Source organism: Saimiri boliviensis, chromosome 2 (assembly GCF_048565385.1).
Source record: "Saimiri boliviensis isolate mSaiBol1 chromosome 2, mSaiBol1.pri, whole genome shotgun sequence".
In the NCBI taxonomy this organism is placed as follows: Eukaryota; Metazoa; Chordata; class Mammalia; order Primates; family Cebidae; genus Saimiri; species Saimiri boliviensis.
Window position 1 is genome coordinate 99289879 of NC_133450.1, and position 121896 is coordinate 99411774.

At 41.6% G+C, this 121896-nt stretch overlaps 2 protein-coding genes, 1 long non-coding RNA gene and 2 other non-coding genes across 15 annotated transcripts; 2 read left to right on the forward strand and 3 right to left on the reverse strand.

Moving 5' to 3' along the window:
* Window positions 1–2780: 2780 nt before the first annotated feature.
* LOC120364205 (small nucleolar RNA U109) lies at window positions 2781–2915 on the forward strand. The gene has a single exon (XR_005579541.1). It is a non-coding gene; the product is annotated as a small nucleolar RNA U109 (small nucleolar RNA).
* Window positions 2916–18929: 16014 nt separating this feature from the next.
* Window positions 18930–22018, reverse strand: LOC141583625 (uncharacterized). The gene is made up of 2 exons (XR_012516324.1): window positions 21498–22018; window positions 18930–19482 (listed from the first exon to the last, which is right to left on the reverse strand). It is a non-coding gene; the product is annotated as an uncharacterized LOC141583625 (long non-coding RNA).
* A 138-nt stretch (window positions 22019–22156) lies between these two features.
* NEMF (nuclear export mediator factor) lies at window positions 22157–101683 on the forward strand. 11 transcript variants are annotated; one of them, XM_074393976.1, is made up of 37 exons: window positions 22157–22478; window positions 22883–23106; window positions 26812–26931; window positions 28189–28248; window positions 28382–28493; window positions 30416–31133; window positions 31947–32015; window positions 32157–32259; window positions 38106–38231; window positions 46076–46224; window positions 49361–49428; window positions 53855–53941; window positions 55106–55179; window positions 56271–56341; window positions 56422–56497; window positions 57196–57258; window positions 59469–59546; window positions 59679–59887; window positions 60125–60316; window positions 60576–60639; window positions 64054–64142; window positions 74173–74276; window positions 74975–75037; window positions 79290–79402; window positions 81363–81420; window positions 81934–81992; window positions 82088–82208; window positions 83657–83936; window positions 84657–84699; window positions 84828–84877; window positions 88519–88672; window positions 94591–94668; window positions 94825–95022; window positions 98968–99000; window positions 100346–100446; window positions 100531–100574; window positions 100661–101683. In XM_074393976.1, the coding sequence occupies exons 6-37, from the start codon at window positions 31075–31077 to the stop codon at window positions 101017–101019; spliced, it is 3435 nt and encodes a 1144-aa protein (XP_074250077.1). In that variant the 5' UTR covers window positions 22157–22478; window positions 22883–23106; window positions 26812–26931; window positions 28189–28248; window positions 28382–28493; window positions 30416–31074; the 3' UTR covers window positions 101020–101683. The 11 variants fall into 11 exon arrangements, with proteins under 11 accessions (XP_074250077.1, XP_074250074.1, XP_074250075.1 ...); XM_074393980.1 differs by lacking the exon at window positions 22157–22478 and having other exon boundaries at window positions 22822–23106; window positions 100661–100740; window positions 101262–101683; XM_074393973.1 differs by lacking the exon at window positions 22157–22478 and having other exon boundaries at window positions 22821–23274.
* LOC120364116 (U6 spliceosomal RNA) lies at window positions 47738–47839 on the reverse strand. The gene has a single exon (XR_005579468.1). It is a non-coding gene; the product is annotated as a U6 spliceosomal RNA (small nuclear RNA).
* On the reverse strand, window positions 100557–120757 carry KLHDC2 (kelch domain containing 2). Its single transcript, XM_039468773.2, has 13 exons — window positions 119832–120757; window positions 115488–115567; window positions 112759–112876; window positions 108961–109076; window positions 108659–108740; window positions 108418–108501; window positions 106940–107020; window positions 106810–106868; window positions 106307–106416; window positions 105849–105921; window positions 103254–103341; window positions 103118–103170; window positions 100557–102873 (listed from the first exon to the last, which is right to left on the reverse strand). Exons 1-13 carry the CDS (start codon window positions 119982–119984, stop codon window positions 102750–102752), a joined length of 1221 nt encoding a protein of 406 aa, XP_039324707.1. The 5' UTR covers window positions 119985–120757; the 3' UTR covers window positions 100557–102749.
* Window positions 120758–121896: the final 1139 nt, after the last annotated feature.

Below are 121896 nucleotides of genomic sequence, written 5' to 3' on the forward strand. Positions count from 1 at the left end.
TACAGGTGTGAAGCACTATGCCCCACTAATTTTTCTTCCTTTCTTTCTTTTCTTTTTTTTTTTTTTGGTGGGGAGGTGGTGGGGGGCAACAGTCTCTCTGTGTTTCCCAGGCTGGTCTGCTATCCTCAATCAATCCTTCCATCTTTACCTCCCGGAATGCTGGGATTATAAGTGAGTTACTGCGCTCAGCCAGTTGTGATGTTATTATACAATAACATACTGTATAGTAGTGTTTTGTTGTAGATGTTGTGATATTCAGGAACACAAAGATCTGAGGACTAAAATCCTTGTCCTGTCTTCATGATGATTCCAACTTAAAATGTTCTAATCTATAGGTTTTGTCATTTACTTGTTTAATTTTCCTGTATAGATATATGAAGGAAATGTCATATAAGCAAAACACTGACTTCTAATTGGTGAATGGGTCACACTGGTGCTAAACAGATTTACTAATCTAAGCCGTCATGCAATAGTAGCTCTCTACATTACTTTTTGCTTCTAGCACAGTATTTTGCACTGTATCTGCCATACTTCCTAACTTGCTGCTTAGATGTTCGTCCTTTCAAGGGAATCCTTCAAATAGTGTGGTGGCAAAAACAAGGTGGAAGAACTTTCCATGTTATAGAACCCAGAGAAAATAATTAATCTTCCAAATCTGAAGAAAAAGTTGGTAAACGAGCAAATTTACAACTGTTTCTAGTTTAGAAACTAAATAAAGTAACTTTAGGCCAGGCTCGGTGCCTCACGCCTATAATCCTAGCACTTTGGGAGATCAAGGTGCGCTGATCACTTGAGGCCAGAAGTTCGAGACCAGCCAGGCCAACATGTCACTACTAAAAATATAAAAATTAGCTGGGCGCTGTAGCTCATGCCTGTAATCCCGGTACTTTGGGAGGCCAAGGCAGGCGGATCACCAGAGGTCAGAAGTTCAAGACCAGTCTGACCAACATGGAGAAACTCCATCTCTACTAAAAATACAAAATTATCTGGGCCTGGTGGCACGTGCCTGTAATCCCAGCTACTCGGGATGCTGAGGCAGGAGAATCGCCTGAACCTGGGAGGCAGAGGTTGCCGTGAGCCAAGATCACGCCATTGCCTTTCAGCCTGGGCAACAAGAACAAAACTCTGTCTCAAAAAAAAAAAAAAGAAGAAAAGAAAAGAAAAATGAATGGGGAAGAGAAAGAAAAGAAACAAGAAGAAAGGAAGAAAAGGAAGACGGGAAAAGAAGAAAGTTGTATTGAAAAGTAGAGCTTGGCAGTGTTGTAAACTGATACCTTAACCTAATCTAAAACCCAGATTTAGGTTGGAAAGGTAAAATTCCCTTAGAAAATTATAACCAGTTAGATTCATGTGAAATGTCCTGCTCCATATCGTCTTTTTAAATTTTACTTTATAAACACACATAGTATATGTACCAAGAACAAACAATGGAGCAGCTTCCATGCTGTTCAGAACCTTTGAACCATCAGCATATAATCGTCTGTAGTAGCTCCTACTTAAGATACAGTTTTGAGCACAATGACCAAGATTTATGAGTGTGGAAATGGTTATAAAATCCTAGGTAAGTTAAACTATAACAATTTAACAAGACTAAGCCAGACACAATTTATGAGTTTGTTTTCATTTCAAGTAAGAAAGATTTATCTTCCAGTAGAGTTAGAAATATACTCTGTCTCAAAAATAAAAAATAAAATAGATTATATGTCCACAAATAATAGTCAAATAGCATAACCTGCTGAGTTAAAGACTGGCTTCAGCCTGGGTGTAGTGGCTCACGCCTGTAATCCCAGCACTTTGGGAGGCCAGGGTGGGTGGATCACCTGAGGTTAGGAGTTCCGGAATAGCCTGGTCAACATAGTGAAACCCTGTCTCTAGTAAAAATACAAAAATTAGCTGGGTGTGGTGGCGCATGCCCATAATCCCAGCTACAGGGGAGGCTGAGGCAGAATTGCTTGCGGAGGTTGCAGTGAGCTGAAATCATGCCACTGCATTCCAGCCTGGACGACAAAGTGAGGCTCCATTTAAAAAAAAAAAACAAAACTGGCTTCAGACGTAACATTACTGTTTCTTTTTTTTTTTTTTTTTTTTTTTGAGACAGAGTTTCGCTCTTGTTACCCAGGCTGGAGTGCAATGGCGCGATCTCGGCTCACCGCAACCTCCGCCTCCTGGGCTCAGGCAATTCTCCTGCCTCAGCCTCCTGAGTAGCTGGGATTACAGGCACGTGCCACCATGCCCAGCTAATTTTTTGTATCTTTAGTAGAGACGGGGTTTCACCATGTTGACCAGGATGGTCTCGATCTCTCGACCTCGTGATCCACCCACCTCAGCCTCCCAAAGTGCTGGGATTACAGGCTTGAGCCACCGCGCCCGGCTAACATTACTGTTTCTTAAACCTGGGTCAATGGGGCTATGCGTCTCTGTGGTGAATTAGGGCAAGAGCTCCTCCGCTGTCTCACTATGGGATGAAGGTCAGCTACCCTGTGTGCCAACTTTCCAAATTAATTAATGCCAGAAAAGAAAAGTTCTAGTTCCTTTGAAGCAGTTTTATTTCTAAATGTAAAAATGGGTCTTTCTGCTGCTTATTATATCTTTTCAACATTAAAGGAAAAACACATCATGAATTCTACATGCTTACATATTTATGTTCGAAGTTTGACCTGGAACATCATAACAATTTTGATGTGGATAAATCTTTAACAGCATATCAAAGATTCTAGGAGTAGAGCAAGTTAATCAATGTGTTTGACCCTCTAAGGATGCCTTTATAAACCGCCACTCCCTTGCATGTGGAAATGTCTGCTATTCATTCCTTCGGGAGCAGAAGTGCATCCATAACATGCTAAATTTTAAAAGTAGTTATCAGGGCTGCCAACCTTACAGTAGACTTTGAGTGGTAGTATATTACTCCTACATAAGGAGAAGGAAAGAAGAAAAAAAAGAAAGAAACTGCTGCTCCCATCCACAGGAATACAGGAGTAGACTCCTGGCAGTCCTGGATTTTCTGTGGGATTCCTCAGCATGTACACATTGCCATACCAACTGGACCACAGGTAAACTCATTATCCTAACTGGCTAATTGGATTTTTATTTTATTTTATTTTTGAGACAGGGTCTCACTCTGTTGCCCAGGCTGGAGTACAGTGACACAATCTCCACTCACTGCAGCCTCCACCTCCTAGATTCAAGAGATTCTCATGCCTCGGCCTCCTGAGTAGCTAGTATTACAGGCACGTGCCACCATGCCTGACTAATTTTTGTAATTTTAGTAGAGACGGAGTTTCATCATGTGGGCCAGGCTGGTCTCAAACTCCTGGTGCCCAGTGATCCACCTGCGTTGGCCTCCCAAAGTGCTGAGATTACAGGTGTGAACAACAACACCCAACCTGGATTTTTTTCCCTAATAATTTAAATCAGATCTGAAGAAATATTGTACCAGTCCATCTCTTCCCAGTGGATGCATCTTACTAACTAGAGACTGTGTCACAGACATATTCCTGTTTTGAGTACTGGGAGGCAGGCAGAGGTTAGTTTTCCGGGAGAAAGAAGCAGATGTGTGGAGAAAGCAGAGGTGAAGCAGAGACTATTCCTGACGTTCCAGGCCCTTCCTAGGTCTGTCTGCATACCAATCACTTGAGTTTCATGAAACACCCTAGTTTGGGGGAGTTTTTTGTTTTGTTTTGTTTTTTGAGACTGAGTCTCGCTTTATGGCCCAATTGGAGTGTAGTGGCGTGATCTCGGCTCCACTGCAACCTCCACTTCCCATGACCCCAAATATACCTTAAAAACTGAGTTCCCACATATAATGAGACAGGAGGTCAGACATGCCTCTTTGTACCCCCTCCCTTTTGCAGTTTAGACACAACTGAGCAGCATTAATGTGAAAATAGAGATTGTGAGACTGATGGAACAGGCTGGGCACAGAGGCTCACGTCTGTAATCCCAACACTTTGAGAGCCCAAGGCGAAAGACTGCATGAGCCCAGGATTTAGAGACCTGTTTGTGTAACTGCCCAATGGGTTCACCTTGTCGACTGTTTAGACACAGCCGATTTATCAATATGGGAATAACAATAGATAAAGAATTATTCATGCAGTGCCAGCTGTGCCGGAGACTGGATTTTATTATTATTCAAATAAGTCTCCTGGAACATTCAGGGATGGAGTGGGCTTTGTTGTTGTTGTTTTGTTTTTTTTTTTTTTTTTTGAGAGGGAGTCTTATTGTCCCCCAGGCTGGAGTGCAGTGGTGTGATCACTGCAACCTCCGCCTCCCATTAACGGAGGCAGGCGATTCTCCTGCCTCAATCTCTCAAGTCACTGGGATTACAGGCACACCATCATGCTGGGCTAAATTTTGTATTTTTAGTAGAGTAATTTTGTAATTTTAGCATTTTGCCATGTTGGCCAGGCTGGTCTCAAACTCCTGACCTCAAGTGATCCACCCGCCTCTGCCTCCCAAAGTGCTGGGATTGCAGCTGTGAACCACCGCACTGAGCCCAGCATCCAAGTTTTTAAGAAGTTTGGTGGGTGAGGCAGCCAGTGAGTCTAGAATGCTGATTGGTCAGGTAGGAGATGAAATCAAAGGGAGTTGAAGCTTTCTTCTTGGGCTGTCAGTTCCTGGGTGGGGACAACAAGGTCAGATGAGCCAGTTTCATCAATCTGGGTCATGCCAGTTCATCAAGTTCAGAGTCTGCAAAATATCTCAAGCACTGACCTTAGTCTTTACAATAGTGATGTTACCCCCTGGAGATACTTGGGAAGGATCAGAATTGTGTTGCCTCCAGCTGTATGACTCCTAAACCATAATTTCTAATCTTTTGGCTAGTTTGTTAGTCCCACAAAGGCAGCCTAGTCTCCAGGAAAGAAGCGGGTTTTGGGAAAGGGCTGTTATCTTTGTTTTAAACCATAAACCATAAACTCCCAAAGTTAGTTTGGCCTATGTCCAGGAATGAACCAGGACAGATTGGAGGTTAGAAGCAAGATGGAGTTGGTTAGTTCAGATCTCTTTAACTGTATCAGTTCCAATTTTGCAATGGCAGTTTCATCTGGAAAACAGGGAGACCACCCTTCCACCCTCCACATCTACAAAAGTAAAATAAGATAAGTTAGTTGGGCATAGTGGTGCATGCCTGTGGTACCAGGACGGGTGAGGTGGAGGATTGCTTGATCCCAGCACTTTGGGAGGCCGAGGTGGGGGGATCACCTGACATCAAGCGTTCAAGACCAGCCTGACTAACATGGAGAAACCCCATCTTTACTAAAAATAGAAAATTAGCCGGGCATGGTAGTGCATGCCTGTGATTCCAGTTCCTTGGGAGGCTGAGGCAGGAGACTCACTTGAACCCAGGAGGCAGAGGTTGTGGTGAGCCAAGATCGCGCCGCTGCACTCCAGCCTGGGCAACAAGTACAAAACTCCGTCTCAAAAAAAAAAAAAAAAAAAAAAAGAAAGAATAAAAAGACTGATAGAATAGATTCTTTCTGGTCATAAGATACAAATTAAAAACAGGACCTAAGGCCATGCCAGGCAAAGGTTAAGCCATGCACTTCTACACTTAAAGAATAACCTATGTCCTAACCGCCACAAGGTTTTTCTTTTTTTCTGGCAGCTAAATAAGCACTGGCCTTGAGATAAACAATGTTGAAGTAATTGCAGCTTACAACCACCAGATGCTGACCAAATGACCCTCTGTTCCACAAGCCATAACTACTGCTCTGAGTGGACAAGAGACTGATTTCAGTAACTTTCTCCTGATAAGAACACCACTGACCAAGGACGGGGTCTGGCCATTTTATGAAGGCTGCGCACTTGAAATTCCCTTTGTGTCCTGAAAAGACCTTTGATGAATAGGGCCTAACCATAATGCATTTAAATGTTAAGTCTCCACCCCAAGGTGAACATAGTTTGTATGTAACATGCATGTTTATTGAACATGCATGCACCAGGACCACCTTCATTAATATTCATAGCTCCTCCTGTAGCCTGTTAAATATGTATGTTTAGCCAACTCCTTCAGCATAAAGCTCCTACCCCAGACCCTCCTCCTTTGAAATGCCTGTTACCAGGTCCCTACTGGAGGCTGCGCTTGCAAGCTGTAACCCTTTACAAGAAATAGTCTCCATTTCTAAATTTATACATCTTGTTTTTTTTTTAAGTTAACAGTAATAAGCCTGTTTAACCATTCCTGAGTTTATGCTAATAAGGTTTCTGTTAGAGTATGGGGGTTAGTTGCCAGAGGAACCATACCCATGTTTACAGGATTAGAATGTTCAGTTCCACACCTTGAACTCTAGGGAAGGGAGAGGATCTGGGGATTCAGTTAGTCACCAATGGCCACTGATTTAATTAATCATGCCTACATGATAGAACCTCCATGAAATCCCTAAGCAACAAAGTTTGGAGAGCTTCTGGGTTGGGGAACATACTGTACTAGAAGGGTGGCACCTGAAGCAAGGGCACGGAAGCCTCATACAACCCACCCATCTCTTTACCTTGCCCAATACATCTTTTTTTTTTTTTTTTTTTTTTTTTTTTTTTTTTTTTTTTGAGGCAGTGTCACTGTCTTGCCCAGGCTGGGTTTTCTGGATTCAAGCAATCCACCCACGTCCACCTCTCAAAGTACTGGGATTACAAATGTGAGCTACCACACCCAGCCCCAATCCTTATCTTTCATTTGGCTATTTCGGATTTGTATTTTTTTTTTTTTTTTTTTTTTTTTGAGATGGAGTTTTGCTCTTGTTACCCACGCTGGAGTGCAATGGCGCGATCTTCACTCACTGCAACCTCCGCCTCCTGGGTTCGGGCAATTCTCCTGCCTCAGCCTCCTGAGTAGCTGGGATTACAGGCATGCGCCACCATGCCCAGCTAATTTTTTGTATTTTTAGTAGAGACAGGGTTTCACCATGTTGACCAGAATGGTCTCGATCTCTTGACCTCGTGATCCACCTGCCTCGGCCTCCCAAAGTGCTGGGATTACAGGCTTGAGCCACTGCGCCTGGTCGAATTTGTATTCTTTATAATAAACCAGTAATTGTAAATAAAGTGCTTTTCTGAGTTCCTCAAGCCATCTAGCAAATTATCGAACCCCAGTAGGGAGTCATGGGAGCCCCCAGATTTATAGCCAGTTGGTCCGAAGTACAAGTCACAACTTGGAGTTTGAGGCTGACTTGTGAACTGGGATAGTCATGTGAGAATGAACCCTTAATCTGTGTGGTCTGTGCCGATTCTGGGTAGTTACTGTTGTAATTGTAGTACACCTGACTAGGATCTTGAGAGCTGGAGAATTGCTTACTGTGAGGGAAAGCCCCACACATTTGGTGTTAGAAGTGTCATGAGTATATAGGAAAACAAGTTTTTTTCTTTTCTTCTTTTTTTTGAGACACAGTCTTGCCGTGTTGCCCAGGCTGGAGTGCAATGGCACAATCTTGGCTCACTGCAACCTCCACCTTCCGGGTTCAAGCAATTCTTCTGCCTCAGCCTCCAGAGTAGCTGGGATTAGAGGTGTGTGCCACCATGCCTGGCTAATTTTTTGTATCTTTAGTGAGATGAGGTTTCACCATGTTGGCCAGGCTAACATGTTAGTTGTCACACTCCTAACATGCTGGGATTATAGGTGTGAGCCACCATGACCAGCTTTTTTCTGTTCTTTTTTTTTTTTTTTTTTTTTTTTTTGAGATGAAGTTTCGCTCTTTTGTCCAGGCTGGAGTGAAATGGTTCTACCTAGGCTCACTGCAACTTCCCCACCATTGGGTTCAAGTGATTCTGGGATTATAGGCGACTGCCACCGTGCCCAGGTAATTTTTATATTTTTAGTGAAGACCGGGGTGGGGGGGTTTGCCGTGTTTGCCAGGCTGGTTTCAAACTCCTGACCTCAGTTGATCCACCTGCCTCAGCCTCCCAAAGTGCTAGTATTACAGGCATGTGCCCACGTGCCCCACTGGAAAACAGGTGTTTTTATTTTACTCCCTTACTCTCAGTACCAGCCTCCCTTGTGATATAGAGTCAGTAAAAATCCAATGGGGAGCAATAATGAGGTACTCCTACTTTCCAGCCATGGAGCTATTGCTGGTGGCCTAGTGGGGAGCCAGTACTCCCACCATCACCTTGCAGTAACCAGGAGCCATCCGTAGGATGTCAACAGAGGCCAAATGGGGAACCTAGACTTCTGCCCCCATCTGGCAGTAACAAAGTAGTGCTCCTCTTTCCTTGGAGAGGTGTTAGAGAAAGCCAGCTAAAACAGAAGTTTAATTAAGATACAGCTGGATGTGGAGGCTGAGTGGGGTGGCTCACTCCTGTAATAGCAGCACTTTGGGAGGCTGAGGCAGGTGAAGATCACCTGATTTCAGGAGTTCAAGACCAGCCTGGCCAACATGGTGAAACCCTATCTCTACAAAAAATTTGCTGGACTTGCTGGCACATGCCTGTAGTCCCAGCTACTCCAGAGGCTGAGGCAGGAGAATTGCACAAACCTGGGAGGCAGAGGTTGCAATGAGCCGGGAGATCGCACCACTTTACTTTAGCCTGAGTGGCAGAGCAAGACTCTGTCTAAAAAAAAAAAAATTTAGCCAGGTATGATGGTGCAGATTTGTGATCCCAGCCATTTAGGAGGCTGAAGCAGGAGGATGGCTTGAAACAGGGAGGTGGAGGTCACAGTGAGCCAAGAGGGTGACACAGTGAGACTCCATTTCAAAACAAACAAACAAACAAATAAATAAGATTCGTTGCTTAACCATGGGAAATCTTAATTAAGAATTAAAATTGGCCAGGCTCAGTGGCTCACACCTGTAATCCCAGCTTTGGGAGGCCAAGGCAAGCAGATCATAAGGTCAGAAGTTTGAGACCAGCCTGGCCAACATAGTGAAACTCCATCTCTACCAAAAAAAAATTTAAATCCAGGAGGCTGAGTTTGCAGTGAGCCAAGAACATGCCATTGCACTCCAGCCCGGGCAACAGAGCAAGACTCCATTTCAAAAACAAGAGCAAAAAAATTAAAATTAAAATTGGGCCAGGCATGATCACACGCCAATAATCCCAGTACTTTGGGAGTTAGAGGCAGGTGGATCACTTGAGGTCAGGTGTTCAAGACCAGCCTGGCCAGTATGATGAAAACCCATCTCTACTAAAAATATAAAAATTAGCTGGGCGTGGTGGCGCATACCTGTAATCCCAGCTACTTGGGAGGCTGAGGCAGGATAATCACTGAAACCTGGGAGGCAGAGAAATCCTGCCACTGCACTCCAACCTGGGCAACAGAGGGAGACTAAAAAAAAATAAATTAATAAAAATAAGTAAGATCCAGAGCCTTATAATACTCGAAATATTCAGGTGACAACCAAAAATCTCTCATTATTAACAATATATCAAATTGAATGAAAAAGACAATAAATGTCAACATTAAGATAAAACAGATGTTAGAATAATATGGCAAAGTTTTGACTGCTGCCAGCATAAAAATGCTTTAGTTAGCAATTAAGAACACACTTGAAACAATTTTAAAAGATAGTCTCAGCAAAGAAATAGAAAGTTTCAGCAGACATATAGAAGATATAAAGAAGGGCTGGGCACAGTGACTTACACCTGTAATCCCAGCACTTTGGGAGGCTGAGACAGGAGGATCATTTGAGCAGCCTGGACAATATAGTGAGATCCCATATCCACAATTTAAAAAAAATTTTTTTTTTTTTTGAGATAGAGTCTCGCTCTGTCATCCAGGCTGAAGTGCAATGGTGTAATCTCGGCTCACTGCAAACTCCACCTCCCAGGTTCAAGTGATTCTCCTGCCTCAGCCTCCTGAGTAGCTGGATTACAGGCGTGCACCACTATGCCTGGCTAATTTTTGTGTTTTTAGTAGAGAGTAGGTTTCACCATGTTGGTCAGGCTGGTCTCGAACTCCCGACCTCAGGTGATCTGCCTGCCTCAGCCTTCCAAACTGCTGGGCTTACAGGTGTGAGCCACCGCGCCCGGCCTTAAGTTTTCAATTTTTTTTTTTTTTTTTTTTTTTTTTGAGACGGAGTTTCACTCTTGTTACCCAGGTTGGAATGCAATGGTGCGATCTTGGCTCACTGCAACCTCCGCCTCCTGGGTTCAGCCAATTCTCCTGCCTCAGCCTCCTGAGTAGCTGGGATTACAGGCACGCACCACCATGCCCAGCTAATTTTTTTTTTTTTATATTTAGTAGAGACGGGGTTTCACTGTGTTGACCAGGATGGTCTCGATCTCTTGACCTCGTGATCCACCCGCCTCGGCCTCCCAAAGTGCTGGGATTACAGACGTGAGCCACGACGCCTGGCTCAATTCTTTTTGAGAAAGAGTCTTGCTCTGTTGCCTAGGCTGAAGTGCAGTGGCCCAATCTCGACTTACTGCAACCTCCACCTCCTGTGTTCAAGCAATTCTCCTGCCTTAGCCTTCCAAGTAGCTGGGATTACAGGCATGCACCACCAGGCCTAACTAATTTTTTTTTTTTTAGACAGAGTCTTGCTGTGTTGCCCAGGTTGGAGTGCAGTGGCGTGATCTTGGCTCACTGCAACCCCCACCTCCCTTGTTCAAGTGATTCTCCTGCCTCAGCCTCCTGAGTAGCTGGGACTACAGGTGTGTGCCACCACACCCAGCTAATTTTTTGTATTTTTAGTAGAGACAGGGTTTCACCATGTTGGCCAGGCTGGTCTCTTTTTTTTTTTTTTTTTTTTGAGATGGAGTCTTGCTCTGTTGCCCAGTCTGGAGTGCAGTGGCACGATCTCGGCTCACCACAATCTCTACCGCCCAGGTTCAAGCAGTTCTCCTGCCTCAGCCTCCTGAGTAGCTGGGACTACAGGCATGCGCAACCATGCACGGCTATTTTTTGTATTTTTAGTAGTCAGGGTTTCACTATGTTGGCCAGGCTGGTCTCGAACTCCTGACCTCAGGTGATCCACCTGCCTCAGCCTCTGAAAGTGCTGGAATTACAGGTGTGAGCTACGGTGCCTGGCCAAAATTTGCCATTTTAACCAATTTTGTCTTTTCTTTTTTTCTTTTTCTTTTCTTAAGACAGAGTCTTGCTCTATCACGGAGTGGTAGAGCTGGAGTGCAGTGGTGCAATCTCAGCTCACTGCAACCTTCGCCTCCTGGGTTCAAACGATTCTCCTGTTTCAGTTCTCCGAGTAGCTGGAATTACAGGTGCCTGCCACAACACCCGGCTAGATTTTGTATTTTTAGTAGAGACAGAGTTTCACCACATTGGCCAGGCTGGTCTCCAACTCCAGATCTCAAGTGATCTGCCCACTTCGGCCTCCCAAAGTCCTGGGATTACAGGAGTGAACCACCACACCTGACCCATTTTAACCATTTTCAAATGTATAATTTAGGAACATCAGTTATGTTCACAATATTGTACATCCATCACTACTATTTCCAAAACTTTTTCAACACCCTTTAATAATCGCTCCAGCCTGGGAAACATGGTGAAACCATGTCTTTATAAAAAATGCCAGAAGCCGGGCGCGGTGGCTCAAGCCTGTAATCCCAGCACTTTGGGAGGCCGAGGCGGGTGGATCACGAGGTCAAGAGAGCGAGACCATCCTGGTCAACACAGTGAAACCCCCTCTCTACTAAATATAAAAAAAAAAAAAAATTAGCTGGGCATGGTGGCGCGTGCCTGTAATCCCAGCTACTCAGGAGGCTGAGGCAGGAGAATTGCCTGAACCCAGGAGGCGGAGGTTGTGGTGAGCCGAGATCGTGCCATTGCACTCCAGCCTGGGTAACAAGAGCAAAACTCCGTCTCAAAAATAAATAAATAAATAAATAAATGCCAGAAGTTGTCCAGTGTGGTGGTGCACACCTGTAATCCCAGTTACTTGGGAGGGTGGAGGTAGGAGGATCACCTGAGCCCGAGGAGTTCAGTGCTTCAGTGAGCCAAGATATTCAGTCCCACTGCACTCCGGCCTGGGTGACAGAGTGAGACCTTGTCTCAAAAAATGAAAAATAAAGAAGGTAAAAATTCCTAATTCCCTACCTTTGTCTACTTGCTTTTCTTTCTTCCTTCCTTCCTTCCTTCCTTCGCTGCCTCCCTCCCTCCTTCTCTCCCTCCCTCCCTTCCTCCCTCCTTCCCTCCTTCCTTCCTTCCTTCCTTTTCTTTTCTTTTCTTTTCTTTCTTTTTTTGCTTTCAGACACAGTCTTGCTCTGTCGCCAGGCTGGAGTGCAGTGGTGCAATCTCAGCTCATTTCAACCTCGACTTTTCGGGTTCAAGCAATTCTCCTGCCTCAGCCTCCTGAGTAGCTGGGACTACAGTTGTGCACCACCACGCCCAGCTAATTTTTGTATTTTTAGTAGAGACAGGGTTTCACCATGTTGGCCAGGATGGTCTCAATCTCTTCACCTCGTGATCCACCGCCCTTGGCCTCTCAAAGTGCTGAGATTACAGGTGTGAGCCACCGCCCCCAACCTGTCTACTTTCTACCTCTACATATTTGCCTATTCTACATATTTCACATAAATGGATTTATTTGTCTTTTAGTGTCTGGCTTATTTCACTTTACATGTTTTCAATGCTCAGTCATGTTATAGCATGTGTCCTTCTAATGGCAGAATATATTCCACAATATCACGTTTTGTTTACTTACTCATCTTTGGATGGACAGTTGAGCTGTTTCCGTCTTTTGACTATTGTGAATAGTGCTGTGACAAACATTCATGTGCAAGTATCTGTTTAAGTACCTAGTTTTGGTTCTTTGGGGGTCTATACCTAGGATTAGAATCACCCAGTCATATGGTAATTGTATGTTTAACTTTTTCAGGAACTGTCAAGCTGTTTTTTACAGCAGCTGCACTGTTTTACATTCCCACTGGCAATGTATGGGAGTTCCTATTTCTCCACATCCTTGCCAACACTTGTTATTTTTTTCTTTGTTGTTTTTGTTTATTTGATTGTTTGTTTTCACACAAGGTCTTGCTATGTTGCCCAGGCCAGCCTGGAACTCCTCGGCTCAACAGATCCTCCCATCTCAGTCTCTTGAGTAGCTGGGACTACAGACCCACACCACTTGCCAGTTCAGCACTTGTTATTTTCTGTTTTGCTGTTGTTATTTTAGTGATCCTAGTAGGTGTGAAATTGTATCTCTTGTGGTTTTGATTGCATTTCTTCTTCTTCTTTTTTTTTTTTTTTTGATGAAACTATTTGGCCAGATCTTACAGTGAGAGATTGCATTTCTTTAATGACTAATGATGTAGAATGAATGAATGAATGAATGAATGAATGCAAAAGGGACCTATTTTAATAAATCTCAGGCACAAAAAGGGATAAATCACTCTTCTAGTTTATATCATTATTATAATATACAAGAACATTAATATTTGTTTTTATAATGATAAATCATAACATTTGTATATAATGGTTTTGATTATATAAATACTCTTTTGTAATATGCAGTATTGTTTATCCATACATCGAAGTGACTACAGACTGTCTTCTTTAACAATATTCTAACTAATGTGCAGTGGTTTTGCCTTTATTCATTTTTTGCTACACCCCAGGCTATACTCCCCCTTGGAAAATGAGCTGTGTCACAAAATGAATTAGAGCCTTGTCAGCAAGGGGCTTCAGTTGAACAGACACAGGCAGCTTGTGCCTTCAGTATTCTTTGTATCAAGTAAACCCTGAGAAAAGTGAGGTTAGGAGTTCGAGACCAAACCAGCCAGTATAGCGAAACCCAGTCTCTACTAAAATAAATAAATAAATAAATAAATAAATACAAAAATTAGTTAGCTGGAATGGTGTGCATCTGTAATCCCAATTACTTGGGAGGCTAAGGCAGGAGAATGGTTTGAACCTGGGAGGTGGAGTTTGCAGTAAGCTGAGATCTTGCCACTGCACTCCAGCCTGGATGACAGAGTGAGACTCCATCTCAGGAAAAAAAATCATACACATAAACCATAATGTAACAGTATATTTTTAATTATTAAGTGAATTGTGATGACCTACTGTATGTGTAAAGCATTCCCTAGCAAGCACCTATGGTGCTGTTTATTCAATCACCACGTCATAAGCTCTCAACAAAGTAATATTTAAAGGCTGTCTAAACCACATGCATGAAAGCTTAAAATTTCCCCCTCCAAAATAAAAGAAGTGAAAGTAGGCTGTCATTTGAACTTCAGAAAGCCATTTAAAGTCTCAGTGTTCTTCCATTTGTTCATAAGGGGAGGAGGTCTAGGGGAAGATATTACGCTCTTCACCACCTCCAAATAGGGGAAACCCTAGGATTTTTATACTAATCATGGTTGGGGCCAGAGAACATGCAAAATCAGACATTAACCCAGTCATTCTTCTACTCAGAAATTATGTCCCCTCTTCCAGGTCCAAGATGAATAGACATAAACCTATATAGGATTAGACTGCTTGTACCATGTCAAGCAAATTGTTTTATTTTTTACACTTTTATTCTCAAAACTTTTATCCCCAATATTAACTAATAGTTGACACATTGGGATGCCTAGCACATAGCAGGTCTCAATACTTTTTTGTTAAATGAGTAAATGAGTGATTTAGGCAAATAATGTTAACTCGATCCTCTTTTACCTTAGTCAGTGAAAGCAGTATACAATTTATTTACTTATTTATTTACTTTTTAGACAAAGTCTTGCCCTGTCACCCAGGCTGGAGTGCAATGGTGCAATCTCGGGTCACTGCAGCCTCCACTTCCCAGGTTCAAACAATTCTCCTTCAGCCCTACACGTGCCTTCCACCACACCCAGCTAATTTTTGTATTTTTAGTAGACACGGTTTCACCGTGTTGGCCAGGTTGGTCATGAACTCCTGACCTCGTGATCTGCCTACTTCCGTCTCCCAAAGTGCTGAGATTACAAGCGTGAGCCACCGCACCCAGCCAAAATCAATGTATGCAATTTAAAGTATTTGTTTTCCTACCAAAATCTAGGCCCGTTAAAATATTTTAACCTCAGCAAATAATCAGCCTGGAGAATAGAAATTCACAGAAAGGCAAATCACATTGCCATTTTTTCTGAATGTGTGTGACATTAGACTAAATCTACAGAGACCTGGAACAAAGGAAGCACTCTTCAAAGTTAGCTAATGGGCAGGGTGCCGTGGCTCACTCCCGTAATCCCAGCACTTTGGGAGGCCGAGGTGGGTGGATCACGAGGTTAAGAGATCGAGACCATACTGGTCAACATGGTGAAACCCCGTCTCTACTAAAAATACCAAAAAATTAGCTGGGCATGGTGGCGGGCGCCTGCAATCCCAACTACTCGGGAGGCTGAGGCAGGAGAATTGCTTGAACCCAGGAGCCGAGATCGTGCCGTGCCATTGCAGTCCAGCCTTGGTAACAAGGGGGAAACTCCATCTCAAAAAAAAAAAAAAAAAAAAAAAAGGCTAGCTAATAAAAATGAAACATTTTAAATATTTTCAAAATGAATAAATAAAGCAGAAAGCTTTTACCACACTGACACGAAGAGATAAAATCAGTAGTTGGATAAAGTGTGTTAAATATCAGGATGTTAATGTATGGAGTTTTGGTTTGGGGACATTACACATCAGATCAGAATCAATGTAATAAATAGTCATGCTGTAATGGAATTCTATTAAGATCTAAAATGTCAAAACATTTCGGCAGAACTGTCATATGGAAATCAAAGCATATTCAAATGGGAGAAAATAGACCCCGCAAGTTTATTTATAGGCCTAGCAGTGTGACACTGGATAAGTAACTTCAACCGTTCACTTTTAGGATTTATTCTAAGATTTAGAAGCCTATCACAAGAAATATGTTTCTGGGTCGGTTAAATATTGCGTATCTATCATACTAAAGGCTCTTCCTACACGCAGGGTATTGTCCAGAAGAAAATTTGTTTTCTGTCAAACTGTAATTCTAGTTAATCCACTGTTCGTTTATTAAATGTAATGGAATCAGGGACAACCCACGAGGTTTGTCCTGATATGCACATAAGAACCTGTTGCAATGAAAACCTTGCCAGCAGCAGCAGATAACTCCGCTGTAGTGAGCTGCCAAGAACAGGCAGTGTGTCAAGGATGGGGGAACTGAGGGCTTCGTCGGAGGACGCAGCCCAGAGCGGAACCGCAACACCCGGGGAACCGAGCTCACGCTGGGTAATTTTTACGCCGGGCCCTATGGTGGCCCCGCCTCTTCCCCCTCCCACTTGTTGGCAGCCCCACCCCTTCTACACTCCGCCCACGGCCCCGCCTCCCGCCCGCCCACTTGCTGGTGGCCCCGCCTCTCCGCGCCCCGCCGGCGGCCCCGCCTCTTCCCCCGACTTCCGCCAGCGGCCCCGCCCCTTGCCCTGGGACCCCGGCGGGTCGTGTTTGGAGACCCTAGTTCCTCTTCTATTCCTCTTGAGCTGAGGTCTGGCTGGCGGTAGTGTCCTCGGTGCGGCTCTTTTTCTTGGTTGTCTATGACCTCGACATCGCCTTTTCTTTTTTTTTAATCCCTCCTTCCCCCTCCCCCGGTTCCCCCCGCCCGCAACATCAACATCGTCTTTTCTTTAGATGTGCACCAGAGATTCAGACTCAGCCTTGTCTGGTACCCCTTCCCTGGTGAAAGCTGAGAACCCAAGGACTAGACCCAACCTGCCCGCAAGCCTTCTCCCCTTACCAGAGCAGAAAGCCTTTTTGATGACTCCATGCTCTTTTTTAAGGTCTGTAAAGAACTAATTTGTGAACTTTTTTTTTTTTTTTTTTTTTTTGAGGAGGAGTTTCGCTCTTGTTACCCAGGCTGGAGTGCAATGGCACGATCTCGGCTCACCGCAACCTCCACCTCCTGGGTTCAGGCAATTCTCCTGCCTCAGCCTCCTGAGTAGCTGGGATTACAGGCACACACCACCATGCCCAGCTAATTTTTTGTATTTTTAGTAGAGACGATGTTTCACCATGTTGACCAGGATGGTCTCGATCTCTTGACCTTGTGATCCACCCGCCTCGGCCTCCCAAAGTGCTGGGATTACAGGCTTGAGCCACCGCGCCCGGCAATTTGTGAACTTTTGATCTCCATAGCATGGAGTTTTGCAGAGAGATTAAGACATCCCATTTGGGATGAGGTTATTATCTACTCTAATGTTTAGTGCCACAAAATTAACCTTCATACAGGTTACTTTATTTTTTTGAGACGGAGTCTTGCTCTGTGGCCCAGATGAGTCCAGGTGCATGTCTCGGCTCACTACAACCTCCTCTTCCCGGGTTCAAGTGATTCTTCTGCTTCAGCCTCCTGAGTAACTGGGACTACAGGCATGCGCCACCATGCCAGGCTAATTTTTGTAATTTTAGTAGAGACAGGGTTTCACTCTGTTGGCCAGGTTGGTCTCAAACTTCTGACTTCAAGTGATCCACCACCCCCCCACCCCACCCCACCCCCGCCCCGGGCCTCATAAACTGCCGGGATTACAGGCATGAGTCATCGCGTACGGCCGTACAGAGGTTACGTTTTGAACAAGCAAAGCCCTACACAGGCAGACATGGTCTTGTTTTTTGCACTATTAAAAAGCAAATAGCTGATTCGAGGTTGCGCATAATTGACTTAGCACTGGATATTATGCCTATCACTAATTCACAAAACAATACAAACGAAATATATAGAAAGGTAAAGTGGTGATTAGTGTGACAGTGGCTCAATTTAAACAAATAGAAGGTCATCAAATTAAAAGATTATAGGGCCACCTGGCTGGGAGTTCCGTATTCTTCTACAATCTGTATTTATGTACAGGTGGCTCACGCCTGTAATCCCAGCACTTTGGAAGGCTGAGGCAGGAAGATCACCTGAGGTCAAGTGTTCCAGACCAGACTGGCCAATATGGTGAAACCCCATCTCTACTAAAAATACAAAAATTAGCCCGGTGTGGTGGCACGTACCTGTAGTCCCAGCTACTCAGGAGGCTGAGGGAGGAAAATCGTTTGAACCGGGGAGGTGGGGGTTGCAGTGAACAATGATTACGCTACGGCACTCCAGCCTGGCAACTGAGTAAGACTGTCTCAAAATATTAAAAAAAAAAAAAAAATTATACTGCCACCAAAAGACTAGTGACATGTGGGAAAGTACAGCAGGCTGGGCGCGGTGGCTCACGCCTGTAATCCGAGCACTTTGGGAGGCCGAGGCAGGTGGATCACAAGGTCAAGAGATCGAGACCAGCCTAGTCAACATGGTGAAACCCCGTCTCTACTGAAAATACAAAAAATTAGCTGGGCATGGTGGCGCGTGCCTGTAATCCAGCTACTCAGGAGGCTGAGGCAGGAGAATTGCCTGAACCCAGGAGGCGGAGGTTGCGGTGAGCCGAGATCGCACCATTGCACTCCAGCCTAGGTAACAAGAGCGAAAAACTCCGTCTCAAAAAAAAAAAGAACACATAAGTTTTCTTTACAACCTAACTATAATAAAAGTATGTATGCATGGCCAGGCACGGTGTCTCACGCCTGTAATCCCAGCACTTTGGGAGGCTAAGGCAGACAGATCACCTGAGGTCAGGAGTTTGAGACCAGCCTGGCTAACATGATAAAACACTGTTTCTACTATAAAAAACAAAAAATTAGCTGGGCCTGGTGGCACATACCTGTAATCCCAGCTACTCGGGAGGCTGAGGCAGGAGAAGTGCTTGAACCTGGGAGGCAAAGGTTGCAGTGAGACCAGATTGTGCCATTGCACTCCAGCTTGAGCAAGAAGAGCAAAACTCCATCTCAAAAAAATAGAATTTTAAAAATAAAAATAGGTATGCATATAAATACAGATTGTAGAAGAATGCAGAACTCAAACTAGAAAATCAGACTCTTCTTAGAGGAAACTGAGGATGATTCATCCCGTGGCAGTGCCCTTTAGATACCTGGAGCTCTTTTGATTCCTGCTCTTTCTGAATTTTGGTTATCCACGATTTTCTTCTGCGAATTTCCCTCTATTAGGTTAGAGTACAGAATATACTGCAATAATAAAGAGGCCTCAAAATATAGTGAGTTAAGTGAGACAGAAGCTTATTTCTCATGTAACAATCCAGAAGTAGGAGTGGTGGAGGCTGTAGGGTGAATCAACTTCATTAATTCATCCATGTACTCTGCTTTCTGTCTGTTTTCGTTTTATTTTGGTTTCGTTTTTGTTTTGTTTTGAATCCTGCCTCTTCTGTAATCCCTGGTTTCTTTCGTCTTGATGCTTCATATTTTTCCTAATTTGCATGGTTTAAAGGTGGGTCGCTGCAGTAGATCTGCACTGGCGCCACCTAGTGCTGGAGAAGGGCAAAAGAGCAGAAGTAGAGGGCAACCGATTTTTTTAAGCAAGTGATGCAGAGTGCACATACAGCTTTCGTTCATATTCCATTGGTGAGAACTTGACCACACTTGGTTGTTAGGCAGACAGGTAATGTGGTCTCTAGCTGGGATTTCATGTGCCCAAATAACGAAGTATTAGCGTTGTAAAAGGGAAGAACCGACCTTGGGAGACAACTAACATTTCATGATCTGCCCATTTTCTTCTGACCAACTTTCTTGAGGTAACTTTCTTTCTTCTGAATTTCCTAAAGAGAGGTTCGTTTACTTCAGTTTACAGACAGTCCTTGTTTGCAATCAAAGCACCTTAACTGATGCCTCATTCTTCAGGCCCTAATTTAAATGATACTTCTAAAAGAGGCTTACCTGACACATTCTGGAAAGTAGGTGCCCTACCTGTTTGCTGCTACCATTTTTTATATCACCAGTACGTATCACAGTTTGAAATTATAATTCTTTTGCTAAGTTTTTGTCTGTCTCTTCCACTGTGTCTCTCTTCTTCACCACCACATCTCTATCACCTAGCACAGTGCCTGTCATTGGATAAGTAAAAAGTAAGTATTTGGTATTGAATGAATGAAATAGTAGTCAAGGATGACTCTGAGAGTTCTGAAAAGAGCAACTAAACATATTGACAGCAAGTGAGAATACAGAAAGATTGGGCAAGTTTGGAGGAAGAGGAGAAGACAATCAGTTTTGCCAATGTTGAAATTGAAGTTCTGAATGAGTTCAAGGTGACCTCCAGAAGGCAACTAAATATGTGAATCTGAAGCTCTGGAAACAACATGAGATGGGAACTATAGATCCGAGAGCCTTGAGAATTGATTAGATCACTCATAAAGAACACGGTGAGAGAACAGAGAACATTTAGGAGGGAACTGCAAGGAACAAAAACATTTGTTTCATGGGCAATGGAGCGAGCCTGGGAGGAAATATCAGGGGCTGTGAACAAGAACCAGAGAGAAGATATATTCAGGAAGGAAAGAGCAGTCACAAGTGACAGAGATTGGCGGTGGTGGTAAATTATGTTATGATAACCTCCTTTCTGCCAGCTAAAACTAACTCTTTCTCAGACTAAAAGGTGTTCAGATTTTATGTTAGCTTCTTGAGCCAGACAGACTCCATCTTAGCTTCTTCATTTCAGTTATTTTCCCTCCATTAAGTATGTAACTATAGTATGTAGCTGGGGCAGGCTGGCACTGGGCACCTCCAGGAATCCATGTGTTGATAAGAGGCCGAGTTAAGTAGTACCAGCAGAGCCTGGGAATGCAGGTGCTGTCGAGCGCCCAGAGCCCCCATTATCCGTAACTTGTATGTCTTTCATGACAGCTTTACCCCTCACACCTGGCACTGTTTTATTTCTCAGGTACCAGTTTATCTTTTAACTTTTTGCTTACTCTGCTTTTGTGAAAAATTTACTTCAGCTAGGTTCCCCTTCCCTTTTAAAACTAGGGTATAAAAGACCACCTAACTTTTTCTTAGGGACTGAGAGAATTTTGGCCGTTAGCCACCTCTTGGTCGCTGGCATAATAAAGGACTCATAATTCAATCTCAGAGTGTGGCTCATTCCTTGACTCGTTCGGGTACAACAATGTCACCTATGTCAGAAAGGGTTCCTTAGACCTCCCAAGTAGGAGGCTTGGGTATGGCAGCCTTAGCTAGAATAGTTTCAGTGGATTCGTAGGCTATGGACAGAAGACAGAAGGTTAAGAAGCGAATGTAGCAATTGTAGAACATGCTTTGAAGAAGTACAGCCATGAAAATAACAGAGATTTCATTTAGAAAGATATGCAAGGTCAAAGGAGGATTTTGTTGTTTTGTTTTGTTTTAGAAGAAAAATCAGAATCTAGGTAAGTGAAAGAGAGATAGGATGGGTGAAAATGAGGAATTTTGACCTATTGGGTTTGAGGTAGGAAGGGAAAACAGAAGGGTGCTCTTCTCTGAAGATGTAAAGATAAATTTAGAGGAGGAGAGACTAGCAAGGAGTTGAAAAGTTTTTGTCTGATGGCCTTCGATTTATCCATGAAGGAGGGAGCAAAGTTATCTGCTACAAGGATGGAGGTGGACGAGAAAGTCTGGACTGGTTTTTAGGAAACACGGGGGGTGAGGAAAAGATTATAGATTGAGGACAAACGGAAGGTCTGCTTTGGCAGTTGTATGGTCGAAAATGATTTTTTCTTTCCTCTCCTCTATCCCTTCTTAACTTAAGCATGTCCCAAAAAAGACTTCAGGGTACCAAATGCAAATTTTTCCACCAATATACCTCGATACTTGCTTTTTCTCGAAAAGCAACGGGCAACTAACATGCAGGGCAAGGACGTCAACAGTTGCTCCAGGCTGCCTTCGTTCGAGTAGGGAAGACTGAACTGACCTCGGCACTGTGCAGACTCCCAGCCTCTGCTGCTGTGGGTTATCCTCCTGACAGTGCAGTCACCTCCTAAATGCTTGCCCTCCTGACAGTGCAGTCACCTCCTAAATGCTTGCTGAGAATAATGGAAGATTTCGAGCCAGATGGTTGCCTCTTAAGTAACGGTCCCAAAAAGACGCAGCACATATTTAAGCCCTGCTGAAGCGATCAGCGCCGAGGGACCACGTTATTGCGTTTCTTTGTTTCCCTCGCTGCACGTCTGGACGCCACGCTGTGAGCATGAAGCGCACACGGACGAATTTCTGTTAAGCGGGAACGCGGTGTTCGGATCAAAACACCGAGAGCCGCGGCCGCGACCGCGCGGGTAAGATTCCGGGGTCCCAGCCCTGTGAGGCAGAAATGGCCGCCCAGCTCAGACGCTGCCACACTAGCGGAGCCTCCAGACCGCCCAGTGTGGGCGTGTCCAAGCTCACGTCGCCCGGCCCGACGCCCACGCCTCCCCCGGTGACGTCACCGCACTGCAGCTTTTAGTAGCTTTTCGCAGCGTCTCCTACCGCCGGGCGCGGTGGCGCGTGCCTGTAGTCCCAGCTACTCGGGAGGCTGAGGTGGGAGGATCGCTTGAGCCCAGGAGTTCTGGGCTGCAGTGCGCTATGCCGATCGGGTGTCCGCACTAAGTTCGGCATCAATATGGTGACCTCCCGGGAGCGGGGGACCACCAGGTTGCCTAAGGAGGGGTGAACCGGCCCAGGTCGGAAACGGAGCAGGTCAAAACTCCCGTGCTGATCAGTAGTGGGATCGCGCCTGTGAATAGCCACTGCACTCCAGCCTGGGCAACATAGCGAGACCCTGTCTCTTTTGCCCCCCTCTCTCATTAAGGTAATTGGACTATGTCTTTGAAAGTTAAGAAATTTGCCTCCTTTCAGGTTCATACGTATTCAGAAACTTACTAATGTGTGCATTAAAAGAGGAGCCCTCTTTTTCTCTAAAGGAAAAAAAAATTAAAAAATAGATGTTACTGGGGTTTATGGTTGCCTTTCTCGCTCCACTCTTCTATTTATCCGCTATTTAACGTTTCCTTTGGCGTCAAAAGTCACCAAGTTGACGGGATACTCGCGGACTTGTAACCGCCTCATCACTGCCCCCTACCGGTTTATATTCAGAACGTCTCTGCGAAAAGGTGTTATTACCCTCGGAACCAACAGGGGTTGCTCGTTTACCCACAGGCAGTCGGAAAAAATGGCCGCCGGACCACAGAGAGCGAAAAGTACGTTCTTTTTCAGAATTGCCGAGTTCTTCCCACCGCCGTCCTGGATGCCGCCTGCAGGTTCCAACTCTACGCGTCTGCACTGACCTGACGTGAGCTTCCCTCCCCACCGCCTGTCACGGATGTCAGCTTCTGTCACCCCTCTCCTGTCAAGGGTTTTGCTTTAGAATCCTGCGGACCAAAGACGCGCTCATCAGCAACAGTCTTTCATACCAAGTCTTTAGTTCTACTCGCCTACAGGTAGGACTAACCTTCCGATGAGGAACCCCACTACTGCCTCCTTGTAAGGGAAAAACTCCTCTCAGAGGAACCCAGAACGCCCTGTGATACCAGAGGTGAGGGGCCAGCGTGGCAGAATTCGTCGCCCTGCCTCCCCGCTTGCTTCTCTCTCCGTCGGATTGCCAAAAGGTAACGGCACCTAGACTCTGAAAAGTCACTGAAGCAAAGGGAGTTTAAAGAATGCGCCTAGCGGCCTGGGTCTGGAACCCAGTGTTAATGAGAGCAAAAACCTCTGCATCCTCCACTGAGCTGTCCTTGAGCATGTCTCATAATCATGCCTCATTTAAAAAATCATAATAATAAGTGAATAAGCTGTGAAAGAAGACAGCCTTTACATTTTTCAAAAGTTCTTGGTGGTTTGTCATGAGAAGTTTCATCTGCATGAAATAACTATTTTGAAGGGCTTACTGTTAAATTCAGGCATTTTAGAGCCAGTGGAAATCGGTTAAGCATTCACATCAGTCTTAACATTAATCTGATAATTCATTAGGAATTTAAAGACTCTAAGCACTAAACACAGATTTTCCTCACTGTCTATAACATGAAGCACTGCACTAAATTTTTTATCAAGCTATTTCTATCCCCCCCCCCCCGCCTTTTCTGAGGTAGTTCATTGCATTTTGAACAAGGATAACTGTCAGAAAAGAGTCTCTTTGAATCGAGCAGATCTCTCCCCCATGGTTACTTCTGGGTCTGCCCTCTCAACCACATGGAATAAGTCTTATTTCAGTTCTTCAGGACAACTTTTCGAGAATTAAAAAATCACCTCCACATAATGCATTTTTATTAAATGAAAATAGGTAGAGATGCTATTTAAAAAAAAAAAACAAAAACAGCTTTACCTTCTCACCACCTTCAAAATAGGAAGCAAAATAATTTTGGCAAACTTCTTTTTTTTTTTTTGAGACAGAGTCTCACTCTGTGGTCAGGTTGGAGTTCTGTGGCACAATCTTCACTCACTGCAACCTCTGCCTCCCGGGTTCAAGTGATTCTCCTGCCTCAAGCCTCTCCAGTAGCTGGGATTACAGGCACCATCACACCAGGCTAGTTTTTGGATCTCTTTTGTTTTTCACTAAATGGATTCCTGAATTGGACCCAGAATGACTTAGCTGTGGATGTAAGAACTGCACTTGAGTAGGTGCCTCTATCAGACCTGGGGTTCTTACTTCCCTGAGTCTCTTGCATGACCTCTGGGAGAACCCAGCTTTGGAGAACTGAGATGTCACAGGCAACATAATGACCCCCTCCCTAAAGCTGTCTATGTGCTAACTTATGAAGGAATGTGGATAGCCCCTGAAGCTGGAAAAGGAAAGGAAAGGGATTCTCTTCAAGAGCTTGCAGAAGGAATGCAGCCCTACTCACCCATTTGGTACTTCTGACCTCCGGAACTCTTAAGTAATAAACTTGGCCAGATGCGGTGGCTCACACTGGTAATTCCCAGCCTTTTGAGAGGCCAAGGCAGGTGGATTGTTTGAGCCTGGGAGTTCAAGACCGGCCTGCACAACATGGTGAAAAGCTGTCTCTACAAAAAATATGAAAATTAACCATGCGTGGTGGTGCGTTCCTGTAGTCACAGCTACCAGGGAGGCTAATCTGAGCCCAGGAAGTTGAGGCTGCAGTGAGCCATTAGTGTGCCACTGCACTCCAGCCAGGGGGACAGAGTGAGACCCCATCTCAGTAATAATAATAATAATAATACGTTTATGTTGTTTAAGCCTCTAAATTTGTGGTAATTTGATTCAGCAAATTACCACAGAATAGGAAGGTAATATATGGGGGGAATCAAGCTCTGTCTGTACCTGACAAAACTGTGAGGTCAGAAGTGTATTATTTCAGTAACTGTCTGTTTGAACTCCTGACCTCAAGGGATGCACCTGCCTCAGCCTCCCAAAGTGCTGGGATTACAGGCGTGAGCCACTGCACCCGGCCAGGAACTGTCTTCTTTAGCATACTTGTGCTTAAAAAAAAACCTTTATGTTGAACACATTTTCACATTGATATTTTTTCCTGTGTGTGTGGACTATACTTTTAAGTTTTTAATTATGTTTAGGGTTAAGATTAGTGTTATGGTGGAATATTTTTGACGTATAGCGACTTGAAACTTTTATGTATTCAGATGTATTAATCTAACTCTTTATGGTTTCTGCTTTTGGTGTTTTGCTTTGAAGGGTCTCATTCATGCCAAGAACATATATATATATTCACATAAATATTCACATACTTTTAGAGTACATACTTCACTGATTTAAAAATAACATCATTTGTCCAAAACAATGTTTTCTTATTCTAAAATTCTAAATTTGTTTTTGTTTTTGTTTTTTGTTGGTCTTTTTAGAGATGAGGTCTCACTCCATCACCAGGCTGCTGGATTGCAGTGGCATAATCATAGATCATAGCTCAGTGCAGCCTCACTCCTGGGCTCAAGACTTTTGCCACCACCTTCCAAGCGATTGGAACTGTAGGCATATGCCACTATGCCCAGCTTAAATTTGTTTACTAGTAATATGAGAGCTGTTTAAAAAACAAACAACAACAACAACAAAAAAAAAAACCAACCTCAGGCCGGGTGTGGTGGCTCATGCCTGTAATCCCAGCACTTTGGGAGGCTGAGGTGGGTGAACTACCTGAGGTCAGAAGTTTGAGACCAGCCTGACCAACATGGTGAAACCCTGTCTCTAAATAATAAAAATAAAAAATGAAAAAAAAAAACCCTTCAGACAAATTAAAATTTTCAGAATTTTTTTGAAGAAAGAATGATTCATGAATAGGACAGATCCAGAAGAAGTTCAGAGAGTTTCATGTTGTGAGCAGGGAGTAGTCACAGATAGAGAAAGGAAGTGAAATACTGAAACAGCTTGGTTGGTTACAGCTCAGTGTTTGCCTTTCTTGGACATGGTTGGATCATTTTGCATCCTGTGATTACCTAGAGCTCGGCAGCTGTGATTGATGGCTGAGACTCAGCTATTTGTTTCAATAATATACTCCTAAACTTTCAATTTATTTACATACCAAATTAGATTGTTGTGCAGTATTATGGACTCAAGGTACACAGCAGCCTTACTCCAAATTTAATTTAGCAGAACTCTTTCTTTTTAAATGTATTTGCTTAAATCTGCCTCTTTTTGTGTAATTTATTGAGTATAACAAACTATTCCAACATTTACTAGTTTGAAAAAACAACCATTTTATTACATTTCATGATTTTGAGAGTCAGGAATTTAGAGCAAATCTCTATTGAACAATTCTTCTGCTCCAGGTGAAGTCGATCGTGGTATTCAGCTGGTCTAATCTGTAGGCTGGTCTAATTAAGATGACTTAATTCACATGCCTCTGCCTTGGCAGGCTTGGCTGTAAAGACATGCTCCTCTCCCTCTCCCTGTAGTCTCAAGGCCTCTCTACAGTAGGGTATTAGACTTCTAATATAGTGACTCAAGCTTCAGGAGGCCAAGCTGGAAGCTACAAGTCTAAAGGCTAGAGCCAAAAATAGCATGGTATCACTTCTGTTTGCTGTGCTTTGTTGGTCAAAGGAATCACAGGCCAGCCTAGATTCAAAGATGGGAAGACAGCAGAACCTACTTCATGGGTGTTAAAGAATGTGTGGCCATTTAAAATTTTTATCATACCTATTCTTAACTTCTTCTTTTTTTTATTTTTTTTCTGAGACAGTCTCTCTTGCTCTGTCACCCAGGCTGGAGTATAGTGGTATGATCTCGGTTCGCTGCAACCTTCACCTTCCAGCTTCAAGTGATTCTTCTGCCTCAGCCTCCCCAGAAGTTAGGATTACAGGTGTGTATCACCACTAGCTAGTTTTTTTGTATTTTTGGTAGAGGCAGGGTTTCACCAGGTTGTCCAGGCTGGTCTTAAACTCCTGATCTCAGGGGATCTGTGCCCACCTCAGCGTCCCAAAATGCTGGGATTACAGGTGGGAGCCAGCCACTTTAACTTAATTTAAAGTTAAAGTTTAACACCCAGCCTCTTTAACTTAATTTAAAAATTTGTTTGGTTTTGTTTGAGACGGGGTCTTGCCCAATCACCTAGGCTAGAGTGCAGTGGCACACTCAGAGCTCACTGCAGCCCCAACCTCCTGGCTGAGGTGATGCTGCCACCTCACCCTCCCTAGTAGCTGGGACTACAGGTGCATGCCACCATGCTTGGCTAGCTTCTTATACTTTTTGTAGAGACTTGATTTCAACATGTTACACAGGCTGGTCTTGAACTTCTGAGCTCAACTGATTTACCGGCCTCAGCCTCCCAAAGGGCTGGGATTACAGGTGTGAGCCACTGTGCCTGGCTGTTTTGTTTTTTAAACTTGTGAGCTGTGTCATACATATGAAACTGTGTATAAGACATACACATAATATAAGTTTAAGGAATTTATAAAGTGAGAAACTGTATAATGGCATTTAAAAATAGAACTTTGCCTGCATCCCAGAAACCTATATCCAATACTTTCCCTTTTAGAAATAACCATTATTCTGACTTTGTGGCATTATCTTGTTATTCTTTCTGGTTTTAATGCCTGAATATATCCCTGAATAATATTTGAACAGTCTTGACTACCAGAAAGTTCTTCCTTATATTAAGATTTAATCCATTACCCTAAAATTTTCTCATTAATGCTTTCTGTAACCCTTGGGGTTTTATAAATAACAAAATTTAGCATTATTTTTACCCAGAAGAACCACAACTATTTCTTGCATTACATGGTTTCAATTGAATTTCACTATTCTGCTTGTCCAATCTATATGTTTTTCTTGGAAAATAGTATTCCCCAGTACACAACAAAGTATTCTGTCTCTGATTTACTATCTAAGCTTAGGACTGAAACATCCCATCTCATTCTAGATCCCAGATGTCTATTGATGAGGGCAAACATAGTGGTGGTTGATGCTAAGCTTATAAGAGACTAAAATATCTGATATAAAACAGTGCCTGGGGCTCAATTTAGGACTACTGGCAAAATAAATGGGAATGATTTTTTGGTCCTCTTGTCTCTCTCTCTCATCCTCTCGTTGCTCTTCTATCATGGGATGTAACATCAAGAAAGCCCTTGCAAGATGCCAGCTCGTTGATCTTGGACCTCCCAGTCTCCAGCAGTGTGAGGCAAGAAGTTTATGTTCTTTATAAATTGCTCAGTTTGTGGTGTACTGTTATAGCAGTGTAAAATGAATTAAGGCAACAAATAAAATTTGCATATATTTGAGATGTATATTTGACTTTTTCTTTTTTGAAACAGGGTCTTACTCTGAAGCTGGAGTATGGTGGCACAATCATGGCTCACTGCAGCCTTGACCTCCTGAGCTGAAGGGATCCTCTTGCCTCAGCCTCCCTTGTAGCTGAGACCATAGGTAAGAGCCAGCACGCCTGGCTAATTAGACAGCTTCCCCAAGCATTTTTTTTTTTTTTTGTAGAGATTGGCAAGGAGGCCTCACTCTGTTGTCCACGCTGGTCTTGAACTCCTGGGCTCAAGGTATCTGCCAGCCTTGACCTTCCAAGGTGTTGGAATTACAGGTGTGAGCCACCCTACCCAGCCATGTGATGTTTTGATGTATGTATACATTGTGAGATGATTACTGCAATCAAGTCAGTTAACACATCCATAACCTCACGCTTTGTATGTGTGTGTTTGAGATCTACTTTCTTAGCAAATTGCTGGGTTTTTAAAAATTTGACTTTTATTTTAAGTTAAGTGGGCATACATGCTGGTTTGTTAAATAGGTAAATTTGTGTTGTGAGGTTTGTTTTACAGGTTATTTCATTACCCAGGTATTAAACCTAGTACCCATTAGTTATTTTTGCTGATTCTCTTCCTGCTTGCATCCTTACCCTCTGATAGGCCCCAGTGTGTGTTGTTCCCCTCCATGGGTCCATGTGTTCTCATCATTCAGCTCTCAATTATAAGTAAGCACATCTGGTATTTGGTTTTCTGTTTCTGTGCAAATTTCAAGCATACAATACATTACTATGAACTATAAAATCAACATGCTGTACATTAAGTCTCCAGAACTTACTCAACTTGTAACTGAAAGTTTGTGCACTTTGACCAATATCTTCCCATTTCCTCCACTTCCCAAGTCCTGGCAATCATGTTTCTACTCTCTGTTTCTATGAGAAACTTCTAGATTCCACCTATAAGTGAGATCATGCAGTATTTTTATGTGTGTGTGTCTTGCTTATTTCACTTAGCTTAATGTCCTCCAGGTTCATCCACGTTGTTAAATCTATGCCAGTTGCAAACAGCAATATTTCTTTCTTTTTTTAAAAGCTGAATAATATTCAAGTGTATGTATGTGTGTGTGTGTGTGTGTGTGTGTGTGCATATATATATGCATTCATTATTCATTCATCCATTTATGAAAAGTAGACTATCCCAATATCTTTGGTATTGTAAATAATGCTGCATTGAACATGGGAGTGCAGATATATCTTCAGGATAGTGGTTTTGTTGCTAGATCACATGGTAATTCTAGTCTTAATTTTGTGAGAAGCCTTCATACTGTTTTACGCAATGGCTGTACTAATTTACATTCCCATCAACAGCATACAAAAAAATCCCTTTCTCCACATTCTTGCAAACGCTTTCATATTTAGGGCTATTCTGTATGGTTTACTGTACCATATGACAGTAATGCTGTGCAGTTATGTGCTATAGACATTTTTGCATCTACTGTTACCAGTTCTGAAATAGCAACAGCGCCCTTTCTGTTTAGAGTCGCCTCCTGCTGGTAGGAATTCTGGTTGCTATCATGTGCAGCCTGCAAGCCTCTGATAGCTCTTTGCAGCGACGCCAAGCGCCGGGCGCGGTGGCGCGTGTCTGTAGTCCCAGCTATTTGGGAGGCTGAGGCTGGAGAATCCCTTGAGTTCAGGAGTTCTGGGCTGTAGTGCGCTATACCGATCGGGTGTCCGCACTAAGTTCGGCATCAATATGGTGACCTCCCGGGAGCGGGGGACCACCAGGTTGCCTAAGGAGGGGTGAACCGGCCCAGGTCGGAAACGGAGCAGGTCAAAACTCCCGTGCTGATCAGTAGTGGGATCGCGCCTGTGAATAGCCACTGCACTCCAGCCTGGGCAACATAGTGAGACCCTGCCTCTTTTGAGTTCTTACCTTATAAAGTATCCTTTCTTCCCATGCATCTATCCTAAGACAAAAGAAATGTAGAGTTTACATTCTTACAGGACCGTTGTCCTCGCTACACTGTGAATCCCCTCTCCCACCCCAACCCCTGTTGGGAATCTTGTCTTATTTTTATTCTATTTCACTATTATCTAGCTAAATACTTGCATATTCATGTTGCCAAGTGTTTATGGAGCACCGATTGTATACCAGGAACTGCGCTGAGTCTCAGGGATACCAAGAAAGGTTCTTTGAGAATCCTGTAATTAACTGCAGAATGCTTCTTCGGAGTGCCGGTCCCATCAAAATAGGAACTCCGTTTTGAGAGTTCGCCTTCATCTTTGAGGATAATCTTAGAAGGACAGAAGCAGTTCTGTTTCGTTACATATCAAAATCTTATGTCAAAGTAAGCGTGCAGGAAGGGGTCCTGAGCCCTGCAGTCCCCCCCCGGTGGGGAAATACTCCTGGTAATCGCCTCGAAAATTGTTTCGACCAGCAGGGGTCACTATGACGGCTGGCTTGAACCCAAAACACTACGGACAAGGTAACCAGACTGCTCCATAAGGGTTCAAGGAAGGAGTGCAGTTTCAAGAGGACGGTTTGGATCTTTATTAGAATTGTTTGGATACAATGAAGAGAGTCAACTGTAACTTGACAATCGACGTCTTCAGAAACGCGAAGTACGTTCGCCTCAAGGAATATTGGGTCTTCTGCGCAGCCGTAGATCTCCGCCAAGTGCGCTTGCGCGGAAGAGAAGCGGCGTCGAGTCCGGCAGGCAGTAGAGGGAATTGCGGTAGTGACCCTCGGACCTAACCATGAAGACGCGCTTTAGCACCATCGACCTCCGCGCCGTACTCGCGGAGCTGAACGCTAGGTACAGTTGTCTAAGTGACCAGGCTCGTGCGGGGAGTGCAGGAGGCTGAGACCGGGGGGGCCCGTGGCGCAAACAGCCCAGCTTGATGTGTTTCCTTATTTTATATGCTTCCGTGGACCTGGTTAGGCCTGAGTGGGCAGGCGTGTGGTGTCCTTCCTGTGGCCCTCAGGACACCCTGGGGGTCCCAGGCACCTCGTGCCCCACTCCCCGCGTCCTTCCAGCTCTCTGGCATGGCCTGCGAGCGTGACGCTCTTGCATTGTTGGCCTGGGTTGCCGGGACTGGGCAGGAAACGTTTCTTAAAATACGAGACGTCAGAATGGTCATTTGCTCCAGAGGTTTCCAGATTGGAGGCTCGGTTTCTTGAACACTCCCCGCCTCTCACCCCAGAAAGAGAGAGCTTCGCCGTTTCAGCTGGATTGAGCAGATTTGGACTGAGATCTGAATTCTAGTCTGGTTTCTATCATTCAGCGGTGTGAGCTTTGTCATGTTTTCGGGGGGGCCGCCTTTTATCTTTTGTTTTTTTTTCCCCCTGTCCTGTAATAAATTAATTGGATTATATTTTACTGTATTTCTTCCCCCAGATTGGGTCATTTTGAAGACGCAAGCTTTGTTCCTAGAGCTGATAGACCACTTTTGTTTTTAAATCTTTACTCTTAAGTTTTGAGCTGAATGCCCAAATGGCTTTCGGACTTTCCTCCCCGGCTACCATATCCTTAGAGACTAAGATCAGCTCTTTCGAAGCTTTTATTAAAATGCGTGTAGTTTTATGTTTCAATTTTGTGATATGTTACATGTTTCCTTTGTCTCTGCAGCTTGCTAGGAATGAGAGTGAACAATGTTTATGATGTGGATAATAAGACATACCTTATTCGTCTTCAAAAGTAAGAACATTTTATAGGCTTATTTTCTCTTTGGTAATTAAATATGAGATTACTCATTTTTTTAAAACTGCATTTTAAGTCTGTTTCACAGTTAGGTTTGGCATATGCCCTAAAGAAAAATTTGACTTTTTTCTTCTACAGACCAGACTTTAAAGCTACACTTTTACTTGAATCTGGCATACGAATTCATACGACAGAATTTGAGTGGCCTAAGAATATGATGCCGTCTAGCTTTGCCATGAAGGTAAACTTCTTATACTAAATTTTAAGAGATTGCTGACTAACAATTAAGTTTTTAATTGGGGTTTTCTTCACTGTTATGATAAAGTGAAGATAAAATATAGGTAAAGGGAGCAGTCGACAGATGGGTTGAATAAATTGAATATTTGTTAATTGACTTCTCCCCATTACCTTTAACATCCTGTTCTACTCCAGATCTTCTGTTTTCACAGTCGATATTAAAGTTCAGGCTTTTATCAGTTCAACCTTACAGCCCCTTAACTTTAGTCCACTTCTTCGAATCAAAACAATTCTAAATTAGACCAACATTACTTTTTTGTTTATTTGTTTGTTTTTGTTTCTGTTTTTGAGATGGCGTCTCGCTGTCACCTAGGCTGCTATGTGGTGGCAAATCTCGGCTCATATGACCTCTGCCTCCCAGGTGCAAGTGATTCTCCTGTCTCAGCCTCTTGAGTAGCTGGGATTACAGGTGTGTTCCACCACACCCAGCTGATTTTTGTAATTTTAGCAGAGACGGTTTTCACATGTTGGCCAAGCTGGCCTCAAACTCCTGACCTCAGGTGATCCTCTCTGCTTGGTTTTCCAAAGTGCTGGGATTACAGGCATTAGCCAACGCACCTGGTCCAACATTAATTTTTTTTTTTTTAACATAATTTTCATTAGTTATCTCACCTTTTATTGTTCCCTAATTTCTAAATCCATATTCTGTAGCCTGACATTCTTGGCTTTCTGTGTTCTTCCTCCTCCCTCCCCAACCTTTTTTCCTATTCTTGTCTTTCAGAACTCACTTTTGTGGATCATTTTTCTCTACCCGGTCAGAATTTTTTTGGAATACTCAGTGGCATTAATATGTTACTAAGTCTTCTTACTTTTATCTTTTGTTTTTACTGTTAAAACAGATTTTTGTTACCCATTCTTTTATTGATGTAATGTATAGATTGAAAATTCATGTGGTACACAAGACTTTCCTATCAGATATACTTAACTTTGAATTAATGGCTTTACCAGAGAGTAATTTTATAACCTGGAAAAGTTATTTAACCTCTTGGAACTTAGTTTTGTTTTGTTTTGTTTTGTTTTTCGTGTAAAATGTGGATAGTACCTCCCTCATGAAATTACTGGATTAATGGAAATGAGACATAGAGCACATAAAACAGGCCGGGCACGGTGGCTCATGCCTGTAATCCCAACACTTTGGGAGGACCAAGCGAGTGGATCACTTGCAGTCAGGAGTTCAAAACCAGCCCAGCCAACAGGGTGAAACCCTGTCTCTGTAAAAATACAAAATTAGCCAGGGGTGGTGGCACATGCCTGTAATCCCTGCTACTTGGGAGGCTGAGGCAAGAGAATCACTTGAACCCGGGAGATGGAGGTTACAGTGAGCAGAGATTGTGCTATTGCACTCGAGCCTGGGCAACAGAGTGAGACTGTGTCTCAAAAAAATAAAAAATAAAAGCACCTAAAAGAATACCTGAAACATATTAGAATTCTGTACGTGTTTATTTCCATCTTCCTCTGCTCCTCACTTTCCTTTGTAAATGTATTTGTTGTGGCATTATTTCATTAGAGGCTTTAGAGAAGAGCTTTACCCTCCAGCAATTTTGAATCTTTTAGATTACAAATTATGGTAATATGGTTCCCATATCACAAGGGCTTTCACAAAATTATCAGATTATTAAAGTTTATTTAATAGTAACCCAAATGGTTCTTTTGGGGCCCATCCTTAATAATAATGACAATAATACTACACTTGGTGTAGCACTTTTTTTTTTTTTTTTTTTTTTTTTTGAGATAGAGTGTTGCCCTGTCACCTAGGTTGGTGAGCAGTGGTGTGATCTTGGCTCACTGCGACCTCTGCATCCCAGGTTCAGGCAATTCTCTTGCCACAGCCTCCCCAGTAGCTGGGATTATAGGCGTGTGCCACCATGCCCAGCTAATTTTTGTGTTTTTAGTAGAGAGGGGGTTTCACCCTGTTGACCAGGCTGATCTTGAACTCCTGACCTCAAGTGATCTACCCACATTGGCCTCCCAAAGTGCTGGGATTTCAGGTGTGAGCCACTGTGCCTGGCCCCATGTGTAGCACTTTTTAAAGCAGATAAATAATATGTATTTCATTTAAGTGGTTTAACAACTCGGTGGAATGTGATGAACAAATATAATTTCAGTTTCTGGATGAAGTAACAGGCCAATGAGATACGACACTGGGATTGTGTAAACATCTCCAAATCAGGCTACACTAATAGGAGGTCAGTCACTCTTAAAAATACTTAGAATTCTGTGGGTTAGGTGTACATGTCAATCTAAATGTGTAGAAAGATTTCCTGCATGGAACAGACAGTCTTAAGCACTTTATAAGTAAAACAAAACGCTGTTACTGTTGTATGGCACAGGCAGAGTTATGCCCATTATGTGTTAAATCACAGTGATTGTTCTAGTATTGACATTTGGGGATGACAACTATAGCTTTGTGGCACACAGCAGAAGGTTGTTTTCCCCAAGCTGTTGATAGGGTAATAAAACAAGCTTTAAATGTGTACTGTGTGTCCATCTGCGCTCTACGTGATAAATAATTCCGTTTTTACTCTTCCTTGGTGTGAACCTGTGTCCTCTCATGGATGCCTTTTATCTTAACTTTATTTTTCTTGAATAAAATTACTAGGAACTCTGGAAGAACTGATTGTGATTTTCCTTTAGGGATTTGAAGATAGCCCTACATATAGGTTACTGTTTAATCAAATCAATACAGGTCATTTGTGTGTGTGTGTGTGTGTGTGTTTTGTTTTTTTGTATTTGTGGGGGCAGTGACGAAGTCTTGCTCTGTAGTCCAGGCTGGTGTGCAGTGGTGCAGTCTAGGCTCACTGCAACCTCCGCTTCCTGGGTCCTGGTTCAAGCAATCTCCAAGTAGCTGGGATTACAGGAACATGCCACCATGCCCAGCTAAATTTTTTTTGTATTTTTAGTAGAGATGGTGTTTCACTATGTTGGCCAGGCTGATCTTGGACTCCTGACCTCATGATCTGCTTGCCTTGGTCTCCCAGAGTGCTGGGATTACAGGCCTGTGCCACCGCGCCCGGCCCAATATAGGTCATTCTTAAAATTACTGAGTTAAGGAGGGGCAGATTATTTATTCTAGGAAGTTGTTCTACCTAAATATATGAGTACATAAAATGAGAATTTTAGTCAATGTGAACTATAAGTTCTGGAGAAGAACTATTTTTAGTTATGAAGAGGTTAGCATTAATTTTAATAATAAATTTATGTGTTTCTTGTTAGTTTGATTTTTTTCCCCTTTGTCAAGAAATGGATTCTTTTGTCTTTTTTTTTTTTTTTGAGACAGAGTTTTGCTTTTGTTGCCCAGGGTGGATTGCAATGGTGTGATCTTGGCTCACCTCAACCTCTGCCTCCTGGGTTCAAGTGATTCTCCTGCCTCAGCCTCCATAGGATTACAGGCATGTGCCACCATGCCTGGTTGATTTTGTATTTTTAGTAGAGGCATGGTTTCTCCCTGTTGGTCACACTGGTTGCCTTGGCCTCCCAAAGTGTTGGGATTATAGGCATAAGCCTTTTTTTTTTTTTTCTTTTTTTTTTTAAGGTGGTTTTAGATTAACTTCCCTGTAAAATTTTTCTTGTATTTGAGTCTTGAATAAAGCGTTCTTTCTTACTGGTCTTGACTAAGGGGTCTTTTGTATTAAAAAGTTAGAAACAATTGTAAGATATTTTAGAGGCTCCAGGGTAGTCTTATTACCAGTCCAAGCTGTACTTAAATATTTGTTCAAAAAGACAGTTCCTGTAATCTAAAAGAATAGGTAATGGCCAAATAAATTGTATTTGGGTTTGACATGCTAATGTTATCTTAATTGTTAATAAGAAAAAGAACATTATGGCCAGGAATAGGAGGACGAGGATTTAATAAAGAATGAGAGTTATCACATTAGATTTGAAATAGGTTAATCAAAAGCTTAGAGACGATATCAGGAAAATTTTATTTGGGTTATATTAATAAAGTGTGTAGGAATAAGCTGGGCACAGTGGCAGGCACCTGTAGTCCTAGCTACTTGGGAGGCTAAGTTGGGAGGATTGCTTGAGTCAAGGAGTTTGAGCCCTGCCTGGGCAACAGAGCGAGACTCTGACTCTCTTTTTTTGAGACAGTCTCACTCTGTCGCCCGGACTGGAGTTCAATGGCGAGATCTCGGCTCACTGCAACCTCTGCTTTCTGGGTTCAAGCAATTCTTATGCCCCAGCCTCCCGAGTGGCAGGGATTACAGACACTTGCCAGCATGCCCAACTAATTTTTGTATTTTTAGTAGAGATGGGGTTTTACCATATTGGCCGCACTGGTCTTGAACTCTTGACCTCAAGTGATCCACCTACCTCAGCCTCCCAAAGTGCCAGGATTATAGGTGTGAGCCACCATGCCCAGGCAAGACTGTCTCTAAAAAAAAAAAAAAGAAAAAAAAAAGCCGGGCGCAGTGGCTCAAGCCTGTAATCCCAGCACTTTGGGAGACTGAGGTGGGTGGATCACGAGGTCAAGAGATCGAGACCATCCTGGTCAACATGGTGAAACCCCGTCTCTACTAAAAATACAAAAAAATTAGCTGGGCATGGTGGCACGTGCCTGTAATCCCAGCTACTCAGGAGGCTGAGGCAGGAGAATTGCCTGAACCCAGGAGGCGGAGGTTGCGGTGAGCCAAGATCGTGCCATTGCACTCCAGCCTGGGTAACAAGAGCGAAACTCCGTCTCAAAAAAAAAAAAAAAAAAAAATTGTAAGGGTAACTGGATGTAAGGTAGTGGACTACTTTACAAGATACCATAAGCTTATTGTTGATAGTTGATATGTATTGGAAGTAGAAGATTAGTGGAAACAATTAATTTTGAACATAAATGAAGCACATAAAAGGGAAATTCGGCATACATAGAAGTATCATAAAAGAGGCGTTAAAAAAATTAAGGTTATGGCTTTGAGTGAGGTCATTAGTACAACAACAAGGGATTTGGCAGTGTTATAAAGCAACAAAGCAAGTATTTCTATAGGTCCATCATTCTCTACTTAAGAATGGAAAATAAAGGCCTGGCTCAGTGGCTTATGCTTATAATCCTAGCACTTTGGGGGGCCGAGGCAGGATGATTGCTTGTGCCCAGGAGTTTGAGATTAGCCTGGGCAACATAGTGAGACCCTGTCTCTACAAATAATGAAAAAATTAGGTGGGCACAGTGGCATGTATGTGCCTGTGGTTCCAGCTCCTCAGGAGGCTGATGTAGGAGGATCCCTGAGTCAGCGAAGTCAAGACTGCAGTGAGCCGTGATCACACCACTGTGCTCCAGTTTGGGTGACAGAGTAAGACCCTCTTTTTTTTTTTGAGTTGGAATTTTGGTCTTGTGGCCCAGGCTGGAGTGCAATGGCACGATCTTGGCCCATCACAACCTCCACCTCCCAGGTTCAGGGGATTCTTCTGCCTCGGCCTCCTGTGCACCACCACGCCCAGCTAATTTTGTATTTTTAGTAGAGACAGGGTTTCTCCATGTTGGTCAGGCTGGTCTGGAACTCCTGACCTCAGGTGATCCTCCTGCCTTGGCCTCCTAAAGTGCTGAGATGGTGTGAGCCATCGCACCTGGCCGAGACCCTGTATTAAAAAAATGAAAATAAAACACTGTTTTAGAATTAACAGTGTTTATAATAAAATATTTTTCCTCTGATTATCATCTGCAATCTTTTACTTTATGATTTTACTGTTATTTATGACCTTTTAAATACTCCTGATGATAATGAAAAGCAGCTTATTTATAAACCGATAGCAAATGGTTAGGAATTCACTTTTACTAAATGAATGCCTTTTTCTTTCTCTTGCTAGTGCCGAAAACATTTGAAGAGTCGGAGATTAGTCAGTGCGAAACAACTTGGTGTGGATAGAATTGTAGATTTTCAATTTGGAAGTGATGAAGCTGCTTATCATTTAATCATTGAGCTCTATGATCGGGTAAGTTAAATTTGTGGGATGAGGTGAAGTAAAATTCATTATTAATCATTTTTGAAATAGTGCTATATAACATGAGTGAGGAACATTGTTTCCTGTGTCAAAGTCTGTTACTACCTTAGGAAATGGATGCCACACAAATAAAACTTTTCAGTAATAACCTTCATTTTATCTGTAGGTCTGAGTTTAGGCAGACTTTAGCTATTTAGAATAGCCTTATGAACGTAAGAGATGAAGATCTCAGAAGTGAAGAAATTAGTTGGTACTTTACATTTCAGGACTAATATCATGCAACCAGAAAATAGGGAAATACAGTCATGCATTGATGTGTTGTATAATGATATTTCAATCAACAACAGACTGCATATAAACATTAGTCCTAGGCTGGGCGTGGTGGTTCACACCTGTAATCCCAGCACTGTGGGAGGTCGAGGCAGGTGGATCATGAGGTCAAGAGATTGAGACCATCCTGGCCGACATGGTGAAACCCTACCTTTACTAAAAATACAAAAATAAGCTGGGCATAGTAGTGCGCACGTGTAGTCCCAGCTACTTGGGAGGCTGAGGCAGGAGAATCACTTGAACCTGGAAGGTGGAGGTTGCAGTGAGCCAGTATCGCACCACTGCACTCCAGCCTGGTGACACAGCGAGACTCCGTCTCAAAAAGAAAAAAGTTGGTCCTGTAAGATTGTAATGGATCTAAAAATTCGTATTGCTTAGTGACCTCTCGATCCCGACTCTGCGTAGACCTAGGCTGGTGTGTGTGTTTGTATGTTAGTTTTTAACAAAAACATTAAAAGTAAAAATAAAACATTTGAAATAGAAAAAAACTTAGAGAATAAGGATATAAAGAAATAAAATATTGTACAGCTGTACAATATGTTTGTGTTTTAAGCTAATTGTTATTACAGGAGTTGAAAAGTTAAAAAGTTTAAAGTTTATAAAGTAAAAATGTTCTAGTAAGCTAAGGTTAATTTATTATCAAAGAAAGAAAAACATCTTAAAAATAAATTTCGTTGGGTGCAGTGGTTCACCCCTATAATTCTAGCACTTTGAAAGGCTGAGGTGGGCAGGTCACCTGAGGTCAGGAGTTGAAGACCAACCAGGCCAACATGGCAAAACCCTGTTTCTACTAAAAAATAAAAAAATTATCCAGGCATGGTAGCGGGTACCTGTAGTCCCAGCTACTCGGGAGGCTGAGGCAGGAGAATCGCTTGAACCTGGAAGATGGAGGTTGGAGTGAGCCACAGTCATGCCACTGTCCTCCAGCCTGGGTGACAGTGCAACACTCCATCTCGAATGAATGAATGAATGAATGAATGAATGAATGACTCAGTCTGGTCTGGGTGCAGTGGCTTATGCCTGTAATCCTAGCACTTTGGAAGGCCAAGGGAGGTGGATCACCTGAGGTCAGGAGTTTGACACCAGCCTGGGCAGCATGGCAAAACTCACTCTATATTAAAAATAGCAAAATTAGCCTGGTGGTGTGGTGCATGCCTGTAGTTTCAGCTACTCGGGAGGCTGAGGCGGGAGAATGACTTGAACCTGGGAGGTGGAGGTTGCAGTGAGCCAAGATCATGCCAGTGTACTCCAGGCTGGGCAACAGAGCAAGACACCATCTCAAAAAAAAAAAAAAAAAAAGTATTTTCTGTAGTGCCAGGTATATTTTGGCATTTAAGCAAATGTGTATGGGGAGGAGAAGGAGAGAACTGCCTTGGGATGCCTCTGGAGAGTTACATCTCTCCTTTTTGTTTTGTATTTTTGAGACAGGGTCTTGCTCTGTCACTCAGATTGGAGTACAGTGCTGTAATCTTGGTTCACTGCAACCTCTGCCTTCCTGATTCAAGCGATTCTCATGCCTCAGCCACCCAAGTAGCTGGGACTACAGGCATGAGCCACCACGCCTAGCTAATTTTTGTACTTTTAGTAGAAACAGAGTTTCACCATGTTGGCCAGGCTGATCTTGAACTTCTGGCCTCAAGTGATCCACCTACCTTGGTCTCCCAAAGTGCTGGGATTACAAGTGTGAGGTACCGCACCCAGCCACTGTCTCTTATTCTTTATGGAGGGCTATACTGTCTCTAGCTTCTAAGGCATGTTTGCTCTCAGATTTTTTTTGCTTAGTCCGTGCAGGACCATAAGAAGCCATGGAGAATTGTCTGTCAGCAGTTATTCTTTTATTTATGATGCAGGTACACTGAATGCCACATCTTAGCTGGGAAAGAATAGGATCTACCTGGAATTTCTGAAAAGTTTTAAGTAGTTAAACTCCCACAGCCTTGCGCATATATAGGAGAAGTGGAACTGATTCAGAAAGGTCATAATTAAGCTAATTTTGACTTAAGATTCAGCTTCTTCATCCTTATTTTTCTCATCATCATCATTTTCTCTTTTTCTCCTGCCCCCCATAAACCTTTTTCAGGCATTAAATCGTTAAAAAAAATTTTTTTTTGGCAATATACATACAAGGAACCAGTTTTTGTTTCTTTCGGAGTTTGAAATGAATCATGGTCAATCAGTGTGCTGATTGTAGGACCAAATGGCTAGTTACTAGACAAAGAATTCTGAAACCTTAAAGATAAGCATTTCCTTGTTGATACTGGTTCCCCCTCAAAGGAGCTTTTTGTGATGACCTGAATGTGTGGCAGGTACAGTAAGAACAGTTGCTGCTGATCCTTAAACTCCTCTTTAGTTTTCTGTGCCCTTCTCTTTGTCAGTGATTCCTTTTACAATCTTTCTGTCCCCTTCCTGCAGGCAGTAGCCGCTACAGCTGCTGTCCAGCTGGAATTTATTTTTGTATGTGGTTTTAGGTAGTGATCAGTTTTCTTTTTCTTTTTCTTTTTTTTTTTTTTTTTTGAGATGGAGTTTTGCTCTGTCGCCCAGGTTGGAGTGCAGTGACACGATCTTGGCTCACTGCAACCTCCACCTCCCAGATCCAAGCGATTCTCCTGCCTCAGCCTCCTGAGTAGCTGGTGCTGCAGAGACACGCCACCATGGCCAGCTAACTTATGTATTTTTGGTAGAGATGGGGTTTTACCACGTTGGCCAGGATGGTCTCGATCTCTTGACCTCATGATCTACCCGCCTCACCTTCCCAAAGTGCTGGGAATACAGGCGTGAGCCACCAGGCCCAGCCAGTTTTTCTTTTTAATTGTAGGGTACCCATTAAATTTTTTAAACTTTTTATTTTTGAAATGATTATAGACTAGTAAGAAGTTGCACAGATAGTACAGAGAAGTCTGATGTACTGTCACATTTTACATATAGTATGATATAAAAATAAGGAAATTGGTAGTTAACAGTTTACCACATGTGTAGATTTATATAGCCACCCTTGCAATCAAGATAGATTTCTTTCATTACCACAAAATCTCCAGAATTTAACTAATATAAGCAGCTTTTTTATTTAGAAATAATTTTTGATTTATAGAAAAGTTACAAAAAGCCTAGGCATGGTAGCTCATGCCTGTAATCCAACATTTTGGGAGGCCAAGATGGGATGATGGGTTGAGGCCAGGAGTTCAAGACCAAACTGGCCAACATAGCAAGACCCCGTATCTTAAAAAAAAATTTTTTTTTATTAGCCAGGTGGGGTGGCTCATGCCTCTAATCCCAGCCCTCTGGGAGGCTGAGATAGGTGGATCACCTCATGTTAGGAGTTGGAGATGAACCTGACCAACATGGAGAAACCCTGTCTCTACTAAAAATACAAAATTAGCTGGGTTTGGTGGCATATGCCTTTAATCCCAGCTACTTGGGATGCTGAGGCAGGAGAATCGCCTGAACCTAGGAGACAGAGGTTGCAGTGAGCCAAGATCGTGCCATTGCGCTCCAGATTGGGCAACAAGAGCAAAAACTCTGTCTCAAAAAAAAGAAAAAGAATGAAAAGTTACAAAGATAACACTCTTAATTGAACTACAGACTTTATTCAGATTTCACTACTGTTTCCATTCACATCATTTTTCTGTTGCAAGGTAGCCCATTACATTTAGGGCCTTTTATTTGAGCGCTCTGAAAAGTAGGCATGCGTACTGTCTACTGTCTAGGTTCCAGAGGTCCAGTCAACCGAGTAGATATTAAGAATTTTTTTGTTTTCTTTTTTTTAAAATTTATTATTGTTGTTCCTGGGGAATGCTGAGAGGTTTTAAGGATTTATATATGATAGAAAGTGTGCTTCAGAGTTTATAGTAGTCATTGCGATAATCTGCAAGAGGCAGGTTGGTTGATGCTTTGATCTTGAAAATTGCTCTTTCCTTTCTGTATACCAGGGATGGATCTTTGATGTATGGTCTAGAGTTGATTAGACCTGGGAGAAAGAACTGTATTTCTACCTAAACTTCTTTTAAAAAGTAGGTTTACTAAATTTTTTTTTGAGAGGGAGTCTCACACTGTTGCCAGGGCTGGAGTGCAATGGCGTGATTTTAGCTGACTGCAACTTCTACCTTCCAGGTTCATGTGATTCCCCTGCCTTAGCCTCTAGAGTAGCTGGGATTACAGGTGCACACCACCACACCCGGCTAATTTTTTGTATTTTTAGTAGAGATGGGGCTTCACTATGTTGGCCAGACTGGTCTTGAACTCCTGACTTTGTGATCTGCCTGCCTTGGCCTCCCAAAGTACTGGGATTACAGGCATGAGCCACCCTGCCTGGCCTATTATAAGGACTCTGAGGAAAGTAAGTTAAGTTTAGAAAACAGCTTACTGAGTACATCAGATCAAGTGCAGTATTTCCCAAAGTATTTTCCTTGAATAATGCTTCCATAAGATAATCAATGTGCCTAGAAAAATGGGTTCCATAGATGTAAAAGTTTTGAGAAACCCTGAGAATAAAGTAAGATTTAAAAACTTTTTTTTTTTTTTTTTTTTTTGAGACGCAGTCTCACTTTGTTACCCAGGCTGGAGTGCAGTGGCGTGATCTCAGCTCACTGCAACCTCCACCTCCGAGGTTGAAGTGATTCTCCTGCCTCAGTCTCAGCTTCCTGAGTAGCTGGAATTACTGGTGCATGCTACCACACCTGGCTAATTTTTGTGTTTTTTAGTAGAGACAGGGTTTCACCGTGTTAGCCAGGATGGTCTTGGTCTCCTGACCTCATGATTTGCCTGCATCAGCCTCCCAAAGTGCTGGGATTATAGGCGTGAGCCACTGCGCCTGGCCAAAAAAAAAAAAAATTAACTCTAGGAATTAACGCTTTAATGTGGTAATGTTATGTTTACGTTTTCTGAAGAAGGAAATGTTACATAGCATTTCCAAAACCTAAATTGACCACAGAATTCTTTTTTTCTAGTGAGGGTAAGAGGACCGGTCTTTCGTAATACTTTTGGGAAACTGGTTTAAGGAAAGTCCTTTCTGGGAAATACTGCCTCCTACGTATTCCTTATTCCTAATAACTGTACAGTTTGATTCTATAAATCAAATTTTGAGCACTTTGTATGTACCAGGATCTGCGGCCAGGTCTATTTTTCATGTCTTCCTGAACTGTATACTATCCAGACTTCTTTGCAAGCCCCTTACTTGCCTTTTCCATTATCTCTCTGGGGTTTTTTTTGTTTGTTTTTCTTTTTTTTCTTTTTTTCCTCTGCTGACAAGAATATGAATCTGTTCTTTAAATTAAAAATAAATGTTTAACATTTAAATATATGGTGGCTTTGAAGTCAGAACCTTTAGCCATAGGTACTAGTTTCCGTTTTCTTTCTTTTTTTTTTTTTTAAGTTGAGATGGAGTTTTGCTCTTGTCACCCAGGCTGGAGTGCAATGGTGTGATCTCGGCTCACTGCAACCTCTGCCTCCTGGGTTCAAGCTATTCTCCTGCCTCAGCCTCCCAAGTAGCTGGGATTACAGGTGCCCACCACCATACCCAGCTAATTTTTGTACTTTTAGTAAGACAGGGTTTCGCCACGTTGGCCAGGCTGGTCTGGAACTCCTGACCTCAGATGATCCGTGTGCCTTGATTTCTCAAAGTGCTGGGATTACAGGCATGAGCCATTGCGCCTGACCTGGTACTAGTTTTTCAACACTTAGAAATTTCTGGTTATCTATCTCTCTAATCAAGATAAATGGTGGCTACATTTACTGAAGCCACTTAGGTTGCAACCTGTCATTTCACATGAGATTGGGATTACTCCCACTGTGTTCTGTGACTATCTTGTAAGCAGTTGTAAGGCATTTTTGACTATTTTCATGGATGATGCTTTGTATCTTAATTATACCTCTATGGTAACCCTATCTTCACTGTCTGTAGTAAATTTGGAAGGCGGTATTTTTTGGTTAGTTTTATTTTCATTATGTTTCCTCTTTTTTATTGAAAAGGTTACCTAACAATATTAAAATTTAGAAAGTCTTTAATTCTAAATATTTAGTAAATAATTTCATTTTAGCCTACATATCCCTTCCATTTTCTAGGATACAACTTTTTTTGTGTGTCTTGCTATGCTTTACTTAACATTATAAATATTTTTCTTTTTTTTCCCATAGTCTCCGTTAGTTAACCTCTTTTTTATTCTTTTTGTTCTGTTGATCTATCATAATTTAATTTCCCTAATTTTCATATTTAGGCTGTTTTCTTTTTTAAATTTTACTATTGTAAATAAAGTTCAGTGAACATCTTTAAGTATGTTGCCTTTGGTTTTATTGGAATATTGGCGTTACTTCATCAAGCTACATTACCAAATGTGGAAATGCTTGGGCAAAGGGTAACTAACTATATTGCTCATGCCATGTAACTATTATTATTAAAAGACAAATTGCAGGTGAAAGTGTAATATAATAGCTCCTTGCCTGGCTGGCTACTGAAATTGACTACATTTTCTTTCTCAATTTTTAAGTAGTTCCAAAAATGATTTGTTTTTTCTGTTTTTTTGTTTGTTTGCTTTTTGTTTTTGAGACAGAGTCTTGCTCTGTTGCCCAGGCTAGACTGCAGTGTCACTATCTTGGCTCACTGTAAACTCCACCTCCTGGGTTCAGTGATTGTTCTGCATCAGCCTCAGTAGCTAGGACTACAGGCACGCGCCACCACGCCTGGCTAATATTTGTGTTCTTTTTTTTTTTTTTTTTTTTTTTGAGACGGAGTTTCGCTTTTGTTACCCAGGCTGGAGTGCAATGGCGCGATCTCGGCTCACCGCAACCTCCGCCTCCTGGGTTCAGGCAATTCTCCTGTCTCAGCCTCCTGAGTAGCTGGGATTACAGGCATGCGCCACCATGCCCAGCTAATTTTTGTATTTTAGTAGAGACAGGGTTTCACCATGTCGACCAGGATGGTCTCGATCTCTTGACCTCGTGATCCACCCGCCTCGGCCTCCCAAAATGCTGGGATTACAGGCTTGAGCCACTGCGCCCGGCCAATATTTGTATTCTTAGTAGAGATGGGGTTTCAACATATTGGCCAGGCTGGTCTTGAATTCCTGATCTCGTGATCCGCCCACCTCTGCCTCCCAAAGTGCTGGGATTACAGGTGTGAGCCACTGCACCCAGCTGTTTTGTTTTTTTGTTTGCCTTTTTAAGTTTTGTTTGTTTTTTTTTTTTAAGACAGCATTTGCTCTTATTGCCCAGGCCGGAGTGCAGTGATGTGATCTCAGCTCACTGAAACCTCCACCTCTTAGGTTCAAGTGATTCTCCTGCCTCAGCTTCCCAAGTAGCTGTGATTGTAGGCGCCTAGTACCACACCCAGCTAGTTATTGTATTTTTGTAATTTTTGTATTTCACCATGTTGGCCAGGCTGGTTTTGAAGTCCTGATCTCAGGTGATCTGCCCGCCTCGGCCTTCCAAAATGCTGGGATTACAGTTGTGAACTACTGCGTCTGGCCTCAAAAATGATTTGAAAAAGCACTAAATTGTTTTTTATTCTATTGCAGGGGAACATTGTTCTTACAGATTATGAGTACGTAATTTTAAATATTCTAAGGTTTCGAACTGATGAGGCAGATGATGTTAAATTTGCTGTTCGTGAACGCTATCCACTTGATCATGTTAGAGCTGCTGAACCTTTGCTTACTTTGGAAAGGTAAAGTGTTTTGTTTTTAAATCCATTTCACATTGTATTAAATTGTACTGGGCAACATAATGAGACCCTGTCTCTTAAAAAAAAAATGTGAAATAGTCATATGTTAGAATATGAAAGAACTGTGAGATAAAATATTTTGTTTCACAGCTGGGCTCAATGGCTCATGCCTGTAATCCTAGTACTTTGGGAGGCCAAGGTGGGCAAATCACTTGAGGTCAGCAGTACGAGACCCACGTCGCCAACAAGATGAAACCCCATCTCTACCAAAAATACAAAAATTAGCCAGGTGTGGTGGCAGTCACCTGTAATCCCAGCTACTTGGGAGGCTGAGGCAGGAGAATTGAGTGGAGGTTGCAGTGAGCCAAGATCACACCACTGCAGTCTAGCCTGGGTGACAGAGTGAGACTCTTGACTCAAAAAAAAAATTTCTGTTTTACTTAGATAACATAACTAAATTTAGACTGCTTGAACTACATAAATGTGCCTGTAAGCAATTAAACCTTATTTGGGCCGGGCGCGGTGGCTCAAGCCTGTAATCCCAGCACTTTGGGAGGCCGAGGCGGGTGGATCACGAGGTCGAGAGATCGAGACCATCCTGGTCAACGTGGTGAAACCCCGTCTCTACTAAAAATACAAAAAATTAGCTGGGCATGGTGGCGCGTGCCTGTAGTCCCAGCTACTCAGGAGGCTGAGGCATGAGAATTGCTTGAACCCAGGAGGCGGAGGTTGCGGTGAGCCAAGATCGTGCCATTGTACTCCAGCCTGGGTAACAAGAGCGACACTCTGTCTCAAAAAAAAAAAAAAAAAAAAAAACTTATTTGGGAGTAGCAAATATATGTCTTTAGTTTTTTTGTTTATTTGTTCATTTTTGAGACTGAGTGTCGCTCTGTTGCCCAGGCTGGAGTGCAGTGGCGTGATCTCAGCTCACTGCAGCCTCTGCCTCCTGGGATCAAGAGATTGTCCTGCTTCAGGCTCCCAAGCAACTGGGACTATAGGCGTGCACCACCATGCCCACCTATTTTTTGTATTTTTAGTAGGGACAGCGTTTCACCATGTTAGCCAGGCTGGTCTCGTACTCTTTACCTCACGTAGTCCGCTGCCTCTGCCTCCCATAGTGCTGGGATTATAGGCATGAGCCACCATACCTGTTCTTTAATTGTTTTTAGAGGTTGTGTCTCACTCCTCCTTCCCTGAGGCTGGAGTGCAGATGGCAGGATTATAGCTGACTGCAGTCTTGAACTCCTGGGCTCAAGCAATCCTCCCACCTCAGCCACCCAAGTAGGTGGGCCTACAGGAGCACACCACGATGCCTGGATAATTCTGAAACTTTTTGTAGAGATGGGCTATTGCTTTGTTGCTTAGGCTGGTGTCAAACTCCTCGCTTTAGCAATCCTCCCATTTCAGCCTTCCAAAATGTTGGAGTTACAGGCATGAGCCACCAGGCCCAGCTAATATCTTTCTTTTTCATTTATTTATTTTTTTTTACTTTAAAAGTTTTTAAAATTCAAAATTAGAAAACATGGAACACTTAACACATTTGCATGTCATCCTAGAGCAGGGGTCATGCTAATCTCTGTATCGTTCTAATTTTGGTATATGTCCTGCCAAAGTGAGCCCAATGTCTTTTTAAGCTGTTTTGGGTTACTTCAAATGGTTATGATTTCTTGGTGAATTGAGGAGACTAATTAGCTACTCTGTGAGAAGACAGATGGATATCTTGTGCAGAGGGCAAAGGAGAGAAATTCTGGTTTACTTAAGAAAAAGGGAAGTAAGATGAGGTAAAGTGATGATTGTAGCTTTATTCATCACTTTTTATGTATTCCACCTGGCTGAAAGGCTCTGCTGACTCATGTTCTACAGCAGTGGTTCTTAAAGTTTAACATACATCATTTCTTTGTTCCTTCTCCGCTCCCACTGCTTGACCTAACTAGCCTACATTAAATAAATAAATAAAGTTGATGAGGCATGGTGGCTCACACCTGTAATCCCAGCACTTTGGGAGGCCAAGGAGTGTGGATCGCTTGAGGTCAGGAGTTCCAGACCAGCCTGACCAACATGGTGAAACCCCAACTCTGCTAAATTAAAAAAAAATTAGCCGTTCTACATACCTGTAATTTCAGCTACTTGGGAGCCTGGGGCAGGAGAATCACTTGAATCCGGGAGGCATAGGTTGCAGTGAGCCAAGATTGCGCCATTGCACTCCAGCCTTGGCAACAGAGCAAAACTTCATCTCAAAAATTATAAATAAATAAATAAATAAATAAAGTTTAGCATGCATCAGCATTACTTGGAGGACTTGTTAAAACATAGATTGCTGCCCCCACCCTCTACTAATTCAGTAGATCTAGTGTAGGGCCCAGGAATTCCCGTTTCTAAATAGTTCTCAGGTAATGCTGATGCTGGTATGGGGACCACATTGACCTGCAATATTCTTCAAAGTTGTTGTTAGATGCTTAATTAGGTAAAGCCATTTTGGATATTAAGATATGGCATGAAAATTTATAAACATTTAACTTCTATAGAAAAAAATGTCATTTTAATATCATTTATATGTAGGCACATTGCTGGCAAGCAATATGACTTGGTAGAAGAAAAGTAACTGATTTATCTTAGAAAATTGCTGTTCAAGAACCTGTTAATCTTGGATAAATGGCCAGGTGAGGTGGCTCATGCCTGTAATCCTAGCACTTTGGGAGGCCAAGGTGGGTGGATCATGAGATCAAGAGATTGAGACCATCCTGGCCAATATGGTGAAACCCCCGTCTCTACTAAAAATACAGAAATTAGCTGGTCATGGTGGTACCCGCCGTAGTCCCAGCTACTCAGGAGGCTGAGGCAGGAGAATCGCTTTAACCTGGGAGGCAGAGGTTGCAGTGAGCCAAGATCACTCCACCGCACTCCAGCCTGGGTAACAGAGTAAGACTCTATCTCAAAAAAATAAATAAATAAAAATAAATCTTGGATAAATTACTTGTATGACCCATTTTCTCACTACAGAAGAATGAATTCCTGTTAAATTTCAGATTATTGTAAAGATCAGGTGAATTGATACAAATGAAAGTAGTATGAATACGAAGATTGCTGTAAAGTTTATTTAATATATGATAGTAAGAGGCATATCAATTTTGTTTCGCAGATTGACTGAAATAATAGCCAGCGCACCTAGGGGTGAACTACTGAAGAGGGTGCTTAACCCATTACTTCGTGAGTATTTCTGCATATAGCAGTAAAATGTTTGCAAGACAGTGTGGTTTTCAGGAATATATTTAAATCTTTTATGGTTGTATTAGAAAATTTGAACAGGAAGCTTAAAGTGATCCTTTCAGTAAATAGGAGTTTATTGTCAAAGAAAGAGAAGTTAAACCATATGAAGTTTGAGCTTTATCTATTAGATTTTATTTAAAAGCAATGCAGATTGTATTATCTAGTAAGTACTTCAGGGCTAAAGGTAGTATTCTAAGAAATCAAATTTTTTCAATGTTAGTCTTCAATTTAATACTGGATTATCTTAGTTTTTTTTTTTTTTTTTTAAATTTAATTGGTGGGTCTTAGTGCATTCCAGCATCTGCCAGGTCTTTTGATCCCAATACACTTGAGAAGATCATCACTCAGCCCTATATTAAACAATCTAGAGAAGACTTGGGGGCGGCAGGTACCATTGATTACTGAGCACTAGAAAGTTACTCTTCCTCTCTTAAATTGAAATGCGTTCAAAAGTTATCTTTAGGCTGGGCGTGCTGGCTCACCGCCTGTAATCCCAACACTTTGGGAGGCCGAGGAGGGTGGGATCATGAGGTCAAGAGATGGAGACCATCCTGACTGACATGGTGAAACCCTGTCTCTGCTAAAAAATACAAAAATTAGCCGGGCGTGGTGGTGTGTGTTTGTAGTCCCAGCTACTCGGGAGGCTGAGGCAGAAGAATCACTTGAACCGGGAGGCGGAGGTTGCAGTGGACTGAGATTGTGCCACTGTCCTCCAGCCTGGTGTGAGAGCGAGACAACGTCTCAAAAAAAAAAAAAATTGTCTTTAGAACTTTCCAACTGTTAGTATAGCATGTGTAAAATGTGTAAGTTTAGATTAAGCCAGTCTCTCCGTGGCAAATGCAAATTTCTTTTTTTTCTTTTTTAAATTTATTTGTTTTTTTAAGAGGTGGGGTCTCATTATGTTGCCTAGGCTGGTCTTGAACTCCTGGGCTCAAGCAGTTCACCTACCTCAGCCACTCAAAGTGCTGGGATTACGGGCATGAGCCACCACACCTGGCCTCCCACTGGCAAATTTTTATAATGTTTGAAAACAGGTAGTACAGGTTGAACATTCCTAATGTGAAAATCTGAAGTCTGAAACTTTTTGAACACAGACATACCATAAGTGGAAAATTCAGTCATGTGACAGCTATACAAAATTATTTAAAATATTGTATAAAATCACCTTCAGGCTATATTGTTGAAAGCATACATGAAACATAAATGAATTTTGTGTTTAGGCTTGGTTTCCATCCCCAGGATATCTCATTAGATATATGCAGATATGCCAAAACATGAAAAAATCTGAAATCTGAAATACTTCTATCCCAACACTTCACATAAGGGATATTCAACTTATGTATCCTCTCTAACTGTTCATTTTTTTTTTCAGAAAAGTTTTGGCATATGGCATTTCAAAAGATCTTTTGCATTTCCTGAGGGTCTCAGTCTGTCAGCTAGGCTGAAGTACAGTGGTGTGAACTCCTCTCACTGCAGCTTCAACCTCCCAGGCTCAGGCCATCCTCCTGCCTCAGCCCCCCAAGTAGTTGGGAATACAGGCATGTACTGTCACTTGTGGCTAATTTTTGTATTTCTTAGTAGAGACAGGGTTTTACCATGTTGCCCAGGTTAGTCTTAAACTCCTGAGCTCAAGCAATCTGCCTTTCTTTTTCTTTTCTTTTTTTTTTTTTTTGAGGTGGAGTTTCGCTCTTGTTACCCAGGCTGGAGTGCAATGGCGTGATCTCGGCTCACCGCAACCTCCGCCTCCTGGGTTCAGGCAATTCTCCTGCCTCAGCCTCCTGAATAGCTGGGATTACAGGCACGCGCCACCATGCCCAGCTAATTTTTTTTGTATTTTTAGTAGAGACGGGGTTTCACCATGTTGACCAGGATGGTCTCGATCTCTTGACCTTCGTGATCCACCCGCCTCAGCCTCCCAAAGTGCTGGGATTACAGGCGTGAGCCACCGCGCCCGGCTAGCAATCTGCCTTTCTTGGCCTCCCAAAGTGTTGGGATTACAGGTGTGAGCAGCCGCTCACAGCCTGCATTTCCTTATGGAATTGACTTGTTACTTTCTACAAAAAAAGGCTCATAGGATTTTGTTATGGATTATATTACTGTTATTATTTGAGAGAGTCTCATTCTGTTTCCCCGACTGGAGTTCAGTGGCATGATCTCAGCTCACTGCAGACTCCACCTCCTGGATTCAAGTCATTTTCTTGCTTTAGCCTCCCAAGTAGCTGGGATTACAAGTATGTGCCACCATACCCACTAATTTTTGTATTTTTAGTAGAGACGGGGTTTCACCCGGGTGGCCAGGCTGGTGTCGATTATAGCTGTCAGCCACTGTGCCCACTGTGATAAAGATTACATTAAGTCTGTGGATCAGTTTGGGGAGAATTGCCATTTTAACTACATTGAGCCAGATGCGGTGGCTCACACCTGTAATCCTAGCACTTTGAGAGCCTGAGGCTGGTGGATCACGAGGTCAGGAGCTCGAGACCAGCCTGACCAACATGGTAAAACCCGTCTCTGCTAAAAATATAAAAATTAGCTGGATGTGGTGGCGTGCACCTGTAATCCCCGCTACTCAGGAGGCTGAGGCAGGAGCATCACTTGAACCCAGGATGCAGAGGTTGCAGCAAGCCGAGATGGCGCCACTGCACTCCAGCCTGGGTGATAGAGTGAGACTCCGTCTCAGTACAAAAATTAGCTGGGCATGGTGGCAGACGCCTGTAATCCCAGCTACTCAGGAAGCTGAGGCAGGAGAATCTCTTGAACCCGGAAGATGGAGGTTGCAGTGAGCCGAGACTGCGCCATTGAATTCCAGCCAGGGCAACAGAGTGCGACTGTGTCTCAAAAAAAAAATTAATAAATAAATAATGCGTGATTCCACCTCAAAAAATAAATAACTACATTGAATCTTCTATGAAGAATGTCTATTTAGATCTTTAATTTCTCTCAGAGCCGGGCGCGGTGGCTCAAGCCTGTAATCCCAGCACTTTGGGAGGCCGAGGCGGGTGGATCACGAGGTCGAGAGATCGAGACCATCCTGGTCAACATGGTGAAACCCCGTCTCTACTAAAAATAAAAAAAATTAGCTGGGCATGGTGGTGCGTGCCTGTAATCCCAGCTACTCAGGAGGCTGAGGCAGGAGAATTGCCTGAACCCAGGAGGCGGAGGTTGCAGTGAGCCGAGATCGCGCCATTGCACTCCAGCCTGGGTAACAAGAGCGAAACTCCGTCTCAAAAAAAAAAAAAAAAAAAATTTCTCTCAGATTTATTCATGCCTTCTGATGCTATTCTGAGTGGAATTGTTTTTTTAATTTTGTTTTTGCATAGAAATACAATTGATTTCTATATATTGATTTTTGTATCTTGCAAACCTGAGACTTGCTTATTCATTCTAGTAGGGTTTTGTTTGTGGGTTCCTTAGGATTTTTAAAACATACAGGATCATATCATCTGTGAACAAGGATGCTTTACTTCTTCCTTTAGAATCTGAAGGCCATTAATTAATTTGCCTTATTATGGTAGCTGTAGCCTCCAGTACAATGTTGAATAGCTTGTGAGACTGCATATTCTTTCCTTATTCCTGATCTTAGGGGGATAATATTCATTCCTTCACCAATAATGATCTTATTAGCTGTAGGTTTTTCATAGGTAGATAAAACTGAAAATGCTTCCTCTATTCCTAGTTTATTGAGAGTTTTTATTATGAATTAGTATTGCATTTTGTCAGATGCTTTTTCTGCATCTACTGAAATGATATATGGCTCTTTTCCTTTATTTTGTTAATATGGGCTATTACATTAACCAATTTTTGGTTGCTAAAGCAACCTTGCATTCTAGGGCTAAGTCCTCGTTGTGGCTGAAGCCCATTAAATTCCTACAGCTTACACTGACTTTTGTAACTTAATTGCGGTCTCAAATTTCTTCAAGAACTAGAATTGTCATTTCTAAGTAAACTTAGTGTTTTCACTGGCCAAGGTTATGAGTAGATCATTTGTATTGGGATATAAATTTGTGCTCTATTTTGAGTGTTAAATTTTAGGCTGGACATGGTGGCTCTCACCTGTAATCCCAGCACTTTGGGAGGCCGAAGTGGGTGGGTCACCTGAGGTTAGGCGTTTGAGACCAGCCTGACCAACATGGTGAAACCCTGTCTCTACTAAAAATACAAAAATTAACTGGGCATGGTGGCGGGTGCCTGTAATCCCAGCTACTCTGGAGGCTGAGGCAGGAGGTGGGAGGCAGAGGTGTGGAGGTTGCAGTGAGCCAAGATTGCACCATTGCATTCCAGCCTGGGTGTCGAGTGAAGCTCTGTCTCAAAAAAAAAAAGAAATTTTGTAGGAAAATACTAAAAATAATATCCTCTCCATTTATAGCCTATGGACCAGCTCTCATTGAACACTGTCTTATAGAAAATGGATTCTTGGGTAATGTCAAAGTGGATGAAAAACTTGAAACTAAAGGTATGCCTTCATGGTACATTTTTCTTGATTTTTGTTCTTTTTTTTTCCAACTGTGAAAATTATTTCTGGAGAAGTCATAAGTATGCAGGTGATTCTAGAATGAAAAATATTTGGCCAGGCACAGTGGCTCATGCCTGCAATCACAGCACTTTGGGAGGCTGAGGTGGAGGATCACTTGAGCCTGGGTGTTTGAGGCTGCAGTGGGTGTTGACTGGACTATTGCACTATAGCCTGAGCAGCAGAGTGAGACCCCCATCTCAAACCCACAAAAACAAGTATCATTGCCCTCAAAAAAGAAAAACAGTGAAATTTAGTGAATGTTTTAGTTTCTGCAATATGCTAAATCAATGCAGTCATAAAATGACAACAGGTGCTGATGGCGGTGTTTTGTTTTTGTTTGTTTTTATAAAATGATATTTATATGGAGTAAAGGCATGTGAAAATGTTCAGGAAAACTCTGGAATATACTAATAATGATTTACTATTATTACTCTCTGTGTAACCCTTCACAAATTAAAATATGAAGCAGCCCGGTGCGGTGGCTCAAGCCTGTAATCCCAGCACTTTGGGAGGCCGAGGTGGGTGGATCACGAGGTCAAGAGATCGAGACCATCCTGGTCAACATGGTGAAACCCCATCTCTACTAAAAATACAAAAAATTAGCTGGGCATGGCGGCGCGTGCCTGTAATCCCAGCTACTCAGGAGGCTGAGGCAGGAGAATTGCCTGAACCCGGGAGGCAGAGGTTGCGGTGAGCTGAGATCGCACCATTGCACTCCAGCCTGGGTAACGAGTGAAACTCCATCTCAAAAAAAAAAAAAAAAAAAAAAAAAAATGAAGCTATAGTAATTAAAACTAAGTTTTTGGAAAATAACATAAACCTAAAATAGTTTGAAATATATATGGAAATTTAATTTATGAACAAAGTTTCTTTTCAGGTCATGGAGGGAAAGGGGATGATTCAGTAAAACTACTGGGACAACACGCTGGTCAAAATGTAACCTTATTTACATATATCAGTCACAAACATGAAATCACGATCTCTAATTCTCTTGAACACTACATCATTTCATAAGTACTTTCCTGTTTTTCTACCTAGTGGTTTAGCTATGGTTAGTTGACTTTTGATTGACACTTTTTTTTCCTTTTATTCCCCCACCATTAGATATTGAAAAAATACTTGTTTGTCTGCAGAAAGCAGAAGACTATATGAAAACAACATCCAACTTCAGTGGGAAGGTAGCACCATGTATACTTTATTATATACTGTTGTGATTTTATTTTTTTGGGTTTTCAGAAATCAAATGTTAAAGGATTATTATATATAAATTTTATTTTATTTTGGAAAATTGTTAACTGTAATATGCTTATTCCATGATAGTTTTTTTGAGACGGTCTTGCTCTGTTGCCCAGGCTGGAGTGTAGTGGCATGACCTTGGCTCACTGCAACCTCCACCTCCCTGGTTGAAGTGATTCTCCTGCCTCAGCCTCCAGAGTAGCTGGGACTACAGGCACATGCCACCATGCCCAGCCAGTTTTTGTATTTTCAGTAGATACAGGGTTTCACCGTGTTGGCCAGGCTGTTCTTGAACTCCTGGCCTCAAGTGATCTGCCTACCTAAGCCTACCAAAGTACTGAGATTACAGGCAGGAGCCACTGTGCCTGGCCCAGGATAGTTTTCTTTTAGTTGCTATTGGTTTGTAAGTTTTGTTCTGTTGCCTATCTTTTATAGAAAGTACTGTCAGGTTAGTGTTGGCTCTCCAAAAAAGTTGAGGAATTTGAAATTTGTTTTGTTTTGTTTTAGATAGAGAAGCACATTTTCATTTGTCAGCACTTTCCAAAAATTTTGTGATTTATGGCTCCCAGCCGTTAAACACTTTTTGAATTACCTCATAACTTATGAGTGTTTTTCTTTCCTTTTCAAAGTGTAACTCTACTTACAGAAAATTAAAATTAATATAAGTCATAGAAAGTAAATCTTTGGGCTAGGCATGGTAGCTCATGCCTGTGATCCCAGCACTTTTGGAGGCTGAGGTGGGCGGATTACTTAAGAACAAGAGTTTGAGACCACCTTGGCCATCATGGCAAAACCCTGTCTCTATTAAAAATACAAAAATTAGCCAGATATGGTGGCACACACCTGTAATCCCAGCTTCTCGGAAGGCTGAGTTACGAGAATGTCTGAACCTGCGAGGCAGGGGTTACAGTGAGCCAAGAATATACCAGTGTGCTTTAGCCTGGGTGACAGAGCAAGATTCTGTATCAAAACAAAAGGAAGTAAATATTTGTTAGTTATGAATAGGAATGATTTTAATATTGGATTTTTGTAGGGATATATCATTCAGAAAAGAGAAACAAAACCAAGTCTGGAAGCAGATAAACCAGTTGAAGACATACTCACGTAAGCATGTAGGCATGGGTCAATTTGCTTTGGATGTTTGTTAATGTTCTTGAATGTGATATAATAAATGTGTTTTACAGGTATGAGGAATTTCATCCTTTCTTGTTTTCTCAACATTCACAATGTCCATATATAGAATTTGAATCATTTGACAAGGTGGGTTTTTTTTCATTCTGTTCCTTGACCAGTTGGTTAGCATGATATGAGCTGTTAATATCAACTTGTTTCTACTGAGAAATTGAAACTATACCTGCTCTTTAGTCACTATGAATCTGGGCATTAACATTCAGCGTAGTCACAGATACAGCTGTTGGAAATAATTGTATCTACTGTATTTCAGGATGAAGGACCAGACATTTGAACTTGTTTTGATTCTTGATACTGTTTAGCTATATAATATATTTGCTGGAAGTCTGTTCAAGTTCTTTGAGTGGTGTTAGGAAACAAAATGGAATCTAAACTTTGGTGTACGTGGCTGGGCATGGTAGCTCACGCCTATGATCTCAGCACTTTGGGAGGCCAAGACAGGCGGATCACTTGAGGTCAGGAGTTCAAGACCAATCTGGCTAACACAGTGAAAGCCTGTCGCTACTAAAAACTACAAAAATTACTGGTACGTGGTGAGGTGTGCTTGTAGTCCCTGCTATTTGAGAGGCTGAGGCAAGAGAATCACTTGAACCTGGGAGGTGGAGGAAGTTGCAGTGAGCCCAGATCATGCCACTGCAATCCAGCCTGGGCAACAAAGCAAGATCCCAACTCAAAAAAAAAAAAGTAAAATAAAATTCTGCATATGCATTTTGAAGTAGAGACCGTACTTTTTTTTCAGCTACTTGTTTGTCTGTTTTTTAAATAAGGCTGTGGATGAGTTTTATTCCAAGATAGAAGGCCAGAAAATTGACTTAAAAGCTTTACAACAGGTATGTATTATTAAAAACACATATTAAACCAGCTGATCTTTAGTGGTTTGATGGGTAGATGATGTTTTTATATAGGAAAGGGTAGCCTTTCAGAAAGTCTGTAACAAGTAGTATGGAAACTCTCTGACCTGCCTCTTTATTTATGACAAAGGTTTATGAGAAAGGTTCGTGGGGGATTTGAAAAGGATATCCTCATTTGTTTCATGAGTGTATCAGATAATCTTTAAAAAAAGAAAAAAACAGTGGGAAGGTGAGGCCTGTTATTTGTACCTTAGTGTGGTTTGCTCAGAACAACCCAAAGCTTCTCAGACATTGCTATTAAGGAGCTACTGTTCTGGGGAGATTTTAAATAGGCCAGAGGAGGGGATATTGTTTATCATTAAACTGTTTCTTTTTTAAATGAACTTTAAGGCTAGGTCTTTAATATGTTTTCTTTGCATCATGTCTCCAAAAGAAGTAATATACAGTATTTTCCCAGCACATCTGACCATGTTTTAGAGTATTTGCTGCAGAACAGTTTCGTAAATTGTTAATAGTCACTCTTGATTTGAAGGGAATTTGATTTTTCGAAAATAGTCTTAAAAATGTGTGTGCCCAAATTTCAAATTATTTGAGGCTGGGCATGGTGGCTCACGCCTATAAATCCCAGCACTTCGGAAGGCTGAGGTGGGCAGATCACTTGAGGTCAGGAGTTCAAGAACAGCCTGGCCACCATGGTGAAACCCCATCTCTACTGGAAATAAAACAATTCTCGGAGTGTGGTGATGGGTGTCTTTACTACCAGCTACTCAGGAGACTGAAGCACAGAAATTGCTTGAACCTAGGAGGAAGAGGTTGCAATGAGCTGAGACCATGCTACTGCCCTCCAGCTTGGGTGACAGAGCCAGACTTTGTCTCAAAAAAAAAAAAAAGAAAAAAAAAATCAATTTGTTTGAATCCGTGTGCCACTTCCCTTTCAGTTTAAAAAAATTAGTTAATTGGCTGGCAAGGTGGCTCACACCTGTAATCCCAGCACTTTAGGAGGCCGAGGTGGTGGATCATTGGAGGTCAGGAGTTCAAGAACAGCCTGGCCAACATGCTGAAACCCTCTTTCTACTAAAAATACAAAAACTAGCCAGGTGTGGTAGTGGGCACCAGTAATCCCAGCTACTTGGGAGACTGAGGCAGCAGAATTGCTTGAGCCTGTGAGGCGGAGGTTGCAGTGAGCGGAAATCATGCCATTACTCTCCAGCCTGGGCAACAGAGCGAGACTGTGACTCAAAGAAAAAAAAAAATAGTTAATCATAGCATAATTTCAAAGCAGGTAGGCCAGTCAAATGAATTACATCATGTGATTACCACATGGTGGCAGCACTTTGGCTAGTAAACTGAATCCTGTGTTTTTATGGGTGTCAAAATGCTGGTGATTTATTTTGGTAATCACTTTGGGTTATTTTAATAGTCACCATTCTTCTCTGAATATATAAATATTTCATCCAGCATTTAAATACTCATTAATTGATGATATTACTAGTATTAGAAATTTGGCCCCCAAATTGATAACCTTGAAATGTAAATTATATATGATAAAATGCTATATATAAGGTCAAATAACTACCATAAGCCTTTGTCTTATAAATTTAGGGGGAAAAGTTTCTGTAAAATTCCAGAAATGGTGCTGAGAAAACCAAAAGCAGCAAAAAATAAAAAGTCACTTGGTAATTTATGCTCTTTAAGAATTCGTTCTCTGCTGGTGCAGTGGCTCAGGCCTGTAATCCCAGCACTCTGGGAGGCTGAGGTGGGAGGATTGAGCTCAGGAGTTCAAGAGCAGCCTGGGCAGCATAGTGGGTCCCTGTTTCTATTATTTAAAAAACAAACAAAAAACCAGCAAATTCATTCTCCCAAACTTTACTTTTGTACCTTAGGAAAAAATGTCTTGATTTCTGCCTGTTTGAATAATGCAAAGGGTATTAGGGGTATATCTTATATACACAATAACCTGTAATCCAAATACTTCCTATATAAGGAGTGAGAGGTAGGGAGACGGGAGGCATAATTGTGGGGCATGGAATACATTGTAATGGGATAGGCCTAGGGTATTAGACTGTGAGAACTTCAACCAATTAGATAACAGCATAGATGGGGTCAGGATAGCGAGGGTTGGGAAGTAAGAGAGGGGCGTCACGAGATAAGAGAACTCTTAATTTTTTAAAAATCTGCTTTATCAAAAGGAAAAGCAAGCATTGAAGAAATTAGATAATGTTCGAAAGGATCATGAAAACAGATTGGAAGCTCTTCAGCAGACTCAGGTATTATGTTTGGCTTTCTCAGTGCTTTTTCTTTTTCTTTTTTGATTTAACCCTTCATGAATGCCAATTTCAGTGCTTTTTCAAAAACGTTTAACTGTCAATATAGTAAATGTGTTTGGTTTGTTTCTTAAGGAAATAGACAAACTGAAAGGAGAGCTCATAGAAATGAACCTACAAGTAGTTGACAGAGCCATTCAGGTAGTTCGAAGTGCTTTAGCTAACCAAATAGATTGGACAGAAATTGGGTTAATTGTGAAAGAAGCCCAAGCTCAAGGAGACCCTGTTGCAAGTGCAATCAAAGAATTAAAACTACAAACAAATCATGTTACAATGCTGCTGAGGTAAGTTTGCTTCTTAGTCAAGCAGTTAATGCTTGTCTTTATTTTGTTACTTTAATTGTTCACTGTATTAAAAATTTTTTCTTTATATTTTGAAATTTATTCTTGAAGTTAAGTTAGATTAATATAAAAAATGAAACTGTTTACTGTAAAGCATTTATAATTTTTTGAGGAATAAAATTGAAAATAAAAAAGTGATGTCATTGACATTAGTGAAATACTATTGAATATTTTTAATAGAAATCCATACTTGTTATCAGAGGAGGAAGATGATGATGTTGATGGTGACGTCAGTGTTGAGAAAAATGAAACCGAACCACCAAAAGGAAAAAAGAAAAAGCAAAAGAATAAGCAGCTGCAGAAGCCTCAGAAAAATAAGCCATTACTTGTAGATGTTGATCTCAGCTTGTCAGCATATGCCAATGCCAAAAAGTAAGTCATTTAAGTTTAAATTTTAGGCAAAATATTATCTGCAATAAATTAAGGAATTAAGGATGTTAAAAAAATTCAAAATTTCACCTGTATATTCATATTTTTTGGGGGGGGTTGAAAATATATTTTTTAATTTAGTTTTGTTAATTACACAGTTTGTTCTGATTTGTTCTGTATAATTTGAGAATTTGTAAAGTTAGAAGCGGAAAATAAACAATAATAGTTTTAGTTAAATTTTAACAGAAATACGTTTTTCTAGGTATTATGATCACAAGAGATATGCTGCTAAGAAAACGCAAAAGACTGTTGAAGCTGCTGAGAAGGTACTGAGTAGTTCTTCTTCTTTTTTTTTTTTTTTTTGAAGTGAAGTTTTACTCTTATTGCCCAGGCTGGAGTGCAGTGGCATGATCTTGGGTCGCTGCAAACTCTACCTCCAAAGCAATTCTCCTGCTATTAGCTGATATTATAAGCGTGTGCCACCATGCCTGTCTAATTTTATATTTTTAGTAGGGACAGAGTTTCTCCATGTTGGTCAGGCTGGTATCAAACTCCTGACCTCAGGTGATCTGCATCCCAAAGTGCTGGGATTACAGATGTGAGCCACCGTGCCCTGCCGGTCCTGAGTATTTCTTAGAGTGAATATTAGTTATTTTTGCCTGCTTAATTTAATGGACATAATTATATCTTCTATTTAAATGAGGCTTTTTAAATTCAGAAGTAACTTTCAAACTTAACTTTATGTTTTTCTAGGTATTATGATCACAAATGTATGTATTTCCAGTATTTTTTCCCCCCAAGCCTGCTCCTTTCCCATTCTTCCTCATCTCAGTAAATAGAACCTTCATTTTTCTGTTTGCTCAGGTTAAAAATGTTTGTGATATCCTGGACTCTTCTCCCGTAAATCATGCAGTTCATCAGTAAATCCTTTGGTTCTTTCTTTTAAGTGTAGCCAGGATCTAGCTACTACTCATTATTTCCACTGGTCAGTCGTCTGTCACCTCTGTGTTCACAGGGACTGTAACAGTAACCTCTAGTTGGATCTCTCTTCTCCCCTTTTCCAGCTGTATTGTTCTCCACATAGCAGCCATTGTGATCCTTTTTGTTTGTTTTTGAGATAAGAGTTTCGCTCTTGTTGCCCAGGCTGGAGTATAATGGTGCAATCAGCTCACTGCAACCTCTGCCTCCTGGGTTCAACTTTTTGTTTGTTTTTGAGATAAGAGTTTCACTCTTGTTGCCCAGGCTGGAGTATAATGGTGCAATCAGCTCACTGCAACCTCTGCCTCCTGGGTTCAAGCTATCCTCCTGCCTCAGCCTCCCAAGTAGCTGGGATTGTAGGCATGCACCACCACACCTGGCTAATTTTGTATTTTTAGTAGAGACAGGGTTTCTCCATGTCGGTCAGGCTGGTCTTGAACTCCTGACCGCAGGTGATCCACCCACCTCGGCCTCCCAAAGTGCTGGGATTACAGGCATAAGCCACTGCACCTGGCTGATCCTTTTTTTTTTTTTTTTTCTTTCTTGTGATGGAGTTGCTCTTGTTCCTCAGGCTGGAGTACAATGGCTAGATCTGGGCTCACTGCAACCTCCGCCTCCCAGGTTCAAGCAATTCTCCCACCTCAGCCTCCTGAGTAGCCGAGACTTCAGGTGCACACCACTACGCTCAGTTAATTTTTGTATTTTTAGTAGACACAAGGTTTCTCCATTTTGGCCAGGCTGGTCTCGAACTCCTGAACTCAGGTGATCCACCTGCCTCAGCCTCCCAAAGTGTAGGGATTACAGGCATGAGCCACCATGCACGGCTAATTTTTGTGTAGAGACAGGGTTTCTCCATGTTGTTTAGGCTGGGCCTTGGCCTCCCAAAGTGCTGGGATTACAGGTGTAACTCACCATGCCCAGCCTCATTGTGATCCTTTCAAATCAAAAGTGAAGACTGAATGTGGTGGTTCACGCCTGTCATCCAGCACTTTGGAAGGCCCAGGCAGAGGATCACTTGAGGCCAGGAATTTGAGACCAACCTGGCCAACATGGTGAAACCCCATATCTACTAAAGATACAAAAATTAGCCAGACACGATGGTGGGCGCCTCTAATCCCAGTTACTCGGGAGACTGAGGCAGGAGTATCGAATGAACCTGGGAGGTGGAGGTTGTAGTGAGCCAAGATCATGACATTCTCCAGCCTGGGTGACAGAGCAAGACTCCATCTCAAAAAACATTTAAAAAATTTTTAAATTAAAAGTGAAGTCCTTTCTCTCTGGACAAAATCTTCCATTTGCTTCCCATCTTAATACAATTCAGAGCCTTTCTTCTGTCCTCCAAGAAAGACAGGAGATCTGCTTCCCTCTGACTTCAGCACCCACATTCCTCCTCTCATACACTCTTGCTGGCTGCACTGGGACCTTAGCTGTTCATAAAATAATGGCACATACTCCTCTTTCAGGGTCTTTGCCCTTGCTGTTCTCTCTACCGGGAATTTTCGGTTAAACCCCTCTCGTCTATGTAAATGAAATTTAATTAGAGAATCCTTCCTTGACCATTGATTACTAACAATAGTGCCACCCTGAATCACTCTTATCTATAATTTGCCTTATTTTTGTTCCTGAAAAACACTCCCCCTAGCCCAACGTGTTTATTTGAATATTTTTTCTGGGTTCCCTCTAGAATATAGATTACATGAAAGTGGAATCTTTGTGCTATTCATTGCTGCATCCCAATCCATGGAATATTGCCTGGAACAGAGTAGGCACTTCAATAGCTGTTAAATGAGTGGCACCCTCATGACTTGGCCCTCTGTCTACTGCTCCAACCTCAACCTCATTTCTTGTCATTTTGCCCTTGATCACTACTTGCTGGTCTTTTTTTTTTTTTTGCTTGTAATACTCTTTTTCCTATTTTCTTTTTTGAGACAGAGGAGTATTGCTCTGTCGCCCAGGCTGGAATGCAGTGACTCAATCTCGGCTCACTGCAACCTCTGCCTGCCAGGTTCAAGCAGTTCTCCTGCCTCAGCCTCCTCAGAGCTGGGACTATAGGCATGCGCCACCACTACTGGCTACTTTTTTGTATTTTTAGTAGAGAAGGGGCTTCACCATGCTGGCCAGGCTAGTTTCAGACTCCTGACCTCGTGATCCACCCACCTCGGCCTCCCAAAGTGCTGGGATTACAGGTGTGAGCCGTTGCACCCGGCCCCCTTTTTCCTATTCTTTGCCTGATAATCCCATTAGTCATTGAGGATTCTGCTTAAATGTCATTTCTTCAGAGATACCTTCTTTGACCATAATCTGGTATAAATTGGGTTTCCTTGTCATACTCCTATAGCATCTTTAGGAGCACTTACCATATATTTATTGAAAGGATTATGTGTTGAATAGTTGTCTCTTCTAGACTTCCTGGGGTGGGAGTGGGGCCTTCATCCATCTTGTTCACTGTTGTATCTCTAATGGTATCTAGCCCAGAACATACAATATGATAAGCACTCAGTATCTAGAAAATGAACAAGGTATTTATTAATTCGTAAGTCTTGGGCAAATATTTGCATGTAGTAGTAAATCTTTGTTTAGATTATTTTAATACTTAAGACAAAAATCTTTTCATTTTTTGTTACCCGAAGTATGCATATTTGTGTGTGTGTGTGTATTGTGCCATTTTGTGACATTTAAAAAACAATTTCTTGCCCCATTATTTACTTTGATGTTAAATAAATTCATAACCAATTATTTTTAAAACTCTTTTCTATAAATAGGCATTCAAATCAGCAGAAAAGAAAACAAAGCAAACATTAAAAGAAGTTCAGACTGTTACCTCTATTCAAAAAGCAAGAAAAGTATATTGGTAAGTGTTCTATCTCTTTTACTTTTTGTTTTTATTAAGATTATCCATGCACATTGTTTAGAAAAGTCAAGCAGTTCCACAAAGCTTGTTACAAAAACCAGTAGCTCTGCAATTTTTTGTTGGTTTGTTTGAGACAGGGTCTCAGTCTGTCACCCAGGGTGAAGTACAGGGGCGTGAACATGGCTCACTGTAGCCTTGACCTCCAGGGCTCAAGCAGTTCTCCTACTTAAGCCTCCCAGGTGGCTGAGACTACAGGCACATGCCACCGTGCTCAGCTAATTTTTTACTTTTTGTAGAGACAGGTTCTCACTGTGTTGCCCAGGCTGGTCTTAAACTTTTGGGTGCAAGAAATCCTCCTGCCTCAGCCTCCCAAAGTGCTGGATTACAGGCATACACTTCTGCACTCAGCTAGCTCTGTAGTTCCTCACCTTTACTCTGATTTCCTGCTCTCTGAAGGAAATTACTTTTAGTTCTTTTAGTTGATTATTTTGATATTTGCCTTTATTTCTGTTAGTAATATGCTTATATTGCTTCTTAATTTTTATATTTTACAGTGTTATTGACTTCCCGGTGTGAAAGATGAGGATTTCCCTCTTTCCACTTGTGTTCCATTACATGCACATACAGTTAAAGCATAATTTTGTCAAGATTAATATTCAGCATTGGCATCATTATAAATATTTAAATTATAGTTATAGCTGAGCCACATAGAATTCTATTTTCTTTTTTCTTCCTTGCTCAGTTTAAAAAATCTTCCCTGGAGTTACTGATCATAAATAAATTTGCTTTCTTTTTATTTTTGTTCTTACCACTAATTTATGTAAATATAATCTTTCAAGTGTGTTCAGACACATTGAAATTCAATCCCTGTCATCTTGCAGAGGTCAGAAGTCTCTCCTGGAGCTTTTTGACTTATTTTATTTTAGACTGGTTCTCTCTAAGCATCTTACAATTTCCTTTTATTGTTATCTTGGAAGTTATCTTTACCCATCTCTGTGTTGGAAACTCTTCTGGGTCTCACACTTCTTTCTTGGTTGAAGGAGTATGTGTTCCAGAAGCTTCACAAGAAAGGGTGTATAGGAAGCAAAGCTTTTGAGGTCTCCAGTGTATGAAACATTTTACTCTTATAGTATGACTAGGCTGGGCTCAGTGGCTCGTTCCTGTAATCCAAGCACTGTGGGAGGGTGAGGTGGGTGGATCTCTTAAGCTCTGGAGTTCAAAATGAGCCTGTGCAACATGGCAAACCCCAATCTCTTTTAAAAAATTGAGTATAGAATTCTACTATGAAAATACATTTTTCTCAGACTTTTAAAGGCATTGCTTCATTATAGTACTTGAGAAATCTGGTATTATTTTGATAGTTGATATTTTATTTTATTTTTTATATTTTTTGACACGCAGTCTCACTTTCTTGCCTAGGCTGGAGTGCAGTGGCGCGATCTCAGCTCACTGCAACCTTCACCTCCCAGGTTCAAGTGTTTCTCCTGTCTCCGCCTCCCAAGTAGCTGGGATTACAGGTGCCTACCACCACGCCGAACTAATTTTTGTATGTTTAGTAGAGAGGGGTTTCTGCCGTGTTGGCCGGGCTAGTCTCTAACTCCTGGCCTCAAGTGATCCGCTGGCCTCAGCCTCCCATAGTGCTGTGATAATAGTCATGAGCCACCACACCTGGCTGATAGTTGATATTTTACATGAAACTTGTTTTTGCCTTTCTTATAGATTTTTTCCTTCCTCCCAGTTTTTTTCTAAATTTTTTTTGTTATTTTTTTTATTCCTCTCCTTCTTGAATTGTAAATTTTTCAAAATTTTATAATTGGTGGGTTTGGTGGTGATGCTTTACTCCATTATATTGGACACTTTGTGGGCTGTTTTAATTCAGAAACTTTCAGTTCTGAGACATTTTCTTGAAATAGTTCTTGAAAAAGTGCCAGACCTCTGCTTTCTTTTTTCATCTTCTTTTGTAAATCTTGTTTTTAATATATGGGACCCCCTAGACCAGTCCTCCAATTTTGTTGCATTTTCTATTTTTAAGTCTGTCATTTTGCTATATATCCTGGGAGTTTCCTCAGCTTTATCTTTCATTGAATCCTTCCACTGCATTTTTTACTTCCTGTCATCTTTTTAATTTTAAGAACTCCTCAACATAATGTTACTGGCACAAACAACGACAACAACAACAACAACAACACATAAAAAGAGGACTTTCTTTTGGTTCTTGGAATATACCTTAAAAAAAAAAAAGTTTCCACCGTAGTTTCTTTTAGCTCTCTGAGAATAGATTTGATGTATTACATTTTTTTTAGTATTATTTTCTTGCAAGTCTCTGTCTTCTCCAAGTTGTTTCTTTTTAACTTTTATTTAATTATATATATATTTAGGCTGGGCACAGTAGCAATCACACTTGTAATCCTAGCACTTTGGAAGGCCAAGACAGGAGGATCACTTGAGGTTAGGAGTTCGAGACCAACCTGGCTAACATGGTGAAACCCTGCCTCTACTAAAAACACACAAAAAATGAGCCAAGCCTGGTGGTGGGTGCCTGTAATCCCAGCAACTAGGGAGACTGAGGCATGAGAATCTCTTGAACTTGGGAGGCAGAGGTTTCAGTGAGCTGAGATCGTGCCACTGCACTCCAGCCTGGAGGACAGAGCAAGACTCTCAAAAAAAAAAAAAATTCTCTAAGGAGACTCCAATAATGCTAGACCTCTCAAAGACAAAAGTTAAAAGTCATGCAGTCCCCCTACCCCACCACACATACTGATTGGAGACCAGAAGTTAATCTGTTTGGCAGACATACTCCCTTTCTTTTCTTAACATGGCAGCAGTCTTTCCACAATTAATTACACACTTAAACATGATCATCATTTTCATCCCCTGGAGGGTGTTAATGAGAGGAAAGGGGCCAGCATTACCTCTTTGTTGTTGTTGTTGTTTTAGTAGGGATGAGGTCTTTTGGTGTTGCCCAGGCTGGTCTCAAACTCTGGGCTCAAGCGATGCTCCCATCTCAGCCTCCCAAAGTGCTAGGATTACAGGCCCTACCATTATTACTTTTGTTTTCCTTTGAGACAGAGTCCTAGCTCTATTGCCCATACTGGAGTGCACTGGCGCAATCTTGGCTCACTGTAACCTTCGCCTCCTGGGCTCGTGGAATTCTCCTGCCTCAGCCTCCCAAGTAGCTGGGACTACAGGTGTGCACCACCATGCCCAGCTAATTTTTATGTTTTTAGTAGAGTTGGTATTTCACCATATTGGCCAGGCTGGTCTCAAATTCCTGACCCCAAGTGATCTGCCCTCCTCAGGCTCCCAAAGTGCTGGAATTATAGGCAATAGCCACCGCGCCCAGCCCATTATTACCTGTGGATGCAATACTTTCAGAATCTGAAATGGAGGGCATAAGGAACTTAAGCAAAGTCATGCAGTGACCATAGGACAGCCTGTAAGTGCTGACAGCTTTGAAGAATGACTCTGTCCTGGCACCAAACTCAAAAGGTATTCATTAACTTTTCTTTGAGCCATAAAAAGGATCAAATGTGTCATTGCAAAACATACACACAGACACACACACACACACACACACACACACACACACACACACACTTACACTTACTTGCCTGCTGTCAAACAGCACACACACACACACTCTCTCTCTCTCTCTCTCTCTCTCTCTCTCTCACACACACACACACACACACACTTACTTGCCTGCTGTCAAACAAAAGCAAATGAGGGGCCAGGCATGGTGGCTCACGCCTGTAATCTCAGCCCTTTGGGAGGCCAAGGTGGGTGGATCACAAGGTCAGGAGTTTGAGACCAGTTTGGCCAATGTGGTGAAACTCTGTCTCTACTAAAAATACAAAAAGTAGTGTGGCATGGTGGCTTTGGCCTGTAGCAACCCGGAAAGCTGAGGCAGAAGAATCACTTGTACCCGGGAGGAGGAGGTTGCAGTGAGCTGAGATCAAGCCACTGCACTCCAGCCTGGGTGATAGAATGATACTCCATCTAAAAAAAAAAAAAAAAAAAGAAAGAAAAAGAAAAAGCAAATGGGTGGCTGAAGTAGCTCTCTGAGCCTCTGAAAACATTTCCTGAAGATAAATTAGCTAATGGGTATCACATTCTACATCCTTGAAGCAAGTGAAGGGAAGATACTGGATAGATGCTCACAAACAAAAACATGGGTACATGCAATTGCTCTGCTTAAGGGACATCAACATTCAGAACTTTCTCCTTTTCAGGTAGTTTCTATTTTTGTAAGAAAAGAAAAAGTTAAAGCATTTACATATAAAGGTAGGGATAGGCTGGGTGCAGTGGTTCATGCCTATAATCCCAGTACTTTGGGAGTCCATAGGTGGGTGGATCACCTGAGGTGAGGAGTTGGAGACCAGCCTGGGCAACAAACCAAACCAGATCAGGCGAAACCCATCTCTAGAAAAAATACGAAAATCAGCCAGGTGTGGTGGCACACAACTGTGGTCCCAGCTACTCTGGGCGACAGAGTGAGACTCCAGCTCAAAAAAGAAATAGATGTACTTATATATAAATATATATTACATTTGTATATGCATATATATTATATACTATATATGAATATATATTATATATTTAGATATAAACATAAAATACTTATATTTATATATTTATATATAAATATATATTACTTATATAAATATGTATTCTCTACTTATATGAATATATGTTTATATATAAATATAATATCCTTATATATGAATATATGTTCATATGTATATATTTCTTCTGAGAGAGAGATATTTTTTTGAGAGTCAGTCTGTCGCCCAGGCTGGAGTGCAGTGTCATGGTCTTGGCTCACTGAAACGTCTGCCTCCCAGACTCCAGTGATCCTCCTACCTCAGCCTCTCCAGTAGCTGGGACCACAGGTGTGTGCCATATCATCTAGGTAATTTCCGTATTTTTTGTAGAGATGGATTTCACCTGGTATGTGTGTGTGTGTATGTATGTGTATATACACATTTGTATATATATATACACATATGCATATATATATATAAATATAGACAGGGTTTTGCCCAAGATACATATATATATAGAGAGAGAGATATATATGTATATATGTATGCATGTATTTATATTTAAGGTCTGCAGTATGTTTTTATTATATACATATGCATAATGAAATGATTAATATGGTCAAGTACATTAACACATTCATTGTCTCACATAGTTACTCTGTTTGTGTGTGTGTGTGTGTGGTAAGAGCACTTAAAAATCTCTCTTAGTGGCCAGGTGTGGTGGCTGACGCCTGTAGTCAGCTCTTTGGGAGGCCAAGGCGGGCGGATCACCTGAGGTCAGGAGTTCTAGATCAGCCTGACCAACATGGAGAAACCCCGTCTCTACTAAAAATACAAAATTAGCTGGGCGTGGTGGTACATGCCTGTAATCCCAGCTACTCAAGAGGCTGAGGCAGGAGAATCACTTGAACCCAGGAGGCAGAGGTTGCAGTGAGCCAAGATGGTGCCATTGCACTCTAGCCTGGACAATAAGAGTGAAACTCCATCTTAAACAAACAAAATCTCTCTTAGCAAATTTCCAATATATAATACAGTGTTATTAACCATATTCCTCATGCCATATATTAGATGTCTAGAGTTACTCATCTTATGTAACTGTAACTTGATATTTTTTGACATACCCACAACAGCCCTACCGCACCCTTCTTTTTTTTCTTTTCTTTTGGAGACGGAGTCTCACTCTGTCGCACAGGCTGCTGAGTAGCTGGGAATACAAGTGTTTCCTTTTAAATGGTTCTTTTGTCTTCAGCTTTCATATTCGAGACTTTCATTAATGTCTGATGCTCCTTGATTGTCTGTTCAACATTTTACTTTTTATGGTGGATTATTAAAATGCTGACTGGAAGTTCCCTGGGTGGTTGAGCTTGTGAAATGATCTGTCTTGGCCATTTTTTGTGGAATCCTCATTGTCTTTAGCCCTTTTCCTGTTGAGCTAGTCTCATTTCCCAGAAAAGATTCTTTTTCTCTCCTGCTTTGTAAGGTGAAGACCTGGCGGTTGCAGCATTTGGAGAGCCCAGTGGGAATAATAGGCTGAGAGTCTTAGGATTCAGTAGTTCATTTACTTAGTTGCTGTGTTTTACATATATTACTTCTGACTATAGCTGTACCACATTTACTCTTGTCCAGAGATCTTCTTTATACCCTTTCTAGAGAAATTAACCTCTGGCCTTGTTAGGAAATGGAATAGGAATTAGCTGGAGAGATGTGTGGAACTAACTGCTTCTTGAACAGACTTTTAGCCAGTCCTGTTTTCATTCCCATCTTAAACTCTGTTTCCTTAAGTACTTGTGCTGCTATTTCTTTAGCCTTTTATGAATTTTACATTGTAAATTTAGTTGTTGCTTTTTTCACCATCAGCTTAGGATTCAGCTTCTTGAGTCTGATCACTTGTTTTCCAGCTTTCAAGATTTGTTTGTATTTGTCTCTTCTCCTCCTCTGATTGACATCTCTCTTGATGAATAGGATTATCCTCTAATTTTTATTTCTTGTAATGCTCTTGTTAGGTATTGGTATCAAGGTCATATTGCCTCATAAAACAAGTTGGAAAATACTCCTTTTTCAGTTGTTATTAAATATCTCAGGACATTTACCTGCAAAGCTGAGAGTCTTGGAGTTTTCTTTGCTAAAGCTTTTCATTGCAGATTCAGATTTTTTAGTATATGTAAGGATTGTTCAAATTTCCTAGTTTTGGTAAGCAGTGTTTTTTTTTGTTTTGTTTTGTTTTTGTTTTTTTTCTTTTTTTGTTTTGTTTTTGAGATGAAATCTCACTCTGTGACCCAGGCTGGAGTGCAATGGTGTGATCTCAGCGCACTGAAACCTCCGCCTCCTGGCTTCAAGAGATTCTCCTGCCTCAGCCTCTTGAGTAGCTGGAACTACAGGCGTGTGCCACCACTCCTGGCTAATGTTTTGTAGTTTTAGTAGAGATTGTTTTACCATGTTAGCCACGATGGTCTCGATCTGCTGACCTTGTGATCTGCCTGGCCTCCCAAAGTGCTGGGATTACAGGTGTGAGTCACCTTGCCTGGCCAGTAAGCAGTATTTCCTTAAAAGAGTTTGTCCAAAGTTTAAAATACATTGGCAGAAAGTTTATAATATTCCTCTGCAAATTTGTCTGTTTCTCCTTTTACTTCTGCCAGTTTTTGCTTTTTATTTTATTATTATTTTTGAGACAGACGCTAAGGCTAGAATACAGTGGCACAATCTCAGCTCATTGAAACCTCCATCTCCCAAGTTCAAGTGATACTACTGCCTCAGCCTCCCAAGTAGCTGGAACTACATGCATGTGCTACCACGCCTGGCGAACTTTATTTATATTTTTAGAGATGGAGCTTTATCATGTTAGCCAGGATGCTCTTGATCTCCTGACCTTGTGATCTGCCTGCCTGGATCTCCCAAAGTGCTAAGATTACAGGTGTGAGCCACCACACCTGGCCTTTTGCTTTTTATATATGAGGCAATGTAATTAGGTGATACAACCATAGAACTGTTTTATCTTCCTTATGAATTGAGCCTTTTATCAAATGTAATGAAATGTCCTTCTAACTTGTAACTATTTTTTTTCATTCTTTGTCAGGTATAACTAGATCAGCTTTCTTTTGATTAGTGTTTGCATGGCGTATATTTTTACTTTCTTTCTTTTTTTGAGACATAGACATACTTTCTTTTCCTTGATCTGTCACCCAGGCTGAAGCGCAGTGGTACGACCTCAGCTCACTGCAACTTCTGCCTCCTGGGTTCAAGCAATTCTTCTGCCTCAGCCCCCCAAGTAGTTGGGATTACAGGCACCTGCCACCATGCCTGGCTAATTTTTCTATTTTTGTAGAGATGAGGCTTCACCATGTTGGCCAGGCTGGTCTTGAAATCCTGATCTCAAGTGATCCGCCTACCTTGGCCTCCCAAAGTGCTGGGATTACAGGAATGAGCTACCACACCTGGCCTTTTTTCATCATTATATTTCAACCTTTCTGTCTTTGTATTTTAAAGGAGCATATATGTAATTGTTGTTGTTTTCTAGTCTGACAGTCTTTGCCTGTTACCTGGGCATTTAATGCTTTTATATTTAATGTAATCTCTCATATATTTGGGTTTAAATCTGCCCATCTTATTATGTGCTTTTTATTTGTCCCATTGGTTCTGTGTCCTCTTTTGTCTTCCTTAGTGCCTTCTTTTGATTGGCTACTTTTTATTCACTTGTTGGCATACATTCCTTTACTAAGATGATTACAAAATACATCTATGATTTTTCTCTCCCATTCTTTTTGTTCCTACGTCTTTGTCTTTATACAAACTTCTTTACTATCAATAGGAGAGTGGTTAAGTAAGTAAAGTGCATCCATTTAGCAATGAAGAAACTACTTTTAGGTGAAAAAAGCAGTATGCAGAACAGTTTATGCTATGTCTAAGAAAGAGAAGATTAGGATAAATATTTTAGCTTTTTTTATGTGTAAAGACTCTCGAGATGGATACTCAGCAAGCCAATCACAATGGCTCCCCCTTTGGTGTAGTAACAGGAACTGAAGGTATGCAGGATCTCTCACTACCTTAATAGAAGTAAAAAATTTTGCCGGGCGCGGTGGCTCAAGCCTGTAATCCCAGCACTTTGGGAGGCCGAGGCGGGTGGATCACGAGGTCGAGAGATCGAGACCAACCTGGTCAACATGGTGAAACCCCGTCTCTACTAAAAGTACAAAAAATTAGCTGGGCATGGTGGCACGTGCCTGTAATCCCAGCTACTCAGGAGGCTGAGGCAGGAGAATTGCCTGAGCCCAGGAGGCAGAGGTTGCGGTGAGCCGAGATCGCGCCATTGCACTCCAGCCTGGGTAACAAGGGCGAAACTCCGTCTCAAAAAAAAAAAAAAAATTTTCTTCAACCATGAGTATGTGTTACCCAATCAAAAAATTGGATTAGAAAATAGTGGTAAAGTTCTTTTGATATTATATTAGGGAGTTTAAGTGTCTGTGCACAGTTTACCTTTTTTTTTTTTTTTTTTTTGAGGTAGAGTCTCATTCTTTCACCCCCAGGCTGGAGTGTAGTGGCGCAATCTCGGCTCACTGCAACCTATGCCTCCCAGGGTCAAGCGATTTTTCTGCCTCATCCTCCCGAGTAGCTGGGATTACAGGTGCTCACTACCACGCCCAGCTTATTTTTGTATTTTTAGTAGAGACAGGGTTTCACCATGTTGGCCAGTGTGGTCTTGATCTCCTGACCTCGTGATCCGCCTGCCTCAGCCTCCCAAAGCACTGGGATTACAGATGTGAGCCATTGCATCCTGCCCAGTTAACCATTTTTAACCAGAATTTTTAAAAATCATGGATTAAATCATACAGAAGATAATCTCCATAGTCATATATAATGTAGCAAGTATTTATATTCCTCTGTCTTGCATGTCATTTTCTAAATGTCATACAGATATATACTCTGTACTTTATATCCTGCAAATATTAATCATGAAAACTCAAGTTACTTTGTCTTTTGAGAAAAGTTACAATTTTACCCTTCTAAAGACAATTTTTGGTATTTTGTATTTTAAGAAATGTAAAGAATATCATATCTAAAGATTAATTACATTCATTTATTGAGAGCAGAGTGGGAAAACATTTCTTATCAGTGGTCTAAAGCCTATTCAGTGCTTCACTGAAAGAAAGCTAAACCTAAGGACCATATGACATTTTATACTTTGGCTTTATGTAATTTATTGTTGTAAGTTACTGAGTTTAAGAAGGCTGTGTGGGGTAAGGAGATAACTTTTTTAAAACATAGAATTTAATTTCTTCTTTCAAAGACTGTCTTAAGAATATCCTAGAGCAATTTGTGTTACAGGTTTTTAGTAAGATTCAGCTTGATGCCTTAAAAAAAATTACATCATCATCTTGTCTTAACGTACACAGGCAGGATAGCTTCCTGTTTTGTTTTGTTTTATTTGCAAAAAGTGTATGAATTTAGGCAGCTATAAAGAAAAGTTAACTATTTTTCTTTCATTTTGGTAGGTTTGAGAAATTTCTGTGGTTCATTAGCTCAGAGAACTATCTAATTATAGGTGGACGAGATCAGCAACAGAATGAAATAATTGTGAAAAGATACTTGACACCAGGTAGGTAAGATTAAAATATGGAAAAATTTTCTCTTAAATAATTGGATCAGTCAGTATTACGCATTGATCTCTTTGTTGCACTCTTTTGTTTGTTAGATTTAACTAGTATAAAGATTTAATGCATGCTGGTTCATGGTTTGCTGAATGTGTGTTTTAATGCTTAGATCTTAAGTGAGTATTCCTAAAGTGGTGCTGCTTAGCTAATCTGCAGTGTTGGACTTTCGATGTTGTATTGCATTAAGAGAATAACTTTCAGTCCTCCAAAGTCATTGTGGGTCAAATTTTTAAAAGTTTACTGTTGCGGTGTTAAAGTTTGCAGTCATTTTTCACACTTAGAATTAGGACTTGGCCAGGCGCGGTGGCTCACACCTGTAATCCCAGCCACTTCGGGAGACCAAGGCGGGCAGATCACCTGAGGTCAGGAGTCCAAGATCAGCCTGGCCAACATGGTGAAACCCTGTCTCCTCTAAAAATACCTAAAAAATTAGCTGGGCGTGGTGGTGCACACCTGTCATCCCAGCTATTCGGGATGCTGAGGGAGGCTGAGGTGGGAGAATCACTTGAACCTGGGCGGTAGAGGTTGCAGTGGGCCGAGATTCTGCCACTACACTCCAGCCTGGGTGACAGAGCAAGACTCCATCTCAAAAAAGAAAAGAATTAGGACTTAATATGTCGTTTTTTATTTTTCTGCATTTAAGGAGACATTTATGTACATGCTGATCTTCATGGAGCTACTAGCTGTGTAATTAAGAATCCAACAGGTAATACATTTCTTTCTATTCAGTATTCCTGTTACTTTCTTTAAATAATTTTTAATGTGACTGTAAGACAAATATTAATAGAGGACCCAGTGTAGTGGCTCATGCCTATCATCCCAGCACTTTGGGAGGCTGAAGTGTGAGGGTTATTTGAGAGTAGGAGTTTGAGAACAGACTGGGAAAGAAAGTGAAACCCCATCTCTACAAAATTTTTTTAAAAACTGGGTGCAGTGGCCTACATCTGTAGTCCCAGCTACAGAAAGTTGAGCTAGGATGATCAGCTTGGGTGACAGAGTTACACACACAAACACACACACACACACAGATACACAGATATAATGATAAAAGGATCAGTCTATCAAGAAGATACAGCAATTATAAACTTATGTGCCTCTAATATCAGAGCCCTAGAATACGTGAAGTAAACCTGACAGAAATGAAGGGAGGAAGAGATAGTTCTACAATAATAATGGAAGACTTCAATACCCAACTTTCAGTCATAGTTAGAATAACTGTACACAGAATCAGCAAGGAAATGGAAGACTTGAACAGCATTATAAACTAAATCTAATAGACATCTCTAGAATACTCTGCCTAACAGCAGAATACAGGTTGAGTATCCTATCTAAAAATGCCTGGGACCAGAAGTGTTTTTAGATTTTGGAGTATTTGCATTATACTTACCAGTTGAGTATCCCAAATCCAAAAATATCAGAAATTCACAATGTTCCAAAACGTTTCTAGCGAACTGCAGTGAGCATTGTCTTTGAGTCATCATGCTGCACTAAAAAGTTACAGATTTTGGAGCATTTTGGATTTTCAGATTTGGGATGCTCAACCTGTATTTATTCTTCTTAAGTGCATATGAAATATTCTCTGGGGTAGATCATAGGATAGTCTATAAAACAAGCCTCAGTACATTTAAAACTATTGAAATTAGACAAAGTAAGTTTTCTGACTTATATAATGGGGTGACATTAGAAACCAGTAATATAAGAAAATGTTTTAAAGTCATAAGTGTGAATTAAATTAAATACCATAGTTATAAGTAACCAGTGGAACAAAGAGGAAGTGCAAAAGATGTCACCAAACTCTTTGAGTTGAATGAAATGAAAATACAATGTATCAAAACTTAGGGGATGCAGGAAGAGCAGCCCTTTGAGGCAATAGTTTATAGCTGTAAATGCCTATATTTGAAAAGAGGAAAGATCTTAGATCAGTAACCTAACTTTGCACCTTAAGAACTAGAAAAACAGCCGGGCGCGGTGGCTGAAGCCTGTAATCCCAGCACTTTGGAAGGCCGAGGCGGGCGGATCACGAGGTCAAGAGATCGAAACCATCCTGGTTAACATGGTGAAACCCCGCCTCTACTAAAAATACAAGAAAGTAGCTGGGCATGGTGGCACATGCCTGTAATCCGAGCTACTCAGGAGGCTGAGGCAGGAGAATTGCCTGAACCCAGGAGGCGGAGGTTGTGGTGAGCCGAGATCGCGCCATTGCGTCCAGCCTGGGTAACAAGAGTGAAACTTCATCTCAAAAAAAAAAAAAAAAACTAGAAAAACAACCCAAAGCAAGGAGAAGGAAGAAAAAGTAAAGATTAGAGTGAAAATGAATAAAACAGAGAATAGGGAAAAAAAAATAGAGAAAATGAACAAAACCCAAGTTGGTTCTTTGAAAAGATAAACAAAATTGATAAACCCTTGGCTAGACTGACCAAGAAAATAGAGGATTCACATTCCTAAAATCAGGAATGAGATAGGAAACGTTACTACTGACTTTACAGTTTATCACAAGGATTATAAGGGAATATATGCCAACAGATTATATAACCAAATGAAATGGACAGATTTGTAAAAAGATACAAACTAGTAAAACTGACTCAAGAAAAAACAAAGAACTGAAGTAAACCTGTAAGTACAGAGATTGGATTAATAATAAGGAAAATTTTTTTAAAAAATGCTCATCAAAGAAAACCATAGGCCAGATGGCTTCATTGGTGAATTATACTAGGAAGGTTGAATGCCAGTTCTTCACAAAACTCTTCCAAAAAATAGGATTAATGGGAACACTTCCTAACTCATTCTACAAGGCCAGTATTACAAAACCAAAGATAACACAAGAAAACTACAGACCAATACCAGTTGTAAATATAGACACAAAATCTTTGACGAAATATTAGCAAACTGAATCTAAGAGCATATTAAAGGGATTGTATACCATAACAAAGTAATTTATCTCAGGAATGAAAGGTTCATTCAGTATATGGAAATTAATGTAATATAGTCTACTGATAAAGGACAAAAAACACATGATTATCACAACTGATGAAGAAAAACCATGTGACAAAATTCATCATTCTGTTTGTGATAAAAAAAACACTCAGCAAACTAGGAATAGAAGGGAAATTCCTCAACTTGGTAAACAAGCATTTATGAAAAACCCACAGCCAACAATCATAATTAGTACTGAAAGATTGGATGCTTTCCTCCTCCCATGAGGAACAAGACAAGTATGTTTGTTCTTGCCATTTCTATTTAACATTATACTGGTGATTCTATGTAGGTCATTAGGCAATGAAAAGAAAAAATACCCGAATTAGGCAAAAGTAAAACTACCTGTGTTTACAGTTGATATGATCACACACATTTAAAAAAACCTAAAGAATCCACCGTAAATTATCAGAGCTAACAAAAAAGTTCAGCAATGTCCAGGATATGAGACCAATAAACAAAAATCAGTTGTATTTCTATACACTACCAATGAACAATCTGGAAAGGAAATTAATAAAACAATTCAATGTATAATCGCATTAAAAAGAGGCCAGGCAGAGTGGCTTATTCCTGTAATCACAGTACTTTGGGAGGCTGAGGCCGGGAGATCACCTTGAGTTCAGGAGTTCGAGACGAGCTTGGCCAACACAGCAAAAGCCATCTCTACTCAGCATACAAAAAAATTAGCCAGGCTTGGTGGCAGTTGCCTATAATCTCAGCTGTTTGGGAGGCTGAGGCAAGAGAGTTGCTTGAACCTGGGATTCGGAGGTTGCAGTGAGCTGAGATAGTGCCACTGCACTCCAGCCTGGGTGATAAGAGCGACACTCCATCATAAAAAAAAAATTAAAAGATACTGCTTTATACCCACTAAGATGATTATAATAAAAAAATAGACAATAACAGGTGTTGGTGATGATGGTGGAGAAAATAGAAGACTGCTGGTGGAAATGGAAAATGATACCGCTGCTGTGGGAAATGGTTTGGCAGTTCCAAAAAATGTTAAACATAATTGACCCAGCAATTCTTCTCTTAGGTATATACCCAAGATAAGCAAAGGTATATGTCCACACAAAACTTATTTACTGCAGGTATTGATAGCAGCATTATTTATAATAGCCAAGAAATGGAAACAATCCATATGTCATTCAATTAATGAATGAACAAAATGTAGTGTATCCACATAATGGAATATTATTCAGACTTAAAAAGAACAGAAGTACTTATATATGCTTTTAACATGGATGAGTCTTGAAAACATTAAGCTAAGTGAAAGAAGGCAAACATAAAACACTGTATAATTACATTTAAAAAAATTTTTTTCTCCCCTCTCCATATAAGTACATTTATATGAAATGTCCAAAATGGGCAAAACCATAGAGACAGAAAATAGATTAATGATTGCCAGGGCCTGGGTACAGAGGAGAAATGGGGTGTGGCTGCTAATGAATATAGGGTTTCTTCTCTGGGATGATGAAAATGTTCTGGAATTAAATGGTGTTGATCGTCACACAGCATTATGAATATACAAAAAGCCATTGAATTGTATACTTTACAGGGGTAAATTTTATGGCATATGAATTATACCCCAATTTAAAAATATTTGGAGTCTAACCATAAGGGACATACTATTCATATGCCCTTCATTTTGATGATTCAGCCAACCTATTTTAATTTTGAAATTCTTCAAACTTTAAATGGATTTCTCTAAATAATCTTTTCTGGAATAAAGTTAGAATTATTGATGGAGAGGGTATTTCTTCTCTGACATGTTTTATTTACATAGGTCATTTAAAAGCGTGCTCTGTAAATAGCAATATCAAAAATACATTTTTAATGTAAATAGTAGCTTTTTATAATGGTGAAATAAAAACATTTCAGTATTTAAGATACATGAATGACTTTGTCATGCAGGCATGTGATTTTCATACCTTGCTCTGGAGAAAGTCCATACTTTGGTATTGAAACATTGTGGATTGTTATTCCAGGAGAACCCATTCCCCCACGGACCTTGACTGAAGCTGGCACAATGGCACTTTGCTACAGTGCTGCTTGGGATGCACGAGTTATCACTAGTGCTTGGTGGGTGTACCATCATCAGGTAATAAGGGCTGTTGTCCTTTTTCTTAACTTAATAAGAGCTACTCTGCGCCCGATTTTGAGAGCATAGAAGTAAATAAAGCAGACAAGGCTCTACCTTTGATAGAGCTAACATTTTGTTGGTAGAGGAAAATATGTACGTAATGTCTGTCAGGTCATAAGTACCATAAAATACGTGTTTTTTAAAGCAAGGAAGGGGATAGAGAGTGATAGGGGCTACCATTTTGGATGAAGTATTGGGAGAACCTTTCTGGGAAGGTAGGATTTGAGCAGAGAAGTAAATGAAGAGAGTGGTCCACACAGTTATACAGGATAAAGAGTGTTCCAGTTATTATTGATCATTATTGGCATACTGACCTAAAAGGCCTTTCTCCTGTTTATCTTTGTTGGAATATTCTGAATTCTCTTGAGTCCTTCCAGAAAAGTACGTATATCCTGGTTTTTTAATTTGTTTTGTTTTGTTTTGTATGTACTTGGTTTTAGTAATTGCCCTTCTTTGTGGTTAATGATGTTATTGTGTGTGGGTTTTTTTGTATATATTTTTTTCTTTGTAGAGATGGGATTTTACCATGTTGGCCAGGTTGTTCTCGAACTTGTGACCTCAGGTGATCCTCTCATCTCAGCCTCCCAAGGTGCTGGGATTATAGGGGTGAACCACGGCACCCAGCCAGTGCTGTTTAGTTTAGTGATACTTCGTTCTGTATTTGACCTCACATTGTTATTGATTTCTTACTATACTTTTGAGAATTATAATTGATGATGATGTACTTTTACAAGTTTCTAAAGCTGTACAGCAGGATAAAGAGTTCAATTTCACTATACTTGCTTAGATTTAGTTTCATTATCTGCTGTGCTGTGATATTGTCATATTGGGGGATTATATATTGCTACATCAATACTGTTATAAAAGTGATTTTAATTCTTTTATTAGGAAAATTTTTAGAATGAAATTTAGTGTGTTTTTAATCCCTTGCTGGTTTTTTGTTGTTGTTGTTGTTTTTTGTTTTTGTTGGGGTCTTGCTCTGTTGCCCAGACTGGAGTGCACTTGCACAGTCTCTGCTCATTGCAGCCTCTGCCTCCTGGGTTCAAGTGATTCTCCTGCCTCTGCCTCCCAAGTAACTGGGATCACAGGCGTGCGCCACCACACCTAGCTAATTTTTCTATTTTTGTGGAGATGGGGTTTTGCCATCTTAGCTAGGCTTGTCTCAAACTCCTGGCCTCAAGTGATCCTCCTCCCTCTGTCTCCCAAAGTGCTGGGATTACAGGCGTGAGCTAACACACCTGCCCCCTTGAAATTTTAATAACTATGACTAATAAAGTTACTCTCAAGATCTGGAGGTTTCACAGATGTATAAAATTTTTTTTTTATTGTAGGATAAAGTTCACTCACTTTCTGTTTTGCCAAACTAGGATATATTTTTTAAAATCTGCTATCTTTATTTTATAAAGTAAAAGGTTACTTTATTATTAAAAACAGTATCTTAGAAAAAGATTTTATTTAGTAAGTAGAGCTTTCTTTTAGTAAAGATAGCTTTATGATAAGCACATTAAACTATCCTTAATTTTCTCATTATATCTCATGCTGGAAGAGATGAGTGGACCAGTTCCGGGTGTCATCATTGCTGGGCGTGGTGGCTCAACACCTGTAATCCCAGCACTTTGGGAGGCCAAGGCAGGTGGATCACAAGGTCAAGAGTTTAAGACCAGCCTGGCCAACACAGTGAAACCCTGTCTCTACTAAAAATACAAAAACTAGCCAGCATAGTGGTGCATGCCTGTAATCCCAGTTCCTTAGGAGGCTGAGGCAGGAGAATCTCTTAAACCCAGGAGGTGGAGGTTGCAGTGAGCCGAGATCGCGCCATTGCACTCCAGCCTGGGTAACGAGAGCAAAGCTCCATCTCAAAAAAAAAAAAAAAAATCCTGTGTATTTTAAATAATAAGAATATTATTGTGTTTTTCAGGTATCTAAAACAGCACCAACAGGAGAATATTTGACAACAGGAAGCTTCATGATAAGAGGTAATGACTTGACGGGAACAATACCCCTGCACTTGTCAGTGGATTATGGAGACAGGTTTGAGGACAATTGACAAATACTCTCAGAACAGAAACTAATTACCCAGTTTTCCTATATGAAGTCTGTTATGAAGTAAGGAAATTCTTGCCATGATGTGGCAAGTTGACTATTTGTCATATCTTCTTTATATATATTTTTATTGAGGGGAATGCACTTTCACAGAGTTTAGTTATAAGGGTAAGAAAGTATAGTCCAAACTTATTTCTGAAAATAGAATATTCAGGGTCTGACTAAACCAGAAAATATTAGACCAAGCATGTATTTTTTTTCTTCTTAATAACTGTTCCCTGTACATAGGGCCCAATTGTATAAATGGGAAATGTTATTCATGACATAGTAAAAGACAAAATGGATATGACTATTTAATGTCATCTGACACTAATTTTTTTTTGTTTTGCAAGCAAAACCTGGAGAAAATTGATTTTTAAAGTATCTATGTACTTTATCTTTTGTAGGAAAAAAGAATTTTCTTCCTCCTTCATATCTAATGATGGGGTTTAGCTTCCTTTTTAAGGTACTCTTCAGCTTCTTGGTTATTTATCTATTTTTTTTCTGATTTTCATTAGTCTTATCTAAAGCTCCATAACTGAAAAATAACTATTTCTTTAGGTAGATGAGTCTTGTGTTTGGAGACATCGGGGTGAGCGAAAAGTCAGAGTACAGGATGAAGACATGGAGACACTGGCAAGTTGCACAAGTGAACTCATATCAGAAGAAATGGAACAATTAGGTAGTTTATATATTTTAAGAAATTAGCTTGTGATATTTTTTGTTACTTAGTTTTGCTTCTAAATCCTTAGATTATGTCTCTTTTGGGATAATCTAAATATCAAAAAATCTCCCAAAACTCAAAGTACTTGCTGTCAATTTTACTGAATTTTGTTTTTGGAAATGCTAAATATACTTATTCTAGTGAATTTAAAATTATTTATTGGGCCGGGCATTGTGGCTCATGCCTGTAATTTCAGCTCTTTGGGAAGCCAAGGCAGGTGGATTGCTTGAGCTCAGCTCAGGAGTTTGACATCAGCCTTGGCAACATGGCAAAACTCCATCTCTACAAAAAAAAAAATCAGCCAGGCGTTGTGAGCACCTGTAGTCCCAGCTATTCAAGAGACTGGGGTGGGAGGATTGCTTGTACCTGGGAGACAGAGGTTACAGTGAGCCTAGTTTCACTACTGCTACTGCACTCTAACCTGGGCAACAGAATGAGACCCTGTCTCAAAAAAAAAAAAAAAAAAAGTAATTGGATCCATACTAACATACTTTATGTTTATATAGTGAAACTTCAGTGTTTAATGGATAATGCATAAAACTGTTTAACAAAGATAGACTTGGGTAAATGTGGATTAGCATTTACTTTTGGATTTAGGAATTAAAAGTGATAGATGAATTTATAACAAGTGCAGTTTCTCATATGAGAATTTGGCTTGATTTAATAAAATATTTGTTTTATGTAGAGAGCAATTATAGTTGCTGGAATAAATTTACCGGCCTACCTAAGGGAACGAGGCAAAATACTCTCTCTAAGCTACTTTTGTAGTTATTCTCTCTCCTAAGGTCATTCCTTTTTACAGGTAATACGCATTGTTTCATTTACTATTACTGTTGTTCTGCAAGATTCCATTGATTGAGGCTCACCGTGTCCCTGGGATTATATAAAGTGCCTTATTTGCATTATTTTTTATTCTCACAACCACCCTTTTCAGATGAGTGGTGGCATTTCATTTTGCAGGTGAAGCGGTAGTGCAGGTGAACACTACTATTAGACAGTGTTCATTTTGCAAAAGAATGAGCACCTGCTATGTGTGAGTTATATAACATGTATTTAAGTTTTCTTGTGCAAATTATAAAAGCAACAGTTACACAACTGATTTTACTGTCTTGCTTTTTGGAAATATCCAACTAAGGCAAAGTTGTGGTTTTCCTTGTTGAAAGGGTAGCAGTGTCCAAAGAAATTTCTGTGGTAAAGGATCTTGGAGACCATTTAATTCAACCTATTCATGATACAGGCTATTCTTTTGTCTAAGAGTACCCTTTGGGAATGATCAGGCATTTTTCTGGTGATCTTCTGGAGAAATATGGGAGAGACAGTCAATGGAATATTTTTATGAAGTTTTCAGGAAATCACCTGGCTTGGTTGGTAGTCCCACACTGACTTTCCTTATGGTAATTCCACAGATGGAGGTGACACTAGCAGTGAGGAGGATAAAGAGGAACATGAAACTACTCCTGTAGACGTAGAACTCATGACTCAGGTTGACCAAGAGGATATCACTGTTCAGAGTGGTAGAGATGAACTAAATGAGGAACTCATTCAGGAAGAAAGCTCTGAAGATGAAGGAGAATATGAAGAGGTTAGAAAAGATCAGGATCTTGTTGGTGAAATGAAGGATGAAGGGGAAGAGACATTAAATTATCCTGATACTACTATTGACTTGTCTCACCTTCAGCCTCAAAGGTAATTTAAAATCTAATTTTAGGTATTATTGTGTAAGCTGAGAATGATGATGAGGTAATCCTTACAAAGATAATACCAAAAGTGACATCAGTACTTTTACCCTCCATTGTCTTATTACTTTTTCACCATTTGATTGGGTCTCTGCAAAGAAATTCCCAGAACCGTGGTAGAAAAATACAGTGAATATAAAGTGGCCAAACTAGATCCAAATATAAACAAGTAAATGGTTATAAATGCTAAAAACATAAAGGCAATTCCATCAAAGAAATGTGTTTTAGTCAATATAATGTCTCACAGATCATCAGGTGAATAGTCCATAGTTATAAATGCATTATTAATGGGGTAATTCAGAACAGCCTAGGAGTCAGACAGATCAGTATTTCGTCTTAGGGTTTGTCGTGGGGAAGTTACTTCGTGTGTAAGCTTCCGTTTCCTTCTTGGTGAAAACAGAACGGTATCCCTTTCATAGGATTTGGTGACAATTTTATGCATGTATACCTTCTGATAGTGCCTGACAGTAAATTTTCAATGCATGTCTCCTATTTTAAAATATATATGGAAGTGTGGAGAGAGGAGCAATTTGATTGTATGTTTTTCTAACTTTACAAATTTGAAAATTTGTTGGATTGCCAGTATTTAAAAATATGATGTAGAAATGTTTTGGGACCTTGTAAATGAATGCTTTTTAGAGGCTTATAGCGACTCCCTTCTGTTTCATAGGTCCCTCCAGAAGTTGGCTTCAAAAGAGGAATCTTCTAATTCTGTAAGCTGTTTTCACATTTTTATGAAGAATATCCTTTTCTCAATGAATACTTTTCTACTTTTTAATTTTACTTTTAAAAAAATTAATAGCAGTGTTGTTTGCATTTGCCTGTTACTTTGTTTTAACAGAGTGACAGTAAATCACAGAGCCGGAGACATTTGTCAGCCAAGGAAAGAAGGTAAACATATCTGTCTTACCTAACTAAAAAGCACGTTTTGTTTTTTTTTTTAATTGACAGCTTAGCTATCACAGATTACTTAGCTGTTTAAAGACTTCCTTCAGTAAATTTACCAAGATTTACCACCAATTTTTAGTTTTTAATATTAAGCTCTGATACATTTTTCTGTTTAAGGACCCTAATCTGTCACTATAATCAGGGAAATAGATCTAGTAGAGTAGTCCTCACTTAACGTTTTCTTTCTTTCTTTTTTGTCTTTTGAGACAGGGTCTCGTTCTGTTGCCCTGGCTGGAGTGCAGTGGCACAGTCATGACTACAGCCTCAAACTCCCAGGCTCAGGCAGTCTCCTGCTTGAGCATCCTGAGTAGCTGGGAATACAGGCGCGTGCCACTACAAAAATTTTTATATTATTTTGTAGAGCTGGGGTTTCATCATGCTGCCGAGGCTGGTCTTGAACTCCTCAGCTCAAGTGATCCTCCCACCTTGGCCGCCCAAAGTGGTGGGATTACAGGCATGAGCCATCATGCCTGGCCTTCACTTAACATTTTCAGTAGGTTCTTGGAAACTTGGGCTTTAAGGGAAACAAAGTATAATGAAGCCCATTTTGCCATAGGCTAATTGATATAAACCGGAGTTAAGTTCCACCGGCATATTTTTCGTCACAAAACCATCGCCAAACTTCTAAATAAAGACCAAAAACCCTTCTAATATTAAACATTGAAGTAAATGTAAACTATACGTACATTTAAGGAAGATTAATAAAAGCAAGCAAGATAATTGTTTACCCAGTTTTTGGTGAATCAATGAGTGATGGCAGTTGTAGTGGTAGTGGATTAAATCAAGGACTGTTTGCAAAGTGAAAGTTGTAGAGGACCTCCTACCACCTTGAGGTTCAAAAACAGTAACAAATATGGTAGATTCATTAAAAACACTTTCATACTACATTGTTTATTGTACATTTGTAGGACTGTGTTTACTTTATGAATTTTTGATTGTCATTTATATTCATTCATTCATTTGTTTTTCAACTGCTTATGTTAAGGATCATTGGTGGCCAGAGCCTGTCCTGGCAGATCAGGGCAAAAGGCCAGAACCAACCCTGAATAGGAGGTCATTTCATTGCAGGGCATGTACACCTGCAGTCACTCATGCTGGGATAATTTAGAAATCACCTGGCATGAAAAATGCCAGTTAACCTAACATGTGCATTTTGGGATGGGAGAGAAAACCTGAGTACCTGGTGAAAACTCACAGACATGGGGAGAATATGTAAATTCTGCACAGACAGTGGCTGTGGCCAGGAATAAGTTTTGTTCTTATCAAAGTTGTAACAAAATGATGTTGAATGAAATGACGGTATTTGAGGACTTGCTGTAATAAGACCTTTTATTATATAAACATGTACAAAAATGATTGCAGTGTATTACATAGAACTGGTTCTAGGATAATATTGGCAGGAATAAATAGGAATATCTGAAATTAGGAAAGGTTTTTTTTAGACAAGAGTCTCACTCTGTCACCCAGGCTGGAGTACAATCTCGTGATCTCAGCTTTCTGCAAACTCTGTCTCCTGGGTTCAAGCAACTCTCCTGCCTCAGCCTCCCAAGTAGCTGGGACTACAGCCGTGTATCACCACACTGGGCTGATTTTTAATATTTTTAGTAGTGATGGGGTTTCACTGTGTTAGCCAGGATGGTCTTGATCCCATGACCTTGATCCGCCCGCCTCGGCCTCCTAAGTTTGGACTCCTGGATTCAGGAAGTAGTCATAAATATGCAAATGGTATCTGAAAGTGATAAAGTAGTTCAAGAGTAAGAGAGTGCTGTGAGTTCAGGTGTTTGGGGAAATAACATCAGAAGTATACACCTTGAAAGATATGTTAGCAGTTAGATAAACAAAAGAGAAGACTCCAAGGAGAATTAGCATTAACAAAGGGGAGTGCTTCTTTGGGATAACATGCATATTGCTTTAGGGAAATGATAAACAGACTGAGTTGGAAGGAAGAGAAAGTTTATTAAATGGTAGATGATATGATTGGAGAAGTAAATTTGGACTAAAAGCGGAGTCCTTAAAAGCTAAGGATCGGCCGGGCGCGGTGGCTCAAGCCTGTATTCCCAGCACTTTGGGAGGCTGAGGCGGGTGGATCACGAGGTCGAGAGATCGAGACCATACTGGTCAACATGGTGAAACCCCGTCTCTACTAAAAATACAAAAAAAAAATTAGCTGGGCATGGTGGCGCGTGCCTGTAATCCCAGCTACTCAGGAGGCTGAGGCAGGAGAACTGCCTTAATGCAGGAGGCGGAGGTTGCGGTGAGCCGAGATCGGGCCATTGCACTCCAGCCTGGGTAACAAGAGCGAAACTCCGTCTCAAAAAAAAAAAATGCTAAGGATTTTGGACTCTACCCTTTAAAGTGATAGGAAGAGAATGTGACATAGGCAAACAAGGAAGATTAATATAGAAGTTAATGGCCAGATGTGGTGGCTCATGCCTGTAATTCCAGCACTTAGGGAGGCTGAGGTGAATGGATCACATGAGATCAGGAGTTTCAGACCAGCCTGACCAACATGTTGAAACCCCATTATCTACTAAATATACAAAATTAACTGGGCATGGTGGCACAAGCTCCATCTTGTTCAGATTATGTAGATCAGGCGTCCCCAAACTTTTTACACAGGGGGCCAGTTCACTGTCCCTCAGACCGTTGGAGGGCCGCCACATACTGTGCTCCTCTCACTGGTCAGTGAAAATGACCAATGAAAGAGGTGCCTCTTCCTGAAGTGCGGAGGGGGACCGGATAAATGGCCTGAGGGGGCCGCCTGATGTAGATGCTGGAGGAAGTCTGGGTGGGATGTAATGAAGACCTGGACTAAGGTGTTGGCATTGGGAAAAGAAAGAAAAATATCACAGTAATAAAATTTACCCTTTCTTCTTCATCTGTGTAATTTTTTTTTTTTTTTTTTTTGAGACGGAGTTTCGCTCTTGTTACCCAGGCTGGAGTGCAATGGCGCTATCTCGGCTCACCGCAACCTCCGCCTCCTGGGTTCAGGCAATTCTCCTGCCTCAGCCTCCTAAGTAGCTGGGATTACAGGCACGCGCCACCATGCCCAGCTACTTTTTTGTATTTTTAGTAGAGACGGGGTTTCACCATGTTGACCAGGATGGTCTCGATCTCTCGACCTCGTGATCCACCTGCCTCGGCCTCCCAAAGTGCTGGGATTACAGGCTTGAGCCACCACGCCCGGCCATCTGTGTAATTTTTAATTCATTTAGTCAACCAACCAGTCAACAAATGTTTTATTGAATGCCTAAGACCTGCCAAGACTATCTTGATAAAAAGACTACCCATCCCAGTGCGAGGCCATCAAGGTATTCAGGGGCTAAATGTGCCTAGTGAGTAAGGATGAGTCGGGGTGACGATAAGTTGACCTTGGATGTTGGAAAGAAAGATAAATTCATGAGAGAAGAAAAATTTTTATCTTTTTCCTATGCGATGATTTTGAGCATCTTCTTACATGGTGATTATCAAGCAGAAACCATGATTGCTTATGTATTATATATGTGCCCTTTCCTATACAACTTTTTTAGGGCACTAAGAATTTGAAATTGTAAGAAAGATGTTTTGCTATCATTTTTATTTAGGGAAATGAAAAAGAAAAAACTTCCAAGTGACTCAGGAGATTTAGAAGTGCTAGAGGGAAAGGACAAAGAAAAAGAAATTACTGTGCACGTTGAAACTCATCAGAACACAAGCAAGAATGTTACAGCTGTGCAGCCAATGAAACGAGGACAAAAGGTAAACTTCAGAATGATCTATATGGCTCACAGTGAAGTTGTGAGGTTCTTTTTAGTGTTTTAAAGTTGAAGTGAAATAGGAAATGTAAGCCAAAAAATAATCCTGTGTGATTTCCTTTGAGTAAAAATTAATTGAGTAAATACAGCATTTAGGGAACATAGAGATCACCATTAAAAGTTCTTTAGACTTTTAAGAACATCTGCCCAGAAACTCTCATTTTATCTCAAAGAGAAATAGTAGATTATGGTTTGTCAAAGTCTCCCCACTACTTAAGTTGCAGAGCTGATATTTATTGAGAATTTAGCTCAACAATTTTTCAGTTATCAATGTGATTTTGGTTAAGGTTCTTACATATTTTACTAAAGGTGGATGATGAAGAAAGAAGTACTTGTGATAGAACATGCTTTTTCCACACTTCCTCCCCTCCCCCAACTCCCCCAAGATGGAGTCTTGCTCTCTAGCTCACGTCAGAATGCAGTGGCGCACTCGAGGCTCACAGCAGCAGCCTTAACTCCTGGCCTCCAGTGATCTTCCCCTGTCAGTCTTCAAGGTAGCTGAGACGACACCGGTGCATGCTATTAAAAAATTAACTAATAAAAATTCGCTAAATTTTTAAATTTTTTTGTAGAGGTGGGGTCTATATTGTCCAGGCTGGTCTCAAACTCCCAGACTCAAGTGATCTTCCTGCCTCACCCTCCTGAAGTGCTGGGACAAGAGGTGTGTTAGCCATCATGTCTGGTTACAACATAATACACTCTGCAAAATGCTGTAGCAGCGGGCGTAGTGACTCATGGCTGTAATCCTAGCACTTTGGGAGGCCAAGGTGGGTGGATCACTTGAGGCCAGGAGTTCAAGACCAGCCTAGCCAACATGGTAAAACCCCATCTCTACTAAAACTACAAAAATTGATTTATGTCTCTTCATGATAAAAGAAAAAACAAAGAAAAAAAGTACAAAAATCAGCCAGGCATAGTGGTACATGCCTGTACTCCCAGCCACTCAGGTGGTTAAGGCCGAAGAATTGCTTGAACCCGGGAGGCAGAGATTGCAGTGAGTCAAGATCACGCCACTGTATTCCAGCCTGGGTGATTGATTTCCCTATGAGGTAGTAAAATATTTAATGCTAGAATTTTTGCAACAGTATGTTATTAACATGGGAGTAGCTAGACAGAAAAGTAAGACAATAAAATCTAGACACTGGATCTCTACCTGATACTTAACATTTTAGCATGTGATAAAATTACAGATCATTTAAGAAGATATGAAATATTCAAAATGATGGCTAACCATGTGAAAACAGTACCACAGTAAATTCCAGGTGGAGAAAGAAAAGAACTATCAACAAAATTGAAAAACAAATGACAAATCTGGAAAAAAAAAAAAAGGTGATGGAAGAAATGCCGTGTAAACCTGGGGATTTTTTTTTGCTCGTCAAATTAATAGGTACCACGTCAGTCATTCAGTAAATGTTTGAGTGTACAACATGGGAATTCCCGTCAAAAGTTATAACAGCACTTCTGCCGTTTCGACTCAGCAATTCCTCTTTTTTTTTTTCCCTGAGACGGAGTCTCGCGCTGTTGCCAGGCTCGAGTGTCGTAGGGAGATCTCGGCTCACGGCAGCCTCTACCTCCATGGTTCAAGCAATTCTGCCACAGCTTCCCGAGTAGCTGGGACTACTGGTGCGTGCAACCACGCCCGGCTAATTTCACTGTGTTAGTCTTCTGAGCTTGTGATACGCCCGCCTTGGCCTCCCAAAGTGCTGGGATTACAGCCGTAAGCCACGCGCCTGGCCACCCCACCTATTTTTAAAACTTTAATTTCCTAATTGTTAGTTGCTGGTACATGGGAAGACAGCTTTCATATTAGTCTAGTAATGGACATATTTATAGAGCACTTGCTAATTTTTATACTTCATCTGTAGGCAGTCATATTGTCTGCAAATTACGGCTTTTCTTCTAGTCCTAATACCTTTATTTTTCCCATGTTTTTTGCAGTGACTGAAAAGCAAAACTGTAGTGTTTCATGGAAGTAGTAATAGTGTGTATCTTTGTTAATTCCATTAAAGGAACTGTTTAAACCTAAGACTTTATCATTGTGGGATGTTTCCTGTGAGTTGGAGGATACTTTTTTGCAAATTTTGTTTGTTTGTTTGTTTGTTTGCGACGGAGTCTCACTCTGTCACCCAGGCTGAAGTGTAATGGTGCAATCTTGGCTCACTGCAACCTCCTCCTCCCAGGTTCAAGCAATTTTCCAGCCTCAGCCTCCTGAGTAGCTGGGATTATAGGCGCTCACTAGCACACCTCGCTAATTTTTGTATTTTTAGTAGAGATGGGTTTTACCATGTTGACTGGGCTGGTCTCAAACTTCTGACCTCAGGTGACCTGCCCGCCTCAGCCTCCCAAAGTGCTGGGATTACAGCCATGAGCCACCATGCCCAGCCTGAAAGTTATTTTTAATGATGAGTTAAATGTTACTGAATGGTTTTTCTGTATCAATTGCATTCTTTTTTTTTTTTTTTTTTTTCAAGACAAGGTCTCACTCTGTTGTCCAGGCTGGAATGCATTGGTATGGTTATGGCCCACTGCAGCCTCAATCTCCTGGGCCTAAACAATCTTTCTACCTCAATTTCCCAAACAGCTGAGATCACAGGCTTGTGCCACCATGCCTGGCTAATTTTTATTTTTATTATTTGTAGAGATGGGATCTTGTTATTTGCCCAGGCTGGTCTTTAACTCCTAGGGTCAAATTATCCTCCCACTTTGGCCTCTGAAAATGCTAGAATTACAGGCAGGAGCCACCATGCCCAGCCTATTGCATTTTTTTCTTGATTAATCAGTCAATATGGTATTTAAACTTGAGAAAAATCTATTAATTGGCCTCTAATTTCTCATACTTTCTCTGCCTGGTTTTTGGGTATACATTATACCAGTTTCATAAAGTCAGTTGAGGTCCTTTTCCTCTTTTTCTGCTCTCTAGAACTTTGTATGATACGGAGATTGTGGCCAGGCACAGTGGCTCATGCCTGTAATCCCAGCTCTTTAGGAGACTGAGACGGGTGGATCACCTGAGGTCAAGAGTTTGAGACCAGCCTGGCCAACATGGTGAAACCCCGTCTGTACTAAAAATATAAAAATTAGCCAGGTGTGGTGGCTCGCGCCTATAGGTCCCCGCTTCTCAGGAGGCTGAGGAAGGAAAATGACTTGAGCCTGGGAGGCAGAGGTTGCAGTGAGCCAAGGTTACGTGCTATACTCCAGCCTGGGCAACAGAGCAATACTGTCAAGAAAAAAATGGAGATTGTTCCTTGGAGCTGGATAGCATTTGCTTATAAAACTAGACCTAATGTTTTGGGTTTTGTGAGACCTTTTTTTTTTTTTTTTAATTTTAGACTGGGCCTCACTTTGTTGCCCAGGCTGGGATGTCGTGATCTTGGCTCACTGCAGCTTTGACCTCCTGGGCTCCAGCGATTCCTCCCACCTCAGCTTCCCTCGTAGCTGGGACCACAAGGTGTGCTACCGTGCCCAGCTATTGTGAGGAGGTTTTTAAGTACTAATTTTAATTTCTTTAATGAGTTTAGGTTTATTCGGGTTTTCTGGGATTTTTTTTTGAAGTGGGCTTTCCAAAGTTGTATTTTCTAAGAAATTCTGTTCTCATCAGGTTTTCCATTTCTCAGTCTAGTTTATTGGTAACAATATTAATTTTTTTCTCAATTTTTTTGAGGTACAGTGTACATAATAGTAAAATGCATAGATCTTAAGTTTTTGGCTCAGTGAATTTTCATAAGCACCCACATCTGTGAAACCGCCACCCAGATCCAGATACTTGGAATCTTTCCAACATCCCAGAAGGCTCATACGTGCCGCTTTCTAAGAATATCCCCACGTGACTTGTTTGTTTTTTGAGAGAGTTTCACTCTTGTTTCCCAGGCTGGCGTGTAACAGCACGATCTTGGCTCACTGCAACCTCTGTCTCCTGGGTTAAAGTGATTCTCATGCTTCAGCCTCCCAAGAAGCTGGAATTACAGGCATGCACCACCAGCCCGGCTAATTTTTTTTGTATTTTTGTTAGAGACGGGGCTTTCACCATACTGGTTAGGCTGGTCTTGAACTCCTGACCTCAGGTTATGCACCTGGCTGACCTCCCAAAGTGTTTAGATTACAGGCGTGAGCCACTGTGCCCGGCCACCACGTAACTTTTGGATCCACAAGTATGCATTTCTGTTTATATACCTATGAGTGGAATTTGCTGGGCTGTGGCATACATGTTATATTTGGCTTTATTAGATACTGCCAATCAGTTTTCTAGAGCACTTGTATTAATTTCCCATCAAGCAGTGTGTGAGTCCCAGTTCCTCCCCATCCTTAGTAACACTTGGTATTGTCTGGTTTTCTTTTTTCAGTCATTAAAGTGTGATACATCTGATACCTCATTTGGCTTTTATTTCATCCCCTTGATGACTAATGATATTGAACACTTTCTCATGTTTAGTAGATCTTTGTATATCCTCTTTTTGAAGTGACTATTTAAAAAATTGGTTTGTCCTGTCTTTCTAGTTGATGTCTAAAAGTTCTCTGTAATCCTGAATACAAGTCCTTTCTTGGATATATGTATTATTGTAAGTGCTTTTCACACTTTGGGGCTTGCTTTGTTTCACTTCTGTAATAATGTTTTTTGATGAGTAGCATTTTAAAATTCTAATGAAGTCTGATTTATCACTCCTTTCTCTTACGGTGTTTGTGTCCTCTTTAAAGAAGACTTTTTTTAAAATTTGAGACAGAGCCTCACCCTGTCACCCAGGCTGGAGTACAATGGCATGATCTTGGTTCACTGCAACCTTTGCCGCCTCCTGCTTCAGCCTCCCATGTAGCTGGGATTACAGGTACCTGTCACCGTGCCCAGCTAATTTTTGTATTTTTAGTAGAGACAGGGTTTCACCATGTTCGCCAAGCCGGTCTTGAACTCCTGACCCCATGATCCACCCCCCCTCTCAGCCTCCCAAATTATTGGGATTACAGGTGTGAACCACCATACCCAGCCAAGAAGTCTTTACAACTTTAGAAATGTGTTATTTGGGTCCCAGCTAATGCAATTAATCAAGACAAAAATCTCTAGGAGTGGAGCCTACATGCTTTTTTTTTTTTTTTTGAGACGGAGTTTCGCTCTTGTTACCCAGGCTGGAGTGCAATGGCGCGATCTCGGCTCACCGCAACCTCCGCCTCCTGGGTTCAGGCAATTCTCCTGCCTCAGCCTCCTGAGTAGCTGGGATTACAGGCACGCGCCACCATGCCCAGCTAATTTTTTGCACCTTTAGTAGAGACGGGGTTTCACCATGTTGACCAGGATGGTCTCGATCTCTTGACCTCGTGATCCACCCGCCTCGGCCTCCCAAAGTGCTGGGATTACAGGCTTGAGCCACCGCGCCCGGCTACATGTTTATAGTTTAAAACCCTTAGAGTGGTTTGCGTATGTAATCAGGGTAAAGAATCCTTGGTTTATTTAACAAAATTCAGAGTCTTGAAAGCCTCTAGAAAAAGGGCCTAGCCTAGCTTTGCTGCTTTATTTCCTTTTCTTCCTCTATGTATACCCCAACTCCAGCCAAATGTGATGACTTGCTGTTACTGATTACTATTCTCTTCCTTTTTAGACTGACTTTTCCAATACGGTTTTATGTCTTCCTCACAGCTCTTTATGTTGTGTTAATTTATCCTTACTTCGCTGTGTATCTTCTCTCCACCCTATGGTAAATTCCTTGAGGACGAGAACTGCGGTTGTCCATCTTCGTAGCCTTCATATTGTTTAGTATAATGGGGCCTTATTCAATAAGCATTTTCGGCAAAGAATATAAAGTAACACCTTTTCTAAGTGTTTGTTGACATTTTTGTACTGCTGAATTTTCCAACAAAAATCTTCTGATTTTCTAGAGTAAAATGAAAAAAATGAAGGAAAAATACAAAGACCAGGATGAAGAAGACCGTGAACTTATCATGAAATTGCTGGGGGTAAATAACATCTAAAAACATTTCTTCTTTTGCTTTTCAAATGGGCATCTAGTCCACTGCTTAGCATATGACAGGCATTCAATACATTCTTGTTAAACTATTGACAGTATTGAAAATAACTGATGACACCCAATGAGTTTCCTTTATGAATTAAAGTCTGCAGGTTCAAACAAAGAAGAAAAAGGGAAGAAGGGGAAGAAAGGAAAAACAAAGGATGAACCTGTGAAGAAACAGCCCCAGAAACTCAGAGGTGGAGAAAGGGTCTCTGACAACATTAAGAAAGAAAGTCCATTTCTTGAGGTTATTACTCATGAGTTACAAGACTTCACTGTAGATGATCCACATGATGACAAGGTAAGGCTACTATACATGTGGGCTTCTGCTTCTCAATTAGGGTGATTAACCATCCTGGGGATCCCAGGACATGGGACTTTCAGTTCTAAAACCAAGACAAGTGTTAACCCTATTCTTAATGGTATGTCATCTCAAAAATACAGCCTGAAAGACTAAAATTGCAGTATCTTATCTAAGCATGATAATGGTAATATTGATAGCTGATAAAAATGTTGTTAAAAGCTTTTAGGAAGTAATCAGTTTTATGGAGAGGCTTTGATTCTTATGGGAAATGAATTAAAATAAGACAGAATTGGGATTGTCTTGAAGATGAGTAGAAAATAAATTTTTACTTTCTCTAAGCATTTCTATAGGAATCTATGCTATATTGTCTTACATAATGTTGAAAATGGATACACCGTTTAAGAGCCAAGTACTCTGGTAATAAAACCAGTAAGAAGTTGATATTTTTCCAGCTAAGATGATTGCCTGATTGTTTTATTAACAATACAGCAATCCAGCCTTCAGTATATCTTCTTACATGAATGTGTACATCTTGAATTTTTTTTTTCTTTTTGCGACAGAATCTTGCTTCTTTGTCCAGGCTGGAGTGCAATGGTGCAATCTCAGCTCACTGCAACCTCTACCTCCCAGGTTTGAGCAATTCTTCTGCCTCAGCCTCCCAGGTAGCTGGGATTACAGGCATGTGCCAGCACACCCAGCTAATTTTTTTTGTATTTTTAGTAGAGACGGGGTTTTGCCATGTTGGCCAAGCTGGTCTTGAACTCCTGACATCAAGTGATTTGCCCACCTCAGCCTCCCGAAGTGCCGGATTACAGCTGTGAGCCACCACGCCTGGTGAATTTTTTTTTGGCAGAAACTTTTTTTTTTTAAAGGCACTCTGTCCCCCAGGCTGGCATGCAGGGGCATAATCTGGGCTCACTGCAACCTCCGCCTTCTGGATTCAAGTGATTTTTCTTCCTTAGCCTTTCAAGTAGCTGAGATTACAGGCATGCACCATCACACCTGGCTAATTTTTATATATTTAGTAGAGATGGGATTTCACCATGTTGACTAGGCTAGTCTTCAACTCCTGATCTCAGGTGATGCACCTGCCTTGGCCTCCCAAAGTGTTGGGATTATAGGTGTGAGCTACCATGCCCAGCCTGTTTATTTTTTAATAACTTGGTTTAAAATGGAGAATGAATTTAAAAATTTTACTTTCATCACCAGCATTTGTTTCTTTTTTTTTTTTTTTTTGAGATAGTCTTGCTCTGTCGCCAGGCTGGAGTGCAGTGGTGCAATCTCAGCTCACTGCAACCTCCACCTCCCGGGTTCAAGTGATTCTCCTGCTTCAGCCTCCTGAGTAGCTGGGACTACAGGCGTGCACCACCACCCCTGGCTAATTTTTTTATTTTTAGTAGAGACAGGGTTTCACCATGTTGGCCAGGATGGTCTCAATCTCTTCACCTTGTGATCCGCCCACCTCAGCCTCCCAAAATGCTGGGATTATAGGCATGAGCCACTGCGCTCTGCCTGTCACCAGTATTTTTTTATGTAGTTAAAACTTGAGTTATAATTGTGTGTTCGGCCGGGCGCGGTGGCTCAAGCCTGTAATCCCAGCACTTTGGGAGGCCGAGGCGGGTGGATCACGAGGTCGAGAGATCGAGACCAACCATGGTCAACATGGTGAAACCCCGTCTCTAATAAAAATACAAAAAATTAGCTGGGCATGGTGGTGCGTGCCTATAATCCCAGCTACTCGGGAGGCTGAGGCAGGAGAATTGCCTGAACCCAGGAGGCGGAGGTTGCGGTGAGCCGAGATGGTGCCATTGCACTCCAGCCTGGGTAACAAGAGCGAAACTCCGTCTCAAAAAAAAAAAAAAAAAGAATTGTTAATTGTGTGCTCAGTTTAGTGCAGGCAATACTTACAGGGATTCCGTATTACTATTTTGTTTTTTTCCCTGCTGAACAGTGGTGTTTAGTAATACTAAAACTCATTTTGGCTCTTAAAATTTTTACATTATTCTTACATTCCGTAAATCGTAGACTCATAGTTACTCACTAGAGGTGTTAATTATTAATACTCTTTCATGAGTAGGTGCTATGGTCTAAATGTTCGTATCCCCTGAGAATTCATATATGAGAACCCAACTACCCAATATGTTAGTATTAAGAGGTTGGGCCATTAGGAAGCTACTAAGTCATGAGGGCTCTTCTGTCATGAATGAGATGAGTGCCCTTTTGTTGTGTGAGGACACTGCAGTAAAGTGCCATCTTTTTTTTTTTTTTTTTTTTCTTTTTGAGATGGAGTCTTGCTCTGTCACCCAGGCTGGAATGCAGTGGCACCATCTCCGCTCACTGCAACCTCTGCCTCCCAGGTTCAAGTAATTCTTCTGCCTCCCAAGTAGCTGGGACTATAGGCGTGCCACCACGTCTGGCTGATTTTTTTATTTTTAGTAGTGACAAGGTTTCATCATGTTGGCAAGGCTGGTCTCAAACTCCTGACCTTGTGATCTGCCCGCCTCGGCCTCCCAAACTGCTGGAATTATAGGTGTGAGCCAGTGTACCCAGCTGGTGCCTTTTTTTAAGATAGGGTCTCCCTGTGTTGCCCAAACTGGTCTGGAACTCCTGGGCTCAAGGGATCTTCCCACCTCAGCCTCCCAAAGTGCTGGGATTACAGGTGTGAGCCACCACACCTAGCCTAAGGTGCCATTTTTGGGGCAAGCCCTGGTCAGACATTGAATCTGCTGGTGCCTTGATGCTGGACTTCCCAGTGTCCAGAACTATAAGAAGTAAAACTTCCGTTGTTTATCAATTATACAGTCTAAGGTATTTTGTTACAGTAGTCTGAACAGACTGCAATAGAAGTTATCTCCAGATAGATTTTTCTTATATAAGCAAACAAAATTAAGCATATTTTACGGGATATGGGAAAAATTTATCCGAAACTGTTGAATAGATATTTAAAAATAAAAGTTCTGGCCAGGCATGGTGGCTCACGCCTGTAATCCCAACACTTTAGGAGACTGAGATGCGTGGATCACAAGGTCAGGAGTTTGAGACCAGCCTGACCAACATGGTGAAATCCCCATCTCTACTAAAAGTACAGAAATGAGCCGGGTATGGTGGCATGTACTGTAATCCCAGTTACTCGGGAGGCTCCAGCAGGAGAATCACTTGAACCCAGAAGGTGGAGGTTGCTGTAAGCTGAGATTGTACCACTGCCCTCCAGATTGGGTGATAGACTGTCTCAAAAAAAAAAAAAAAAAAATTCTTTTGACCAGAATTCTCCATTTGCTTTTCTCCTGGCAAACATACCAATCTTAGTTGTCATTTTAAATTGGGCCTGTAACTTTTGCTGCTTTACCATATAGTTTATGTGAAAGTTTGGGTTCCCTCCTCCTCTACTTCAGAGAACTACCCTTCTTATCTTGAACAACAGTACTTTTTTTTTTTTTTTTGAGACAGAGTCTCACTCTGTCACCAGGCACTAGGCTGGAGTGCAGTGGCACAATCTCAGCTCACTGCAACCTCCGCCTCCTGGGTTCAGGCAATTCTCCTGCCTCAGCCTCCTGAGTAGCTGGGACTACAGGCGCACGCCGCCACGCCCAGCTAATTTTTTGTATTTTTAGTAGAGACAGGGTTTCACCATGTTGGCCAGGATGGTCTCGATCTCTTGACCTTGTGATCCGCCCGCCTCGGCCTCCCAAAGTGCTGGGATTACAGGCTTGAGCCACCGCGCCCAGCCAGTACTTTCTTAAGTAATAAGCAGACACACATAAACACATACGAATCCACTTCAGAGTTTTAGGATACTGAAGAATATAACCTTGAGGCCCCTATCCTGTGGGTCCGAAATGACAGTCTGGGTATGTCATTGTTTCTTTCTCCTTACGGCTTAATGGTGTGGAATTTCATTTTACATTATAGCTGACATTTTTTATTTTTATATGTTTGGAACAGGAAGAACAAGATCTGGATCAACAGGGAAATGAGGTACGATTTCATGTTGGGGTTCCTACTGCAACACTGCGATTACACCTGGTTCCCAGAATGTTTGGAACACTGCTTACTAAAACTCAAAAACCTAAGGCAAGACTGTAGGCTATGAAGTCAAACTTGTGGGGTCTTAATCCCAACTCTGCTATATGTAACTGTGTAAACTTGGAACAATATTCTTTGTGCCTGAGTTTCCTCATCTGAAGAATGGGGATAATGTCCCTACCCAGGAGAGGGTTGTTTTGGTAACTAATATATGTAAAGGGCATTTAGAAAAGTTTATGGCACATAGCAAACACTCAAATATCAAGTATAGTTCAGCACCAAGCGTTGTCCTAAATCTAAGTTTACTCATATTGTTAAATAAATGGCAATCTCACAGGCAGCACAGCAAATAAGAACCCTAAAATGCCCTGAGATTTCTCCTTAATAATGGGTAAGAGAGAAAGCCCAGGGTTTCTCAACTTTGGCACTATTAACATTTGGAGTTGGTTAATTCTTTGTTGTGGGGTCTGTCCCACTCATTATAAAATGGTTAGTGACATCCTTGGCCTTTACCCACTAGATGCCAGTGCAGCCCCTACCTCTTCCTTCTTATCCCTCATCGTGTCAACCAAAACAATGTCTCCAGACATTGGCCAGTGTCTTCTGAGGGGCAGAATCCTCCCAGGTCAAGAAGCAGTGGTGTAGTCATGCAGGAATGATGATATATTACTGTATCATTTTAATCCATAGTTTTCTGCAACACAGGTAATATCCAACAGTTCCCCCCCCACACACACTTTTCTTTTTTTTGAGACAGAGTCTCTGTCACCCAGGGCAGTGGTAGGATCATGGCCCTCCACAGCCTATACCTCCTGGGCTTAAGTGATCCTCCTACCTCGGCCTCCCGAGTAGCTGGGACTACAGGCACCCACCACTATGCCCAGCTAACTTGTGTATTTTTTTGTAGCTACAGGTTCCTCCATGTTTCCCAGGCTGGAGTTGAACTTCTAGGCTCATGCGATCCACTGCCTCAGACTTCCAGAGTGTTAGGATTACAGGCATGAGCCACTGATCCTGGGCTGCCTTTCTCTTAAATGTAACTATAGGTGGTGTTTTGAAAATTATTCTCATTACTTACTATGCTAGGCAAAAATCAAGTAGTAAAGAATATATTTAAACATTGGTCTTCAATTGTTTGGAACTACAAAGCAGAGTTTAAGTACTTCTGTTCCAACTTAGATGGTATGTGTATCAGAAAAAGGTAAATATGTTGAGATATTAATTCAGCAGTGTTTTAGCATTTTTTTAAAGAGTGGTATAAACTGCTTTTGTAATTGTTTTTATTTGCTCTTTATAGGAAAACCTGTTTGATTCTTTGACAGGCCAGCCACATCCTGAAGATGTACTATTGTTTGCCATTCCAATATGTGCCCCTTACACCACCATGACAAACTACAAGTATGTTACCATTAGTTGACTGAATGGATTTCATGAATTGTTTTGTAATGTTTATTTAGTAACACATATATTTCCTTTTTAAAGATACAAAGTGAAACTTACTCCTGGAGTGCAGAAAAAGGGAAAAGGTATTTAAATTTTTTTATTATGATTTTAAACAGTTCAGTGACTTAACAGAATTAGATTATTCTTACTCTTTTTTTTGTATTTACAGCTGCAAAAACAGCCTTGAATAGTTTCATGCATTTCAAAGAAGCAACAGCAAGAGAAAAAGACTTATTCCGCAGCGTAAAGGTAAAGTTCTCCTTCAGAAAAGGAAAATGGAGACTGACAGTACAATTTAAAATGTTAGCAGGTTTCTTTTGTTTGTTTGTTTGTTTTTTTGAGACGGAGTTTCGCTCGTTACCCAGGCTGGAGTGCAATGGCGCAATCTCAGCTCACCGCAGCCTCCGCCTCCTGGGTTCAGGCAATTCTCCTGCCTCAGCCTCCGGAGTAGCTGGGATCACAGGCACGCGCCACCATGCCCAGCTAATTTTTTGCACCATTAGTAGAGACGGGGTTTCACCATGTTGACCAGGATGGTCTCGATCTCTTGACCTCGTGATCCACCCGCCTTGGCCTCCCAAAGTGCTGGGATTACAGGCGTGAGCCACCGCACCCGGCCAGTTTTTATTATTTTATTAGAAAATGCTGTCTTATTAGAAGCAGTAAAATCCTTTCAGCTAAAAATTTGGAAATGTTTTTCTTTTTTATCATAAAAGAAACATGATTGACCATATAGGATGTGAAGATATTCAGCAATTTTCTTTTTTTAGGACACAGATTTATCAAGAAACATTCCTGGCAAAGTCAAAGTGTCTGCACCTAATCTTCTGAATGTAAAAAGGAAATAACTGAAATGAAATTCTAAAAATATTTAAGAAGACCCAATTTTATAGCCTTTTGGAAGTTCAAAGATGAAAACACCATGTTACAGGACTCAGCATTATAAAAATGAACTAAACATTGCCTTGCTATATATATTCACCAAAAGGACTTAATTCTTGTTTTTTTTCCCCCCAGTTTTATATAGAGGAAACACTGGCTATGATAGGATTTCCTAAAATATTTGTGGACAGTTAAATGCTAATTATATGCATCTGTCGTTATTCTACATTTTCTTGAAATTTGGAGGTTAATACTGTGTTCTTTTCATGATGTAAAGAAACTGAACAGTGAAGTGGCTTGATTGCTTAAACTACTGACTTGTTAAGTCTACTGTATGTAACAGCTAATAATATATATATTACAGTCCAGCCATAAGGGTTTTGTTTTTTTTTTTTTTTGGTGCGGGGGAAGTTAAATATTTAGGATTGTGTCTTGAAAACTAAATATTGGAGTGGATTTTCTTCTGCTTTCACCTATACTTGTCAAAAAAGGTATTAGACCAAATGTAAAATACAAGTAGTAATTCTCATGACTCAGCTTAATAACTTGTAGATGGAACTGATATTAATCATTTCTATTCATTTGTAGACCTTCAGGTTTGATCCTAATTTCTTCCTTGTAGTCTCATTCAGTTCTGTACCATTTTAATTTCCATCTTTACTAATTAATTATCAATATAGCATGTTACAGAGTATCTTAACCTATACCAGTTAACCACTAAAGACCCCAATGCATTTTTTCTCTGTCTCCTAACAGAATAGAGAATGAAGTTATCATTATTTCCATCCTTTCATGAACTACAAAACTTTGTAACTGACAGAACGACACCTGCCTGTAGTCAGCATGACCACTTGTTCCAGTGCCTACACTGAAGCATTAAGGTCAAAGTACTAAGTAGCTGTTGATCCCTCCATACTTTATTTTCCCAGCTTAGTCATAATGTGAATATTAATGTTAAAAAAAATTATTATATTTACAACACTAGTTACATAATTATAGAGTATACTCTTGCCATTTAAAAATACCTGTTTTTAAAAAATGACGTCATTTTGTTGATGATGGTAAGACTATTTAGTGTAATCTTTCTACAGCTATATATCCTGAAGTTACCAAAAAGGAAATATAACCATTCTCTGGGCAAAAAGCCCAAACATTACTTTTCTTTTACTTTATAATAGAGGACAGCTACTGGTGTTAAATACATTTATTGTAAACTTTAGACACAAAAATAGGTTCTCTAGGCCATTCACATGCACGTTAAAACCAAAAGTTGCAAACTACAACAATGCATATAATTATACAAATGATGACAACTCTTGTGATGTTTACAGGATTGCTGTCCATGCAAGGTGATCAGAGGCATTATTTATGAAGCCTTAAGATCCAGAAGTGTTGTTACTACCAAACCTCTGATTAACACTGTGAAGTAAGTGTTTTGGAAGGCAGTTCCATGAGTTGGCTAACATTTCTTTAAAACAAATGACTGCTTCTAAACTTAGCCTGAAAAACGAATAAGGAAAGAGAAAAGTAATTTCACTTTACTGTTTAGAAGTACGTTCACTTGAAAATCTACCTAAAACATCCCTCTTTCTTAGATTTTCACAGGAACTGGTTAGTTGTAGCCGTGAAGTTCCTACTTACTATTATTGCCCTTAAATAATCCATAAACCTGTTTTTTTTCCTGAGAGTGGTTAAGTATGAAACAGAATTTGAAATAGTAAGTGCCAAGTACAAACTTACTTACCGTACAAGAGATTTGGGTTGAACTGAAAATATTAGTATTTCGTTACTGTGTGCCTGAAAAATAGATAGGAAGAACACATTTAAAAGCAAATGCTTTAAAAGTAAGTTTCAGTAATAATATGAAGTAGTATACTTACAGCTCTGTGATGGACAAGCAGGTTGTTGGCACAGCCACCAAAAACAATTACTTCTCCTTCATCACTGGCACAAGCTGTGTGCCATAACCTGCATTTAAAACAAAAACTTGAGTTTGAAGTCACCCAGTTGCTCATTTTATACTACTCAATGGGGCTATGAAATAAAGACTAGAGATCTTAAGGTAGTTCAGACCGAAACATCATGGTGAGAAGTAAAATCTTAAGTAGCAAAAGCAATCAATATCTTTTTATCTGGGTATTATGATTTTTTTCTCTCTGGTCAGTTCTCATTTATGCAATGAGGGGTTTGAACTGAATGATGTGTTCTCTAGGTCTTTGTTAGCAATAAAAATCGTATGGGAGCTGACTGTGGTATATGCCTTTTTCCATAGATAGGGCCAACTGGCTTTAAACAGAACATCCAAGGGATGGTGAAAGCCCTGCTTGAGTAAACAATGAAGTCCTAGGCCGGGCGCGGTGGCTCAGCCTGTAATCCCAGCACTTTGGGAGGCCGAGGCGGGTGGATCACGAGGTCAAGAGATCGAGACCATCCCGGTCAACACGGTGAAACCCCGTCTCTACTAAAAATACAAAAAATTAGCTGGGCATGGTGGCATGTGCCTGTAATCCCAGCTACTCAGGAGGCTGAGGCAGGAGAATTGCCTGAACCCAGGAGGCGGAGGTTGCGGTGAGCCGAGATCGCGCCATTGCACTCCAGCCTGGGGTAACGAGGGAAACTCCGTCTCAAAAAAAAAAAAAAAACAATGAAGTCCGAGAAAGTCTGGTAGTTTTTTAGAGACGTCAGTTGTGCAAATAAAGTCTTACTGGCATGACTATACTTGGTTTACAGGCTTGGGAAAAAACTGCAGGCTTTGAACATCATTTTGACTGTATCATTTCCTTTAGCATTTTGTTTGAGATTAACAAGAGAAAATCAACTATCAGTGTTTAAGAAGCTCTTCTCTTTGGCTAAGATTTGCAGTAGCACTGTGTAACAAAGAAATCATTTCTTCATCTTTGTTATACAGTGCTACTGCAAATCTAATCGACAGTTCTTGTTTTTCTCCCCCACATAGATTTTTTTTTTTGCGACAGTCTTGCTCTGTCATCCAGACTGAAGTGCAGTGTGCAGTCTCAGCTCACTGCAACATATACCCTCTGAATAGCTGGGACTACAGGCACATGCTGTGACACCTACCTAATTTTTCTATTTTTTGTAGAGATGGAGTTTTGCCATGTTGCTCAGGCTGGTCTGGAACTCCTAGGTTCAAGCAATCCGCCTGCTTCAGCCTCCCAAAGTGCTGAGTTTACAGGTGTAATCCTGTAATCCCACTACACCTGGCCTCCCATGTGATTTTTAAAAATTTTACCCATTCCAGCCATGCACAGTGGCTCACACCTGTAGTCCCAGCACTTTGGGAGGCTGAGGCAGGTACATCACAAGGTCAGGAGATCGAGACTATCTTGGCCAACATGGTGAAACCCCACCTCTAAAAATACAAAAATTAGCTGGGCATGGTGGCGCATGCTTGTAATCCCAGCTACTTGGGAGGTTGGGGCAGAAGTGTTTGAACCAGGGAGTCGGAGGCTGCAGTGAGCCAAGATTGCACCACTGCACTCCAGCCTGGCAACAGAGGGAGACTCCATCTCAAAAAAAGAAAAATTTTTACCCATTCCAGCACATTCATTTTGAGACAGTTTTGCTCCTGTTGCCCAGGCTGGAGTGCAATGGCACAATCTCAGCTTGCTGCAACCTCCACCTCCCTGTCTCCTGCCTCAGCCTTTCTAGTAGCTGGGATTACAGGCATACACCACCACACCTGGCTAAGTTTGTATTTTTATTAGAGACACGGTTTCACCATGTTGGCCAGGCTGGTCTCAAACTCCTGACCTCAGGTGATCCACCCGCCTCAGTCTCCCCAAGTGCTGGGATTACAAGTGTGAGCCACCATGCCTGCTGGCCAACCCTTACTTTTTTTTTTTTTTTTTTTTTTTTGAGACGGAGTTTCACTCGTTACCCAGGCTGGAGTGCAATGGCGCGATCTCGGCTCACCGCAACCTCCGCCTCCTGGGTTCAGGCAATTCTCCTGCCTCAGCCTCCTGAGTAGCTGGGATTACAGGCACGCGCCACCATGCCCAGCTAGTTTTTTGTATTTTTAGTAGAGACGGGGTTTCACCACGTTGACCAGGATGGTCTCGATCTCTCGACCTCGTGATCCACCCGCCTCGGCCTCCCAAAGTGCTGGGATTACAGGCTTGAGCCACCGCGCCCGGCCCCAACCCTTACTTTTAATAACAAACTTAGATGCAGTTCAACTCATTTAAGTGAAAAGCTTGACTATACATTTTAACTATGTGTCAATTTTATAATGAAACGAAGAAGCAAAAATAAAAATCCAGCCCTATTCTTCATACACAGATGATGGAAAGGAGAGCATTTGAAACTAGGATAACATTGGTTTCTTTTCTTTGAGAAGTATTTCAAACCTTAGTGAATGTTAAGATTTTTATAAATAAGAATGGTGGATATAATGCAGCAGAAATCTCAATTCTTGTATCTTGTACATATTCAATATAAGAATTGCCTTTAAATACCTTGGTTTTTCAGCATATGGATGATTAAACTGTATCCATTCATTTTTGCTGATGCAGTAAGTCCAGGCATCACCTGATTGAAGAAAAGAAAAAAGATCTATGAAATATGTTAGTGTGCCAATACGATAATGACATTTAAAGGTCACAGCTTTGGCAAGAAAGGTAATAAATCAGATCATGAGTATATACAGAAAGTTTATGTTCTTTTTTTCCCCCTGCAATTAGCCAAGTAAGCCCTTTGCATGTTACAGCCCTTCAGCAGGGCTCTTAAATGCTCCAAGGTTCTTCACTGAGCAGAAGTACGCCATGTAGTACAGTTACAGGTATGTTACAGGATCAAAATCAAACCTTCCAACCAACCCTATAAGCCCTCTCATAAGTCTCTCATCGACTCATTTTCAGCTATTATATATGGATGATATATGATGATTTGGTTATGATAGTTTTCAAGGACTTACTCAGTGGCTGTTTATCAGTGGTAAATCCTCCAAAGAGAAAAAGATGATCTGAAGAAACTGGTGTTAGTGAGTGCCAAGATCGGCCAACTGGGCATATGCCTTGTGGAATTCTGAAAATAATAGCTAAGTTACAATATCTGCATTTAGAAGCAGCTACTGTATTTTTCAGTTTTCCTTTAAAATTTCTATGTATGTGTTATGAAAAAGACTTCAAATTTAAAAAAGCTTCTTGGTATAAACAACTACATGCTTTATACTGAAATATTTTCTTTGAAGAGAGTCAACTTTAGACCTTTTCAACAAACACTGAGCACATGCTATGTATAAGGCACATAGTTATGAGAACTGGAAACATAAAAATTAAAATTCATTCCTTAAGGGCCTAGAGATCATGTTTATTTTAGTTACAGAAGAATTAAGCAACATTATTATATACCAATAGTAGGGAACATAGGGCAAAGACAATCTGAATTTTGAATAAACTTATCTAACGTGATACCTACAATTCATTCCACTCCCATGTATCCAGATTAAGATAGTGAAGGTCATTCATTCTAGCATCCTAAAAAAAGATAATTAAGTTATCATTTTGAAGAATTCAAAAGCAAATCATTAAGCTCTTTAAATACTTACTCGGTATCTGCCTCCAAACACAAAGCCTTTGTTTCCGACAGTTGCACAAGCATGGGCAGCACGAGGTGAAGGTGCTTTACCCTATTAAAGAGTCACATAAGCAAGTTAGTATGTAAGTGAACTTTTTATAAAAAACAGAGGAAAAATACCAGAGTCTCCTTTGGATATGGGATAAGAATATGTAAGGCACTTGAGCTTTTAAAAGTTGGAGTGTAGACTTCTAGACAACAACAGTACTCAAGCTGATTACCAAAACTGGGCATTTTAATTTTATGTTTTGAGATGTGTTACTGAATAACAGAAATGCTACTTTATTTTTTGTCTTTTAAAATAAAGGCTGGCATATTCATATGTGCCAGAGGGAAAATAAATCTAATATTTAAGTAATACAAATTGCAATATAGTGCTGAGTTATTTAATTACAGGTTGAATATTTGTAATCTGAAAATCCAAAATCTGAAATGCTCCAAAAGCTGAAAATTTGAGTGCCAACATGATGCTGAAAGGAAATGCTCACTGAAGCACTTCAGACCTTTAAATTAGAGAGGTTGGCTGTTAAGTATATCATGTAAATATTCCAAAATCTAAAAAAAAATCTGAAATCTGAAACACTTCTACCACTTAAAATGTATTAGATAACAGATGCTGGGTTAGTCACTTCATACATTCACTAAACTTCTGAGTTCTAGGTTCCTTGGAAATCATGAAAATTATGGATCTTCTCAGCTGGGCGCAGTGGCTCACCCCTGTAATCCCAGTTTGGGAGGCTGAGGCGGGCAGACCACGAAGTCAAGAGATTGAGACCATCCTGACATGGTGAAACCCTGTCTCTACTAAAAATACAAAAATTATCTGGATGTGGTGGCGTGCCTGTCGTCCCAGCTACTTGGGAGGCTGAGGCAGGAGAATTGCTTGAACCCGGGAGGCGGAGGTTGCAGTGAGCCAAGATCACACCCCTGCACTCCAGCCTAGCAACAGAATGAGACTCCATCTCAAAAAAAAAAAAAAGAAAAAGGAAAGGATCTTCTCTGCAGAAAACAAGAATGAATTGTCACTTTTTTTTTTTTTTTTTTTTTTTTTTTTTGAGATGGAGTTTCGCTCTTGTTACCCAGGCTAGAGTGCAATGGCGCGATCTCGGCTCACCGCAACCTCCGCCTCCTGGGTTCAGGCAATTCTCCTGCCTCAGCCTCCTGAGTAGCTGGGATTACAGGCACGCACCACCATGCCCAGCTAATTTTTTGTATTTTTAGTAGAGACGGGGTTTCACCATGTTGACCAGGTTGGTCTCGATCTCTCGACCTCGTGATCCACCCGCCTCGGCCTCCCAAAGTGCTGGGATTACAGGCTTGAGCCACCGCGCCCGGCTGAATTGTCACTTTTACAGTATCTTCCAACTTGAGTCCGCCCCCTGCCCCCAACCCTCTCCACCACCTCTAAGTATCCTTGCTTTAGCAATTCATTATTCTTTAGTAACTCACAGTAGTTATAGGCTGGCTCCAGGTAAAAGTTTCAGTATCTAAAATATGTACATGATCATTCCATCCTCTTGGATGACTGGAATTCTACCGAAAATAAAAATCTGAGTTATTTTACAAATATTTATAAAATTAGATAGTCTGCCGGATTACCAAAGAAAAACACACAAAACTTATTAGCAAACATACAATGTGTTGTTTCAACTACTAAGGAGGCTATATGCAAATATGAAACTTCACTTACCCAAAAAGATGTTTCATCAAATTCAAAAGTTCCCAGTACTTTATCTTCCGGCAAATATCCATACCCTCCAAAAAATATTAACCTGTTTAATAGAAAAAATCAAGAAACTAAAAATTCAGACATCCATAGGATAGGATACAAGCAACTTAGGTGCTGTGTTAAATGCTTTCATGTACTAATTCAGTTAATTTTTATATGGGCCCTATGAGGTATGTTCTATGCAACTGATTACTGGCTAAGGACACTTGAATGGTAAACCATTTTACATATAAAAACCCAAACCTATAGTGCTGCCAACTCACTTGTTTTTATATACCCAGACACCAAGTTTGTCCTTTGATGATGGAGGAATTCCTTGGCAATCAATTCTTTCCCATTGTAACACTCTGTCTGTAGACCTTGAATCCAGCATGTAGAACTGTCAGAAGCAGTGATTTCAGTTAGATATGGCTATGTGAAAGAAATTCAAGTTTAGCATATAATTTTACTGTGATTTATGGTAAGAGTGACATCTAAGCTGGGCGCGGTGGCTCAAGCCTGTAATCCCAACACTTTGGGAGGCTGAGGCGGGTGGATCACGAGGTCAAGAGATCGAGACCATCCTGGTCAACGTGGTGAAACCCCGTCTCTACTAAAAATACAAAAACTAGCTGGACATGGTGGCTCGTGCCTGTAATCCCAGCTACTCAGGAGGCTGAGGCAGGAGAATTGCCTGAACCCAGGAGGCGGAGGTTGCAGTGAGCCGAGATCGCGCCATTGCACTCCAGCCTGGGTAACGAGCAAAACTCCGTCTCAAAAAAAAAAAAAAAAAAAAAAAAAAAGTGACATCTAAATTCGGTACTACTGAAATTTTGACTGCTGACTGGCTGCCAGACTGCTCAGAGTCCAGATGAGGATTTTGTGACTGAATGCCAATTTCCTAGGTCACTAAGCACACAGTTAGTTAAATTTTTTTTTTTTTTTTTTTTTTTAAAGAGACGGGGTTTCTCTTGCCCAGGCTGGAGTGCAGTGGCACAATCAGATTACTCTAACCTAAACTCCTGGGCTTAAGTGATCTTTCCACCTTAGCTTCCTAAGTAGATGGACTACAGGCTTGTACCACCATACCTGGCTAAGACAGCCATTTTGTTTTCCCATTTTATTATTTATTTCAACAGGTTTTTGGGGAACAGATGATGTTTGGTTACCTACATAAGTTCCTTTGTGGTGATTTCTGAGATTTTGGTGCACTCATCACCCAAGCAGTGTACACTATACCCAACGTGTAGTCTTTTTTTCTTTTTTGTTTTTTTTTTGAGTTGGAGTCTCGCTCTGTTTCCCAGGCTGGCGTGCAGTGGTGCCATCTCTGCTCACTGCAGCCTCCACCTCCCAAGTTCAAACAGTTCTCCTGCCTTAGCCTCCGAGTAGCTATTTATAGCTACAGGCTTATAATTACAGGCGTGTACTACCACACCTGGGTAATTTTTGTATTTTCAGCAGAGATGGGGTTTCATCATGTTGCTGAGGCTGGTCTTGAACTCTTGACCTCATGATCCACCCGCCTCAGCTTCCCAGTGTGCTAGAATTACCGGCGTGAGCCACAGCGCCCAGCTCATGTGTAGTCTTTCATCCCTCACCCACCTCTCACCCCTTTCCCTGAGTCCCCAAAGTCCACTGTGTCATTCTTAGGCCTTTGCACCCTCATAGCTTAGCTCCCACTTAAGAGTGAGAACGTAAGATGTTTGGTTTTCCATTCCTGGGTTACTTCACTTAGAATAATGTTCTCCAATTCTATCCAGGTTGCTGCAAATGCCGTTATTTTGTTCCTTTTTATGGCTGAGGAGTATTCCATGGTATATATACACACCACATTTTCTTTACCCACTTGTTCACTGGTGGGCATTTCAGCTGGTTCCACATTTTTTGCAAATGCAAAATTGTGCCGATAGCCTTTTTTTTTTAAATTTTTTAATTTTTTAATTTTTAATTTTTTTTTTGGTAGAGACAGAATCTCACTCTGTCAGGCTGAAATGCAGTGGTATGATCTCAGCTCACTGCAATTTCTGCCTCTTGGGTTCAAGCAATTCTTGTGCCCCAGCCACCCGAGTAGCTAGGATTACAGGCATGCATCAGCATGCCCAGCTAATTTTTGTATTTTTAGTAGAGACAGGGTTTTGCCATGTTGGCCAGACTGGTCTCAAACTCCTGACCTCAAGTGATGGGATTATAGGCATAAGCCACCACACCAGGCCCTGATATGAGGACTGTAGTTATTTAATTTATGAGTTTTAGGATGGTATTACCCAAAAAAATTAGGTTTAGTAACTTTACCTTTAAATTCAATTTAACAAATATATGTTTAGTGCCTATTTAACTCTATACTTAAAAGATTAAATAGGCGAAGCACAGTGGCTCACACCTGTAATCTCAACACTTAGAGTGACTGAGGCCAGTAGATCACTTAAGGTCAGGAGTTCAAGACCAGCCTGGCCAACATGATGAACCCCCATCTCTACTAAAAATAGAAAAAAAATTAGCCAGACACTGTGGCACATGCATGTAATTCCATCTACTCAGCAAGCTGAGGCAGGAAAATCACTTAAACCTGGGAGGCAGAGTTTGCAGTGAGCCGAGATTGCAGCACTGCATTCCAGCCTGGGCAACAGAGTGAGACTCCGTCTCAAAAAAAAAAAAAAAAAAAAAAAAAAATTTAAATGTTCATCTTTCTTTCAAAGGGTTCACATCAGGCAATTGAATGTATCTGACCACAATATATCTATTTTTTACTTCTGAGACACCTAAGCTTCCTTTTAGTCAAACTTGTAACACACAATCCTAGCCACTTGACATGCAACTACTGTTTTTCTAACTACCCCAACAAAACCACAGCTTGTCTCCTTCCCCAAGCTTTTTCAAGTTGTGTTAGTTATTTTTCTCCCCCTTGGCTCTGCAATACATATGGCTCAATGAGAGCCTACAGATGTGCCTCAGAATCTTTTAGGCATAAAACCCTTTCTTCAAACAAAATACTAAGCAAAAGCCCAAAGTATAAAAACAAAAGTGGAGCTACACTTGTTAAAACGGAGAAGGAAGGGGCAGCCTGGAGCCCACCTAACACCATAGGCTCCTCCCACAGGTGTTTTCCAAGGCATCTCAAATCCCTAGAGTTTCTAGGAACAGTTTGAAAGCATCTTAGCCACATGTTCCATCCACTTGACATTTCCATAATTAATTAAGACATTTGCTTATATCTCTATCTTGGCTACTCTTTCCAATTTTATTATTCAGTTCAAGCATCACCTCTTCAGTCAAGATTTTCCTTGTTCTGTTTCCTCATCCTACCAAACGCAGTGTCAAAGACTTTTTCAGATTCAACAATACTTCCTGAGTTACTTTCTATATGCCAGGTGCTGTGTTATCTCTCCAGCAGATGCAACTGCAGTGGTTTACCTACTATATGTGTCCCTTCTAGAATGTGAGTTCCTAGAGATGGGAACTGTATCATTCATCTGTTTCCAGTGTCCAACCAAGTGCTCAGCACAAAGTGCTTACTAAGTTGCCAACTTAGTAGACTCCTATCAATTCACTTATTTGGCAACTCAGTAAGCACTAATATATATCATATGTATCATTTTTGACTGACTTACTGGTCTGAAAGAGAACTGTGGGCAAAGTGAATAGCAGTGTCTTTGGGCACCACTTTATAGGAATGTTAACAGGTAGTTTTGTCAGTTTTAATTTATCCTATAGCTTTCTGATTGGTTGCCTGCTCAGTTTTACCCTTCTCTCCTTACATCTTGTCTTCTTTTTGTCTTTAATTTTATTACCAGTGTTCATCTAACACTTAGGCATTCTAAGAGAACAAGTAGCTGCAAAAAGCACCAAGAAAAACCACCCAGGAGGTTACTGCATACAGCTTACCAACAAAGGTTGATTTTACATAATGCCTAGGCAAATACAGGTTGGCACACAAAATACTAAAATGCACATTCATATCATAATCAAATACACATCATTTTTAACTGAGACACAAATAAGTCTAGGGCTAACCTTTGAAATCTGCAGTTGTCTGAAAAATAATAATAAAAAGGCCTCAAACCATAATCCTTAGAAACACTAACCTTATTGGTATTGCCTCTTGAATGGTGTCCTCCAAACAAGTACAGCACCCTGTCTACACACACAGCACAGCTTCCTGACATAGAAGGAGGAACATCACCTTCGGTGTTGATTTTTTTCCTGAGGGGGAATTAAATGTATATAAGTTTACCAAAAGGGAAGAAATGCAAAACTCTATTTTTCTTCTACTTACATTCTCTCAATAAAAGAATAAATTGAGAAGGCAGAGTAGACAATGTCTGTAGGGTCTCTTTTAAGTCTGAAATTAATTCAAGGAATGTGCTTTTCCCTCTTTTCCATTCCACAGGCAGTGCCAGCTGGCCCCATGTGTACAGGCTAATGAGAGAGTCTGAAAGCCTCAGTGTCACTTTATTATTCTAGGAACATAACATTTTATATTTCTCAAGACTAAATTGTTTGCTCTTTATTTACAAGGCCATAAGTTGTTTTGTTTTTGAGTGTGCCAGGAGCCCAGAAAGAAAATCTCAACATTCCCAGTCCTGATAGATTAAGTCACTAAGTGTCTTTTCTTCAGTCACCTTTTAGCCATTCATATGCATCAGATTCAAGTCCTTTATATAAAGCAGGTAATGCCATGTGCCAGGCATTCCTGAGTGCTTCGTGTGTATTAACTCATTCTGAATCTAAAAATGGATCTGAATCAAAACATCTAAGCAATCCTAAGATTTAAAATTCTAAACGTATACTCCAGATCTTCTGCTAAAACTGCCAGATATATTACTTTATCTTTACTAAACTTAAGGTTTTAGAAGGCTCATTTAAAAAAAAAAAGTTAATGAGGAAAAAAATTTTTTTTTAAATAGAAACCAGGGTCTCACTGTGTTCCTCAGGCTGCTCTTGAACTCCTAGACTCAAGTGATCCTCCCACCTCGGCCTTCCAAAGTGCTAGGATTACAGGTGTGAGCCAGCATACCTGGCCTTAAAAATTATTTTTTAAAATACATAAATTCTCAGAGAATACAATTATAAATTTCCAATTCTCCGGAAAAAGCTGTTTCTGAGTAAGAAATGGCTTCATATTAACACTAATTTGTTATCTACAGAAATCATGACTTATTTTTAGCTTAGCTCTTAAATTTTTTTTTTTGAGAAGTTTTGTTCTTGTTGCACAAGTTGGATTGCAATGGCATGATCTCGGCTCACCACAACCCTCCACCTCTTGGGTTCAAGCAATTCTCCTGCCTCAGCCTCCCAAGTAGTTGGGGTTACGGGAGTGCGCCACCACACCTGGCTAATTTTGTATTTTTAGTACAGATGGGGTTTCTCCATGTTAGTCAGACTGGTCTCGAACTCCCAACCTCAGATGATCCACCTGCCTCAGCCTCCCAAAGTGCTGGGATTATGAGTGTGAGCCACCACACCCAGCCAAATTTTTTTTTTTTTTTTTTTTTTTTTTGAGACAGAGTCTCACTGTGTTACCCAGGCTAGAGTGCAATGACATGATCTCAGTTCACTGGAACCTCCGCCTCCCGGGTTCAAGTGATTCTCCTGCCTCAGCCTCCCGAGTAGCTGGGTTTACACGCACATGCCATCATGCCTGGCTAATCTTTGTATTGTTGTAGAGACAGGGTTTCACCATGTTGGCCAGGCTGGTCTTGAACTCCTGACCTAAGGTGGTCCACCCACCTCAGCCTCCCAAAGTGTTGAGATTACAGGCATGAGCCACTGCCTCTGGCCTAACTCTTAAGTAAGACTATTATGCTAATTATGAGATCTAGAATAAATAAAATATTTAAAGCACAAAATTCTAAGAAAGCACACCACGGGAAAAACTACTATGTAAATCCTCAACCATGGCTAACCCAGCATTTTGAGGAACACGTTAATTCTACCAGGGACGTGCTCTTGACTACTACTATTATGAAACTGGCAAAAGATCATTTCAGGTTATCTCCAGTTTATATAAAGGACAAATTGGAAGTCCTTTTGGTTTTTAAACAGAACAGACTACTTTTAAAAAGATTTGCATGCAAATTTTGAAGGGTCGTTAAAATATAATTTATTTTTGGCAGATAAAACTACACAGTCTAAAATGTAACAATTCTAACCATTTAAAATCCTTTCCTTATTCAAGATACAACAGAAAACTTAACATCTTGAAAAAAAGAAAAAGGAACATTATTTTTCCATTCTAGATTCTGAAGCCTCTACATCTATTTTAAATATTACTATACTTTATAGAGCCCTGAATAGAAATTTATTCTAAGTTCATAAAAGTATCTAGTAACTACAGAACTACTCTAAAACAAATGCTAAATTAAGCTTAGCAGCTAAGCTAAAGTAGCAGAAGAGTGTTTTTAGAATATATAGATAGCTTAGAATGGGTTTTACATATTTTTCTTTGCAACCACATCTGAATTGTTTTTTTTTTTTTTTAGAGACAGAGTTTCACTCTGTCACCCAGGCTAGAGTGCAATGGCACAATCTCTGCTCACCGCAACCTCCGCCTCCCAGGTTCAAGTGATTCCCCCACCTCAGGCTTCTGAGTAGCTGGAGTTACAGGTGTGTGCCACCACACCCAGCTAATTTTTGTATTTTTAGTAGAAATGGGGTTTCACCACGTTGCCCAGGCTGGTGTTGAACTCCTGACCTCAAATGATCCGCCTGCCTGGGCCTCCCAAAGTGCTGGGATTATAGGCATGAGCCAGCCACTGTGCCCAGCCCTTACATGAATTTTTTAGTCCCCCTCATAAATAATATCCACATTTACCATCTTCCAGTCTCCATGTTGTAGATCCATAGTTCTTCTCTAGGCAGATAGAAGTCATACAATCCTCTGACTTGATTACTCTAAGGATAAAAAAAAAAAAATTGTAAATATAAAAACATTTTAAAGAGGCACTACTGTATTTTTTTCAAATTGATCTTGAGATACTAATTATGAAATTACTGGTGGGGGCCAGGCGCAGTGGCTCAAGCCTGTAATCCCAGCACTTTGGGAGGCCGAGGCAGGTGGATCACGAGGTCAAGAGATCGAGACCATCCTGGTAAACATGGTGAAACCCCATCTCTACTAAAAATACAAAAAATTAGCTGGGCATGGTGGCTCGTGCCTGTAATCCCAGCTACTCAGGAGACTGAGACAGGAGAATTGCCTGAACCCAGGAGGCGGAGGTTGCGGTGAGCCAAGATCGCGCCATTGCACTCCAGCCTGGGTAACAAGAGCGAAACTCCGTCTCAAAAAAAAAAAAAAAAAAGAAATTACTGTGATAAAACGTTAAATAGGTCTTACAGTGCACAATCCTCCCCCACCCATGCCACACACTCAAGGTAAAGCTCAATACAGACAGATTTTTTAATTTTTGAGGTGGAGTTTCACTCTTGTTGCCCAGGCTGGAGTGCAACGATCTCTGCTCACTACAACCTCCGCCTCCCGGTTCAAGCGATTCTCCTGCCTAAGCCTCCTGAATAGCCAGGATCACAGGTGTGTACCACCAGGCCAGCTAATTTTTGTATTTTTAGTAGAGATGGGGTTTCCCCATGTTAGTCAGGCTGGCCTCAAACTCCTGACCTCAGGTGATCCACCCACCCTGGCCTTCCAAAGTGCTGGGATTACAGGTTTGAGCCACCAAGCCCAGCCTGATAGCTCTTAATTCAGAATTTTGATACAGCAGTTGCAATAGTGCAAGAAGTTAAGAGACTTCTTTTCCTGAGTCCAAGTGTAGCTCGGGCTGTAATGCAGTGGTGTGATCTCAGCTGGCTCACTGCAGCCTCCACCTCCTGGGTTCAAGCAATTCTCGTGCCTCAGCCTCCCGAGTAGCTGGGATTACAGGCGCTCGCCATCACACCTGGCTAATTTTTGTATGTTTTAGTAGATATGGGGTTTCACCATGTTGGCCAGGCTGTTCTCAAACTCCTGGCCTCAAGCAATCCGCCTGCCTCAGCCTCCCAAAGTGCTGGGATTACAGGCTGTATGCCACTGTGCCCAGCCAAGAGATCTCTGGGAACTGTCTAAGGCCACTTTATCCTGAACAGAACCATGCACCAAATTTCAGCTGCATGACCGCAGGAGAGATTACCTGTGCCATAGTCAGCAGGCTACTACTCAAAGGGCCTGATCCACACTAACATCGTGCATGGTTTTCTAGCCAAGCTATTCTCTAAGCAGCACCTATTCTCTAAGCAGCAACAGCGAGGGCAGAACTGCAAATATGTAAATATTAAATCCTTATGTAGAATTTTAGGTTCTTTGTTCGGCTCCATTCTCTTCAGGTATTAATTCCTAACACATAAACTGAGCCTACCATATGTCAGAGCTGAGAGCTATCCATGAATTGCTTTACTTAATCCTCACAACCACCCTAAAAAGTAGCTGACGTTATAAGAAATATAACTCTTTAGAGTTTTAAGTAATTTGCCCAAGATTATTTATGAAGTAATGGTGGACCCAGGATTCAATCCTTTCCCTGAACTTTAACAACTGCCTGACATTCCCAGCCTTTGACCTTCTCTGCCCACTTTCTGAACAGTGTTGACATAAACAACTGCAGTTCACGGAAAATGGGTGTCAAAGTCCAGTAAGCTTGAATATTGCACATACAGAAATGGAACAGTTGGCCACCCAAACATTTCTTTCCATTCCACCAATGATGAAGGGAAAGGCTGGCAACGGGCTGACCCAGAAGTGACCCACCTATTCTGGGGAGGAAAACTGCCTGCTATGTAGGGAGCAGAAGTTTACTGCCTTTGAAACAATCTCCAAGGACTTCTGTGTCTACTCTTCAGGGTTCCAGCCACCAGCCATAAATAGGGAGGGCAGTCTGTTTTAGAACCATCCAATTCAGTGATTCTGCTGCTTCTCCCTGAATCCGCCCCAATCCACCATAAGAAATATTCCACACTGAGAATCCTCCCCTGCCCGACTCCCAAAGTCTCATTCTCTCAATGCTGTAATTTTTAAAATACATTTATGAATTAGGTAGCTTAAACCAAAGTGTGACTGACAGGTTTCTGTTCTCCTGGGGAATTAATTTACATTTTTATAAGAGTGACTACATGGTCGCACCCCCCCCCCAAATTCTTGAAATTCTCTACCCCTTTTTTTTTTTTTTTTTTTTTGAGACGGAGTTTCGCTCTTATTACCCAGGCTGGAGTGCAATGGCGCGATCTCGGCTCACCGCAACCTCCGCCTGCTGGGTTCAAGCAATTCTCCTGCCTCAGCCTCCTGAGTAGCTGGGATTACAGGCACGCGCCACCATGCCCAGCTACTTTTTTGTTTTTTTTTTTTTTTAGTAGAGACGGGGTTTCACCATGTTGACCAGGATGGTCTCGATCCCTCGACCTCGTGATCCACCCGCCTCGGCCTCCCAAAGTGCTGGGATTACAGGCTTGAGCCACCGCGCCTGGCCTCTCTACCCCTTTCTAAAGTTTTTTTTTTTTTTTTTTTTTTTTTTTTTTTTTTTTTTGAGACGGAGTTTCGCTCTTGCTACCCAGGCTGGAGTGCAATGGCGCCATCTCGGCTCACCGCAACCTCCGCCTCCTGGGCTCAGGCAATTCTCCTGCCTCAGCCTCCCGAGTAGCTGGGATTACAGGCACGCGCCACCACGCCCAGCTTATTTTCTGTATTTTTGGTAGAGACGGGGTTTCACCATGTTGACCAGGATGGTCTCAATCTCCCGACCTCATGATCCACCCGCCTCGGCCTCCCAAAGTGCTGGGATTACAGGCTTGAGCCACCGCGCCCGGCTCTAAAGTATCTTTGAGAGAGAGTTTCACTCTTGTTGCCCAGGCTGGAGTGCAATGGCACCGTCTCTGCTCACTGCAATGTCCACCTCGCGGGTTCAAGTGATTGTCCTGCCTCAGCCTCCCAAGTAGCCGGGATTAAGGGCGTCCACCACCACGCCCGGCTTTTTTTTTTTTTGTATTTTTAGTAGAGACAGGGTTTCACCATGTTGGCCAAGCTGGTCTCGAACTCCTGACCTCAGGTGATCCACCGGCCTTGGCCTCCAAAAGTGCTAGGATAACAGGCGTTAGACATTGCGCCCGGCCGCCTTTCTATTTTCTAACCACATTCATTGGAGACTGGGGAAAACACTGCAGATGAATTAGGATTGGCAAAAATTACTTTTGCAGTTAAACCAAATTAAAGTATCAGGACAGCTATTTTTGAAAGCTAGCTCAAAAAAGGTCAATCACGGTCAAGTAAACTGTACCATAAGCTAAAACAGTCACAAAGCAAGTCATCCAAGGCACAGGCGTGGGGAGGGCAGAGAACATTTTCAAGACCAAAGAGGAATAAAAGTATTTTGTGGTAGGACTGGATCAGAGCCATCCCAGCAAACAAAATTCTAGATTTCCAAGGGAGCAGAGTAAAGAAAGGCAACTGGCTTTAAACCACCAACTAATCACGTTGTTTACATCTGGGGGATCAGAGTCAAAGAGCTGCACTCCGTAGTTAACTGATGCTGGGGATTTTTTTTGGTTACCGGTGGAGCTTTTCCATCAATTATCTTAATAGGGGTGTCTATTGAAAAACTTCAACCCAGCTGAAGCCAGAAGGAAAATAGTCCTGAGAGGTTCAAACAATAGTATGATGGCCATTTGCACAGGCGGCAAGGTTGAATAAGGTGATTCCTGTAACCTTTTGGAATTCCAGTTTCCCTGCACCTCGGCCACCCCGTAGGTGGGCAGCGGTTCCCAGCCCCAGAGGGTAAAGTCCTCTAGGCCGTCCTGATAACGCGTCTGAGTGACATCACACGCCGTCACCTTACACACTCCAACCCTTCCGAATAATGCACCGCCCAAACAACATTAACAGGACCTTCTCCAGAATAACGCTCCAATGGCAACAACGGGGGTGGGAGTGAGTTGGCTTTGTGAGCACCAGGTTGACGTGAAAGCAGCCCTGGAGACTCGAGACTGGTTGGGGACTCCAGAGAAGGAAGATTCCCGCGCGCAAGAAAAACCAACCAACGGGCAGAGTCAGCGGTGGGGCGCGCGGCGGAGCAGGGGGCGCCCTCGGCGGCCCGCTCTGACCTCCCGCCCGGCAGTGGCCGCGGACCCGCACCCGAGCCACAGCCGAGCGACGTCCGCCGCGGCCGGGCCACCCACTGACCTTGTAGCCGCCCCAGACGAACATGTGGCGCCCGTCGCTGACGGCTACGTGGCCGCTGCGCTCGGCGGGGCAGGCGAGCTCCATGGACTCATAGCTCTCGAAGGCCGGCCCCGGCAAGTCGTCCGGCCGCAGATCCTCGTTGCCATCAGCCATCTTGAGGCTGCACTTTGCTAACCAAGAATGCCCACACCCGAGAGGGGCCAAAGAAACAAAGGAAAAGTAGAGAAATGGACAGCGGCGCGAGGCAAGGAGAGGGCAGCGGCGAAGGGGACGGCGGCGAGGCCTCCCTGCCGCCGGCGTTCGCGCTTCCCAGCCTCCTCGGCTGAGGACGCCTCTCCGCCGCCGGGACACGCCTGCAGAGCGGGCACGGGCGGAGCCGGGCCCGAGACCCGGAGCACTGGGGGGAAGGGGGTCCGCGTCGGCCCGGCTCCCTCTCGCAGCCCGTCCGCCCCGCCTCCAGCAGCCCACGGCCTTGTTTACGCGGCGGCCGGAAGCCGCGGTTCCGCTTGACGCCGCCCGCCGGGCTCCGGAAGCGAGGACGCCGCTCAGCGCCCCCAGCGCCGGGTCCTCCCGCCGCCGCCGCCGCCGCCTATGGCGCGGGCGCTGCAGCTCTGTGGGGCAGGCGGCTTCCAGCAGCCCTTCGAGTCTTTTTTCGCCGAGGGAACCACAGGAATAGTGCCCTGAATCGCTCCCTGAAAGCTGCTAAATTTTAGCCAAATTGCCGCAAAATTTTTCTTTCTTCCCAAGAATTCCTATTCGTTTGATTCAGGGATGATCTCAGAGGGCGCACAGCCCCGACGGGGGCACCGGAATTGCCCCGCTAGGCAAGTTTCTGGCCTCGCCTTCGAGGGGAAGCCGGCCCTGCCGTCCTGCGGGTGCGGGGGCCGAGGCTCTGCTCACCCGCGGGGCCCAGCCGGCTCCCGCCCCACCCGGCGCCGCCTCCGCGAGGGTCTGACGTTGCCGCCGCGGCCGCCGCCGCCAGCCGGGCTGCAGAGTTGGCTGGAAAAGCGTTTCCGAAGCGCCCAGCAAGCTTTTCTTCAGAGGGCGGATCCCTTTCACGCACACACAGCTTTCTCTTATTTTCCATGATACCTTTCAGTTGGGCCAAAAGAAAATTAGGAGTTGCTGTAACCTCAACTTGATACCTCACCTGTGAAAATAGGGTGGGACAAAAATACATCTTCATTTCCTGATCTCACAGTGCCTCTAGAATTTCTCCTGTTTGGTGGGAGGGGCGTGCCTCATTATCCTCCATTTCCCTCATCTTCTGGTTAGGAGCACTCCGTAGCAAAGGAATACTTTGAACAATAAAAGGCTTTTTAAAAAATATATTTAAATGTTTATAGCCTGAAACTCTTCCCCTAGATGCTTCCAGTGCGTTCACTTGAACTCAAGAACTTGAAAGTCACTTAGGATTAAAGACTTCAGAGAAGCAAATCACCTTGAGGCTGTTGAAACCTCATGTGCTATCCACCCGGTTGGTGCCCGCATATCTGTCCAGCTCACAGGATTTCTTGCAGTAGTGTCTTCTCCCAGTGGAATTATGCTTAATAGACTTCGGGGTTACCAAAGTTCCTTGTGAACCAACCGTGTGAATCTGATCAACTCACTTAAAAACCTTGAGCTGGCTCCCGACGTCCTTAGTATGCTGAGTCCAAAATTGGTATCACGGCTGGGCGCGGTGGCTTATGCTTGTAATCCCAGCACTTGGGAGGCCAAGGCGGGCGGATCACCTGAGGTCAGGAGTTCCAGACCAGCCTGTTCAATATGGTGAAACGCCGTCTCTACTAAAAATACCAAAAAATTTAGCCAGGAGTGGTGGCCGGTGCCTGGAATCTCAGCTATTTGGGAGACTGAGGCAGGATAATCGCTTGACCCCGGGAGGCGGAGGTTGTAGTGAGGCGAGACGGCGCCATTGCACTCCTGCCTGGGCAACAAGAACGAAACTCCATATTAAAAAATATATGTAAGTATCACAGTGCTCTGCAAGATCCAGCATCGTCCAGCCCTGGCTCACCTTTCCAGGTTCGATTCCTGGCTGTCTCCTCCTTCCAGCTACATTACC

What these genes read in the sequence shown, in the direction of transcription:
- KLHDC2 (XM_039468773.2), bottom strand. Translation starts at nt 119,984, where the DNA reads ATGGCTGATGGCAACGAGGATCTGCGGCCGGACGACTTGCCGGGGCCG. An exon ending in AACATGGAGACTGGAAGATG is followed by an intron (nt 112,877 to 115,487) that starts GTAAATGTGGAT and finishes ATTCCCCCTCAG; the next exon opens with GAAAAAAATCAACACCGAAG. An exon ending in TGTTTGGAGGCAGATACCGA is followed by an intron (nt 106,869 to 106,939) that starts GTAAGTATTTAA and finishes ATCTTTTTTTAG; the next exon opens with GATGCTAGAATGAATGACCT.
- NEMF (XM_074393976.1), top strand. Translation starts at nt 31,075, where the DNA reads ATGAAGACGCGCTTTAGCACCATCGACCTCCGCGCCGTACTCGCGGAG. An exon ending in TACCTTATTCGTCTTCAAAA is followed by an intron (nt 32,016 to 32,156) that starts GTAAGAACATTT and finishes TTTCTTCTACAG; the next exon opens with ACCAGACTTTAAAGCTACAC. An exon ending in AAGCTCTTCAGCAGACTCAG is followed by an intron (nt 59,547 to 59,678) that starts GTATTATGTTTG and finishes TTGTTTCTTAAG; the next exon opens with GAAATAGACAAACTGAAAGG.